Source organism: Nymphaea colorata, chromosome 2 (assembly GCF_008831285.2).
Source record: "Nymphaea colorata isolate Beijing-Zhang1983 chromosome 2, ASM883128v2, whole genome shotgun sequence".
NCBI classification, from domain to species: Eukaryota; Viridiplantae; Streptophyta; class Magnoliopsida; order Nymphaeales; family Nymphaeaceae; genus Nymphaea; species Nymphaea colorata.
This window is the reverse complement of record NC_045139.1, coordinates 22,772,818-22,916,996: the sequence shown is the minus strand read 5'-3', so window position 1 is coordinate 22,916,996 and position 144,179 is coordinate 22,772,818. Positions and strand designations below refer to the sequence as shown.

At 37.9% G+C, this 144,179-nt stretch overlaps 2 protein-coding genes and 1 long non-coding RNA gene across 11 annotated transcripts; all 3 read right to left on the bottom strand.

Moving 5' to 3' along the window:
• Positions 1-11,746: 11,746 nt before the first annotated feature.
• Positions 11,747-15,888, bottom strand: LOC116249217 (gamma-glutamylcyclotransferase 2-2-like). Of its 2 annotated transcripts, none has more exons than XM_031622422.2 (9): positions 15,508-15,888; positions 13,651-13,771; positions 13,448-13,524; positions 13,079-13,132; positions 12,934-12,990; positions 12,807-12,847; positions 12,601-12,672; positions 12,406-12,485; positions 11,747-12,242 (listed from the first exon to the last, which is right to left on the bottom strand). In XM_031622422.2, the coding sequence occupies exons 2-9, from the start codon at positions 13,757-13,759 to the stop codon at positions 12,073-12,075; spliced, it is 660 nt and encodes a 219-aa protein (XP_031478282.1). In that variant the 5' UTR covers positions 13,760-13,771; positions 15,508-15,888; the 3' UTR covers positions 11,747-12,072. The 2 variants fall into 2 exon arrangements, with proteins under 2 accessions (XP_031478282.1, XP_031478284.1); XM_031622424.2 differs by having other exon boundaries at positions 13,651-13,768.
• Positions 15,889-56,780: 40,892 nt separating this feature from the next.
• Positions 56,781-66,597, bottom strand: LOC116247886 (uncharacterized). Of its 6 annotated transcripts, none has more exons than XR_007572494.1 (6): positions 66,211-66,597; positions 59,076-64,691; positions 58,785-58,946; positions 57,773-57,835; positions 57,284-57,363; positions 56,781-57,137 (listed from the first exon to the last, which is right to left on the bottom strand). It is a non-coding gene; the product is annotated as an uncharacterized LOC116247886 (long non-coding RNA). The 6 variants fall into 6 exon arrangements; XR_007572492.1 differs by having other exon boundaries at positions 57,773-58,946; positions 59,076-60,359; positions 64,635-64,691; XR_007572491.1 differs by having other exon boundaries at positions 57,773-58,946; positions 66,211-66,381; positions 66,501-66,585.
• A 2,756-nt stretch (positions 66,598-69,353) lies between these two features.
• On the bottom strand, positions 69,354-108,374 carry LOC116247894 (tryptophan--tRNA ligase, cytoplasmic). 3 transcript variants are annotated; one of them, XR_004170937.2, is made up of 13 exons: positions 107,938-108,372; positions 95,569-95,688; positions 95,034-95,219; positions 94,727-94,778; positions 93,596-93,661; positions 93,414-93,500; positions 78,274-78,366; positions 74,895-74,975; positions 72,407-72,478; positions 70,353-70,421; positions 70,075-70,185; positions 69,673-69,849; positions 69,354-69,557 (listed from the first exon to the last, which is right to left on the bottom strand). XR_004170937.2 is itself a non-coding variant. In XM_031620322.2 (12 exons), exons 1-12 carry the CDS (start codon positions 108,189-108,191, stop codon positions 69,799-69,801), a joined length of 1,242 nt encoding a protein of 413 aa, XP_031476182.1. In that variant the 5' UTR covers positions 108,192-108,372; the 3' UTR covers positions 69,594-69,798. The 3 variants fall into 3 exon arrangements, 2 of the variants coding, with proteins under 2 accessions (XP_031476182.1, XP_031476183.1); XM_031620322.2 differs by lacking the exon at positions 69,354-69,557 and having other exon boundaries at positions 69,594-69,849; XM_031620323.2 differs by lacking the exons at positions 69,354-69,557; positions 93,414-93,500; positions 93,596-93,661 and having other exon boundaries at positions 69,594-69,849; positions 107,938-108,374.
• Between the last annotated feature and the right edge of the window lie 35,805 nt (positions 108,375-144,179).

Below are 144,179 nucleotides of genomic sequence, written 5' to 3'. Positions count from 1 at the left end.
TCCAATCTTCTATAATATCTCGAAAGGTCCTACGAACCTCGGGCTCAACTTTTCCTTAACACCAAATCGAAAAACGCCTTTAGTAGGTGAAATCTTCAAGAACACATGATCACCAACCCCAAAAGCCAACTCTCTGTGTCGATTGTTGGCATAACTTTTCTGTCTACTCTGAGCAGTCAACAACTTCTTCCTTATCAATTGTACTTGGTCGATGTAATGTTGCAATACTAAAGGGTTCTCGATCTTGCTATCACCCAATTCTGTCTAACAAGCTGCGATCTGCATGACCTTCTATATAAGACCTCAAAAGGCACCATTCCAATACTAGAGTGGTAACTGTTGTTATATGCAAACTCTGTCAATTTCACAAGTTGATCTCATTCTCCTTTCCAGTCCAAAACACAAACACGTAACATGTCCTCTAAGGTCTAAATGGTCCTATCAGATTGTCCATCAGTTTGAGGGTGGAACGCAGTACTCAGCTTAAGCTTGGTACCCAATGCCTTTTACAATTGCCCCAAAAACCTAGAGGTAAAACGTGGATCTCGATCCGCAATGATAGACTTTGGCACTTCATGCAATCTCACTATCTTGTCAATGTATAACTCTGCGAGACTTTCCAATGACTGACTGATTCTGATTGGCAGAAAATGAGCAGACTTCGAAAGTCAATAAACAATCACCCATATGGCATCATGTTGTCTTTTGGTGTGAGGCAAACCAACCACGAAATCTATTGTGATGTCCCCTCATTTCTACATTGGAATATCTATTCGTTGCAACAAGCCTCCTGGTCATTGATGTTCTGCCTTGACCTGCTGGCAAACTAAGCATTTTGCCACATATTCTGTAATTTCACACTTCATCCAGACCACCAAAAATTTCTCTTCATATCCTGAAACATCTTTGTACTACCAGGATGTATAGCAAATCAGGATTTGTGAGCTTCATCAAGTAACTGACATGTCACCCCCTTCATCTCTAGGGACCTAAAATCTTCGTCGAAACCACAATGAATCAATCCTATCTTATACCAAAGAGAATCTTTCTTACTTTCTTCCACATTTTTAGCAAAACCAGGATCTTCCTTTTGTTTCAATATAAGCTCTTCCATCAAAGGATGTCGTATCAAGATAGTCATCGTTGCTTTGTTCTCGTCACAAAGGTGAGGCTGCCAAGCTATCATATCTTGCAACAATGTCCAAGAACGAGTCAACATACTGCACATTAGTGCCTTAAAATGTCTGCTCAAAGCATCATCCACCACATTCGCTTTTCCTGAATAATATGATATCTTGAAATCATAATATTTTAAGTATTCAATCCATCTTCTTTGCCTCAAATTGATATCCCTTTGAGAGAATATATACTTCAATGACTTGTGGTCCGTAAGCACCTCAAATATTGCCCCATAGAGATAATGTCTCCATATCTTTAATGCGAACACAACTGCTCCCAACTCTAAATCATGAGTGAGATAGTGTTGCTCATGTGCCTTCAACTATCTTGATGCATAAGCCACTACGTGACCATGTTGCATCAATACACAACCATAGCCAATTTCCAATGCATTGGTGTACACCACAAATCCGGAATGACCCAATGGAAGCGTCAAAATAAGGGCGGTGGTAAGCTTGTCCTTCAAGGTTTGGAAACTTTTCTCACACACTTCATTCCAAATAAACTTCACTCATTTGCTCAATAGCTTAGTCATGAGTATAGCTATTTTCAAAAAGTCATGTACAAACCGGTGGTAATATCCTGCCAACCCAAAAAGCTTCTAACCTCAATCACATTACATGGCGTCTTCTAGTCCTGTACAGCCGACATCTTAGCTGGATCTACGGAAACTCCATCCTTTGAGATCACATGACCAAGAAAAATTACATTCTCTAGCCAAAATTCATATTTCGAGTATTTGACATATAACTTATGTTTGCACAAAATACCCAACACACTCCTCAAGTGATCTCTGTGCTCTGCCTCACTATCTGAGTGCACCTTATCATCCATAAAAACAATAACAAATCGATCCAAGTAATCTTGAAAAACCTGATTCATGAGGTCCATAAACGCTGTAGGAGCATTGGTCAACCCAAAAGGCATGACCTTGAACTCATAATGCCCATATCTAGTTCGAAAAACAGGCTTAGCAACATCTTCCTCCCGTATCAAGAGTTGATGATACCCTGTCCTCATATCGATCTTAGAGAATACCTTCACATTCTTAAGCTGATCAAACAAGTCTTCAATTTTAGGAAGCAGATACTTATTCTTGATGGTGACTTGATTCAACATGCGGTAATCTATACACAAGCGCATTGTTCCATCCTTCTTCTTAACAAACAACATAGGCGCTCCCCAAGGTGATACACTAGGTCGAATGAAGCTTTTATCCAAGAGTTCCTGCAATTGCTTCTTCAATTCTTCTAATTCTATGGGTGACATACGGTATAGTGCCTTTCAAACAGGCGCTAACCCTGGTAACAACTCTATCTTGAACTCCACTTCTCGTGTTGGAGGCAAACTTGACAGTTCCTTAGGGAACACATCGGGGTACTCACTCACAATGACAACATCCTATAACTTCACCGACTCAGTCTCAGTGGTCAACACGTTGACCAAGAATGCTACATTTCTTTTTTCAAACAACCGTTTAACTTTTAGTGCAGACACCATTATCTTATCAGTTCGACTAGCTTTACGAACATGGAATTCCACAAGCTGCATCTCATGAGTCAACAACTGTATCTGCTTCTTCCTGTAATCTATATTGGCATAATGTGCATATAGCCAATCCATGCCCAAAATCACATCGAATCCACTAAGACTTATGATCACCAACTGTGCAGGTAAGTGATGTTGATGGATCTCCACGGCCACATCAGGTAGATACACGCTACACGAATCTTGTGTATGCATAGGGCTAACCACTTTTAAAACATAAGGCACATTCCTAGCCGACACTTCTAGTGAAGTGGCAAATCGACTATATATATATGAATGACTTGTCCCTGCATCAAACAACACTCTAGCAATATGAAAACCAACAAGTAGTATACTTTCGATAAGATCGTGTGCCTGAAGCTCCTTCACAGTAGTCACATAGACACGTCCAGTCGTTTGTTGGGTGCTAGAAGAACCGGCCTCAGGCTTCTTCAACTCTTTTTCTCGCTTTGTGGGGCAATCTTTGATGAAGTGTCTCATCCTTCCACAATGTAGACAGGCTCTGGTCTCTCGATAGCATGGCTTCCCGGGGTGCACACGTGAACAAGTGGGCCACCTCGATGAAGTGGGAGTAGCCACTGATCCCTGTGTGGCATCATTGCGGTTTGGCCTGTTCCGCCTGAATGTTCGGTCATCGTGCCTCTCATAAGGCTTTGCCCTGCCTGCAAAGTGGTGGTGCTTGACCTGTGTTCGCCCACCATGTGGGTGTTGGCCTGCCTTCTTGTGATGGTTCTTTTGTGTCCTTGCCCAGTCCTCTACCACGCGTATAGCCATAGTAACTGCCTCGTCCAAGTCGCAAGGTCTGCTTGACATAACTCTACCTCGCAGCCCATCACGCAAACCATGTACGAACTTATCTGCTCTGGCCTCATCTGTGGTGTAGATGTGCAGGCAATGCGCTTCCAAGTGTCGATACTTAGTAATTTATTCTTCCAAGCTCAACTGATTTTGCTGCAATTCAATAAACTCTTGCATCTTCTTGTTTTTGGCATGCACTAGAAAGTAAGTGCTGAAGAAGGAATCCCTGAACTATTTCCATGGGATCAACTGTTCGCCTGCAAACTGGATCTCACGGGTCGATTGCCACCATTTCTTGGCATCACGTTTCAACAGATAAGAGCCATTATTCCCTTGTCTCCTTCTGCTATCTTTAGAAGCTCAAAGAAGCATTCAATCTCTCCAGTCCATTCCTCTGTCTTGTCTGGACAGCCATCTCCAATAAAGACAGGCGACTGCATTGACATAAACTATTTGAATGACACTGTTGTTGCTTTCTTCGTAGGTGGTGCGGTGGTGTTTCCTATAGGAAAGGCATGACTCCTCTGATTACTGACCATCAACTGTACAAGGAAGGTCAGTGTTTGTAAAGTCGTCAGCAGTATGTTCTGCTGATCCATAGGTGGAGTATGCCTTGGTGGGGTTTGGGCATCCACACCAATCTGTGCGTATTATCGCCCTGACGTACTATCATCCACTGGGGTATGTGCATCTGAATGAGCCGAACTTAACTCTCTTTGTGCCTCTGCAGGCGGCCCAGCTCGCTTTTTATCCCTATATTAGTACTCCATCTGTACTACAAACAAGAACCTTCATTTTCAAACAAGTTCTATGACCAACCTTTCAAATCACATCACAAACATGCATCAACATAATGTTTCAAAAGATCGATCACATTATGTACTCATACTTTACTGAAAAATCAAAACTACAATAACAAGTCAATCAAATAGTGCATACCTGAACAACACGACTTTATAGATAGTCTTTAACTCATATCCATAGTGGGGTTTTGCTATAGCTTTGATACCAAAGCTGTCACACTCCAACCTTTTTGACCATCAAACATTTTTTTTTTAACATAAAGCATTGAGGTGCGACTACACAATAATTCAAAAAGAAGTGAGTTATGCCATTCGAAACAATGGGGCAAACTTTCATTTATATAACAATTTCAATTCATACAAAATCACATCTATGTGTATGACAAAAATGCCCCAAACCATATAATTGATACCTAACAAAACCAAGACATCAATATAACCAAAACAACATGCGTCGACACTACAAAAGACCCAAAACCTCCTCAGTAGGATGTGAGTTCAACCATCTGATCAACCTGTTGCCCCGGGTCTGTCAAAACTTAAAAAATAAAACAACAGAAGGCTTAGCCTTAGCAGTATGACAACAAGCCAGGAAAATCCCTAACCCTCTTAGGTAGGGCTCAAATATGAGATAAACACAATTACGAAACAAATTACTATCATGTTGTGGTAGGTCACACAATCACATAACTTGTCAAGAAGCCCATCACATATACCACAACGTGCAAAAGGCCACACAAGGGCCACAATATCACATTCAATAGCCACACGCAATTCAGCATAACGCATCATTCAATCACTTCATTCACATTCCTTTCTTTTACATTAACTTTAATGAATTGACAGTTCCTGTGGGTGCAAACACAGGCACGTGCACACTGTGGGCGGCCTACAGCTGGAGACAACCCTCGTGGTGGTTCGAAACAATATGGATCCATTCCCGTTACAGTGGTAGAGCACTTGTCTAAGGATGTGTAAGTTCCAAGGAGAGATACTCAGCCTTCCCTATGACACAGTTTGGGAAGGCGGGAGCCCAACGCTCCAAGCACATCACACAGCAATACCCTGGGGCCTTGCACCGTCTGCACTCCGAACAGGCGAGACCAATGGCGAAGGAAAGATAACTCCCAAACACAATGCCACAACCCACTGGCCTCTCATCTTTTATTCTTTCATTCTTATCATTATAATAGCACATTCACAAAATGACTGGCTAGCTCATGACGTTGGTTCACTTCACGAGTGCACCCACAGCTCCAATTGCCTCCACACTAGGGCTACACAAATCATTAATATTCTTAGTTAGCCATCATAACGATATGGGTACAACTACCTTTCAATCTCATTCGATTGCATTATTGCCATGGTAATGCATATGCTACACATCACAATATTCATTTTTTATCACACACATCAATCACATCTTTCAAAACTTAGCCAAAGCACAGAGAGTTGTCTTGATCTGTGGTTGACTTGTAGCTGTCCTATGCAGTTATCATTCTAGGTGCCTTGTAATGCATAATCGGGGTCGAGGAGGAGATACTCGACTCGATTCCTCACCTCATCTGTCCTAAGCAGTTATTAATTCTAGTATGCTAATGTAATTGCGTAGTACTTTTAAAAACAAAACTAATCACATGACCATTTAATCCCATGCACACATTCATTCAATCACACCACACTCATTCAATCACATCATAATCATGGGATCCAACGATCCTTAAAACACACATTCAATAGTTGGCCCCAGGTAAGGATTTGTCTGGGATGCCGCTATACCTGTCGTGCGTCTACAAAACACCCAAAACGTCTCGAGCTTCACGTCTTGTTGCTCAAGGTCTACTGGATGTGCCCGGTGTACCTGTAAATACAATCAAGCAATAAGATTTTGACTCACTTCGCTTTACAATTTGTACAAATGTGAAACATAATCATTGAAGCGTGTCATCGCCTCAAAAGGTTATCGACGGGTAGCGTTGACCCATAAAACCCTCCAATAGGTCTCTACCCAAAACATTGAGGTTGACATCAAATGATCCAAGCTCCGCACTATCGATTTGAAGCTCTCACTAATCCATTTCTCCCTTGCTTCCTTAGTTGAGGTGTCAACCTAACATACCTACAATTCCCCAACAAACAATATGCGTGCACCTCAACAAAAACATACTTCACGAGTTCGCTAACACGGTTCTAAATCTTCTCCACACCACAATAATTTCTACCATGTTTTCCCAATTGCTTCGAAAATCAACTTATAATGCTAAAGAGATAAACATACACATGGGCCCTTGTCTTACTCAACATAGTCATAATCTTCCCCCAAAATAACAACATCGCTAATTTGCATTCTAAATCATCAAATCTTAATTCTAGCATGCTCAAACTATAATTATACGTGCTCCAACAGAAAATATACAACAATCTAGGCTCGATTAGGCCTTGCTCACCCCAATTTCAAAGTCTTAGTTGTTGCAGTCCTCCCGGCAGCCACCTCACGAGTTCGAGTGATCCTCAAGCGGCTAAATCCTTCAATGCCGCTACACCAACGCATTCTAGTTGCTGTTATAAGGAAAAATTGCACCCCCAAACTGCAATCCAGTCTAGCAACATTAAATATGGTAAGATTTAGCAAAAGAGAGGTCAAAAGAGGGGTTTGTCGTTAGAAGAAGCCCACTGTAGTTGTGAGGGAGGCCGAAAACGAGTGAAAAAGAGGGCACGAGTGGATGAAAGTGGGAGAGAGGTAGCAAACAAAAATGTTTGGCTGAGGGAGTAAGCTAGAGCAGAGTGAGAGCATGGGTGAAAGAGTAAGACAGCACGGGCGGTAGAGGGGAAGAAGACACAAGTCATAGGGGGGAAAATAGAAAACCGGGAGAGGGAGAAGAAGACGAGAGGGTGAGAGAGGGGACATGAGAGTTGTCGGGAGGGAGCCTGGATTAGAGAGGGAGATGACAGAGAAGAGCGAGGAATAGAAGGGGAGTCGATAGAAAACAATGAGAGAGGGAGGAGGAGAAGAAGGAAGAAGAGGAGAGAAGAGAGAAAGAGGCAGGGGAACGACAGGGCTCACCTCAAGCGCCGCCGCCGTCGATCCTTCTTTCGTCTCCTTCTTCTTCTTCTCTGCGTCGGGTCGCCTGCGGCTGAGAGGGCAACGAAGGGGGAACCGAGAGGAAGACGAGGGCGTTGGGCTCACACGCGGGTGGGTTTGGGTCCAGGTTTGGACCCGATCCGGTCTACCTGCAGAAGTCGAGTGTTATAGGTATGGTGAATTGGGTTTCTCTTTCTGCTTTCAGAATTGATTTTTGATTAGTTTAATTTGTAATTTCATGTCATATTCTCGGAATCATGCCTTTTTATAGTGCTCTATCCATTGGCATCTTTTGTTTGACAAAAAATGACACATGGGATATTTTACAAATCCCCAATTAGTCTGTTTGTGAAATAACCTTTTTAAGGCTTGTTTTCGAGAAACTGACCTCACGAACATGGTCTGCGTGTTGAATGACGGTAAATAGCTCGAGCAGTTTTGTAATGCCCTATCTGTTTCGTTGGTCACTGCTGGTCAGGCATGACCGAGCTGCAGCATACATGGCCAAATGTAGCCAGCATGGTGCTTGTAAGGTTGACATGTTTCGACTTTATGAGGTGCGTCTGTGAACCTTGTCTCGTTTGGGGTTCGTTGTGCATATTAGAATAATTATCTCGTAGTTTCGCCATCGCTTGCACAATTGCAGAGTCAGACATGTGGGCATTGGGCAACAGTTAGTAAGCGTCAGACACACAAGTGGGTGTCGTTTGACTGCTAAAGTATATTGCCATGAAATATCTTAATGATCATTTCCAAAGAAGGCATGAATTAAAATTTTGTCTGTTGCTTGACTTGTTCTGAATTTCGTTACATGTTATTTACACATGCATTTTATGATCTAGTATGTGAGTATACTCTGGATATTTGATAGAAATGGGTGGAAATTGATAACAAATCTAGCCACGAGTCAAAGTTGGCTCTCGGCTTAACCTTACTCACCTTTGACTTGGCTTGAGTAGGTCCTGACTCACCCTTGAGTCGTTTGATTCAGCTACAATAATTTACATTATGGTTATTTGAATACTCGACTAAGTCGATGAGTCAACTCATTGAGTTGATGAGTCAAGTTGCTGACCCAGTGACCTGGTGCCGATCTGAGTCTAAGTCACAAGTTTGCTAACTATGCTGATAGGTGAAGGTTGAAATTGTGGCTGGCACAATAGTGATATACATGTGAGTTACACCTCTATAAGAGGCCTGATGGGTGGCATATGTGCAGATAAACAGACTTAGCCTGTGACTACAAGATTATGATTTCAACATAAAGGCTAGATTGTGATATGTATATATATATGTGTGTGTGTGTGTGTGTGTGTGTGTGTGTGTGTGTGTGTGTTGATTATATCTGTCTTGATGCATTATTCTGTTTTCTTGATTTATGATTAATGAGTTGGACGTAGGGCAATGGCCTAGGGCCGGATTTACCATAAATGGACTATACTGACTGGATATTATTAGTCAAGCCCATTGTAAAAAAGGGCTAGGTGGGTGGTGCGGCTCAGGAACCCAGGTTTTGAAAACAGACTTATCAATAATAGACTATATTGTGAAGTGCTCCTCACCCGGGCTATTAACAAGGAGTTTGTCCCAACATAGAGTAGGGGATGTGCTGCTGCTATAACTATAGTTGAGCTCCGCCCTATTGGGAGTCATGGTAAGGTTAACCTAGGTTCTACTATTTTATGTTGACTCAGTTGTTGTGTGTGATGACCGTAAGCTACTCAATAGTCTTGTGATGCCCTATATTCCATTCAAAAGCTATGTTGTCACTCAATGTTCAAAGCTATGCATTTGAATATTTACCCTATGTTGTGTTGACCATTATTCCTCAGATAGAATCTTTGGCGCATTGACCTTTCTATTGTTCTGCCTATGCTATTTATGTATAAATGGATGATGTATGTATAGGCCTCAGGGATAAGCCATACTCAGAGTTATCTCTTACCCCTTATTGTTGTTTGGTTTTAGATACTCACCCTAAGGAGGGTGGTATCTCGAGATGGTGAAGTGGTTGGGATAAAGGGTGATCATTGGGCAGTGTGATTGATGCTGATTCTTGCCCGTTTTGGTTGTAGGCATGCTTTGTGTACATATAGCCTTGTTTGGTGATGCCATTTTGTATAGTTACTATGTTAATATTTATCTATGTTGTATGACAGGTCTTGTTATTTGCTAAGTATGAAGGCAAATTTGAAGCATGCATCATATATGGTTATGGGTAACATCATTATATATACAACCCAAGTTAAAAAATTTCACCACTTCACAAAGAGAGTTCTCAAGAAGAAAAGACCTTGAAGAAATCTTACAAACTTTATTTACGAGCCCCACAGCATGAAGAACCGATGCTGAAAGTTTTTAATGCAGCTATCAAATGATCTCCAAGGAAACGTAGGATGCAGTATTTTTCAGGTCAAGGAAAGCGATGTACATGTTTGTTGTCTTTATGGTCCAGTGTTGTTAGAAGCCTAAACCACGAGGCCTGAAATGCAAACCTACAAGATTTTTGAACAAAAGCTCATAGAAGACAATGATGAAGCCATTAGTGCATGAGGCACGCCTCACTGGAAGGCGCATACACCTCATGCACACTGTGTTTTTCATTAAAAACCTTTTTGTTGTTTGATATTCTTTGCTAGTTTTCCCTTCTTTTCCATTTCTTTTTTGTTTCTTTCTGTCTGTCACATTCTCTCTCTCTCTCTTCTAAATGACGCCACCATCCACCAACTATTCACACTAATGGAGAAAAAGAGATGCTGCTTTGTTCTCTCTCACTCACTTTCTCTCTCTTTCTCTTGCTGGGGGCTTCTTTTATACACATTTCTTTTGGCTTTATATTTTTGTTCCTAATTATTTGTGCCTCTTTGGCATTCCCGGAAAATCTTAGTTATGGGGGCTCATGATTATAATCTGCTGTCATAAGATTTGCTTATCTTGGTCTTGTTTGCAGTGCACATGTCGACCTCAAATGAATTTGCAGAATCAGAATCATGGGTTGTCGCTTTAGAGATGAAGTATGTAAATGCCAAATCTATGATGACTGTAGAAGACTCGGTTCTTTACAAAAAGAATACGACAATAATGTGCGGTGGATCTTATTGCTCCTTGCATCTTGTTGAGTGAATTGGACTGTGTTCCTTGCATATCATTGGACACATTTTTTCATAGAAAATGGGTTGAAAATATTAGAAGATCTTAAAATTCTCTTTGATTTGTTTGATATTAAAATGCTTAACATTTTCGTAAAAATAGCTATATAGGATTAGTTGATTGTTTATTCATAATAGTAAGCTTATAAAATCTAGGTTGTTGTTGTTCTACGGTAGTTTTCTAGATTGTTGATATCCATTCTGATTTGTTAGTGAGAATTTATGAGTTTAGTTCAAAATCAAGTTATGCTAATATTGCATATCTATATTTTAGTATAAGGCTAAGTTTGTGATGTTATGGCCGAAATGATCAAAAAAATTTATAATATTAGTAGCACATGAATTGCAACAAAAGTTAAAAATTATTATAACAAATATAAAATATTTACAATATCACTCCGAAAAGCTTATCCATTTTACTACTAAAGCATTTATTATCCATTTTACTAATAATTTTAATAACTTATATTTGTTAATTTTTTTATTAACATATATTTTACTATATTGATCTTTAAGCTTACGCTTCAATGCCTACCTCATCGACTTTAACAACATTAGGCTCAAGAACATGCTAGACAACAAACTGCAATTTTCATGACGAAATTTTTCTTCAATTTGAGCCATTCATCTTGCGTGCATCTATTTTTCCTTTTACAGCTTAAACAATTTTCATCAACATGCATTAGTATTGAAGGTACCATATCTAATTTACTCTCTACTAGGTAACTAAGTATAAAGGCATTAGGAGTTTACATAATATTAAAAACACCAATGTGTAATTTTAGGCACGAATCCAAGAGGGTCACGTAAAATAGGTTCTGTTGGATAGGTTAGGGACCACGGCTGTAGCCTTTTATCACCTATAATTAACCACATACCGCACCTATACCACATAAATCAGAAACATTAAATTCAGACTGTTACAGTAAATCGTCATAATGCAGAGATACAAAATTGAAACTGTCGGTGCTGCAAAGATTCCAATTTGGATGCTTTCTGGCTTCAATTCCTGCCACATGCAACTGACCCACAGACGAACTCAATTGAGCCAGACTTGGTCCACACTGGACCACACGCCATGTGCTATACGGTAAGAGGTTTCCAATGTCAAGCCATACCCAAACGAATCCCACTAAAATGACCATTTGTCTCGTCTCCTCCAGCCCTTCCCTCCGGACACACACACGTTCAAGCAAATGTAACCTGACTATCTGTTATTTCCAGAGTATAACTGTCTGTTACACTCAGAAAGATAGGTTGCTCACTACAGAAAGAAGAAGCAGCGAAAATGGGATCATCCGACAAAAATAAGGTGCACAAAGAAAGAGAGGTTGAACCATCAGACAGTAACAACGGAGTTAGGATCAGGCTAGTTACATCTCGCTGGTTATGGGGACCAAAGAGCAAATATAAGCCAAATGGAAGCAGATACAGCTAATACATAAGTGCAGCAGCACCTTTCTCCTTAATCTGTTTCGCATTCTGGTTTTTGAGTGGTTAGCAGGTTTGCTGGTCAAGCATCCAAGGCAATGATGGTCTCAGTTAGGGGTTGAGGATGAATGAGAGCGAATTGCGGCTTGTGTAAGAGATGAGCCACTGGGCTGCTGATCTTCTTCTCTCTTGTTCTTGCCAAGACCTTCCTGACTTCATTTGCAAGCTCAATCACGTAATCATCTTTATGGCCTGCATTGCCACTATATTACATTACCACACTATAAATAAACAATGATTCAACAACATGAACTGAAAACATGGCCTTAGTGTGCTTTCTCTAGTACACAGAAGAACAAAAAACCCAAATGACATGACCGTAGTGGAATTTGAGATATTGGTCTATGGTTTATACCTATATTATACATAGCTTCCTCCAACGAGAAAAGATATTCCCTATTGTTTCCACAAGGTCCAACGGCATGTGCAATTTGACTGCAAACATAAAGAAAAAGGAAAAATTTCTTCATCAACCATTCTGAGGTAGTAATAGAGAGGAAAAACTTGCTGACAAGAAAGGTCCACTTTCTTCACTCTACAATCCTTTTACCTTGCCATTTCCTCCAGTGGTGCTGGTCCCAAATAGTATTTATTTCCTTCTTTGTCTGGAGTTGAAGCAAATCTGCATAGCGAATCAAACAATATGCAGTACAATATTTTATCACGTTATTAAGGAAAATAAGAAAAAGAATTCAGGGCTATACACATTCTACCAAATGACATAAAAAGGTTAGTATGTGGATGGAGAGCACTTACACCAAAACTCCTGTCACTGATGGAGTGAGACCCGGCTCCTCCTAATAGAATAGGAAAAAGGAATAATATCACTATAACCATGCAGTTTTATTCAATGTTAGGAATACCAACCAAAAGGGACATGTACCTTGTAGAAATCCACTTGAATCTTCAGGTCATATTCACATTCTCTTCCCTCCAAGTACTGAAATATGCCAGGAACTATTTCAGATTCTTTATTACGAATTTATTCATGTCATCATATATGTGACAGATGGTTTCTGAAGTCTCACCTCCATGGCTGCTCTTTCTTTTTCTACACCTTTAATACAGTATGCAGCCCCCCACTAGCAACACAAACAGCAGAAATATGGTGAGACAAAAGCAATTAGCAGATGAATAATCCAAAAATGCTTTTGCAAATTCACACCACCATCTAGAATGCGACGAAACTAATTCAGATATTCTTTTTTTCTGAAACAATAATTACTTTGTTTAGATGTACTGGTGTAAATCCATGTGCACGGCTCAATTAACAAATATATCAACAATCATACAATGTGTAACCAATTTCCACATGAATGATGGTTGAGTTCATCTGAGAGAGAGCAGAAAATAAAAGACATAATCAATTAGCTACAAGGCATCCATGCTTCACTTACACAGACTGCTCCTTCTACAGCCTCCAATGTGCTTATTCTCGCAGGCCTTTCTGGAGTTCCCCTATGGTCTATGCAAGCTGAGATACAAATATACACATGCAAATCAACTTCCATTGAAACCATAAAATGGTTCCACTACCAAGCAAAATGAATGTATCTACTTTGAAAGACCATAGTAAAATAACTAGCAAGTGGAAGCATACCTAGATTAAACACCCGCCTGTAGCCCTTGATGTACCCAACTATTTTTTCATCATATTCAAAACCAGGATTCCAGACCAAGGAGGCATATCCAAATACCCAGAGAACCATCTTGTTTTCCTACTGAGAAATGGACAAAAACATTCAAATTTTTGACAAGATACTTCGTTAAAAATTATGTTGCAGAAAGAAGTGCAGATCGTCCTAGGAAGAATTTCAGAAACATACCAACACACCACTCAACATTTTGAATAGAAATACAACCAAAGAACAAAACAAAAAAGAACAGCCAAATGGATCAGACAAACTGCAGTCACTAAATGCTATGAACTCCTTTTTCACTTGAACAACTTTGAAGTTTGAAGTTAAACCCAAACCGAAATCCTCTTGGGAAACTGGTAAAATACCTAAGGAGTTGTCTGTTTTGGACATAGTTTTGATGACACTCTGTCCCACTTTCATCAGTAGATAACCAAACAAGGCAGGGAAAATGGTATGGTCAAGGTGTGAGCCTTGTCCTGAAATGAAACAAAACCAACCACATGCTTGTGGTTAAAACATGGTCAAAGTGGAAATGTTTTTCGATGCCCTTACAACCAAAAGAAGAAAAATGCCTTACAATCCCCACACACAAATGTATATTACCCTCAAACCTGGGCTCCCTCCACCAATATTACCTACAGCCACTAGCATTCACTGACCACTGGTTGGATAGCCTGCAGATTATATGCTTATAGCTTCGGCCATCACAAATAACAAGAAATGATGCTCATGAAAACCATATCATGACTGTGATGACAGCCACAGCCTTCCCCACTATGCCAATTGCCAACCCTTTGAAGACGTCTGATAAGAAACATTGTGTTCCTAGAACATATGTTCAAACATCTTATAACACTTATTTGAAGGCTACATTGTTCTTTGTTTCAGAAAACATGGCATGATGTTTCCAGTGTTAGATTGATAGACTACAAACAACATTTATGTTCACAACTGATTTCCTATAAAACATAATATTCTTCAATTATGTGTTCTAAGAACACACACAACGTTCTTAGAACACCCTCTTTGGGTCTAACACCATAAATCCTTAAGGAAACGAAGAATTTTTCGTTAAACCCCAGAAAGCGGTTGCTCTTACTCACTTGTATCCTTGTGGTTGCCCTCTGGTCACGTGAAAGATAAGAACAAAGCAAAGGATAGCAATAAGGATAAGATTCTATCGCTCTCTCCGCCCTTCATTATAAGGTCTATATATTCCTGGTAAGATTAACTTGCAGAGATACTTTTTTTTTTTGGCGGGGGTTTAGTAAGGCATATTCTGCAGATCAGAAATAGTCTTTATGTAGGAGAGCAAATTGATTTGAATTTAACAGGCTTACAGCCACTACCCTCTTGATACTTCCAGTGGGTTTAAACAGTTAACTAATAAAAGACAAAATCTGTGGTACAATCTTCGCAAGCAAAGGCGAACAGGAACGCCAATGTAATTTGCCAAACAGAAAACGACCGCCCTACCTAAGATCACGATTCCTCATTTTAATTGTAACAATCACTAGAAAGAAACAATGACAACGTGATATCACGATTTCATCATTCAACACAAAAGTAAATAGAGAAGAGATCTACAGCGACACCAAATACCCTTGTCGCAGATATATGGTAATGCATCATAGTAAAAGCGGAAAAGAAAGTCAGCATATCCCCTTTCTTGAATGAAATGTCAATACTCTCTAAATATTCAAAGGGCTCTGACTTTTCGTCACTTGTTTCGGTTGTAGGTCAGCATTTGACTATTGGTTTGAACATTTTCCTTAAAACCCATAAACATTTTCAATACAAGAGAGAGAGAGGCGGACCTGATAAAGAATAGGCAAAGGGGGGGAGGGGGAAGAGACGATGAAGATGACCAGCACACACGCTGAGTCTCCCTCGCGAAGCGCAGGAGAGTTGTGGACACGTCCGGGACGCAACGATCTCAAGCAGAGACGACCTCTTCCTCAAACCAGTGTTCGCCGGAAAATCCCGAACCGCACAACGCGAACCAGAGAAGCACGTGCGAGCCTGAACCTCCTGCAGGCGAGCCGCGGCCACCAAGAAGAAGGAGGAGGGACGCGAGGCTACGAAATGTGGGAGGTCCGAGACTCCACACACTTCTGGTATTGCCTCCACCCTCTTCCTCTCTGATATCTGAGACGACACTCAGAAGAGAGAGAAAGAGAGAGAGAGAGAGAGAGAGAGGTACAAGGGCGAAGGGGAGATGCATTAAATAGGGAAGGGAGGGGCGGAAAACGTGGGGCGGGGGCTTGCGTTGAAAAGCATACATGTATGTACATCATCCATTCTCCGTCATGCATGTGCGCGTCGTATATTTAAAATTGCCAATTCAATGGTCTAAATTTAAATATTGCATTTTTCTTCAAATGGCCTATTTTCAATTTTTTCTCAAGTTATGCTGTCCAAAAACTTTTTTTTTACGTGAAATATAAAGTTTGATATACTTCAGAATTAACTGAATTCCAAATTTTAATCTTTCTAATGGTCAATTTGATTAAAAGCAGATTTCGACAAATTAAAGTCGGTAACGTATAAATGTCCTTTATTTAAAAAAAATAAAATTAATAGATTATAAAAAATGAACAGCTTTCTTTGTTTCTTAATCTTTTAAAAAATATATATTATTTTGAAATTTTAAAGTGACTACCGGAAGGGGATACGGTTCCCTAAATCCCGATGTGATGTTATGGACATACAATCGTCTTCATTTCATAATAGGTTCAATGAATCTGGACAATGGTGAGAGGACAGCCGGTTTTGCGTTGTCAGCTTGCGGCATCAACGGCAGAGGCCCACAGGTTCGGCGAGTGAATGGGGACGTGATTCCGGGCTGGGTGACGAAGCAGGTGCACGTACCTTTCCTTGACTTTTGACCACTCAATTTATTTAATGAGAAATCTGTATTTTCTATTTATATGTGTGCCATTTTTAATTTATTTTTAATTCTTAAACTAATATATATATATATATATATATATATATATATATATATATATATATATACACCACAAATGAGTACTTAATATATCCACGGACCACCATGTTGCAAGTGAACAAGAGCCACCACCATGTTGCAAGTGAACAAGAGCCACCGAGCCCGGATATCCATACCTATAATAAATTGAGAAAGCAATGATATTTATAATATTGGTCTGCAACTGCTGAATCGGCACCATCTTATATCAAAGGGAATCGAAGCATTTAATCAGTCGGGCTGAATCTGAACCAAACATTATATCAACCTGACATTGGGTCTGGATGCTTTGAAGTTTGAGTGTGTAACGAATCTGACTCAAATATTAGGGTATTGTTTAATGAACCTTGAATAGATTTATTAAAGACTCTTATAATGCTTTTCCTACCAAACCACGTCTAAACGTCCTCATCCACACGGTCACTTTGGTGTCGTCTATCCAGCTACAGTGAAGAAAGTGGGATGTGCGTACCTCATGTATATTATTAGTTCAAAATGGACGATCCAAATCCAAGTAGTCTCCAAAAGGTGATAGGTCTGACCCTTCTGTTCATTAATGAACCTGGACAGACTTTCCGATTTACAGTGTCTATCCTATCCCGAGGCAATTGCATTTGGGGGCATCATTAATGCACCATATTGCAGAGTAGTGGGCCAAATACACTTGCCCTACTGGAAGACACTCTTTCCTTCTCTTCCCTTCCCTTTCCTTTCCCTCCCTTTTCATCCCTTCCTTTCCCTCCCTTTCCCTCCTACCAAACAGGCCCTAACACAGGCACCGCATTACTGTTGCTTAAATAAATTTCACTTTCCTATAAATCCATTTAGTGTTTTATAATCTATTTAATCTTTGAGACAAATTCAATACAAGAGTTCATGCTACTAAACAGCCCTTCAACTTTCCAACCATATATGTTAAAGTAGGGCCTGCCGCTTTCTCGCCCATTTCCTCTATATATGCCCACTGTATTACAAAGGAAGGGTCCACTGTACCATAGAGGAAGGGCTATTGTTGCAGTTACACCAATAAAAGTGCATGGTATTAGGAAATAGAATTCTAGAATGACATCTTACATCTCCTTAAAGTCTATATATTATTCATATTACAGATCTAAAGTCTGAAACACGCAATTTAATTTATTGATGCAACAATAAATAAAAACAGTAGTTTTTAGCAGCTATATCAACCACTGCAAGGATTCTGTGTCATTATGTCGATAAAAGAAAAAAAAAAAGGACTAGAGGGGCAATATATATACACACACACACACACAATGGCTTGAGAATGAGAATCGAAATGGAGCAACTCAATTCTTTCGGGAAACAAGATGTAATAGCATTGCCACGGACAATTATCTCGCTTGCAAACATATTTGAGAGGTTCTATGTAAGGAAAAACCTTTTTTGGCCTATGCTTTTCCCTTTTTAAAGAGTCAAGAACTTCCAAAGTTTGGGCACAACAAAATCCTGACAACCTTTTCAGAAAATATACATGTCATTGCATAATTTCTTTCATAAGGATGCCTATGACATTCTTTTTATTGATAAAAGTCCCTAAAAAAGATGGATCATTCTCCATTGCCCTTTCTCAATGAGACACACTAAACCAAAAAAAAAAAAGTATATGCAAATGGGTGCACAGAGCAAGAACATGGGAATATCAATCGTAGAATCCATGGCTGATATATATCAGTTTACTTAAAAAGGAAGAAACGATAAAAGCCCCACCGACATGTAAGAGCCTAAGTGGCTTATTATACCTTACCAAAGCATGGTTAAGTAGACTTTTGGTTTGATTGACCATATGAGATTCGATTAGTAATGTTAGGTCGGCTCAAAACTCGTCTAAAATGGTAAGTAGTCAATCTTGGTGGATTTTGCTAGCTAATTAGTCCTGGTCAAAGTCTAATGACCATAACTCAATTAAAATAAAAAATTCAAAAATGAAATACATAAGCATTGGTGTGTATATGTGTGTGTGTGTGTGTGTGTGTGTATCATACAAGCATGTCTGGAATTGATTCACAACCATGACTTGAAATCGAGTGTCAAAAGCTGGGGTAAGCTTTTCATGTAACTCCTTTTTTGAAAGATGTGGCGCATCCAACGAGAGTCTTGTTATTATAGACCCTTGATTAAGTTTGATATTACTTTCTACTCGGCTTGTTTTTCCCTTATTAAGTGCACAAGGTTCACGTTTAAGCTCATTCTAGGATGAAGCATTCATAAGCTTTTCTTTTCCCAAGTATTAAGATATTTTATTGTTATTGTTCCGGCAAATATTTTTGTTTTGTTGTTGAATCGTCTAAAATCTGCACTCATGCTACTGCTGAATGCCTTTATGAAGAGGAAAGTGCAGCCTTTTCGAAAAAAATCAGTTTAGTTTGATTATATTTGCTTATTGAAGCCTTTTACCACAAGTCACTATAACATGCTAAATACAGCTTAATTACAAGACTGGTGCACTGGACATTCACTTTACTCTCACTTGTTGATACTGGGGAGGAAGAATCAACTATGGATCTTGACCCGAAATCAAGTACAAAATCAAGTACTACTTCTCATTCTGATGGTCTTTCTAGAAATTCAAATTTCAATGCAGATAGTGGAGATATCATCAAGCATATTAAGATTCTATATCTTCAAGTATGGAAGAATTCCTTGAAGTTCTTGAAATGATCACGGTGCAAGATGTTGAGGCAAGATCCGAGGCCGACCTTCATTTTTTATTATATTTTATATATCATCTTTTGTTCATCCTTTTTCTTCCTTCTTCTTCCGTATTTCCATTTTAATTTGACCTTTGTGATTAATTATATTCATGACTTGTTGTTGGTAAAATATGTTGGTGTCACTGCTTGAACATAGAATAGACATATGACTTTTGTTTTCGATGTATTAGAATATCATTATGTACTTTTAAGTTATGTATGAACATCTCAGTATGTACTTCCAAGTTATGAACCTTCTTTTGGCTTTTAATTTTGTGGCTATGTAGATTGTGACGTAGGGGCTTGTTCTTGTGAGTGATGTGAACTATAATGGTAATTATAAAAGACACATGCACTTTACAACATATCAACAACTTCGCCCCTTCTCTATAACTTGTTGCTGCACTAGGCATGTCACACCCCAACCCTTTTACCCCCAAATAACTTTTTTTTTCCCATTAGAACATAAAACATTGAGGTGCGACGACATAACGATTCAAAAGGAGCTACGCACGTTAAAAGACAATGGGGCAAACATTTCATTATATAGAAAATTTAGTTCATACAAAATCACTTTATATTTCTCAATAATCCACATGACAAAAATACTACAATAATATAACATTGATGTCTAACAAAAACAAGACATCAATGAGACTCAAAACATGATGCACTGACACTACAATAGACCCAAAATCTCCACAATACAATGTGAGCGAAGTCATCTAATCAACTTGTTGCCTAGGGTCAGCCAAAACCTGAAAAAGATAAACAACAAAAAACTTAGTTTTCGCAGTATGACAACAAACCAGATAAATCTCTAACCTCTAAGGGAAGGGCTCAAATTTAGGATGTAACATATTTGAATAACATAAACACTATCATATCATGATAGGAGCATGTCGTTACATAACTTGTCATGGTACCCCTCACATATTCCACAACATGTAGGGACACTCAATGACCATAATTAACACACTTGATAGTCACATTCACTTAATGCATATTCACTTTATTCACATTCGTTTCATTTACAATAATTTCATTTATATTTGGTTTAATGAATTGACAGTTCCTGTGAGTACAATACAAACACGTACACATCACAGGTGACCTATAGTCTGAGACAACCTCCGTGGTGGCTTGAAATGATATATATCTATTCACAATGCAGTGATAGAGCAATAATCCATGGATGTATGAATTCTAAGAAGAGTTGCTCAGTCTTCCCTAAGATACCCAGATTGAGAAGGCGGGAGCCCAATGCTTCAAGCACATCACACAAAGATATTCCAAGGCCTTGTACCATATGCACTCCGAGCAGACGAGACCAATGGTGAGGGTGGGACATATCCCAAACATATTGTCATAACCTATTGGCCTCTCATCCATTATTCTTTATTAACTTATCATTATGAAAATACATTCACAAAATGACTGGCTAGCACATGAGGTTGGTTCACTTCATGAGTGCACCTATGCCTCAAAACGCCTCCATACGAGAGCTACACATACAATCAATACTATTAGCTAGCCATCATAACTTTATAGATACATCTACCATTCAAATTCATTCAATTGCATCATGCCCATGGCAATGCACACTAAACATATTGCAATATTCACATCAATCACATCATACAAAACTTAGTTGAACCATAGAGAGTAGTCTTGACGTGTGATTGGCTCGTAGCTGTCTTATATAAATATCATTTTAGGATGCTCACTAATGCATAATCGCGGGCGAGGAGATACTCGACTTGATACCCCACCTAAACTGTCCTAAGCAGTTACAATTGCCAGCATGCACGTGCTATTGTATGGCTATTTAAAAACATTCAACCAATTTCATAATGATTCAATCATATGCATACATTCATTTAACACAACATAATCATAGGGTCCAACGATCATGAAAAGGATGCACTCTAAATTTGGCATCAGGTAGGAATTTGCTTAGAATGTTGCATACCTGTCGTGTGTCGCTCAAATAGCTAAAATCATCTCAAGCTTTGAATCTTGTCACTCAAGGTCTACTCGACGTGCTCAGTGTACATACAAAAATGTTCAAGCGATAAGTTTTCTACTCGTTTTGCTTTAAAATTTATACTAGTACAAAATAGGATCATTAAAGCATAGGTCATTGCTTCAAGAAGGTGCCGATAGGTAGTATCACCCCATAAAGCACTCCAATAGGTTTCTTTCCAATAAGCGATGTAATGTGCATATCAACAATAGCATACATCATGAGTTCGCTAAAACGGTTCTACACCTTTTCCACAACATAAAAATCTCTACCATGCTTCCTAACCACTTAAAAAATTTACCCAGTATGCTAAGAAAATAATTATATAACTTTTTAGGGCAAAAATCCAATAGAATTAAGCTTGTTTAGCTGTACTCACTCCTCTTTTAGTGTCTTAACTGTTGTAGTGTCCCTGGCAGCCACTCCAAGTCTCGATCAATCTCCAAGCGGCTAAAGCTATATGTTGTCATCGACTCCAATGCCTTATATACGTTGTTATGAGGGGAAAGACGTGTTCCCCAAGTTGCAATCCAACTCAACAACATTAAATAGGGTGAAAATGAGCGAAAAAGAGGTCAAGAGAGGGGTTTGCCATTAGAAGATAACATTTGATAGTGAGATAGGTGGTTCAGTTGAAGGAAAAACACGCATAGCATAAAAACAACAATCGGGCATGGGAAAAGACATGTGAGAGGGAGATTGCATAGAGAAATGCGACAGTGATAGTGAGAATGAGAGATGTTGAGAGTGAGAAAGAGGTTGGCAGGAGAGAGAGCATGAGTAGAGAGATATGCGAGCGTGAGAGGTGATTCAAAACAAAGAGAGAGAAAATCGAGAAGGGGCAACACAGTTCAGGGGAAGCAGGGAACAACAAGTGAAAGAGAGATTGAAGACGAGAGGGAACACGAGAGGGTGTGAGCGATAGAGGGGCTGCACATGGAAGGTGGAGAGGAACATACAAGGGCTGAGAGCTGGCAAGAGAGAGGGGGTTGAGTGGAGAGAACTCATAACAGAGAGGGTGATGATAGAGATCAACGCGAGGAAGAGGGATAAAGTGCAAGAATGAGGGAGGAAACAGAAGAGACAAAAAGAAATCAAGACTGCTTAGCTTAGCACTGCCACTGCGGCCCTTCACCTCTGCGCTGCTGCACCTCCTTCCACCTTCTGCTTCTCTGCATCGCACAAACCAGCAGGAAATGAAGGTGGAGAGCCAGGGCGTCGGGCCTCCTCTTCATGCGGGTGGGGTTTGGGTCTAGGTCTGGACCCTGATCCAGCTCGACCTAACCTACTCGCCAAATGTTACAAGCTATGAAACTTGGGTGCGCCATTTTTGGCCTCGCACCCACGTCGACACGATGAGGGTGTGGATGCGCCCTCGGTGCGCACCCAAATGGGTCAAACAAGAGTCAAGTGCGGTCAGCCGCACCCGACTAAAAACGTTCTTTTCTGACCCGCACCTGACTCGCGTTTGACGCGAGTTGAGTGCGGTTAAAGGCGAGTCAGTCTGCTTTGGTCCAATTTTTAGGGTTTTCTTTTACTTTTAAGTTTTTAACAAAGTCGATCGTCGCCCCTTCTTCATCCCTCTTCTTTGACATTCATCCCTCTTCGTCCCTTCTTCTTCATCGTCCCTCTTCTATACGTCGCATTGGGTGGAGCCGGTGAACTCGTCGCTTGTAGCCTGCAATCAAGTTATTAATGACTGGACGAAACAAAGAAATAACCCCTCACGTGCGAAATTATAGAAGATCTCCTTTAAGATCAAACAATTCCATCGAATTGAGTATGATTGTATGTGTAGCCTGCAGGGTGAGTGACCTCCATTTGAAGTAAGTAGCAATCTCTCTTGCCCACTCTCCCTCTCTCAGTTTTCTGTTTCGAGAATGGTGTTGCATATTTGGGTTTTCTCATTTGGTCTGGTTCTCTCGTTTTTTTTTTCTCATTTTTGGGTTTTCTTGTTTTCTATTGTAGCGTCTGGTTCGATCCACCTCTCTCTCTCCCACTGCCAGCCGAAGTCGAACAACAGGTTGCCATCGACTCCTTTGCCGTTAATTCCCACAGCCGGCAATGCAGCCTTAGGTTTGTCATTCTATTAGACTATTAGAAAGCGTTTTGCCGTTTTCTGAATTCTCTAGATCAATCATTCCGATTTTAGTATATTTTGTATTTTAGTATACAACTGGTTTTATTTTACAAGGAAAATCAGCTCTATTTTTGTAGATAGGAAATAAATCTCTTAAAAACAAAGAACAAACAAGAAAAAATTAAAATGTAAAAACGACGGGCAATCTCTAGAGGCAAAAGAAAGGAAAGGAGCAAAGGGGGGAAAGAGCGCTCAGTGGTGGCAATGAGAATAAAATAGCTTTGACTTGAAACATTGTGGATGAAGCAGGGAAACAAATGCTCATGACTTCGGAAATCAGCAATTAGATATCAACGAAAAGAGTGTTAGAACAAAAAAAGGGGAAAAAATGAATGAGATAGAAGAGGAATGCGTTACAAAAACCTAAAACATTAACACTTCAATACAATGCATTTGAGAAACTTATAAACGGTAGATAATACCAATTTAGCAACTTAAAAACCTGTTGGTCACCCAAAAACATATGATTATATGTGTAAAAGGTAACCAGAAGCTCTTAGAAAGGCCGACGATCAAATTAAAAAGCCCGCACATAATGCCATTGAACCAGTCTAACTTTATAAGTTTTTGGAAAAAATAAATAGCTATCCCAATGTGGTCTTCCAAATTTGGAAACGTAGAAATCCATATAAAGCTCATGTTTTCAAACATAAAATGTGCTTTGGGAGCAAAAAAGATTCTGATAACTTGTGTTCACAAGAAATATTAGAAATTTCATCGTTAATCAGCAATATGTATTGTCTCTTTTTAGTAGTTATTCTGATTTGAGATTGTTAAAGGTTGCAAAGACACAATTTGCTTCAATCATTGTCATGTTGAAAAGGATTCAAAGAATGCGAGATGCACTTATTCAAATTGTGTTTAGTAGAGAGTGAAAATTTTATCGGGTTGAAGATGAGACTAAAGCTCAAAGTATTAAACACCTTATTGTTGAAAATAAATAGTGGGATAAAATTGCATATTTTTTGGATTTTACAAAGCCAATTTGGTGCATGTTGAGAGTTGTTGATAAATAAGAGCGTATGCTTCATAAAGTTTACACAATGTGGGATGATACGATTGAACAAATTCAGTGTATAGTTTTTAAGAAAGAAAAAAAAAGACATTGTACTTGATAATTCAGAGTTCTTTGATCACATAAGTACAATATTAGTTGAAAGATGAGATAAACACAATACTTCCTTGCATTGCATGACTCATTCTTTAAATCCCAAATATTATATTAAAAAATGAATTGAATGAGCTCCTCAACATGTTATTCCAAATCTAGATGATGAGTTAAACATTCAAATAATGTCGTGTATGGATAGACCTTTTACAGATTCTTATACCAGAAGACAAGCTATTTGTGAATATAACAAGTTTTCTTTAGGAGATTTTAATTCAAAAAGCGCAACAGATGCAAGAGAAAACGATGACATGAGTCCTTTTGATTGGTGGGTGTCATATGGATAAAAATTGCCCGTACTTCATAAACTTACTTTGAGGTTACTATCACAACATGTTACATCATCGTGTTGTGAAAGAAATTGGAGTATATATGGTCATATACACAACATTAAAAGGAACAAGCTCACTAACCAACGTGCAGAGGATTTGATTTATTTGCATTCTAATTTGTGTCTTTTTTCAAGGAAAGAAAAGGAATACAAGTATTTCTTTATTAGGTTGTTTTGCTTTGCTCAATTTCTTATGTTGTATTAGATTTTTTATATTTTTGTGGTACATATTTTTTATTGTTTAACCTTCGTCATTAATAAAATGCAGTTGTGGATCATCACAATATTGGGATGTAAATCTAGATGAATTTGATTTCGATGGAGAACGCAATTTATATACTGCTAACATGGATTTTTCTGATCTTGTTATTCCTTCTGAGGCGTTTGATGATGATGATATCATTGAAAACATTCAAAAAAATCAAGAAATTGGTGGAAGTGGAAGTGGAAGTGGAACACAACTCTTATTGATGATGTAATATGCATTAATGTATGGACTATGAAGTATGATTGTATGAACTGTGACTCTATGAACTCAAAACTAGAGTATATTTCTTGTTGAATGTTGAATTGATGATTGATAATGATATCATGATTAGCAAATTGCAATTTTGATTTTATTAATTAATAATTTTATGGTTTATGGACAATTTTTTGTCATATATATAATATACATATTATTATAATAATAATAAATTAATAATAATAATAATAATAAAATACTCTCACCGTACCGCCACACCTAAATTTTTTGAAATGTGCTGCACCGGCACCCGCACCCTGCACTCAGATGACATAGGTTACAAGGCAAGCCTCCCTTCTCTTGTCCTAGTGCTAACTTGATATGCATGCCCTTCATCTAGAGCTCTGAATTATAGGCACATAAAATAGGCTTTAAATGCTCCCTAAAAGGGAGAAAGAACTCAAAAGCTACATCCTAACTTAAAAAATTATGCAAATGCCTTCTTAATGTTTTGTTAATTTTAATTAATTTATCGCTTTAGTTCTCAATTATATTACATACTTGATGTGCTATAAGAGATTGGACTATTGATGCATGACTATTAGTGACAAACCTCCTTTACGGAGGAAGCGTTCCTTTATCTAAACTTTTTGCACATTTTTTTTTCAATGAGGTGTAAATGTATTTTATCTTATAATCTGTACTACCATCCAACCCCTTGTCTTGTACAACCTCGTCTCTCTCTCATCAGGTCTGCTCCCATGGCATCCAGCTGATTTTGAGGAGGCATCTATTATAGGACCACCTATGAGCATGCCGAGAGAAGCTGGCAGCACTGTCGAGAGCAGATCCATGGCCGAGAGTAGACGGTCACATGGCAGGGCGAGAGACGTTGGCGCGTGCCGATGGTGGCCGAGAGTAGTCGGCCACATAGGGTGAGAGACGCCGGTGCGTGCTGAAGGTGGCCGAGAGTGGCCGAAGATGGTGCCGAGCGACGCAACGCTGAGAGAGTGACAGCGAGCGAGGGCGTCGGGTGCCAACACTGCGTTGGAAAGGAGCCCGCTGACGAGCTATGTTCTTTTTATTGTGAGGCTAACGTTTCTTGTAGCTTGGTCGAGACGTGCAAGGAAGGAGGCCTGAGCACAAGGGATGCTGACCAGCAAAGCGCAGCAGCCACGGGCATCGATGACGACACCGAGCGCGACGAGGAGACACTCGACGCCGAGCAGCAGCAGCAAAAGGCGGAAGCAACGAGCGCTGAGCTCGAGGAGCGTTTCAAGTCAAGAGGGGCTACACTTGGCCGAGGGCCGTTGGGTGCACAGGCAACGACAGGAGGTGTTGCGGGCATAGGCGACTTGGGACAAAGTGAGGCTAATGCCCTCACTCAACTCGGTTCAGACACACATCCACCGAGCATGACAGCCATGGCACACCCGACTCAGCCTGCTGGAGATTCTGAAGACACGGCTCTAGAGGTAGGAGCACCTTGTTCAAGATAGGAGCAGTCCGAGCACAGATGGACAAACAATGCTTGCACAGACTGGACAGGAACAAAGGATGTCCAGGCATTCAGGACAAGATCAGGACAAACAGACAACATGGACAAACGCAAGATAGGAACAGGGGATGTTCCAGTGTTTAGGACTGAGATAGACAAGGGAACAGAAACAACCAGAGTTGAAGGCTGTCTAGACCAAGTCTAGACGAAGTGGGTTTGGACCTAGGCAGGACTTCATGGTAGTGACTCAGTTCAAGGTGCAGACTCAATTCGGAGTCTTCTAGGTTGACCGACTCAGTCGAATTGATACTTTGTATAGTTGCTTTTGCTTTGTCTCTTTTTGATTTAGTAGTTGTACAGGGATGATCCAGAGAGATCTTGAGATGCTTATGCTATATATGCTAAATGATATATAGTAACCCTAAGCTTTTTCATTAATGAAACCTTGAGTTCTCTGGTGAGGAGTCTAGTTACCCACTTGGTGGCTTCATTGGCACCTTTGAAACAGCTTGCCAGAATCCACCATTTTCGTGAGCCTCGACTGGAGTTGGTGTCTTCGTGACTTTGATATTCGAACGACCAGAGGAATGGCACCGGTGGCCATTACCAAAAGTTCATCTTCATGAATCTCCACTGCATTTGCTGAAGCTGACGATCGTGTGAGCCATCTGACCAGGGGAGGGCTGAGGGGCGACAATCGGTGATTGGAGAGCGGCGAATGTGTAGAGGCTGAATACGGTCTCTACTTCCCTGCTACAACCTTTTGACAGTCGACGAACCTTCAATCGGTAAGTTCTTGATTCTCCCATGGACTGCTGTTGAAGATTTGGTGTGTTCCAACCGGTGATTCTAACACTGCTGATGTCGGGAGCGATTCCGACCCGTTTGGTCTAACACGAATGGTAGATCAAGTGATTATTGCTGGTCTGAAGGATCGAACGTTGGGTTAAGGCTGACGGACTTAGTGCATTCACCCAATTCATCATCGGATGTCTAACTCCGAGGCTAGATCGCTTAATCATGCGTGATTGCATTTCTGTTGCATTTCATGATTCCTTTCCATATTTCGTATTTGCAATGAGGAATAGTGGAGAAATCAGAGGAGAATCGAACAAAATCGATCAATGAACAACATTCTGTTCGGGCCCCTGTTCTGCTGCCAACATGTTCCTGATCAGATGCAAATCTGAAGGAATCTGGAACTCCTTTCGACAAACGGACACTTGGGTCACCTTCCCAACATCCCTACGGAGCTTTCGAACTTGATTTGAGAGAAATCCTTTCTCAAACGAGTGAGACATTCTCACCGGACGGAATCAGGCAGAAATCAGCGGTGATTTCCTGTGTTCTTTGTCAGAACGGCAGTATCACCCCCAAATTCGTCAGAAATTGTGAAAAACCACGAAACTAGTGATCTGACTTTCTTATGATTGATCCTCATGCTGTATTTGATCTATTCCTGATTGATTAATCTCGAAAATATGTTTTGATTTGTTGAAATCGGCCTAAGATCGAGCGGAGGTCTTCTTCCTGCTCTTTCCCTATTCTGAGTGAAACTGTGAACTACTGGAGGAGAAAACTCTCAACAAGTCACCCCTGGAGATCAGCTTTAGACTTGGTCTTTTGGGCATCCCATCTAGGGTGTCTTAGTTACCTACAGACTAATTTTCACGATTTTTGGAGATCAAAGTGATACGTGGTGATTTTTGGAAGATCGACGGGTCCTGTATACCGCAGCCAGCTCCCCTGTTTTCTACTTGAACCTGAACAGAACCGGAGCCTGCGACAGTTTTGCATCTTCCAGACGACCGACCTCCCTGTAGACATCTCGGATTGCTGCAAAACTTGGAGCATCCATTTATAACTATTCCAAGGTTCTACAGACCAAATTTCAGTCCATTCTGAGCTGCGGTTGAATTTTGGTGAATTTTTTAGTGTGGACCAAGCCTAAGAAGGCAAAACAGTCCAGCGAGAGGGATTCTCGCCTGCTTCCCAAGTTTGTCGATCAGTTTGGGTTCTCACCCAAATCTGGTGACGATCTTCGCCCTCTCAAGTTAATTCCTGTTCTATTACATGTCTTTGATGCTCTGTTATGGTTGGTTCTTGATCTGAGCGTGATGAAACGAAGGAGGAGTTAGGAGCGTAAAGCTGCCCAGCAGCACGTGTGCTTCGGCGTTATTCGAAGCTTGCTCCACCCCATTTCCATCTACTCCTCATCTTCTGGTGACACTTCTTCTCTTGAGATTACCTGCATTTAATCATTATATCTACCCGTGACTGCTGTGTTTTGTTGGAGGACTATACACGATGGAGGTGAGGAGCTGGTTCGTGATTGCAGAGCCTATACTGTCCCTGTTCATGCTTGCACATCTGAATTAGAAGGCATAGCTTACGTCGGGCTGATCGACACTTGCCTCCCCCTCAGATTCGTCTATCAACAGGAGATTACATACTTCATGGTGCTGAACTCTAACTCTTTGGAAATATACTGTTTTCATTTATATTGAGCGGTAACTCTCGGTTTTCTGTTTGGGAGCTAGCCATCGCCGAGAGGAATGAGCAGCCATAGCAACCGTGAGCTAGGCTAACACGAGGGAGAAGAAGGGTGTTCGCTGTCACCTTGTCAGCGATTGCTTCCTCCTAACACGACAAGCGCACTAGGAGTTAAAACATCTCTAGTGTATTCCCTTCTCCCTTACTAGTCGCTGAAATACATTGCGGTGACTTGTGCTCACATCTTGATCAAGGAGGACTCAAATCAGCAAGTAGACATCGAGTTCTTGCCCTTGACGAAGAAAAAGTGTTGAGTGCCAAGGTTTGGCCTTCAGCCTTGGTGTACACTAGACTTGCTCCAGCAAGGTAAGCACCCAAATCACCCTATAGATACGAGGGTGGGTGCAAACTTGATTCAGCCTTGCCTACCAGCATGTAGATGCTTGGGTTACCTCCAAAGCTAGAGAGCTGATGACACAAACCCACTCTACGAAACCACCTAGGGCTGGTGATGGTTTGCCCATTTAGGGATTGTATGTGGCAGCTGATTTGTGGATGGTTGCATGATGTATGTTGAGTGAGCTTGAGATAATTTCTGTACGCTACATTTGTAAGGCTTGAAACCAATAATTGTGTAGTAGGTTTAGCCTTAGTATAGCGTGGGGAAGCCCTATCTTGTATCTTACTATCCTTACCCATGGGATTTGAGCTGGGATTGTGTCCAGCCGGATAGGAATTTTTGTAAGACCAATCTTGGGCCACTTTGATTAGTCATCAAGAGATCTTTGGAGGTTACCGTCACCGGGATTTGGAGCTCTCCAAGGCCTGGCTGTAACAACATCCGACTGACTTTGAGGAAAAATCAGCTTGGCAGTGCACTGGTGTTCCATTGCCGCCATCCCTTTCCGATTGCCAACGGTCGCCGTTCCTTCCCCAACATTTCTTGGACGCCCAGCCCTCTTTCTCGCCCAAGCTCACCCTTTCATCCCTCCCATTTCTTGTCACCACACGTTGACGCTGGACACAGAAGACTTGTGGAGCTGCTGTGGGTTGAATCGCAACTACTAGATGACATCGCAGATTACCTCAGAAGCATCGAGCCTCCATCCACCGGTGCATCAATCCCTTTTTCCCTTTTCATGCCATTTTTTGCTTGAGAAGTATTTGCGATAGTCTCTCTGTCGATATGATTTTCTCTCATCTCTTACCTTGTTTCAATAAGTTCTGAATATGCGTGATTAGGTGAAAGAACTCATTTGAACTTTGCCATAATAAATTTCATAACAGAAAAGCTTGTGTCCGAGACTTGTGCAACAAACTGATTAGTTTATCATGACTGCTACAAGAAACTACAGCCAAGAAAAGTTGCAAGAGATTATCACAGCATCATTGCATTATGCCTTCGTAACTAGGTCTGGGTAGAAGAAACTATCTCTACTTCATGAGTTCACTGGTACGATTTGGAAAATTCATGAGAATTTTTGAAGAAATTCATGAGCATTTCAGGTCTTTAGGATGTCAAATTCTGTGGCTCAGTTCAGATGATGAAAAAATATATTTGTGCATTTCATCCCAAGTTCATGATAGAGTCAACAGCATAACACTGGCCCAAGTGAGAATGCACCTGCTTAACAAGTTACTTCAAAGATTGGCTTGTGGTTAGAGATAATGAAAGTAACACAAGAAATCGACAACATGAGTGGTATTCCCTATAGCAACTTTTATGAAGTCCTTTAATCAGAAACCAGATTAGCATGTTCACACTTCCATAAACTTGGATTGAAAATATTTGAATCTTTGCTCCACTAGTTGCTAATGAATACCCAAACTATTTTTATTTACATTTGACGAGGAAATCTCTATATGACATGACAGTTTGTACACACTTAATCAGCACAAGTTGTAGGTCAATAAATTGATCACCATGCTGAGGACATGCAACTCAACCTTCGAACTTTGTGTTAATGCATGGAGAATGAATTGTCCTAATTCATATGTAGTTCAATGGTTACTCTACTCCTAACGGTGGTTAGTACACCTGATTTCCACCGTCATTGAGGTTACTTTTGTAAGAATCGTTGATTCACGATCAATATTATAGGCTCTAGCATAGGAGGGATTCTCCAACACATCAATACCATTTATTCCAAACATACATTTTTAAAAAGAAATTTTATGGGTATTTAGATGAAATTTGCAGCTTATTGCTGCTGCGCTGCATCTTACCATAATTTATTACCTTCGTGTTGATAGGTGTAATGGCTGGCTCTTCTAAACCATGCACAAAGAGCTTTGTGTGATCGAGTACATGAAGATGAAGCCAAATATGGGTGGGGAAGTTATGAAGATTTGATTGAAGACATAGGTTTCCTGAACACTAATAATATTATACACATGAATGTAAAATATTAGTGGTTGTGCTATCGTATACTGTGTACTTTTTTGTAAATTTTCAGATGACTTCAATCATATTGTCTACACTTACAGCCTTTTACGAGGGGCACCATACAATCGATCATAGCCTACATATACAACCTTTTATGAGTATCATGAACTTTCTATACATTGTCGTTTTTCTCAGTGGCAACGCAATCGATCATAGCCTACAATCGATCATTTCCCTTTGAGTTTACCTATATAATGGAAGGCATAAGATTGAAACTGTTATTTCTTACAACACTGACAAAGTTTCTTTTGAGTTTTTATATGTATAACGCATTCCTTAAGACCAACTAGAGGGAAAATCAAATACCTATAGTCACCCTAAAAAAATGTAAGCACTTGTACGTTTTTCATCCATCAACAACATACCACGTTCCCTACAATCCCCACTGTTCAATTGATGCTGTTCATGCTCCCATTCTTTTCATCCTCTTCCATTCCCTCACCCTACAATCTACTGCTTCCCTCCAGAAGCTCATTGCTTGACCAGTTTGCTTCTAAAGCTCATTGTGACAAAGGGGAAGCATGGCAGAAAGGCACATTCCCCAGCAGTTTAATCCACGAGCAAGCATCACTCTATACAAATCTGAGCTTCCATAAAAGCTCAAATCCACATTAAGCATGATGGGGGATGTACCTGTGTGCATCACAAACGAAGCATAATTTTTTGGCAAGATTAATGTATCTATGTGCATCAGAGACGAATAATAACAATAACGTTTTGGCCAAACACGTGCACAGTTTACAGCCACATCACTATTGATTGTAGCCAGACACGTGCATATATCTACAACAGTGCCATCGGTGTTTTCTAGAACAAGCTGATGTTGCTTCTGCAAAGTTGGGAGTCACTCAAGTTCAACTATACCTAAACTGCATTTAAGAACACACCAATAACTAGACAATTCAAGCTAAAGATTGTGCTAAAATACTCTGAAACACAAAATGAATAATAATACAGTTAAAGAACAACTACACCAACGAAAATCCACATTAAAACCAATCCTTTCTTGCTTGGATGGGGAAAAGATGAGAAAAAAGAAACATGTATAAACTTTAGCTTTGAAAATGAAAAAATGTTGGTTGCGAATGATGGCATCCTATAGCATGCTAAGATGAGGCCAAGTTCAAGATCCTAAATCAGCTAAAGGCAAGTCATAGCCATCAATATATTATTAAATAAATAAAGTCCTATTGCACATTTTCTTGTTGCTATAACACATATGCTACCGAACTTTCTATAACAGCATTATCCATTAATGATTGTGTGAAAGTGTGGCACAATGTATAACATGCTTTTCTGCCAGGCCTTTCCCCTCGAGCTGGGAGACGAACCAACTGCTGCCTTCTACAGCCATAATCATGCGTTGCTTGAGCTAGTTCAACCTATCTTCTTTTTCCTTAATTTCTCTTGAGGCGTATGACAAACACTTATAGTGCACCACTATGACATCTCACCATTAGTGCAGGAGAGAAAGGTGTTGAATTGCGTTTCATCGAACAAGTGATATTAAACAAGTAGAAATAATTGAGAAAGACATAAGCAATGCACACATACACATTCAGAAATGATTTGAGAAAGACATAAGAAAAGCAACAAATGGGCATCAAAGGGGAAAAAGGACGTGACGCACCGGCGGATGGAGGCTCGAGTACTCGACGCCCTCTTCCCCGTTTGCTCTCCTCTCTCCCCTTTCCCATCTCCCTATAGAAGAGTAGCATCTCTACCATCGAGTGACCTCCATGGCTCCACTAACAGTATCCACTCCCTGCCAGGTAACCACCCAAACGGCATAGTTCCCTTGGTATCGCTCTCTCTCTCTCTCTCTCTCTCTCTCTCTCTCTCTCTCTCTCTCTCTCTCACACACACACACACACACATCACATCGGATCCATGGAAGATGCATTGCTTGGTTAAATTGGCTTCTCTAGCAGCTAAAACTGCCCCTTTGTTTGATTTCAGGGAGGAACTGCTTTGACAGATCCTTTTTTTTTATCAAAAAGTAGTTGTCGAAGCAGCCCCTTGTTTCAAAAAGAGAATAATCTTGTTTCAGTGAGGGAAGCCTCACCGAATGGTAGAAAAAAAGGCTGCATGCAAATGCAGCTCCACCCCTTTTGAGAGAGAGAGACATCAGCATTGGAGAAGAGATGGAGGCAAGGTGTGAGGAGACAGGAAGGTTGGGGTGTCTGAATGGGAGTGAAAGTGGCAAAGTTACTGTTTAACGGACAGAATTGAAGCCACTCATGATATACATGGAATTGCGGACATGTGCAATCAGGAGCTTAATATATATATATATATAATCATGGCTACCTAACGCATTAAATGGGACAATGTGCTTTGAGATCCCATACATCCCATACAAATTCTCCATCCCAACTCGGATGGAAAAATTTATAAATCCCAACAACTTCAACAATTGATAATACTAATGGCTATTGTTGTAGGGATAGTGGAAATCATTTCCCGATGATATGGATTGTGGGTAAGGGTAGATCAATAGCTACAGTTCTACACATCGGGCATAAAAATTAATGCCGATGGGATTTTCTATGAGAAAAAATAACTTTACTTGCTAGCAGACGAAACAGTCGACAAAAAGAGTAGTTTATGTCGATGGCCATTAACGTCTTGGCATTATTTTCCTTTTCCCAAAACTAAAGAGGTCGTTGACATATTCATTTGCCGTAGCTAAAGCTAATTTTTGCCGATGGCTAAGGTCATTTGCCATGCCCACATGTGCCGACAGTCAAGAGCTCAGCCCACAACCACGAGCAGTCCCAGATGCTAACGTGGCTCCTTTAACCAAAGGCAACATGACCACTTCTTCGGCTGGCGAACCATTCTGTCAGCTGCTTGTAAACGTATCCCCGACCAACCGTAACTAGTTCATTGCCCCCTCATTTCTTTCCCTCAGCCCTAGCACTTAAAGACTTTTTCGGCTGATAGTTTGACACTCTTTAAAATTAGAGTGGACCCTATAAATCGTCACAAGAGTAGCCACCAAAACCACGTCCATATTGGATCCTGCAAGATAGATCTGGATCCTGCAGGACAGCTCACCATCATCCCGACCGCTACTGCCACTTTGGGCAACCCAAGTTGCTGGTGACTAGTGGCCACAACTTCAGCAGCTGCAGCTGCCACCACCATGCGTTATTACGTGCAAGTGCAAGCCACTAGACCCAGCAGGAGGCCCAACTGTCGACTCAGGCTCAGTCGAGACTACCTGACCACACCTAGCCCTGGCCAGCAGGAGGCTTAGCTGCATGGCCTGGACCCTACCAAACCAACACCACGGTCCGCTTAGCTAACCCCGCCAACTCGACCTACCCAGCTCGACCACGTGACCAACCTGTGCTCAGGTCAACTCAGCAAAGCACTGCTTGGCCACCTTGTCCAGGTCAGACCTAGCCTATGCCGGCCAGCACCCAGCTGAAGCCCAACTACGGTAGAACTTGCTTGGCTGAACCACCCTCAACCTGCGGTCGCCTCTCGACCATGCCTAACCCACCACCAACCTGACGCCGGCTAGGAGTAGACCCCTAGCCGGAATGCCGAGAGGCCTCCTATGCCTTTGTGCTTTGCAGCCTGCTTCCCGAAGGACCCTTCCATGCAGCACACGGCCTTTGGTTAAGCCTAGCCCAAGACGGCCTATCCAACCTAGCTCAGCCCTTCCCATGAAAGACTAGCGGGTCCAGGGGGGACCCCTACCCAAAGAAACTAAGGTAAATGTGACCTAGTTTGGGAATACGTACCAGGGATTACCTTTAGACTGGGTTCCTAATCACCAAGCTTAAGGCCTTTTGTTCAACCGTGATGGCCATGGACCCAATGTCCAAGGTTACGTTTTCCCTTCAATCTCTTTCTCCTCTCATCTCGTATGGTTTGAGTGATCCGTGAACACACACATTTAAAGAACATGCGCTATTGTGAGCCTTAGTTAGTGGTTGGGAATCTCTTTATATTTGGGACATTTTCTCGGAGGTCTGTCCGAAGAACACACTGTACATATTTCTAGTTAAAAATGAGAGCAACTAGGAATCCTAGGTATGGGTCACACTATGTCAACAATAGTCGGTATCGTTGGGAGACAAGATGGAGGACAAATCAAAAGAAGAACAATTAAGGAAGCTGAAATTATGAGTAATAAAACAAGGCAACTGAAGCAAATGGCAGAACCTCAATAGCAAAATAGCAACGACAAGCCTAACAACAATAGCGGCAAATTAGCAAACTCTAGCGGCAAACAGTGGCAATAGTAGAAGCACAATGACAAGCCCCATCAGTTGAATGGCAGCAACAAACCCCATCAACAAAATTGTGACGGCAAACTGACATGGTAAAACCCAACAAGACCCCAATGGCCTAAACCCCAACAACAAAATAACAATGGCGGCCAATCTCAATGATGATGTTAGCGGAACATAACCAATCATGGTGGCGATGACAAACCTCAGTGGTAGCAAAACCCAACATCAAACCCCAAGGAATGCAGGGTAGACAAGCGACAACAATATTCAGCGGGGCCAAAAAAACTCTAACAAGAGAGAGAGTGAAAGAGTGAGAGAGCCGATAAAATGGGAGTGCATAACAAAATTTAGAGACCAAAAGTGCCCTAGATACAAGAACAAACCACAAAACAAAAATAAAAAGAACACAATATACAAGACAACAACACAATAAAACCAAATAAAAGGGGTTGGGAGAGAATGGATAGACGGAGCGGTACAGTCACCCAGCAGCAAACGAAGGACAACGCCGTAACCGAATAGCAAAATGGACATCCCCCTACAGAAAGCGAGCCACAGAATCCGACGATGAAAAGGTGTCCTTGAAAACTCTGTTGTTGCGCTCCTCCCAAATGCGCCACCAAGAAGATATGAGCCACAACCTCCAGACACATCCCCAGGAATAGAATAGGTGGGGGGAAGGACAAAAGAGAAAAAGAAGACGAATCGAGGGCGAGTCTAGAAGGCTATTAGCAAAAAAAGACCATGCAGTGACAAGAACACTATAGAAAAAAGGACAAGAGGTAAAAAGGTGAACACGAGCCCCACGAAAGAGAGAAAGAGAGAGAGAGCCATAGTGATGCATACCACCTCAAAGTTTTCACAACCTAAGTTTTTGACACATTTTTGTGTCAAATATAAGAGTATGACAATATAGATATATTAGACAATGAATATCAAATTTTAAAGTCAAATAAAATCTTAAGTAATGACCAAAGCAGAAATAGATTTAACGAGTCACAAGGACCCATAAAGAGCCTAAACAAAAGGCTACATCTACTTCATGAAAATAAAGTCACAAAAATCTCCACACTCGACTCAATGCGTAGAGTACGTCGTAAAACTAAGGGAGTACGTCTAAAAGCCAATATTCAATCAAGAAGTACCTATAGAGATAATAGAGAAAAATGGTAAGGTTGCTCTAAATATGAAAATATCCAACAATAAGTAGAGCGCAGTTCGACAAAATAGATATACAATTATATCAAACAAAAACTAGTATGCAGCTCAAGATCATTGATTGTAAGCTGAAACTTTAAGCCACACCAAGGCTAAGCTTACTACCACATTGTAGTAACACAACATACTGTGGGTTGCAAAGATACACCAATAATCTAACCACCACCAAACTTGGTAATAATAATAAGCATCAACAAAGAACTTAAGTTACCCCAAGACTAAGCTTACTACTACAAATGTAGTAATACAATCCATTGTGAGTTACAAAGATACACAAATAGTCTAACAACAACCAACCTAGGCCTCCACCTGTCTACATGCACTTGGCTAGCCCATGTCCAGGACAGTTGGTGGAAGCCTAAAATCTTTAAGGTGCAAGCCTTCATGTACTCTGCAATTCTTGTATCCATGACTCGTTCGCAAGTGTGAATATCCAAATCCATTTGATTTAAGTGAAATCGATCGAAGTCAAAATGGATTACAAGTGGATATGGGTTGGAGGTTGAGTGGGGGATCATTTTATGCACGACAAAAGTAGAGTTCACTTGGACGAGTCAAAGATGGTGGACTGTAGTTAAAAGTCCATCCAGCCCACTAACCAGCAAAGGAAAGCATTGAAAATGAATGGCTTAATTATCATTTGGATTTCATCAAGAAGAGTGGCTATGCAAGTTGGAACTTTTGATTTTTCAAGTGAAGGCATTATGTTAGGCAAGAAACTCCATCACAGGCACCACCCAATTGCCTTTCATTTAAAGTGGGGTACAAAAACTTTAATTGAATTTGTGCTATCTAAAGGCTAAAAGAAAATAAATTGGCAAAAAAGTAAGAGTGGGGAATGAGATGCAATCGACCAGCATGAAATGTGCACATAGGAAGAACCTTAACTTGTCAACATGGAAAGGAATGACTCGCAAACCGTCAATCTTGCATGTAAGACTTCACTTAAATTTGGATACTGTTTTTCATTTTGTTTCCTTCTCGTTTAGAAATTTGAATTTATTATGGCTTCTTATAAAACCCCATGTATTATGTTTATTTGAGCTATGGTGGCATGTGGAATGAAGAATTGATTCTCTTTTCCAATTAAGATTCTGGTGTTCTACTCAATCCTTTGTCTGCCAACATTCAGTCTGTCCTCGGGATCATCCCCACGTGCATCTAGCTTGCTTGAAGAAGACCACATATGCTCCCCTCAGCGTCTCTCATCTGCCGAGTATCTTAGATATCAGTATAATTGTAGCTAGCTCTTCTCGATGCAGTAGAGTCATGTCAGACATCTTAGACTGGCAGCCGAGCTCTCCTATGCAACGGATTGCACTACCGGCATCCGCACTCTCTCTCCACTATTGCAAGGGCCTCGGTCTGAACATTGACTATGGCAGCAAGAGACCACCACCTCTCCATTGGTGAGGATTGGTTTTTCTCTCTCGTTTTAAGTTTCTTTGATTTGAGAGCTCTCTCTCTCTCTCCCTCAGCTAACATGAAGCCGTCCGTGGTTTGAGAATTAGAGAGACATGTTGGATACCCATTTGTTAGCCTCCAAAGGTTCGGTGGGCATATGTTTTTAATCATTTCTTGAGCAGTGTTTTTGTAAGTTTTCCCTAAAAAAAACGATAGAGACTCTATGTTTACATAATCTTAGCGAGTTTTCTAACCTCCAGTAATAAACTAAAATAATTAATTGAAATAACGATATTGACAAGAACATTAATTATAATATGACATTAAAACCACTGACATGCATGATCTTCAATAAGAATTCATACAATTAATCAATTCATGTAATAAAAACAGTGAACATGCAATAAAATAACTCAAATGCAAAAGAATAATAATAAAACAAAGAAACGTAAACCCAAAATAATGGGAAAAAGAAAAATTGAGGCTCTTCTTAATGTGCACGGTTGTAATCAATATATACCGTCGAATTTACAATTACTGGATAACCACATCACAAATTCCTTCAAAGACCTGCCACTGGCATTAGAGCCATTATCCCAAGCCATTATATTTGATTTAAAAGGCTTATCCAACAAATCTGTAAAAAAAAAAAAAAAAAAAACAGGTACGTATATAATAGAGCAACTGGCAACTACTTTCAAAATTGATAATGACGCGCTTAGCCAACCAGCTTCAATTGATGCCTTTAACTGGTCAATATCCTCATAGCAAATAGCATGGTCTGACAACTAAATATGGGCCTTATCCTTTTCAAGATGAGTTTGACAACTGAATTCTGCTAAGACTTCATGCTCTCATTTGTAAACAGGAATAACTCATGGCCTCAACTTGTCCAATTCATAATCTCTAGGAACCGTCTCCGAACCTGGTCCGATATCCATCCGTAAAACGGTTCAAACTGTGGTCAGTTAAACTGTAATCTCCCCCAAGCTACACGCATGAAATGAGAAAATTATGTATGTACACAAAGTGTTGCTTACCTAAACGCATTGTTGATAATCAACAGATTGAAGATTATTTGAACAAAATGGTATAAAGACCAGGAAAGATAAGGTAGGAGGTAGCGGTTTGATGCTGACCTTCCTACCGGGAGGCCAAGAACCAGGGCCAGCATGGCCGAGCGAAGCCAAGAGAGCTGAGCGCCTTCGGCCAGGTTTGTGCCCAGCATAATGGAAAGCGTAGATGAGCCAAGGGAGGCTAACGCAGAACTTGAAGTTGATGCAGCTGGCGGTGTGGGCGGAGCATCATCAGCGGAGCGCGGGCAGCAGGCTGAAGAATTCAAGGCTGAGCAGGCATGGGAACTAGACCTAGATCCGGTTATAGCGAGTCGCACCCTGAGTCTAGTGCTGACCCAGTCCACGCGTGGCAAGCCTAAGGCCGAACTTAGGCAGGTTATGTGGCTGAACCCGCAAGGGAGAAGCCAAACTCACTGAACTTCCGAGACATCTTGTCTCGATTTCCCTTTCATGCAATTGCTTATAGTCGAGTCTTTATTTCAGCAAGTGTCCCGATCCAAGGCATCCGGTTCTATGTTTTAGTATTTAAACTCTTTGTAAGTTCGTTTTTCATTATGCAATCAAGAATCTAGTTTCAAGTGTGAAATTGTCTCTCATCTCTCTCTTCCTCTCACCGGTGACCGGCGGTGATCAGAGTTCCAACCTTCAACCCATGGCTTTGGTTGAAGAACTACAGGCTGGAAGACGTTCCTTGAGGCCACCGAAAATCCTCTTGGAGCACCTTCATCGTACGCAACACATCCCCCGACTGAATTGCAATTCTTCTATCAGTGTAGTTCTTTCAACCACGAAAGGAGTTAGAGGCTGAAGAAGAAAATCAGGAAGGCTTGGAGGAGAGCAACTCGTGGCTCTAGTCGCCTAGTACCCAAGCGGAAGACTCCGGCTGCAAGAGAAGAGGTAGGTGCCGATCAATCTCCCGCCTCCTTCCCCACTCGAGCAGAACAAAGGACAGACTGAAATCGTCCCTAGTAAGCCTCTTAATCTCTGCCAAAAACAGAGAGAGATCGCCGGAAAGGAGGATCGACGTCAGTTCTTCTTGCGGACTGTTTTCACGGTGAGAAATCGAGAGAACTCGTAGGATTCCATTGGTAGAAGGCCAATCGGAGTTCAGCAAATTTGATCTGTGGATCAGCTTGAAATCATGTCCATGGCAGCAACAATCCAATTCTAGTCCAATCATGAAGTTGCTGTTGAAAAGGAGATAGAATTCCCCTTAGCCGAATACCAAAAACAAGCAAAATCGTGTTCACGGCAAGGAGAAACGAACCAGCGATTTGGGTGGAACTTGCGTGAGAAATCTGAAGCAAACCAGGTGCAATTCCACTCTCTCATTGAGTCCAATACCAACGCCCAGATCCTAGCAAGCTCTCAGCCAAGTTTCAGGCAATTTCATCCATCCACGGCAAAGAACGAGCTTCTGATCTAAATTCTATCCACGACGCCAGAAAAACGAACGTTGCTACTTCTTCGACAGAATCCGATCGGCGTTTAAACAAATTCCACTTATTCCAATAATGCCCTTGGTTAGTATCATTTGATATTAAGTTGGAATTCAATTGACGAGGGCACAACAGTAATTTCACCTCCTAAGCGCTTAAAGAAAAAGAACGAGCGGCGAGCGTTACACGCATCAGCTCTCTTTTGAGCTCCTCGACTTAACGCTGGGAGTTACAATTCTCCCTATCGCCTCTCAACCTCAACCGTCCATCATCCACGTGGCGTCGACCCAGCCATCCTCTGCCACTTTGTCTCCAACGCACGAGCCAGCACCTCCTTCACTTCATTGCGCACTCCACTTTGCCATTATTGAGAATTAAAGAAGTAAGTTTCACATCTCGTAGCTAGGAAGCCTTTCGCATACCTTAGCCCATTCAATTTCAGTAACCGACCCTTTCCACTTCATGCCAGCCCTAATCAGCCTCCACCTCGTGTTAACTCCTCCCTCTCCTCATTAGTAGCCACTCTTTATCATTAGTGACATAACCCCTCACGCATGCCCCTTGGTTTAACCCATTAGCATAACAGTCCGAATCATTAGGACTCACTTTTCGTCATTAGTAAGCCATCTCTCTTAACCTTAATTCCACTCTCTCTCGCACAATCCTTCACCTATCTGTAAGCCATAACCAACCCTTAGCAATTAACCTCATCTCACGTCTAGACCTAGCCCACTCCACTACCGAACCACTTCCAACTAGACCTAAACCGCTTCACCTAAACCGAGCCTACCTAAACCTATACCGAGCTCACCTCCTTGTTCCGAGCTTGGCTTGTCCCCTTGGAGTCTAATTAGTTAGGTCCCTCTCCAAGGATTGGTCGTGTGCATCTCAGTCCAACACCTCCACTTCATCGGACAACCTCTTCTTGCAGCCTCCATTGCTGCAACCTTCCACCGAACATAGTCACAAGCACCAAGGTGACCTCGGCCAGGCAGGCCGAGCCTCTGCCTCCATCTGGGCGCTCCTCCATCACGTTGCGGTCTCCCTTGGCCGTCTGAGGCCTACAGCAACCACACTCCATCCACCAGGCATAGCCGGCAGCCCCAGTGTCGTCCCCTTCCATTGCCGGGACACTCTGTCTCTCTCGGCCAGCTTCCACTAGTCCACATGCCGTCCTAGGCCAGGCGGGCCTAGCCTTCGTTCCACTCCTTACTGAGATATCCGAAAGTGGCTTTGCCACTGGTTTTCTCTCAGATCTATTGTTGTTTATGACGATCTCTCATCGGCTAGGTAACTTCTCAACATTCTATAGAACGGGGTTACGGGTGTAATTATTTTCTAAACCAGGTTCTGGCCAATTGCTACTGTCGGTAGTCCCTCCAAGGCACCTTGCCAAGGACATGGCTGCGGGTAACTAGACCACCAAAGAGAAATGGTATGGTTTGGCTGTTCTAGGGATTATATGAATAGTTTGTGCATGAATGTTGAGTGAGTTGTGAGAGTTAAATTTGTATCGTTCATGTTTATACAAGCCTTGATCCCCTTAGTGTTGTAGTAGGATTTAAACCATGGGTCTGGGAAAACACACTTGTATCTTTTACCCAAGGTATTATTGAGCCGGGGTTGCTGTCCGGTGGGAATATATTTTGTAAATATAATTTGCATAAGTTTGGACTTTAGGCTCCCACGAGTTGATCCTGGACTTGGGATCTATTCTCGGGCATAGAAATCGCTAGCCGGGTCTAAATTCCCACCACGGTTGCTCTCAACAACATAAAAGTCAAGGAGTGCATAAGCGTATTTATGAGTATCATCTAATATAAGTAGAGATGACAGCTCCTACATGATTAAAAAAGAATTATGTAACTGCAATGTACATGGATTGGTATATGGCTGATAGCCTATGATAGTCTATTAGGATGAATGAAAAACTAGACTACGTCCACTATTAGCAAAGCAAATCTACAAATGCTAAATCACATGTGCCAGCATATCTTATTGTCGAAGAGAAAATTCACTTCAAGATATTAAGCAAGGATATATTGAATGCGATGATCATGTTCCGGAAAAGGATGGGAAGCAAGAGAGCTCCATCACAACATGAAAGTTTTAGAAAATATGGAGGTAAGGTGTTTAATCATGGAAATAAGGATCGAAGCTGATCACAACTACTTGTCTATAAAATTCAAATCTCAGAATCTGAGTTGCTTTGCTCCAGTCAAATGACACAAATGTATTAAAAATAGCATATAAGTGATCGTTTGTTTTCGTTTTCTGACAAAAAAGACCATGTTTTTGAAAATGATTTTTTCACCCTTATTCAAAAGCTAATGGCCACTAAATCAACCTCCTACATATATAAATGCGTCAATTTACATCGACGTCAAAATAACGCCACACCAGTATTTGTTGTAGTCCATTCGATTAAATGTATCGAACGGTTCAAACGAAGCTCAAAACCGAGAGCGCAGGCAGGGGGGAACCAAACCCCCCACCCCGCCCCCCCATTTTCGAACCCCCCACAACACAGTCTCTCTCCTCTCTTCCCCACACTACCCGTTTCCTTTCAGTCCATTGTGATTTGATCCGTGAAATGGCTTTTTCCATTTCTTAGCAAAAGCAATTTATGATCACTGCTTATGCATTGAATCTATGTCCATCTTAAAGAAGCACAAAATTTGTAATTGATTGTTTTTTTGTCCGAAGCATAACAGTAATTTTTATTTTTCTCTGCTAATGATGTTTTATCAATGTTAATTTTTTCCATGCCGCATAATACTACTCAGCCATGGTCTTGCGCTATCCCTACGATACATGGATCGAATTAGCACTAGAGGATGAGGTATATGAAAAGCTTATTTCGAGAAGCATTTACTTATTTATGGCCTTTTCTTTGGAGCATTTATGTGAACATTCGGGCAATGTTAGGACTAGAAACGGTTTATTAGTTTATCTGGCAACAAACAAATGGCAGCTACTAAGCAGATTGGCGTCTTGTGATTAACATCAAGCATAAGAGAAGTAAAACTAAAAAATGATTAAAAAATAATATAATTCTATGTTGAGGATTAGCCATAGCATGAAGTTAACAGATTCCCTTGCTATTTTGAGAAGCGGAAATCTGTTGAGTCATCCTATGAAAATGGGGGATTCCATGAGACACGTGCTTAACCAAAACTCTCCTAAGCGTTAGATTCACATGCTGGTATCTTTGAAACTTGAAATAAAATGCATCGCTTGTCAGTACTTGTGGATAGCAGGATAGGCTTCTAATAAACTTGTCTTCAGACATCACTGTTCATGTGATCCTTTGTACTTGTTTATTATTTTTTTGCGATGTATTGCTTTGTGTTTGGTTAAGACCGCTTTTGTGCAATCTATGATTTTCTATCTTGGTAATTTGGTTTTAGTATCTATAAGTGCTTGCAAATAAGTGCCACATTGGAAAGCCTCAAGCTTATAAAATTGATTTGTTTTCCCTGAGAATCTATATAAATTGTCAATGATATTTTAAGTTTGTTTCAGGATACAGTGTTGATGGGTGCTACTTATTTTGACACTCAAGCTGGAAAAACATTTGCTGTAGCTGGGGGCAGTGTCCCTCTCAATGTACGAGAGAATACCAAGATTGGGTTCTATTATTTGGCCTGTTATTGAGCATTTTCTGATTTCCTTTTTCTTTTAACAGAAATGTATCATCGACAACAATGCAAGAATTAGAAAGAAGGTTATTGGGCAGTGCCTCTCTCTCTCTCTCTCTCTCTCTCTCTCTCTCTCTCTCTATTTGCCTTTCTCCTCAAACGAGTAGTTCATTGTAAAAGACCACCTGTCTTACCTGCAGAGTTCACCAAATTACTTTTGTTAATCATGTCAAGTTCAATGAATGATTACAGCAAAGACTAACAGACACCATGCATAATGAAGTTTGTTACCGATGCCTAACTTGGATCAAGCACGATGAACCAAAACCACCAACAACAAAATTAATACAAGCCAACCATTGTTTATGTCTCCATCTGTCACATGAACTAATTCACCGTTGACAGCTTGAGTTGTACACCAACTCTAAGCAAAAGTGCAATTTCTGCTTATATATATATATATATATATGTGTGTGTGTGTGTGTGTGTGTGTGTGTGTGTGTGTGTGTGTGTGTGTGTATCAGTGACTGATTAGACAATTTGATCTATACGTTGACTTTTCACTTGTGATAGAAAATTAGTCTATAAAGAGAAGGTAAAAGAAATTGCAAACGTAAATTGTGACAAGAGTAAAATCTAATGCAACGAAGGATTAAAAATAATGTATTTTGGCTTGGAAAAAAACAATGAGGCGAAATTTTACAAAGAACTCAGATGAGCATAACGCAATGACAAAATACTAATAACAAATGATATGTGAGCTCAGCAGTAGTAACAAATGATATGTGAGCTCAGCAGTGTTGAGCATTTCGCAAAGGGTAGTTGCCTTCCGGGGTTCATCAGCTTAATCTACGCCAACAGAAGGAGCCTTAGAACTTGCTCCTTTTCTTCAAAAGGCCTGTCCAATAACTTTGCAAGCCCCAGCATATGATCCCTAGATATATCCAGAACTCATACCAAGTTGAGATAAACCAGCTACCAGGACGCCTATGAAGTTGAGCAGACCAACCATCAAAACGTGTACTAGAAGTGTAGCCATTTGACCTCCTTTTGCTTGATTCTCACAGCTCATTGGGACTTTGCATCGTTTTTTGCAGTTGCAGGGAACACACCAACCATGAGACCTGCCATACAATTCAAATGTGCACCGAACGTCATGGCATTACCAAGCACACAAAGAAAGCCAGTGCATTATTTAGTTTGTAGCATGAGAGCTTATCAAAAAGAATAGTCAACAATTATTCAAGTGTCATTGATAGAATATTGAAGAACATCATGCACCCAGTTAATATATCGGTTGATAGTGAAACAAAAAAGTGAAAAAAAAAAAAAAAAGAGCCAAACCCATTAGAAACATACACCATGTTCTTAGACTGATAGGAAAAAGCTGAGGAGTTCACCTGCGGCAGAACATGACCCAATTAAGTCCCCTTCCTGAAAACCCCAAGAATCACTAATTTTCAACAGGTGAACCGTTGTTATATGAAACATCAACTAGAAATTATACATTCATGTAATGTCATTGGCCTTTTAATTTCTTCAAACTGCCCATCTTCAATCACAATATAAATCATGCCAAGGTCGATTTAAGAGTTTCTTCTCAGTTATATACTATTATGACGAGTTTACTTTAGGAGAAAAGGGTTCCCCTTGCTAGCATAGTAGAGAGAGAGAGAGAGAGAGAGTTTCTTGCGGGGGTTGCATCTGCTATAATGGAGGGTGTTGTGCATAGTTGCTCCTGGGGTTTGTTGATAGTATGTAGAACACAAACAAGGACATGAAGAATAACAAAGAAGAGAATGGATGCTGGCAGTTGTGTACCTGAGAAAAAGTGACGAGCTTCACGGGCTGGTCCAGCAAGAGAGCAGGGGCCGGTTTTTCCATAGAGCTTCATGGGTAGAGTGAACAAAAAAGTGACTCAAGAAGATGAGTGCCTGGTATAACGTGGTTCAGTGTAAACTGACACCTACATCTACGGAAAGGGAAACTATCGCTCTATATTACGATAGGCCTGGATCTCCGTTTTATTTATAATGGAATACAAGCACCATCAAAATCATTCCCTGAATTACATGGATTGTTTCAATCTTTACAAGAGGAAACAATATTTAATTTACAATTGTTATTTCACTGTTTAGTTGAGCTGTTGTTTTTTATCACTACCAAGATTATCTTGGCCAGATGGCGTTTCCTTATCAATACCACCATTATCGCTTTTACCATCACTACCACCAGCATTGTCTTTAGCCTCTGTTCTCATCCTCAAAAAACCTTTTTTTTTTAATGCTTGAAAAGATGAGATTTTATTTTAAAAATGAGATAGAAAGGGACTCGCCTGTCGGTACGAGAATCGACCGTAGCGCCTTTACCAAGGGTAATCAATCCAAGCGTTATGCTTGTGCTTGATGCATTTCGTTATGGCCTAAACATCTTTTCATTTGAAATGCAGTGTTGTGTTTGAAAAAATGTTGAAGATTTGATGTTTCAAACTTTTGAAAAAGTTGTTGAAGAATCACTTGAGAATGTAAAACATTTTGATTTGAGAAAAACTTGAATTGAGAAATCTTTACAAATACCATTTGGAAAGCCTGGACAATCGTTTTTTAAATGGATTTAGTGTTCCCTTAAGACTTTAAGTAGGTTTGAAGTTTTGCTCCAATTGAGTTACTACCCAATTAGAGCTCCATCTTATCTTGCTTAAGTTCTTTTAGAGATGTGCTTGTAATCATTAGTGATGTCAAGTGAATGTGGATGTATAAATGCATTGATCTTACATTATTATATGGAGATCATTCATTCCTACTATAACATTCATTTAAGAGTATTCCTACCACCACATATATCAAAGTTTTTTTTATTTTTTATTTATAAAATTGTCATAAATATTGATGTGAAAAGATAAAAATTTTTGAAAATGAAAATGAGTTGTAGACCATCAAGTATGATTCCAATATCGAGTCATTACTTGAATTTTGGTCTTTATGAAGTCGGCAAATGAAAAGAACTTGAGAAAAAAATGTTCAAAAAAAATGAAAAAGATAAAAGACTTGATCACAAAAAAAATATAGAAAAAAAAAAGAGAAAGAGATCTTAAAAATCACAAACCCAAATATTTAAAATATATATATATATGAAAGCTTGTGAAAAGGAGGTTTAAATCAAATAGAAAGAAAAAGTGGATTTTAGAAAGAGAGAAATTTTAAAATGGAATACACACATATATATATTCATATATACGTATACGAGAGTTTGCAGAAGAATATGTTAAATCATAGAAAGAGAAAAATAAAGAGAGATATTCATGTGCATGTATATGTATATAACATGTATATACGTATATGTCTTCATGAGAATTGAAATCAAAAAATGACTTGAAAACATTTAACTTCAATTTTGATGTAGGCCAGAGAGGAACTTGGACTCATGCAAGAGTTTAAGCTAAGTCTCCATAGCAGCATTAGAAAGAGTTATTGTTTTTGAAAAACATGATTTCAAATAATTAACATAAAACATTATTATTTTGTTTGTTGCAAGAGAATATATTTCTTACACCATTGGGTATGAAAAAAAATCAAACTACATAAGCACTCATTAGGGTTCCTAATTGAATGATTAAAAGAAAAACTTAACGTAAAAATAACATGAGAATGCATATTAACATATACATATTTGTGAGGTTTTTCCTGGGTTAGACAAATTCGAACCTCAAAAATCAACATAAAATGAGAAAATCCCAAACCAAACAATCATTCTCACCGTGCATTTGGTCATCAATTAAGAAAAATTAATACATCAAGCATGAGCATCATTTCAAGCATAAATGATGAGTAAAGTAATATAACAAGCATATTTTTGAAAATAAATGAAGAAATGAAATTCATTTCACTTTGCTCATACTCTCAATTCACTTAAGAAGTAGCTCTCGATTCGAAATATAAAATCATTTGGGCTTTTTTGCATGGCCATGGGGAGGTGGCAAGAGGAAATGAAAATATATGAAAATGAAAGGAATATTATATACAATGATACTAGAAATGAGTTTTTGAATGATCTTGGAGTCGCCTGGGATGAAGCATCAAGATGATGAACTCCCAAGAGATCCCTTTGTGCTTCTTTGAAGAATTTGAACTTGGAGAAGCTTGCTCCCAAGGTTGGAGAAGAAGAGAAAAATGGAAAGAGAGAGCTAAGAAAAAATTTAGAATTTCAAGCAGGGAAGCAGAAGAGGTTCCTCCATGATTGGCTCATGCCTAAAAGGGAGGATTGTGAGGGTATTTATACAGAGTTTTGAAGCCAAAATTCAAAATTTGAATTCAAGAGGAAAGAGTTTTGGAGCCAAAATTCAAAATTTGAATTCAAGAGAGAAGAGAGTTTTGGAATTCTTGATTTGGATCTAAACTTGAATTTTGGATCTAATTTGGATCTGATAATTAGATTTTGGATTTGAATCTCGCGTCTATGGTTGGGTTTTCCATTTGAATTTTGTGTTTGGGCTTGGTCAATGGTTTAGAAATTCATTTTGGATCGAATAGTCACAAATTTTTTTTGGGTCTAAAATTTAAATCCAAATAATGAAATATATTCTTTTTTTTAAAAAAAAATTTGAGGTGATAACAGCCTCCCACAAACTAGGCAGCAGTATGAAAAGTGCTAGTTTGCTTCCTAAAAACTTGAAGGTCCTTGAGAGAGCTTTGGTAAACCAGTTGGCCACCTGTTGGATAGATAGAACAAACTGAGTGCTAAGAAGACCAAGGAAGCTTTTTCCTTAGGAAATGATAACCAAATTCTAGGTGCTTCATACAAGAATGAAAACTGGTTTTATGGATACTTGAAGTGCCGATAGGTTATCACAACATAGAACCGGTGGCTCCAAGAGATAGAGTCCAATATCCTTAAGGATATATGTAATCCAAGTTAATTCAGCAGTGTGAATGCCACTGAGCGATACTTAGCCTCGGTAGTAGATCTGGCCACTGTGGGCGCTCGAGAATGACGCTCGTACCCCCTTGCTCGAGGGGCCATACGCTCCTTTGACTGATCGAGTCACGCTTCGGCCTGAACTTCCTCCCTTTTGCTTATTTGTTGTCCATGAGATAGGATAAGTCCCAAAAAAGGTAACAAAACCAGTAGTGGAGCAACGAGTTTCTTGAAACTAGCCCAGTCAAAATCAGAGAAGGCATGAAGTTGAATTTGCTCTTGAGAATATAAATGACATCCAAAATCAATAAAGCCACTAACATATTGAACGAGCCTTTTAATTAGTTGGAAAGGACTTACCATGGGTGTTTGCATGTATTGACTAATGAAGTTGACAACGAAAAAAATGTCCGGCCATGTAAAAGCAAGATATTGTAATCCTCCAACCAAGCTCCAAAAAAGTATAAGATCCGAAAAAGGAGTATCATCAACTGGAGTTTTTGTAATTTTGAATTAAGGGAGTGGCAGCCAGTTTGCATGATGTCATTGTGGCTCTTTCCATCAAGTTATACGAATATTCTTTTTTATTAAGAAAGAGCCACCTGAAAGTTTAATTACCTCTATTCCAAGGAAGTGATGGAGATAAACCAAATCCTTCATAGAAAACTCCTTATTAATATCCCGAATAAATTCTTGGAGAAGTATAGAATTGTTACCAATTAAGATTATATCATTGACGTACAAGAGTAGGAGTATGATGCACGTCCTTCTTTATAAATAAATAATGAAGAGTTAGAGATGTTGGAAAAGAAGCATTTTGATAGAAGATAAGTGCCAAAACGGTCGTACGATGCTCTTGGAGTTTGACGCAAGCCATAGAGGGCTTTATGCAACTTGCATACATAACTTGGTTTTTTGGCCATTGATAAACTCAGAATGATCCAAATCACCATGTAAAAAGGCGTTTTTCACATCCATTTGTTTAATGTCTGAATTGTGAGATAAAGCTATAGTTAGCACAATTCTAATAGTTGTGGGATTTATAACAGGAGAAAAAGTTTCTAGAAAATCAATGCCACACACTTAATTGAATCCACGAGCAATATGTCTGGCCTTTAGTTGCTCTACATTTCGATCACTCGAGTTTTGTTTTAAACACCCACCTAGTTGAAACGATATTCATACATGGTTTGTGTGGTACCAACGTCCAAGTGTGGCATTGTTCCAAGGCATGCACCTCTTCCTTCATGGCAGCGACCCAACCTAGATCCTTAAGAGCCTGCTTAATAGTTTTAAGTTCAAGTGGTAACCTTAGTGCCAAAAAATACTTAGGATTTGGTTTAAAGATACCAGCCTTAGTTCGAGTTACCATGGAGTGAGCATTTGAGCTCGTACTAGACTGACTTCCTTCATGTGGCTTTCTTGTCTTCACTGTCTTTCCTCGTGTTGATGATGATGACTTTGTGCGTCACTTTTTGTTGAAGACTGATCATTTTCTTCTCTAACATGTGTCGGTTGTGATGAAATATTGTATAATGAACCATTGTACAAGAGATGATGGTGGTTGATCACTTGACATGAATCTTTTTTGTTTTCATCTTTGGAAATATTTGGGCAACGATCTAGTTTAGTCCAATCACTATAGGTAACCCCTTCTTTATAGGTTGACATAGATGAAAATAATGCTCCAGGCTATTTATGGGGAAAAATACTTTCATCAAAGATGCGTTGGGAGATGTACATTTTTCATGTAGGTGGATACAAGCACTTGTATCCCTTATGTGTATTACTATATCCCAAAAACACGCATGGTAGAGACCTTGGCTCAAGTTTATTGAGAGCATAATCTCTTAGATATGGAAAACATCTAGTCCCAAATGTTTTTAAACATGAGTAAAAAGGACTTTTTCCAAAAACAAGTTCAAAAGGACACTTCATCTTCAATGTTGGTGTGGGCAGTTTATTAATAAGCCAGACTGCAGTGGAAAAAGTTTCAACCCCATAGCAAGCTGGTATATTTGCATTGAACATCATTGCCAACCCAAGTTCTATGATGGTTCTGTGGTGCCATTTTACCATTCCAATTTGTGGTGGTGTCTTTGGACTATTCACCTCCTTTGTCTATTTGAAACTTCTTAATTTTCTTATTAAACTGATTTTTAACATATTTATGAAAAATTGTGAACACTTGGTATAATTCTGATTTGTGGTGCAAGGGATAGAACCAAGTGAACCATGTGGCCTCGTCAATAAAAACAACATAAATTGGAATTTATCAATTGAAATAACTGGGGCTAGTCCCCATAGATCACATTGAACCTTGTCAAGAAAATTGTCACAATGTTCATCCATTGGTAAGAAAGGGAGACAACACATTTTTGCCATGTGACAACTAGAGCATATAGTGTTTAAAGAGCTAGAACTTGTCACCCAAATAGCCTTTTTATTTGCAAGAAAATCTACCACTTCTCGATCAATATGGCCTAGACGTTGGTGCCATATTTCTTTATTCACTGCTTGAATTCTTGTAGAGAAATATACTTCATGAATCCAATCACTGCCTTCTTCTTTATTTTCAACTGCATTGATATCTTCATGCATCTTCCCCGTAATTACCACCCTGTTGGTGGTCTTTTCCTTCACAGCAAACTCATTAGTTAAAAACTCAAAAACATAAGGGAGATCAGATGTTAATTGACTGACGGAGATAAGATTTTTCTTGATCTTGGGAACGACTAAAACATTATCAATAACAAGTTTTTGTCACCCATTTGCTATAGTAGCTTGTCCAACATGAGTAATGTCTAATTTTTCTCCATTTCAACCATTATTTTATCTTTCTCATAATATTTTAATAGAGAATTGAGATTACATGCATTAAATGTCACACAAGCTGAGGCACCAGTGTCGGGAAACCATTGTTGATCCTAACTATCAATTGTTTTCATGGTGTCTAATACTTGTGGGACCTGTTGTGACTGAAATGTCTGTTTAAACCTGTGCCAACAATTGAGAGAGCTATAGTTCTTCTTGCTGCATATTTGGCATATAATGCCATTTTCCTGAGCCGATCAATTTTGGTTGCCATCTTTATTTTTGTTGTTTGAGTTCCATGAACTATTTTTGTTGTATGAGTTCCATGAACCACCTTGACTAGCTTGCACAAAGCCACGTCCTTTGGAATTGAAGCTTTGATTTTTGCCTCCTTTGTTCCTTTGATTTGTTTAGTGGTGCCTAATAAAAGCAACTTGGGTGCTAGGGAAATCGCCTCCTAACGTCCTCATAGTTCATGATTTTGAAGAAGTGCAACTACCTCAAGATATGTGGGTGCCGGTGGTTTCAACATGGTTGTCAATATGGTTGTTCAGAAGGATTCATAATCTCTTCTGAGACCAATGAGAAACCAAAAAACTTTAGTCTCATCTGCAATAGGCTTTCCAATGGCAATGAGCTCGTCGAAATTTTTTTTTTAAACTCCAAATGTATTCATCAATGGATGAGTTCCCTTTCTTATGCATTTGAAGTTTTTGCATAAGAAACATTTCTCGTTCCTTAGACTTATTAGCAAAATGCTGAGTTAAGGTGGCCTATACCTCCATGGCGATCTTTTGTCCAATGACGATGCCCAAGATATCCTCAACAAGAGTTCCAGTTATCCATCCTCTAAGTAGTCGATCTGACTTCTGCCAGGCAAGATAGTTAGGATTAAGTTCTGTGACTGCATTTCCATCAGAAGCGATGAGAAACTGTGCGGGCGACTGATATTCTCAGTCTAGAAAAGCAGTCATATCCTGCTGCTCAATGAGCCCCATCATCTGTGTTTGCCATAGCAGAAAATTATTTTGATTGAGCTTGATTGACACGAAGTTGGCTACATTCAGATTATATGGGTAAGCATATTTGCTTGGAGCAAATACTGAGCTTTCAGAATGATTGTTCTGTGCCATGTGGTTATCCCGCTCTAATACCATGAACAAAAAAGAGACTCAAGAAGTTGAGTGTCTGGTACAACGTGGTTGGGTGTAAACTCACACCTACATCCACGGAAATTACAATAGGCCTGGATCTCCCTTTTATTTATAATAAAATTACAAGCACCATCAAAATCATTTCTTGAATTACAGGGATTGTTTCGATCTTTATAAGAGGAAACAATATTTAATTTACAATTGTTATTTCCTTGTTTAGTTGTTGTGCCTCCCTGTTTGACAGCTACATCTTTATCTCTTGTTGTGTTACCGATAATCTTAGTAACTGCTTGGCCAGCTGTCATTTTTTTATTATCACCACCATTTTCTTGGCCAACGTTTCCTATCAATACCACCATTATCGTCTTTACCATCATTACCACTAGTATTCTCCTTACAGAGATGGGTAAGTGATGGTGCTTTGATGGATGCACAGAAAGGGAACCAATAGGGTGGGGAAGAGAGGAGAGAGAGTACTTGGTGAATGCGGGTGAAAAGAGGATCAGGAGATGATTGTTAGGCCCAGCCCATTGAAGTTTTTCAAGAAAATGGTGACTTAGTACTACAAGGAAAACATCCTACTGTGATGCTGGGGGGACCTGGGTTACTATTTTGGGGTGGAATACCCACTTTTGGTGGCAAAGAAAGCATTGCGCCACGAAAGGCTAGATGTTTGGTATTAGTAGTGAAGTTTAGCTGTGTTTTTTCATTGCACCAAAGTTTTTGGGTCACGTGATGCCTCCTCTTTTGATATAAATATATAACATTTAGTGATGTCTTGACTCTGCGGTATAAAATGCAGAGTCTATTTTGGCAGACAACACTAACATCAACATATGTGGTGAAATTCTTGCGCCGTACTTGCTTTCCATGGCTTCCTTCATTTTCCCATGAAAGTTTACTGTTCCGGTCAATGTCCGTGTTTGCTTACTGTTCTGGTCATTCATCCCGAGCATTTGTAGCTCGTTTTCTGGTGTCATTTTACTTTTCTAACATCTATCGTAATCTTTCAATTTTCCTCCATTTGATCTTCTTTCTCAACTCCTCTTCTGTTGGCTAGTGTTGTTCAATTGACCAAGGTTTGTTGTTCAAACCATTTCGGCTTAAGGCACATGGGTATAGGTATGAAACAGGTATGGGTATGGTGATTTTAGAAAATATGAGTACAGAGTACAACATAGTGTGTGTGTGTGTATATATCCATAAAACTTCTCAAATTAAAGCAAAATGAGAGGAAAATATAGAATCTTAGTAGAAGGGAAACACAAAAAAAGAGAAGAATCAACATTAAAGAAAAAAATTAAGTTTGAAAATGATTTTTATATTTTAGATATAGCCGTACTCATAGACCCATGTCATCGTACCCGCATACCAACATAGGCATGTGGGCAGATCACACGTACCCCTGTGCCTTAGGTTATGGCAAGTTGCTTCACTCCATCATGGGATTTGCCATCCTTTCACCTTTGATGACCTCATTTTGAACATCCTGTAGGGTCATTGTGTGGTTTTGGATGGGCCAACTTCATCGCTCCTCTTTCATTGTCGCTATCACTTTGTTTCTCTGCAACTTATGTACAATATGTCGATTATTGATTCATCTCTACAATTGTTTGAACTCTGAACGAGGGATCTTGTCACTTCGTTTCTTTGCAACTGACTTGTTTGAACTCTTCATGAGATGCTTAAATCATGTTTTGGACTATATTTATGCTCAACTGAATGAGGGACACTCACTTTTGTTCGATCACATCCAATATTGTTAAATGTTCAACACAAAATAGTTTGATAGTAGAAGATGCTGCTGATTCTTGAAATTTGCAATTCATGATACCTAAAACCCACTAGAACCAAAATTAAGTTTATGTATGTTATTGTATCTTGGGAATGTTCATCAAAACAAATCTTGAATAAGGATATTTCAACTTCAAAGGGTTGATATATGGCTTTTTTTAATGTGGTGAAGATTTTTATTGAACATTGCATTCTTTGCTCTCTTATATTTCCTTGTTTATGTATTTTTCTTTGTTTTCATTTTACTTCCTATACCCGATTTCTCTAGACAAATCTAATTTTACAGTCTAAATAATGTGTTCACAGATTTGTATTCAGGTTTTGTTTCAACTCAATGTATTGGATGGAGGAGATGATCCTCAGTTACACATGAGCAGCAAAAACACATTTGAAAGAAATTAATCGTATTGATGTTATCTTTTAGAAAAAATTATCATTTTGGAAAAACTAATCGATTTGGGTTTTTTCTCTCATTTGTTCTACAAATAGATGAGATTACTTGGCAATCAAGGGATAGTTGTGATCGATACTATTAATTTCTTCATTTGATTTCCTGTAAATTCATTTAACTTCCTTTCGATCTCCCTCTATTTCTTGTCTCTTTAATTTATGATAGGTTGTTATGGTTACATAACTAGTCTGATTTCAGGGTTTTAGTAGTACTGATCCTCCTAATCCATTGCAGGAGTTTAGGACCAAAATCCAGAGTTTGTTTCAGGCTTCAAGCCTTGGATAGGGTTCTCATGAACCATATCATAGGAAAAAGTCTATGAAAGATAGCCTCCTTCCATTTTCAGCCTGCATCACTTTAATTTCAACCTAAGCATAAGTGTTAGATTTCAATCACTAAGATCTAGCATCATGTAAAAATTTAAGGCCTTGTTTAGATGACAGACCCTCAAAACCTTTTGAGGCCAGGGTTTCCTCAAAACTGGTTTTGAGGAAACCTGGTTTTGTAATCCAGGTTTTAAGACCTGGTTTTTGTGTTTGGATGCAAACACAAACACCAGGTTTTTCTTTTTCATACCTAGTATTTGTTTGGATGACAAAAGCCCAGTTTTTAACTGTGGCTTTAAAAACCACTTTCAGCTTAATGCAATTAGCTACAGTTAATAACAATATGTGTCAACAACCAATAGCATTATATAGTTAGTACCAAAAGTTACAAAGCATTCTTCCTTAGAATTTGAGCACAAAAATTAGAAGTTGGGTATAAAAATTATACAATCATGATAAATATTGATTGCCTCCAAACAGCTCCATGCAACAACCTTTTCCCTATGGCCACAAGAAGCAAAGGACATGATCGTCCTCCTCATCCATGTCTTTCAATTTGTTTGTTGCCTTCAACAGCAGTGATGTTTTCCACAGATTGTAGAAGTTGACACTTCTTCACTCTGGAACAGGCAAGCAGATTTTTCTAGGTATGTAATTGCCTGTTTAAGATTCTGATAGGCTTTATAAATTTCACCAATTTTCTGCATAATAGGAATGCTAATCATCATTTATATGGTCAAATAATCTCCAGCTTAATGTATTTAAGTCTTAACTACAAATAACGAACACAACTAGGACACATATCATGATAAATGAGCATAAACCCTAGATGTGAATAAATTTGTACCTATTGAACCCAAAAAATTCAAGGGCAGCAGTTGATCCAAGGCCACGAGCAAGCTGATCCAAGGCCACAATCAGACTGACCTAGTTATCAAAAGAAATGTGATTTTATAGCGGTCCAAAACAAATTGATTTTCTAACAAGATTAAAAAACAAAGATGTATTTGCAATTGATAAAACTTGGATGTATTTTTGAACAAGGATATAGAACTTAGAAGTGATTTTATAGCAATTCAAGGCCACACATGTTGAAGCAGCTTCGTGCCTGCTATTCAACTGTCCAATGAACAAGGATAAGAACATGTAAACCACAACAGAGAATTTACACTATTCAATGGAAACCCAAGGATGGAAAGAAGAATTATTTAATAAATACATTAAGAAAATTAAAACCCCACAATATTCTTCACATGCAAAACCAAATTTTGCTACTTGTGTGCCTTGGCACAAAAAAATTCACTAATTGAGAAAATAGCATGCACTCAATGCTCACCTAAATCTTTCAAGTGCCTTTACTCATTGTTGATATGATGCATGTGGGCGTTAGGATGAGGACCTGGGAAAATGAGAAAAAAAATATGAATGAAAAAATGGAAATTGTACTGCATAGGTGAAGCCATGTGAAGAATAAGCAAGGAAGCCACAAAAAGGCCAACCAAAATGGCAAATAATAAGAAATCATGTTCTATAAGTAGCCAACATTCAAAGGTTCATCTATTGAAAAAGGAATCACACATATAGTTCTCAGTATTCATATACTTCATAAAAAAGAACCTGTATAGATTCAGACATAACTTGCAAGCTTAGAAATCAAAAATAACAAATAAAGAGCATTTAACATAAATTTAACAGCAAATATCTTTCTATCATGCTTCCTTTGAGCCTGTAGACTATGCAATAACCACCTCAATCAAGCAAGATGAAACCCATAACGCACTAGAGGAGAATTATATTGGTACGAAATGGATAACCCCCAGCCCATAAAAGAGCACCTTACCTGAACCCTCCTCCTCCTCAACTATGAAAGATTCAAAGGTTGATAGTTCTTCCAGTTGTGGGCAATTTTACAAGACGAGCATGAATCAACCTCAAAAATGTGAAATAGGTTGACGAAAACCTTACTAACTAAAGAATTATACCTTTGTTACCCTTTTCATCATTCATCTTACTTTTTCTTGCCTTCTTTCCCTTCCTTCTTTCTTCTTTTATTTTTTTGCTATGGACCCACACCTTCGTGCTCTTTTTTGCTTTCTTTTTCAGTTAGCTAACTCTTAAAAGAAAAAAAAAATTGATTTGGATCTATTTATTTCTACAATAACCAAAACCTATTCAAGCTTTGTGTGACGCATATGGAATGGAAGTAGGAGATTATTAACTTCAAGCTCTTTAAGCACACTAGGTAGTATGGTACTTAAGCATAATAAAGTCATCTAATTTAAGCATAATCATAGATATGTAATCCACAACACATTCACACACAGTAAGTTGATAAAGTTACATGTCACCTTATTAAATAGAAAAACATAACAAAGAGGAGCAAATAATTAGTTTAACAGTTGAGCACTTGGCATTTTGATTGTGCACTATGCTTGTTGACTGCTAGTAACTCTTCCTTCAAACACTACATAGTATCTTCGTGTCTTTTCATGTTTCATGTGACCTTCATTCTACAATAAATACAATGTATTGATATCATGAAAATGCATTATGAAATTGAAGTAAAATATTTGAAGTAAAAAGAGAAAAGTGAACAAGTAAAAGGAGAACGAATTACTACAAAACGTGATAGTTATTACCTATCTCTTTCATGAACATAATCATCCCATGCAATTGATTTTCTAAATGCCTTGGCTGCATCACGTGTGCATGTAGAGTTATGTGCTCGATTGGACACTCTCTTGGAGCCTGATCTTCATGTGTTTGTGGTGGAATCCATTTTTCTCCAGAGTCTCTCGATATCCAATCATCAATGTTATTCATTCGAATATAATTATGTAATGTACAAGCTGCAATAACTATATCACTTTGTGTGTCAACAGGATATGAAACTGCAACTTTAGAATTGGGAATCTAGCTTTTAGAATGCCGAAACAACATTCGACTGCATTCCTAAGTGATGAATGTCTAAAATTATATAGTTCTTCATCATTCTTAAATGAACGCCTATTTGTAAATTCTTTCAAATGATATAGAATAACCACATATCGGAGCATAAAATTTGAGAGCGTTGGCATAGCTTGAGTCAACAAGGTAAAATTTACCTACGTAGGAAAAATGTTATCAAAGCAGAAGTTTGACTCAAAGACTTATGAACATGGGGTGATATTATATTACCCTCTAGAATCGAAGGAAATCCCAAACTTCGGTTATCCAAAAGTTTAGCTAATATTCTTGCATCAGCTGTAGAGTCTTTCCATCCACATAAATAAAAGTAAACCATAGATTGAACGTACATGCACACATTACATTATGTGAATTGAATCCTTTTCTATTTCTACATCTAACTTGATCTTCTATTGGAACAATCATTGAAATGTGTGGACCATCTATTGCTCCAATACAATCCTCACACTGAAGTACAATAAGTTAAAATAAATTCATCATGAAATGAATTTTTCAATAGTATATCATAAATGTTACAAAGGTACCATGAATCGCGTAAACTTTGGATCACTTGTTATCTCTGGTGGCATATTAACACTTGGGTTCTTTACAAACTCATGACTTAATTGTAGAGCTCCCTTTAAAATGTCATGAAAGTGTTTGAAAATGGTTTCACTAGAATGTTGAAAATGGTCTTTCAAAACATAATCTCGTTTATTCTATCCAATGACCATCATAAAACTCGCTAATTATTCTTCATCCGTTACATTTCTTGTATCACGTAATATACCTTTGTCTTTCAGCAAGTGAGTAAGAGATAAAAAAATTGGTGCATCCATACGAAATAAGTCACGTGATAATTGTTCGTGACCATAAAGTGTATCATTTACAGCACAGCTTCCATTCCTACCTACTTGCTTCCACACACACTTTGCATTTTGAATGATTGGTTGCCCTTCCTTCCATTGGACCCTGCACTACTTAGATGGAAAACGATATATCATTGTATCGTGTAGTTGGATCATAGTCTCTTACCATGAAAATGCATGTGCAACAACACCAACTGTAAAAAAGAATACTATTAACCTAAGATGCCCAGAAAATTTTGAAACATGCTTAAGAAGTTTATGTAAAAATTTCATAGTTGTTTCACACGTCGCTCCAATTACAATGTTCTCAACTGTGCATTGTTTGTACTCATCTTCAGTAGAATATTTGTTGGTCTTACTAGTAAAGTATTTGATATCACGATTAGTTGTTGTACTTGAACTTTTCATATTTTGTAAATTAGATAAGCTACATTTGTAAATAACATGTATGGTAAGATTCTGTTATCACCCCACAGTTTTCCAAAAGGGGTGTATTTTATTTTCATCCAAACAAAATTCTCAGTTATTTGGATTTAAATTTTTAAACCGCAAGCTCAATCCTAGACCGAAAACAAATTCACGATTATTCGATCCAAAATGAATTTCTAAACCTTTGTCCGAATACAAACACAAAATTCAAAGTCAAAGCCCAAATGTAAAAGCGAGATTCAAATCCAAAACCCAATTCTCGGATCCAAAATAACAGTCTAAATCCAAATCGAGCCTTTCAAACACAGAATCCAAAATTTAATGCTATTGAGCATCGTGCACACGTGCATGACCTTCCCTTTTGTTTTATGTCTCGTCCTCGCACCAAAATTATGTTTCTAATCTTTGAACCATTCAGTAGAAGGCGTCGGCAACCAATTGAACCCAATCCAACTCTAAAACTAGCCCAGAGTCATTCAAAACGGAGTCAGTTACCCATTTTGTAACGAAAATCATTTTTTTACACATTTTAAATAAAAAAAATGTTTTTATGCTTCTTATATAAACAACCTTTATTTATTTATTATTTATGCATTTTATTCAATTATATTTGATTTTATTTCATTTTATCTTGTTTTTTTTTTTAAAAAAGACGAACGCGCCGGGCCGCCGGCGTGCGCGAACTACTGCACGGCTGGGTAAACGCGAGCGCGCCATCGTGCGTGAGTAAGAGCCACGCACGAGTGTGCCTGTTGGATACTAGTGCGGCAAGGCTTCCCATTTTGATGAAAAACCGCCCCTTGGGGGTGATTTTGGGCTTGTTGAATGGGCATTAGCCTGCCCACACCCCAAAAGGGTATTTGCAGGGCTAATGGCCAACTCCACTTAGTCAAAACCTATTTAGAAAATATAAAATGTTGTAAAATTAAAAAAAAATATCAAATTTTGAGTTTTGGCTCCAAAACTCTCTATAAATACCCCCACAATTTTCTCTCTTGGGCATGGGATAACCCTTGGAAGAATTTCTAATGATTCTTCACTTGAAGATTTGATTCTTCTTTTCCATTTCTCTTCCTCTTCTTCTTCTTCAAGTTCCAACTCTTCAAGAGAGCATAAGAAGATACTAAAGTTCCAACTCTTCAAGAGAGCATAAGAAGATACTAGAGGTATGTAGTTCTTGTTTTATTTTTCTTTCTCCCTTCTTCATCTCCCCATGGTCATGTAAGATAGCTCTCAAATCTCTTGTTCGGAGTCAAGAGCTATTCTTCAGTACACCGAGAGCGTGAGAAGGAGAAATATTATTTCATTTTAGGAGAAAAACATGTTTCTCTTTTCTCTTAAGTGTTACTTTGTTTTGAGATATTATGCATGCATAGTTGATTGATTTTTCTATTTATATATTAATGAACGGTGAGAATGAGTGTTTGGGCTGAGATTCTTCTCTATTATTATGTTCATGTATGAAGTTGGGATTTGTTCAACCCGGAAAAACCCTCACGAATATGTACATGTTAATATGCATTTTCATGTCATTCTTACGTATAGTTTTCCTCTTAACCACCCAATTAGGAACCATAATGAGTGCCTTATTATGTTGCTTGGTTTTCTTCCATACCCAACGGTGGAAGAAATATATTCCCTTGTAATAAACAAAACAATAATGTTTCATGTTAATATATAAAATATTTGAAATCATGCTTTTCCAAAAGATTTTTAAAAGCAAATACCCTTTCTAATACAGCTTTGGAGACTTAGCTTAGGTTCTTGCATGAGCTTAAGTTCCTCTCCGGCCTACATAAAAATTGAAGTCGGATATTTTAAGTCATTTCCGGATTTCTAATCTCATGAAGACACATTCGTATATATATGTCATAGTCTTTTATTTTTCTCTTCAATTAAATGTCTTCTCCTACAAATTTTATATATATATATATATATATATATATATATATATTTTTTTTTTTTTTTTTTTTTTTTTTTTTCTTCCAAAATCTCTCTTTTTCTTCGAATCAATATCCTCTTTTTATAAACTTTCATATATGTGTATTTGATATAAAATGTACACGTATATGTGCATTTCTCTCTCTCTCTCTCTCTCTCTCTCTCTCTCTCTCTCTTAAATCCTTGATTTTGTGATTTTCAAGATCTTTTTCTCTCTCTCTCTTTCTCTATATCTCTCTTGTGATCAAGTCTTTCATCTTTTCTATTCTTTTGAACATTTTTCTCTCAAGATCTTTTTATTTTTTGACTTCACCAAGACCAAAAATCAAGTAATGACCCAATATTGAAATCATCCTTAACGGTCCTCAAACCTACTTAAAGCCTTAAGAGAACACTAAAGTGACTTCGAAAGTGATCTCCAAAGTTTTTCAAATATTTATAAAGATTTCTCAATTCAAAATTTCTCGAACCAAAATGTTTTACCCTCTCAAAAGATTCTTCAAAACTTTCTCAAAAGTTCGAAACATCAAATCTTCAACATTTTCTCAAACACTACATCGCATATAGAATGAAAACGAATGTTCAAGTCAAAACGAAATGCATCAAGAATAAGCGTAGCCCTTGGATTTATTATGCATAGTAAATGCATCGGGAACGGTCGATTCTCGTACCGATGGGCAAGTCCCTTTCTCTCTCATTTGCAAAACAAAAACTCATTTTCTAAAACACTTCAAAAACCAAAAGAAATTTTGGGGATGCGAACAGATACATCTGTAAATAACATGCACATTGCAATATATAGATAACATAAAATAAATCAGATTATCACCAATGACGAAACAATAACGTATGAAAATGAACATCAATCACATCAAATAGATAATTTATGATACCTTATTTTTGTTTCTTAAGATGCTACAACCAACTCTTGCGAAGGTGCTCAGGAAGTGCCATGAATGCTACAAGTCTCAACATTAAATGCATCGATAGCATGCATAATTAATTCACTATTATCTTCAATCTTGACAACCTTATTTATACATGCAGTTACAAAATATGTTTCACGACGTGTAACATTTGATTCATGCAATGCTAGTCGAGCTTCTTTTTGTTCATGGTATTTAACCATCTTCTTATTTCTCTCCCTAGAAGAAGAGGCAAAATGTCAAATAGAATCTAATAAATCAGATATATTAAACCTTTCATGACCTATTTTACATTATCATTGAGTTGGCCTATGAAAGTCAGATCCTTTCACATTCGCTTCTACATTATCAACATTTGCATTATGATTTAATGATCCCAAACTTTGATCCAACTACCAGATGTAGGAGTGGTTAGAGTTGTGTTATAAATGGCGATGTGCTCTTCATCAGTCAAAGGTATGTAAGGTGTTTCTTTGCTTATGCATTGATTTAAATGCACTGCACTTGATCCAAGGCTACAAGATATTGAATTTGAACAAATAATATTCATTTCATCTATACATTTGAAACTCGTATCCGGTGATCTTTAGCACTAGGATGGCTCTATTGTAATATATAATTTAATTACTTGTCATCATAAGTAGCATGAAGAGTTTATTAAAGAACAAGAATGAACTGATCATCACTTGTAAGTAATCATTCCACACCTCATCAGCTACATCTACGCATCTAGTACTTGGATCCCAGCCAAATCCACTTTAGCTTAACATGTCTTTCATAATATTGTACAATTTTCTCAGGGACCCAAATCTGTTCTTAAGTTGTTCTTTATCATAGTTTATGTTGGCTCTAAGATGGAACTTGTGCACAATCTTATTCCAACCTGTCCCATCAAACCCACCACCAGTTTTCTTTCCACGAGTCATATTCTCACACATAATGCCAAGCATTAACTTGTCTAATTTGTTATTCCTGAGATTGACTCTCACCTTCATTCATTGTACCTTCATCATAATAAATGAAATATATAACGTATCAAAAATAAAATTACTAAAGAATTAGAGTCTAAATTTTCAACAAAACTTACTAGTCTGGGCTTTGTCCAAACCGACCTTTTAGAACCTTTTCCAGACATTACTCTGATCTAAAGGAGGAATACAAATAAAAGACATCTCAAATTAGAGTTGGTTGATTTAAAATTGAAATAGAAGATGCCTTCAACTAATCAATCATGGACCAACCGTAACTATATATATATTGTTATCTCATTCTAGAAGTTTCCTCTTGCAAGTTTCAAATAATTGAACGCACAATAGATAAGTTACTTTGACAACACAATGATTTACAAGTTCAACTATACCCTGTATAAACTATTTTAAGGTACAGTTGGTGGTGCAAGTTGGAAAGGAAGAACTGAGCTGCTTTGTTTGAATAACTTGTGGATTTGTGGCTAATTATGGCTTAGTGAGAAGCCTTCTACCTCTTTTTCTTGACATTTCATACATTTGTTTCCGAGCAACCAATTTTGGTACCTAGTGTTTTCATGGTTGAGGTTGAGGATTTGCTGTTGTTCATTTTTCAGCAGGTGAAAGTCCTTACTGGCAGATTGTCAATTTAGTTCGGGTCCAAACGTATGACAAATACAGACTGATACGTTTGGCTCAGTATTTAAAAACAGTAATAAGTACTTTGGTGGCTATGCCCATTAAAGGCCCACTTGAGCCTAGTCATGGTTCCATAAATAGATGAACTGAAAGTTACAGTAAGAAATTGATGATAATTTAATTGATGTGTTTTGAAGAGCATAAAATTGTGTAAAGTGAGACTAGATAGCTGTTTTTAAGTGGTTCACTGATTATGGTATGGAACAAAGTGGTCATGATGGTAAGATATTGAATTTCTAGCTTGTCCACTTTTATCTAAACTTGAAAAATAAATTCATTCCACAAAACAATCAAGCTTTTTAATGCCAGGAAGGAAATGAAAAACAAAAAGGTCACTTGCATTATTAAAAGAACACTTCCCTTGATAGAATTTTAAAACATCTTACATCAAATATAGATTGAAATGTCTCTATCGGTTTCAAAACACCCCATTTACTTTGACATGTTCCACAACATCTCAACATAATCTTGTTTCACTTACAAAGCCAAAAAGGTAAGAATATTGAACTACATCCAAATGAATAGGTATGACAACCTTCCAAACAATGAACCATAAAAAGTTGATATTCATGAAGATTTAAAAGTTGAAGAGACTATTTTCTACTCAAAGCTTCAGATTATGCATGTTTCTAACTTAAGGAATGACCTAGTTCAATTTCTTTAATAGGCAGTTCAATTATGCACTCTTATGCTCATTTTGCAGAGAAGAAAAGTTACAAAATTGGTTTTCCTACATAAGAATGACGACACACAAGGTAAACACTAAACATACAACATCATTATGGAACTATGGCAAGGGCTTATCATAAAAGGCACTGAAATACGTAAAACAGAGAAGACATGACAATGTAAAGCAAAAGAACATGAATACCATATGGAGGCATCAGACCCAACAGCAATATCATGCTACTGAGTGGAGATAGGGGGATTGAAATAAGTTGTAGAACGGCATTCCTATCTACCACAGGAAAGGGGGATTGAAGTGAAAAGGAGGATTACCTACAACAAACACCTTTGTTTCTGCATCAATGCCTTGCAATGGCTTCACAATGAAGGGCTGATCGGTATAAATAGCAGCAATTGATTCACGAACTGCAAATGAACATCAAATCAAACGCCCAACAATTCTCCCTTGCTGATCGCAAGGAGATGCACCAGTTTCTGCCCATGCTGCTACAGAGCAACACCAGAAGCTTTAAGTCCATGCCAAGACGCTCTTGCTCATCAAAAACCTTGTTTTGATATGAAAAAGGCAGGGGATGGCAGGTTTTCCAAAACCTGGTTCGAACCTGGTTTTATGCAACGAAACCCAGTTTCGCTGTCTTCCACACGCCACCAAAAACAGGTTTTTGGAGCCAAAATGAAGTTTGGGCTCCAAAACCTGGTTTATAGGTGTCACCCAAACGCAACCTGAATCAGCAAATAAAAGGTAATTTTAATGGACATGTTTTTTTTTTTTTGGGCATTGTCATTGAGAGATCTTTTGGTGACTCACAAAACATGAAATTATAGCCAGTTCAGCATAGTCATTCTACACTTATGATGGATAATTAAAAATCATCTTATCCTATTGTGTGCTATGCAATTATCTCATGAGTGTTGATCTAGATGCAAGTATTATTGAAATGTAAGTGCATAACTTATAATCAACGTAACGAGGATTGCTATTTTCAAGTTAATGAAGATGAATAATTTTGAGCCATAGAATTTACATATAAAAGCATTTGTTTGCCTATGTAGTAATGCAATCATCTAGACACTTTAATAAATTGAATAACTATATAGGTAAGACATGTCAGTACTGTCTAATTTTTTTTCTTTTATATTATTTATCATTTTAGTTGTATGTGGATTGAATTACTTGAACTTTTGTTAGCCACGTGTGGTTTTTGTTCTCATCATGCATGTATTTTAAAAACTTGTTTTGTTTTGTGTCTAGATGGTACTGATGAGAAAGAAACATGCACAAAAGGAAGGAGGAAAAACTGATAATTAATAGACAATATATATAAATGTTGTACTTATTGATGTACTACTACAATAAATAATGATAAATTATCTTTTTACTGCCACAACTTAAGAAAATGTTGTGATAGAGGTGAATGAAAAAGCTTGCAAGATGCTTAGTGCAGACCATATTAAAAACTGCATGAAACAGTGAAAATTTACTTCGAGCAAATCTACTGGCAAAGAAATGAATCACTATAATTACTTCAAATTATGAGAGGCTAGTGAGCTCAGTTGTTTGCAATAGAGCAACTAAAAAATGACGAGAAGGCGATGGAATGAGACTGATGGTGATAAAATTCCATATATTGATGATAGGGTTTCTTAAAACGAAGCACTATTTAAACTATTTTTTAATATTCGTAATGATAGTGAAATACATCAAGTTGAGCTCAGCATAAATTCCTCCTTAAAATATAAAAGGAGGAGAAGCATAAATGAAGATTTTAAAGAGGCTGAGAAAACAAAAAATGTTATTGAAAATGTTACTAATGAAATTAGAGAAGGTAAGCGGCTGTATATGAGACAAGCCAACCTATTACATATTCAAAGAATTATTTACTTCCAATGCTGAAGCTATTGGTCTCGAACAGGAACTAATAAAGTAAAACATATATTCGTCTTACTAATGATGAAATGAAGGATCTAGACATTCTTTGATTGTCCTTTTGTGAAAAATGAAATCTTACTTAAAATGCTATGTGGAGCTGAAGTTATCTGAAATTGCTACGATTAAATTTAGTTTCGGAGCATCACTTTTGCTTCTAACTTGAACTTCTCTTTTAGACAATTTTATTTCTAGCCACATTTATAGGAGAGTGCATAACTCTGTTGTTGTTCAATTGAAATTATACTTCTTTCTTGTTCTTGTTCTCGTTCTATGTTTGTGCGAAGTTTTTAGCTTTCCATTGCGGCAGTTAACCAACATTCGCTATCGACGTGCAAGTGCATATGTATGCAGTGTTGGACCGATGAATCTGTATTTGGAAGAGAAAGGATACCAAACTATAACGAAAATCTTTTATTATTACTTTTATATTAGTCAATGGACGAAAATTTTGATAATATTGTTTAGGAAAATTCATAGTTCAAGATAAAGCATGAATTTGTTCAAAAAAATATAACATGTGGCGTTAGATTTTAATTAAGCAATATAAAACCTACTCCAAAACTTAAAATTTAAGCAATTTTTTGAAGTTAAGTGATTTTTTTAAAGCAGAACTGTTTTTGATATTTTATCATTTGGAAGTGACTTTTTTGTATTTTTTAAGATACAAATTAGCCTTCTATCAAGCCCGCCGATTATTTAATAATAAAGCTTCTAGTTCATAGAGAGATAAACAAATACATGCAAACAACAAATTCTGGGGCATTTCACGTTGTAAAGCAACCCTTTTTTGTTCCTTCCATTTCAACCACACCTTCCCTTCCTTTCTTTCTGTTTTGTGTTCCTAGCATTTCTCTTCCTTTTCTTTTCATTCTTTAGTATTATATGCTTATATTCCATCCGGTGCAAGTATCCATTTCTTTGATGTCATGTATCGATGACTTTTGTACGAGTCATACTGTATGCAACTGATTTTAAGTCTTCATAAGTACTTTGACATGAAATTGCAAATAAGATGCAATGAACGGCATGCAAACTCAGAGTACAATTACTACATGCAATCTGATCCCTATACAAAAACACATGCACACATTTTGGCATTTCATTCTGCTAAAATTGATTTGATGAGTCTGATTGTATGGATATAGCAATAACGCCCAAAACTATAGGTTCAAAATCACTTGGTGGGCTACCTAAGGCAATTAACAATTGGCAAATGGTATGCAAATTCTTCCTTTGAAGATGCATCCAAGAGATTCGTACAGTGCGTATTTAAATTGCTAGATAAAAACATAAATATAGTGTTCTCTCATTAAAATTATGGCTTAATTTCTATAATGGATCGTCATCGACTTTGTTCTCTGATTTCTTCGTCTAACAAAGTTATATTACTTTGGATGTAATAAATCAGGAAGTCTGTTGCATCCTCTCATACTGAGAAAGGTTATTACTCACCTCATCACTCATCTTTTTAGGTCACAAAAATGAAAATAGCACTTCCAAGGTGAAAACGAACGCAAGAGCACGATGACATAAAAACAGAATGAAACTTAAATATTCCTTTCAGATTCTAGCAACTTCCAAACTTGGTCTTTGTATATGCAGTTAATGGATGACTAGTTCCGTTTTGTGATGTACAAAAAGCTTTTTCGGGTAAAAGGCTAAAAGCGCTTATTCTACCATGGGGTTTGATTAATGGTTGCTAAAATTTTTGATCTGTTAAGCGCCCCACCTGCCAAACAAAAAAAGACAAAAGAAGACTCGTCTCTTCAGTTATACTTCTGTGAATGAATGGATTCAAAAGCTGTTGCGAAATAGACAATTTGATTCTAACAAGCGGAACGTACAAATATGCTTATCTCTATCTACGCTAAGCATGGCTGGCTTCAACATTGTGTTTTCGTTCGTACGAGCACCAGAATTCAATTTGAACCATGCTCGTGGCAATAAAATATCTTTTCTAAACCCTCCAGTTATGCAAACATGTTAGGTAGGGGCCTCACTGCCATGAATGCATCAACCATCTGCAACAGTCAAAGAAAAAATTTCAGCCTTTTGTATCTTTGCACCACCGTTACAAAACTTCATCCCTTCAAAAGAGATACAATGGTAAAATCAGCCCCGAATTTATTGGGAAACGATAATTGGGAGTAATGAAGAGAGCAGGAAAGGAGAGGAGCGTGTAACATCCTATGACCTTCTAACATAACAGAAGCAGGAATACATCCACGCAGAATATATCAATTTACCTCTTCTGAAACAGCAGAACGTGCTCTTTGGTGTCTTTCAACCAGCTCAGACAAAACCTCAATGAGACGTTTCTTGACCTCACCAGTTAGCATCCTGCCAGCTTCATATTCCTGCAACAATTTGAAATCTCAAATGCTAAAGGGAAATGAAAATGCAGAACCACATTAGGTAATAGTGGGCCCAGCCCGACCAAAAGTTCAAATAGCTAGATAATAGAAAACAAAATAAATAGGATAAAATAAAGGATAAACAAGCAAAATCATCTAGATGATCTTACCCTCCTTATGCTTTCCAACTCAGCATCATCATCAAGAAAAAATCCCAGGTACTTGATTGGTATATCCACCTAGAGGATAACCAAGACCATTAAGTTAAAATAGATATTCTAAAACTGCTCTCTGAATTCTTGCAAGGGTCAGCAGAAAACAAACCTCAGAGAGAGAACGAGACAAGGCATACTCTCAAGTGGTAAGATCGTTGCGACAGTAAAGAATGATGATTCTTGTACTTATCTTGAATTATATATGATGTTTGAGCACATATCTTGAATTATATATGATGTTTGAGCACATAAAGTTTGTCCAGAAAACTATGAGTGAAGAAAGGTTCATGGAAACCCTATAGAAAGACTATTAAAAAGCTCATGTGAAGTGCAACACTCCCATACTACTTCTTGATTAAGGGCACTTTGTCAATTCAGAAAATTGGCATCATAATATTATAAAAAAACCATCAACCTTTTCCCAATTGTTCAACTTGAGCATTTTATATGGGCATGAAGGTCACTAAACATGTTATGCTATGTCACATGAGTGCGTCATTTAGACGCCTGCACCCACATTGACGCGATGTAGGTGCGGGTTTGAGTAAGCTTTGAGGTCTGGTTTTGTATTCTATTGAAGGTTAATTAGAAGTGTTGCACCTCTATTTTGAGGTTTTCTCTTGTGACTTCTTGCAGTGGCTGATATCTTTAAGAGTGCAACTCATGAAGTGTTTATTTTCTCAAGTTGAGGTTTAGTTTACAGAGGATACATGATGGGCGCTATATTGACATATTTTTTGGAGTTTACAAAGCCAAGTTGGTGCATGCTAATAGAAGTAGATAAGGATCAACCTATGCTTCAGAAAGTTCATGAGATGTGGGATAACATGATTGAGCAAATTCAATATGCAGTTTTTAAGCATGAAAAAATGGTTTATACTTGATAATTCAGGGTTCTTTGATCGCATACATCGTATATTAGTAGAAAGATGAGATAAGAGTAATACTCCTCTTGAATGCATGACTCATTCTTTGAATCCTAAATATTCTAGTAGAAAATGGCTGCAAGGAGCTCCTAAACGTGTCCCTCGATCATGAGATATCAAAAAATAGAATATCATGTATGAAAAGACTTTATACCGATTCTTACATTAGAAAACAAGCTAATTACGAATATTCAAAGTTCAATGCAAGAAGATTTGATTCTAAGTATGTGCAAGTAGCAAGAGAAGATGAAGATCTAAGTCCTTCTGCTTGGTGGTCGACATATGGATTGGAAATGCCAACACTCCAAAAATTGGCAATGAGATTACTAAAACAGCCTGTTACATCATTATGTTGTGAAAGAAATTCGAGCACATATGTTCACATACATAATATTAAAAGGAACAAACTCACTAGCAAGCGTGCAAAAGACTTGGTTTATGTGCACTCCAATTTGCGTCTACTTTCAAGAAAGCACAAAGAGTATAAGTACTGCATATATGATTTGATATTTCTTAATCTTCATGTAATTATGTTATTTACTTATGTAGTTATTTTGTTCATAAAAAGCAATTGTGGATTATCTCAATATTGGGATGTGGATGTCGAAGAATTCGACTTTGAGGGAGAGCGAAACTTGCACACGGCTAATATGGATTTAATTGATCTTGTAATTCCAGCAGATGATGTTGATTCCAATGAAGATGGAGCATAATCAAGACATTGAAGATGAAGCATTATGAAGACATGATCTCGTTTTGAACCTTTTGGTTTGTAATTGTATCCTTATGAGTCTAATGACTAATGATTAATCCTTGATTTCTACCAATTATTTTCATTCACTGTTATGTAGTTTTGGTTGAAATTATATATATATATCCACACCCTCATTGCCACATCCCGTGCCTGCATCGGCAACAGCACCCCGCAGTCAAGTGACATAGATATTATGCACACGGCATCATATGACATATATTAAAAAAAAAATATTACAACTTTAATCTTTCTTCGAATTAGTAAGGTAGTTTTTGTTTCCTCTCTCGCTCTCTCTTGCAAGCTACAAGCTAACAGGGCTCCAGAGTTACCTCAAGGTTTGCTCCATGTTTCCTATGGTTCTCTATGGAATCTTGTCCACCTGAGAAGGCATACCTGTTTACCTAAGAAAAAAAAAAAGCAATGCATCTTATGCTGTCAACACTCACATGAAAAATAATAAAAGATGGAGGACGTATAAAGACAGTATGCAAGAGCATATCTCAAAGAGAAACTCTCTGTACATAATCCAGATATGCTTCCAATGGATCATGATTCCAAAGCCTAAGAGATACTTCAACAAGCAAAAGGATATGTGGATACGATACAAAACCAGGAAATGCAAAATTACCAACTTTCCATCAGCCATGTACAATAATAAACACATTTTTATGGAGCACATTCAAAATGCCACAGTTGAAAATAATGAAAACTGAAATGTCATTCACTCAATAAGTATTCAGATGAAAGAAATAGGATACTTGCGCTTTAAAGCAAGTCCTGCATTCCATAGCTTTGGAGAACTAAACATGTTCTAAATGGTGTACAACATTAAGCATCAGTGAGTTTCAATACTACAATAAAGGTTAGCAGGTCTAATAACCATAGGCTAAACAGACTTTAGATTGCAAAAGGTTATGAAATGAGCATATATCTGTTACATATACATATACATATATATATATATATATATATATAAATATAATACAATTGCTATACATATGATATCAAATGCCTATATGTTTAGTTATTGTAGATCATACGAGACATACACACACACACACACACACACACACACATAGGAGTTACCTGCATTCTTTTCTCTTTTGTAACTTTTTATTTTTCTCTTGTATTTTTCTACAATTTTCTGCTTTTTGAGCCTTCTTTTTGTCACAGCGGAATGATCAACTGATATAGCCTTGGGCATTTCAATTTTGAATTCAATCAACTTTGACCAGCTTACTCATTTTTCAAAAGCATTAATACTTGTTTAATTTGGTTAATCATACTATTTGCGTTATACATTTTAATTATAACTATTATTAACCATTTGTTGGTAATCATTGTTCTTTGATTATATAACATAACTATATAATAACAACTGAAGTTGTGCAATTCCTGATCATCTTTTCACAAATCAGAGACTGTAAAACCATTCATCATGGTTCAGTTGCGATGGACAAAGGCTTCAACCATGCTTCCTTGAGAAATCTAAGGCTATATTTATATTTGGATGTTCCAATGCAATCCTGCTTGGGAATAGACGCTGAACCATATTATTTATGATCAATGAACAAAATTACAAAATCAAGTGGAAGGAATGTACAAGAAGAACTGAAAACAAAAGCACCGCTTAAACTTGATCCACTGCTGGTTGTTAGAAAGGACCTGAACATTCACTCCCTCTATGTTCATCATAGACAGTATCCGCTCCAAACTTCCAGTTTTGTGAGATCAAAGGTGGGAAGTGATCGTGAAGATGGAACATAGAGGGAGTGTGTGTGTGTGTGTTGGGGGGGGAGAGAGGGGGGGGTGTACGCTATTGTGCGTCGAATGTTGCTAGATGATTAAAATTTAAAAATTTGTCACTAAAAAAAATCACTAATTGGCATTAGCCACCATCTATAGAGGCCTTACTGACTATTTATGGTCTTTGTACCAATGATCTTTTAAATTTTAACCATTCGGTGACCATCCAGCACATAGTAATGTTGAATTTTCATATATATATATATATATATATATATGTGTGTGTGTGTGTGTGTGTGTGTGTGTGTGTATCATAGTCACAAATAACGTCTTGGAGCTTTAAAAAAATAATAAAAAATCAACATATCGTAACTGTATTGTCACATATTGTAACTATATCGTAATTGTATCATAACTGTATCATACAATACAGTGTCTGTATCGTACGATACGTGCGATACAGGCACGATACACCACCTGTTTACGATACAGGTGTTGTATCATATCGCATTTTTGAAACACGACGATACGTATCGTACGATACGACCCCGTATCGTACTATACGTACAACACTGGCAAAAATAATATTTTAAGAGAACAAAACAATATAGAAAGTTCTATTAAAGAAAACTAAGTTGGTAGAAAAGTCATCAAAAATTGCTGGTCACAGCAAAATCATGCTGAATAGGTGAATTTAGACCACAAAGAACATGAACAGCCCTCTAGTGTCTATTAAGGGCTCTTCATTTCCATTGTACATACATGAGGGTTTAAAGAAAACTTATTTAGTAGACAAATTGGACTTCAAGAAAAGGATGGATACAGCCATTGGTGCATTGACCACACCCGACATTGGGTTGACCGTGTCTAGTGTCCAAGGGCATACCTGTACCCGTACCCCGTGGTACCCGTGTTGACACCAGTACCTCACCCAAACAAAGAACCCATGTGACAGAGGTCAGAACTAATGTCAAAGTGTAGATAAATTTAAGATGTCTGGCCCATTTTAGTAGCTGAATAAATCACATAAACATCTCTGAAACATAAGAGCATAATGACATTGAACCAAACCTTGTTTTTTATAATTTTTGAAGAATCAGTGACATATATAGCAGAATTTGGATCACTGGCAGACATTTTCCCAGCTTGTCCCTGCATATTTCAAAAAAAAGGATTTTCAGGGAAAAAGACTAAATTAAGTTAACTTGTGTCATGATAAAGAGTATATACATGGCACTTGAAACTAACAATTATGAAAGATAACACAAGCCAGAAAAATCATATACATCAGAGATCAAAGCAATAGCTGTTTGATGTCGACAAAAGCTGTAGAAGATGTACCAAAGTGACCAGACAGTTCTAACATGGTGGATTGGGTATTATATGTGGCATTTGGACTTTCAGTTTCCTACTTTCAAGAACGTCTCCAGTTCATAATGCTTTTCTTTTCTATCACATGTAACTATTTGAGACTTTGGGTACCGTCAATCAACAATCAAGAAAAACTATTTTAGTAGTCTATGCCAATGTTATCCGTATCGTACGATACGGACGCGTATCGTACGATACGTGTTTGAAACACGATACGCGTCCGTATCGTACGATACGGGCGATACACCCCCCCGTATCGTACGATACGGGAGAAAACACATATTTCTTTATTTTTTAAAAGTTTAAACAATCATCCCCCTCTCTCTTCTTGTATTTAAAGACTCCAATAGACGTAGTTGGGAGAGATTTTGCCCATTTTCATCAAAAATAACCAAGGGTTCATCAATTTGGAAGATATTATCGTTGAATCAGGAAAGATGATAACTATATGTTTTGAACTTATAAAATTGTGATGTAATCTAAGTCCTAAAACTCCAAGTCCTAAGACTCTAAGTCCTAAGATTCTATAAAATTTTCAAGTTTAAAATCGTGATGGATGCTTATATGTTATTCTTGAAGATTTGATTTCTTATTTTTGAATGTGTCGTTGATACACATGAATGTTCCTTATGTATGATGATCTTTTTTATATTTGAATACATTTTCTTAATTTCTGATTTTTTGTTCATTTTTTCAGATTTTTAATGATTTTTTTCTATTTTTATGATTTTTAAATATTTTTTAAAATTAAAAAATTAATTTTACGATACGCTACGCTACGTTTGCGATACGTTACGATACGGCGTATAGGTCGGCCCGACTGATACGCAATACGCTACGCCTTTTATAACATTGGTCTATGCAAGTCCAAGGATTCAAAAATTGATATAGGTAACCATGTTGGCTCTGCAACTCATGAGACGATTTGGATAAGCCAGCCGAAGTTTTGAGTCAACTAAGCCACAGGTTAATTTAACCAAGTCATATATGTCAAATGGCTATCTGTTTTAGGCTGATGTACTTCTAGAGGTACGAAAGTAGATGGAAACTGGTGCTCTTTCTTACCAGGTACACCTGGATCTGATCCAGTTCAGATCCAAACTGACCCATCTTTAAAAGCCTTGTGCTTCTAGACTCTAATCCCGCCAAAAGGGATGATCCCTCTTGTTCCTCCTCCCCCACCTGCGACAAGCTCTCGCAACCTGCTCCAACCTCTTGTTAGAAATGGCTAATTACAGCAACAGGTTGCAGGCTTGCAGCTCTCTAGAGTCCAAAGACCTGCAACAACCTTACAACAAGCTACGTGATGGGTTTTTCAATTCCATCTGCTTTTAATTATCTTTCACTTCAGTGTTTGTTTTTATTTTCTTCTCCAACCAAATAAGAGTTTCAAGTTTTAACCAGTCTTTTTTTCTCTGCTTTTAATAAATCCTCTTTCTCTCATTCTTAACTTTCTTTTGATACCATTCTTTATCATCTCCATAAGTTCTAGGATATCTTTCGCTGTTCTTTGCACCGTAGGCTGTCACATGGGTGCAGGTATGGTGCAGCTTCGGACACGGCAATTTTGAAAATTGTGGGTATGCGGGCATGGCAAATTTTATACTCAAAAATGATAAAATGAAAAAAAAAAACATTAATAGTCTTATAATCCACAAAAATTCTCAAAATTAAAGAAAAATGAGAGGAAAATTTAGAATCATAGTGGAAGGACATATAAAAGAAGGGAAAAATCAAAATTAGAGAACAAATTAAGTTTGAAAATATAATTTTAAATGTTTTAAAATGTAGCCGTACCCACATACCCGTGTCGCCGTACCCACATACCGACATGGGTACTGGGGCAAATTAGACGTATCCATGTCACATAGACTGTAGGCCTTTTAATGTTGTGTACACTTTACAGATGCAATTGAGAATATTGTTTGAATTTTTAAAGACATCATAGTTCAAAATATTATACCCTTTTTGTTCACTAGCTCTGAAATAGCCCTGTGCTGAGTAGACTTGGGCAACGGGCTGGGTCCGGGTTCGGGCCGAGAAAACAGCCTGGCGGGTCGGGCCCAATGTGCGGCCTGGGTCTGCCCAGCCCGGCCTGATCCGGCCCGTTTATAATTAAAAAAATAAATTTTTAAATTTTTTAAAATTTAATAATATGTATTTTATTATTAAAATTATATTTTATATTATTAAAAAAATTATTTTATAATTAAAAAAATTATTTTTTATTACCAAACGGGCCGGGCCGGGACCCGGGCTATCGCGTCGGGCTTCGGGCCCGACGACCCGTTGCCCAGGTCTAGTGCTGAGCATAGGTTCAGTCAAGTGTTCAGTTTGCACAAGCTGAGCACAATGCAGGAACTCATAAGGCTGCCACAAAACATTATTATTTCTGTGAATAGCAATTGGAATAAGACAAATATAGATTTCTCTTTTATGCAGGATATTGAAAATCAACTTTCTATCACGCAGACATACACCACGGTTCATCATTGTAATGGTAAAAGAATAAATGAAGTGAAAAATGCAGTGTGCACTGAGGTGACAGATGATAAACTTCAAACTGCAAACGCTTGTTGTACGGGTTCTATCAGCAAGGTTATCCGCAGGTATTAACTAGGAAATTTGTTTTTCTCAAGATCTGGAATTTAAAAAATCAAAAAATAAAAATAACATGAAAATTTATGAAAACTTGAGCCTTTTTAGTTAAGAATTTTTGTTAAAATTGATTACTTGAGCCTTTTTAGTTAAGAATTTTTTTAAAATTGATTATATATATGCACATATATATAGATAAAAGCTTTTCTACAAGCAGATCACAACTTATCAGTAAGACATGGTTATTTCTGATACACTTGTCATATCTGTATGTGTGTGTTCATCTTTTCTTCGAGAAAATGAGGAAGATGCAGCTCTGATGTGGCCCTTCTGCTACATTACTTCATAATTTAAATTAAAACAGGTTTCTTCCCATATCCATTAGTCTGACATAATCTACAAGCTACTATTTCTGTACAATGCAATAATTGCATGGAAACCTTTAAAGCGTAAAAAACTAAATGCTAATGTAACAACCAACCTGTAGAGAAGGGAAAAATAATGATTCAATGAGTGCGGGCTTTTGATATCCAATCTTTGGAGCAACATCCCTCGTCATCCTGAAATAAGGATCCTGCACAAGACACATTTAAAGCTGAAAAAGCAGTCATAGACTCCTAATGTCACTAATAGAAACATATAATGAAATAGAATCAACAAACTCACCATGAAAGGAGACTAAAAACATAAATTACCAAATTTTATCATTGATCTAGGTGATATAAATGATAGAACACTAGAACGATGAACATCATATTCAGGCATACTTTCACATTAGGTTGAATAAGTTAGCTATTAAATTGAATGGCACTGCTTGGAAATTGGAATATGTAACATTATATATGTTCTGTTTCTGCAGTAACCTTATCAAGCCATTTATGGTACCAAAGCTTCAACTAGCATGATTAAAGTTGCAGTACGCGGCCATTCCTACCTAGGCCTCCTTTATCTCTTTGAATTCCACTTCTTCTATTTGTTCTTTGATCGCTTCTTTAACCTCCTTATTTATTCTTCTTCCAAGGTTCTTTCTCTAATGTCTCATCAATCTCATCTCTTTTTGTTGATCACCCTAAGATTGTCTGAGAGGAGCAATAGCAAAATCCTTCCCCGTTGCCCATCTGTTGTGGTGCATACCCTTTCTCAAAATTGGTATGTATCCATGAAGATACTATCAGTTTATATGTAAGTACATATATATATATATATATATATATATATATATATGTGTGTGTGTGTGTGTGTGTGTGTGTGTTATATGTTTCGACATGCATAACTGTATTTAAGTGGTCGTATGAATACATATATAATTATCAATATATTATGTACGTAGAACTGAAATATGTTTTGTATTTTTGTAATATTTCTATTTTTCTGTCTTTGCTGTTTTTTTATTAGCTGATGGGAGTTCCAACAGATTGGAACTCAGCCCAATAGCTAGCTTCTCTCTCTTTCTCTCTTGTCTATTTCTCACTATAAATAATAAATATTGTACCATTCTAAGTTATGGTTATGGATTTTGAAGCCAGTCCTGTACGACTACTTTGTATGAATAATATTCAGGTTTCATTCTGATTTGTTGGCCTCAATATACTTGAGTGTTAGAAGATTGTCTTTGTGACTATACTATAGTTGACATGGTATTAAAGCTAGGAGCTCTGTTCGATCTGATCCTCTCTTGCTTCTCCAAGCTATCTCCAAGCTATAGAAGCCTTGCGGAGGTCTTCCAAGCTGCTGGAAGTTCTTGCTCACAAGCTGTTAGGTGAATTTATTATTGAAGTTCAGCTGCTGTTTTTTCTTCTTATGTTGGGAGTTATCTTTTGGTCGCTGGTGCCCGTTGTTATGGTGTACTGCTACTAAACAGTTAAATAACTATCTAAGAAATGATTTATATGCATATACACACAGTCACACACACATACGTATAAATCCTTACCGCACCTGCACCTTTTTTTTTTTTTTTTTTGAAAAATTGCTGCATCCGCACCCGTACGAACACATGCAACCCGCACCCATGTGACAGAGAGCATCAATCAAATGATTTAATGTGTTTTTCGAAAGAAAATGGCATCGTTCACCAAATATCATGCTCTAAAGACCCTCCACAAAATAGGACTGCTGAAAGAAAACATAGACATATAATTGAAACTGCAAGACATTTTGGCTGAAGCAGCTCTCACTTCCATATAGTTGATAAATAGAATGCCCCCTAGAATTTCGAATAATATTTGTCCTTTTCAAAAGCTTCATAATTTAAAACCTAACTATAATCAACTAAAAGTTTTTGGATGTAAATGTTATTGTAAACAATAAAAATGATATGCTCTCATCCAAAGCAATTAAATGTGTTTTTATTGGGTATTCCGAAACTCAAATAGCGTATTAGATATGATGATCTTAAAAGAAAAAAGTATATGTAACAAGAAATATTATTTTATTGAAGACGAAAAGGCTTTTCAGAAAAAGCAAACCAAGTCTTGATGATTACATTTTTCCTTTTTAGTTGATCGCTGAAGGTGAATGTTCTGAAGGTAGTCACGATGATGATACATGCTTTAACAGTGACAATAGTATTGCATGCAAACAGGAAGATGTTTCATATGAAAATGAGCCAACTAGGGTAATTCTTACCTATAGGAAAAGAAATCAACCTATTGAGCCAAATAATAAAGAAATGCAACCTGTTCTTAGAAGATCTAATAGAACTACAAGACAACCACAAAGATTTGTTTCCTATGAAACCTTTTCTCCCAAGCATACGTTCTTGTCTTTTAGCTACCTATGAAAAACCAACTTCATTTGCGGAAGCTCAAAGCCAACCTCATTGTGTTAATGTTATGAAAGCTGCACTTGATGCCTTTGAAAGATGTAGGACCTAGAAAATAACAAGATAACCCAAAGGAAAAGAGACTATAGGTTGTAGATGGGTCTACAAAGGCAAAAGCAGAAGTGATGGATCACTTGAAAGCATAGCCACAAATATCATGATATTTTTGAATATATCATGATATTAACCAAAAAAAGAAAGAAAACGATAAAAACAGGAAAATATTGCAGTATATTGAAAAAAAAACGTTAAAAATGAACTGATCGTGATTTTTTCACAATTTTTTCATTTATTTTTATTTCATTTTCTGTTTTTATTTTTTTCAACTTGTGTTTCATTGTTTTATTTCCTCTTGTTTTAAGTATTTAACATGACCTCCTAAATGAAATACAATACTTACTAGTTTTTCATTTCTTGTATCTTTACCGAACATTTTGATTTATTATTTTTTAAAAAAACTGACATTTTCCAAAAAAAAATTGCCAATAGATACCCAAGAAAAATGTTGCCAATAAAAACCCGAGAATGATATTTGTGGCTATGCTTGAAAAATATAAAGCTAGATTAGTGACCAAATGATATACCCAGGAGTATGGTATAGACTATAAGAAAGCCTTTGTACCTATTGCTAGAATGACTTTTGTTAGAACGTCAATTACAGTTGCATCTATTAAAAGTTGGCCTATTTTTCATATGGATATCAAGAATGCATTTCTTATTGGTAATCTCAATGAGGAAGTCTAGATAAATGCTTTGTTACACGATGGAAGAAAAAGAAAGAGAGAGAGAGAGAGAGAGACCGAAAAGACTTCACTTCTATTATCGTGACCTAGTCTCTACTTAAAGAGAGATTAGGGCACGTCTAGAGCTGTTACATAAGGGAGACTCATAAAGTTGTAAAAAGACAAAAGAAGACTCCAACTTTTAAATAATAAAAAAACTACTACACTTAAAATAAACTTTATGATTTCAACACTCCCCCTCAAGCTGGAGCATAGATATCAACCATGCTCAGATTGTCACAACATCTAGAGAAATCACCAATTGGAAGAGCCTTGGTAAACATATCTGCGGCCTGATCTTCAGAAGCTACATGAACCATAGACACCACACCTTCTTTTATAAGATCCCGAACATAATGACAATAGAGAAATCACCAATTGGAAGAGCCTTGGTAAACATATCTGCGGCCTGATCTTCAGAAGCTACATGAACCATAGACACCACACCTTCTTTTATAAGATCCCGAACATAAGGACAATCCACCTCTATGCGCTTAGTTCTTTCATGAAATACTGGGTTATTTGCAATATAAGTAGCAGCCTTGTTATCGCAGTACATTTTCATAGGAAAAGGAACATGAATATTCATATTTGTTAGCACAGATTTAACCCACGTCATCTCAGTAGTTGTTTGAGACTTTGAGTCATTGCTCTACATTCAGATTCCGCACTGGATCTAGAGACTACATTTTGTTTCCTACTTCTCCATGATATGAGATTGCCCCAACAAAGATACAGAAGCCAGTGGTGGATTTTCGATCATCAACAAACCCTGCATAATCAGCATTACTGTAAGCTACAACTTCTAGAGATTCACCTTTCTTAAAGAAGACGCCTCTGCCCAAGGACGACTTTACGTATTTCAACACCATCAATGCAGTATCCCAGTGGACTCTTCTAGGTTTTTCCATAAACTAACTTAATTTCCCAATAGCAAAGCTAATGTTTGGTCTTGTTATAGTAACATAAAGAAGTTTGCCAATGAGAGACCTATAAGATCGTGAATCTACTCGATCCGATTGATTATCATGAAGATGAAGACGTGGATTCATAGGGAGATTAGCTGGCTTGGTCCCTAACATCCCTGTATCTTGGAGTAGGTCAAGGACATACTTTTTATGAGACAATATTACACCTTCTTTGTTCTGCGCAACCTCAGTCCCAAGAAAATATCGTAAGTGACCAAGATCTTTCGTGACAAAATGCTTTTGAAGGAAAGCCTTTGTAGTTGAGATTTCTTAATCACAATCACCTGTCAAGATAATGTCATCAACATATACTACCATAACAACTATACCTTTGGAGGTCTTCTTGATGAATAGAGAATGATCCAAAGGAGATTTTTCAAATCCACATTGTGAAACCACCTCTGATAATATGTGAAACCACGCCCTGGGACTTTGTTTGAGTCCATAAATAGCCTTCTTCAGACGACACACTTTAGTACACTCTCCCTATCGCTCGAACCCTGGCGGTTGCTGCATATATACAGTCTCCTCAAGATCACCATAAAGAAAGACATTCTTCACATCAAGCTGATACATAGGTCAATCAGAGTGTACCGCAACAGAAATAATGAGGCGAATAGTGCCCAACCTGGCCACAGGAGAGAACGTCTCAAAAAAATCAACGCCGTATGTCTGAGTGTAACCCTTAGCCACTAATCAAGCCTTGTATCGCTCTACTGACCCATCTAAATGATACTTGACCGTAAATACCTATTTGGAGCTAACAATGTCACAATTTTCAGGTGGATCAACCAATTCTCAGGTATCACGTTGTACAAGAGCATCCATCTCATCTTGCATAGCTTTCTGCCATTTACAGTCTAGTAATGCTTGTTGATGACCAGTTGGGACAGTATGGACTGACATAGCCTTAAGAAACTATTGTAAGTTGTCATCAAGATGGTCAATGGAAACAAAGTGAGAGATAAGATACATGGTACACTGTCTCTTGCCTTTGCACATGGCTATAAGCAAGTCCTGTGAAAGATCACCATCAGGTATACTTACTTCAGTGGAGCTCACATCCTGAAGAGAGTTTGATGGTTGACTATGAGAAGGATCCTGCCACCGAGTGAAGACCAATGGAGAGTCCTGGAACCTATTCATAGTCGAAATAGGAGAAGGAAATGGTGAGGGAAGAGACTGCAACATGACCAGAGGAATAGGTAGAGGAATAGGACATGGCATCTCAGACGATACTGAAGTAGGACTAAAATAGGACTGAGACTCGAAAAAAGTGACATCCGCATTGATATACTCTTTTTGAGTTACAGGGTCAAAGCACTTGTATCCTTTTTGGTTTCTAGGATAACCAATGAACACACATTTAATGGCTTGAGAAAAAAGTTTATCACGCTTAGGACCAAGAATATGAACAAAACAAGTACACCCAAAAACTTTAGGTGCAACAAGAAATAAGCTTCGATTGGGATAAACAAGTTTAATAGATACTTTGCTCTCAATGGAGGATGAAGGTAAACAATTTGTCAGGTAACAAGTCATGAGTATGGCATCACCCCACAAGTATGCAGGTACATGATTATGAAGCATTAGGGTACGAGGAACAGTTAGAAGTTGCCTATGTTTTCGTTCCACAACTTCATTTTGTTGTGAAGTATGAGGGCATGTAAATTGGGGAGAGATACCATTTTCAGCATAAAAGGTCATTAAGATAGATGATTTGAACTCGAGAGCATTATCAGTGCTAATACACTTAACAACAGAATCAAACTGAGTCTTTATTTCAATAATCAAGTTTTTGAGAATACAAATTGCTTCAGACCTTTCCCTCAAAAGGAATACCCAACTGACTCGAGAGCAATCATCAACAATGAACAAAAAATACCTAAACTTAACTCGGCTAGCAACTGGTACGCCCCCACACATCAACATGGAGAAGATCAAACAACTCTTGACTCGAAGGACTAAGACTTGAAGGAAAACTATTACGAGTGTGCTTGCCATGTTGACAAGCCTCACACTAAAAAGAATCTGGGACTGAGAAATTAGGTAAGATAGAACGAGCTTGGGCGCTGAAGGATGACCAAGCCTGAGATGCCACTGGAAGAATGTAGACTCTGATGTAGAGGAGGTAGCAGCAAGACCCATAGGAGCCGACAGGATGTAAACGCCCCCTTTCTCATAGCCACCACCAATTGTCTTCCCAGTTTGTAAGTCCTGAAATGAGCATGAACCAAGGTAAAAAATAATGCGATAGTGTAAATCAGTAGTCAACTGTTTGACGGAACAAATGAGATGGAAATTCAGGAGCATATAAAACATGTGGAATAGTCATGGACTGAGAAAGCTTCACATCTTCATAACCCAATATGGGTGACATTCTACCATCTGCAATTTTGACAGCTGAGAGAATCTATATAAAATAGTAAAAGAACCAGGTCTACTGCAAAAATGTCTCGATGCTCCTGAATCAATAATCCAAGAGATACTTGGATCAAACGTGGACGTATCCGTTGAGAAGGCTTGATCAATCAAAGTTGTGGAAGCTGAAGCCTATGAGGCTTTGTGTGCCAAAAACTGCTCATACTCAGATCTGTCAATGCTAACTGTAACTGTCTCTGATACTGTGCTAGATGACGGGTCATCCACAGTAGGAGTGGCAACCTGTGCAGAGCCCAGAGGAGGATGAGTAAGACTCTTGCCCTGTTTGGTAACCATACGTCTCCCCTGTGACATAGAGGATGGGCGACCATGTTTATCCCAACAACGATCCTCCAAGTGTCCCATCTTTCCACAATAAGTGCATTGGAACCTCCCACGACCACCAGTTCCACGACCTATACCTCTTCCTCTGGCACTATAGGTGGTGCCCTGACCACGACCACCCCCCACAGCAAGGGCAGAAGCTGGCATCACACTAGCTGGTTGTGACAAGCTAATAACCAGACGGCTAAGTCTGTTGTATGCATCAGAGAGATCAGGAATTTCACTCCCAGTGAGCATCTAATCTTTGGCAGCGACATACTCAAGAGAGAGACCAGCAAGAAGCTTTGCAACCATGGTAGGTTCAAAGTGAGACTTATAACAAGATTTGCATGGAGGGCGCAGGAATTTCAGTCGCTCATAGGTAGCTTTAACTGTTGCAAAGTATTGTGATAGATCTTGATTTTTCTGTCGGAGATTGTGCAATTCTTCTTCAACTTGAAGGATTTTACTTACATTTTTATCTTGTGGATATGTCTGCCTAACGAATTCCCACATCTCCTTAGCAGTAGTATAGTAAGTAATAGTAGAAGCAATTTGTGGTTGGACGCTATTCATAATCCAAGACATAACTATGCCGTCATTCTCTTCCCAGGTCATGTGCTTCCCTGACTTGTCAATAGATTCATCCTCTTCAATTATGTGCCTCTTTCGATGTCCTTTAACTGACAACATAAAGGACCTCGACCACAGTTCATAGTTGTGTCCATCTAACTTAACAGTAGATCCATAGGAGAAGGGATTTCCAGTTCCTTTATGATCATTGCCACCCTCTGGTTTGTTGCTTTCAGCCATAATGAACCACAAGAATAGAGAACAAGAATACCACGATAAAATTGTGCAACAGCTTGGGCACAAAAATCAGTCATATTTATAATCAGTCAGTCATGCAAAGGAGCTGATAAACAAAGTAGACATTAGCAATGTCACATGCACATCAATAACCCTAAGAAAATAATCTTGCCCTTCTTCACAAAGACTTCAACAAACAAAACATCAAACAACACAAGCCTCCTTCACCAATCTGCCTATTGACTGTTACTATTGACTGTATTATGTAGCAGTAAGCTGTCGTTCATTGTGGAAGCTAACAGAGTTTCAAAGAAAAAACAGCAAACGTGCAGACATTCTTCATGCAGACTTTACCAGACTACATACCTTCAACCACGACATGCCTTCAACTTCATAATTATATAACATAAATAATTATTAGAGGTAGAGAACATCAAACCCTAGTATCCATAGCGTAAACTTCTGAAGAATACAAATCAGTCATCCATTAACCACGAGATCATTCAAAAAATAGTCTGCCTTTTACTGCAATGGCTGCCTTTGACTGCAACCATCACCCACAACTTTGAAAAATGTGTCTTCATATCTCCAACGATCTTCGGACCTTCACTACTGATCATGTCTTGGCAGTGATCAGATCCCTGATCTCCCATACGATACAGCCCCTTAGGGCAAACTGTTACCCACGGCAGATCTGGACAGAATAATAGAGATGAAGAGGAAGAGAGGAGGAAGGAAGGAGAGGGGAAGACGACCTGCAGCTGAAGTCAGACAGGTCCAGGGAGACGAGGCTCTGATACCATGTTACACGATGGAAGAAAAAAAGAGAGAGAGAGAGAGACAAAGAGAAAGGGAGAGGGAGAGATGGAAAAGACTTCACTTCTATTATCCTGACCTAGTCTCTACTTAAAGAGAGATTAGGGCACGTCTAGGGTTGTTACATAAGGGAGACTCATAAAGTTGTAAAAAGACAAAAGAAGACTCCAACTTTTAAATAATAAAAAAACTACTACACTTAAAATAAACTTTCTGATTTCAACATGCTCCACCTGGTTATGAAATACATAAAGGTAAGGTCTTTCACCTCATAAAAACTTGTATGGCCTAAAGCAAGCTCCTAAGGATGATAGATTCAGTAAGATAATGCTTGATCAAGGGTTCAGATCTTGCTATTCTGATACAACTATGTTTATTAAAAAAATATTATATATCACTATTGTATGTTGATGATATGATTATTACTAAAAGTGATAATCAGAGCATTAAGCATGTCAAATGTTTTTTGAAAAATCAGTTCGAAATAACTAACTTGGGGTTTCTTACTTTTTTTTTTGGTATTGAAATTGCATATAACAAAAGAGGTTATTTATTTTCACAAATAAAATTGCATATGATTTGATAGACATATCTGGACTAACAAATGACCATTGTTGAGACACCCAAAGCTCTGGGAAGTAACATGAAATCATGTCATGGAGAACCATTGGAGCACCCTACCCCATATCAACAGCTGGTTGAAGCATTTTGACCTATCTGATTATTACTAGTCCTGACATAGCTTATGTTGTTCAATAGCAAGTAAGTTTCAAAAGGGACCAACATCTATGAATATGGGAGCAATTATGTGGATCATTAGATACATCAAAAATACCACAAATAAAGGGTTGTTCTTATCCTTTTTCTCATCATTTAATTGTTAAGAAATAGAGTTAATTGTTAAGAAATAGAGCATATGTATAATAGATATTGACTATGTTTATATATGTATATTACATATATGAATATATAGGTTAATATTTGTATTTAGGAGGACTTAGATGTTTTCATAGTTAGGTTTTAACATTTTTCATTTTCTTTTTTGTTTTGTTTTTTTTTTCTGTTTCTGTTCAGGCCGTTGGCTAGTTCCAACGGCTCTTTTATGAGCCGTTGGAACTAGTCCCAACAGCTAGTTCAGCCCTCTCTCTTGTATATATTGACATACTATTCATTGTACAGTTTTATGTTGTGTTCTACAGCCATTCTATGTTCTCTTGAATAAAGGATTCTATTTTTCACTTGGCCTTAGTGCCTATTTCTGTTATATGCTGTATTTGTGACTGTTACAGTCACGTTTTCATTAATATGATTGTATATACACTATACAGATGCCAATTGGGGTAGACTCGAATAATAGACACTCCACCACCGGTTTTTGTGTGTTTTTAGGTAAATCAATGATCTCATGGCGATGCAAGAAACAAAATAAAGTTGCACTATCCTCTACTGAAACAGAATATCGAGCTATGGCTACTACAACTATGAAGATTGTGTGGTTGAACAGTTTGTTAAAAGATACAGGGGATTCACATTGAAAAATCCACTGGTTTATGTTGTGACAACAAAAGTGCAATCTACATTGCTAGTAATCATACATTTCATGAAAGAACCAAACACATCGAAATGGACTCACTTTGTTCGAGAAGAATATCTACAAAAGAATATAGAATTGTCAAGCACTCTATGTTTTAATTGGGTATATACAAATAAAGAAAAAAACACAAGCCCTAAATTTCACATAGAAAAATGATCGGTCAATTTTTTACCAAGTCTTTAAATGGACAGGCATGTTCACCAAGACCGATACACCTTGACCCGTAACCAACCCATGTCCAAGGTACCCATACCAGTGTCGTACCAACCGATATGGGTATAGTGCCTGGACAGCAGTACCCACGTGACTATGGCTGGTCCAACCTTTTCATGGTTATTCATCCAGAAAAAGCTGGAAGACAAAAGACTGTTTTCTATGTCTATAAGGGTGGAATCCCATTTCTTGTATAGAGCTTTCAGTCAGTTGGAACTAAGTTTAATTCCAAGAGTTTTGCATGTCCTTGTTTGCCACTGTAAGTCCTCTAAAATTCCAAACTTCATCCAAGTCTTTATAGGGGCTCCAGTATAGAAACACTTGCCAATTTTCATGCAACATAGATTCACATAAACAAGGGGCTAATGTATTCCCTGAACCACATCCAACAAACTTATTGATTTCTACTTCGAATCTAATATGGCCTTATTTCATCATCTTGAGTGACAAAGAAGTGAAAATATTGGGTTAATTTCCTTGAAGGGCATGATCAAAGCAATCTGCATGTGTGATAGTTTAAAAGTCTTGTACCTTTACATTAGAGCCATCTTAGTCCATTTGTATCCTTTCAGTATAGTCTTCATAGGACATTAAAGAGGGTCAATTTTAAAACCTTTTAGGACATTACATTTTGAGTTTTTGCTTCTTGGGTTACTTCTCGCCTCTAAATCTTTTATGTCAAATATAATTTCACATGTATATTCATCCAGAAGGCAGAAACCTATTATGGTCATTAGAATGTATATACCAATAAATTTCACAAAACATAGAAATAAAACATAATCCTTTGTTAGGAAAATGTTTAAACTAGAAGGCAATATTTTGATCCTGTATACCAGTGTCCATTTTAATAAATTTTTTAGCCAGATAGGCAACTTAGTAATCATCGAAGGCACACAATAGAAGAAGTTAATCATAAATAATCAAAATGGTGTCCCACTTTGTTCACCTCGATGCAGAATGAGAATCAGGAGTACAGCAGATGGAAAAAAACAGAACAAACTGGAGAAATAGTTTCTCTGACAACAGTTCCTTGTTCTTTAATCTAAATGAGATATGCCTAGCAAAGCACTCCATGCACCACAACCATATGTTCCTTTTGTTTTCTGTTAAATAAGGTTCACAATCCCATAAAAACACCAGTTGAGATGTTAGAAATATTTCAGTTTTAATTTCTAATATCAGAGAGTCATTGTTTGGTTGTTCAATCGCATAATTGGGACAGAATGAGATGTGTGGATAATGCCAATGCCTATGAACCTGCACCAAAAATTATATGTGACAAGCATGGATGCTCTTTGTTTTAAAACAAGATTAACCCTACACATACAGGATTATCACAAGCATTTGACTTTACTGACATACACATGAGACCTTCTCAACCAACTCTATTCGCAAAAATAAAAAGATAAAACAAATAATAGAAACTCCCCAGGAAAATGACAAACTGTAACATCAACAATCATCATTCTGTTAGATATCGGGTACGGGGTGGTGGGTCGGGTCCATTGGACTGACCTCAAACATCCATAAATAGGGTCGATGGCCAGAATGGAGGAAGCATCGCAGCTTTGAGAGTGTCTTACCTTTGGAGGAAGAAGCTTTGATCTGGGAGGGTGTGTGTGTGTGTGTGTGTGATCTAAGGGTTTTCTCTTGTAAAAGGTTCGTCAGTTCGCAGGGGGCTCACATTGGAATCAAAGTCGGGTCGATCAGAGAAGATGGAGACTTTCGTTGCAAGGATTGACCAAACAAGAGATACCGTAAATGAGATGTGGGAGACTATGATAGCATAATACAGGCGGATGCGGGAAGAGTTTCTAGGTAAGGATCTAACCAAGGTTGCTCTTTCAAACAGAGAATTTCATGCACAATTGAGTATCGATTCAGAAACTTCAGATGGCGAACCTAAAGAAGATGCTCCAGGCGCTGGGTCAAAAACCCTGCTCACGGGCAATATTAGAAGAAAATGTCATGTAGTTCAAGAGGTTGAAGACGTTCTCCCACATCGAGTCCTGCCATAGAGGACGATCGGTCATGTCGTCGAGTTGGAGGTGAGTTTTAACCCTTTCCACTCCCATTCCGATCTAAGACGGCAATCATCCATCATGGTCATAAATGGGGAAGAGGTCTTGTAGACATTTCTACATCTTCAGTGGAAGACACTCATACTTACAAGATGGCACTAAACGCTCCTCAAAAGGTTGCACTAGAATTCAGGTCAAAGGCCCAGTGCGTGCAAGGCAGGGTCCAAGGACTTGAGCCTGTTGTGTCAACTAGGTTAATAACACATAATGCAAGTCTAATGAGATCTTCCCATCTACAATCGATGGTGGCCTTCAAACTGAAACCCTTCTGCAACATTAGCGACAGACACACGATCCTTCCATCGCTCAAGGATTATATCATCATCATGCCAATAGCATCAACGAAACAGGGTATGTTGTAGAAATCTCCATGGATACACCAAACGACCTTGATACAATCCAATTGAGGTGGATGTTGGCTGCAACGTCGAGGCAGGAGGCTAGAAACTGAGCGGCACTTCATTCAGGGCCCAACACACCAAGAGGAGGATAACCACGATTGGGAGAGTGGGCAGGTGATGCAACCAAGCCAACCCCCATGGGTGTGGATCAAGGATGCCACGGCAGTGGCGAAGATTGCAGTGGAAATGGACCATCTGTTTGGGCCTCGAATGCTTCACCCATGCCACCCATTCACAGCACCTATTTTGGCAGGGGCACCATCAGGCATCAACCAACTTTATCCACTATGGCCAGACGGGAGGGAGCCGAGGAAGGCAGGGAGGCTCAAGAGAACAAACATCTGAGGTGTTGCTATTTCATATTATAATTGTTGATCTTATTTCCTTGGTGATCAGCAATTAGATTCCAGCAAAGGGCATACTCCATGTCAGATATGCTCTCACCAACAGCATGCCTAGGAGAATCGGAGAAGGCCGACAGGTTCAGAAGCATGGGAACAACCTTTTGAGATCTACATGCAAGGTTGCTGACGAATATCAAGAAACACAAAGATGAACTAAAGATTTTACCTAAAGATTTTGACTTCAGCTGTTTAAGGGAGGATACTCTTGAAAAGAAAACTAACACCTTACACCTTGAGATCCTCGTGAGGACTTTTGGAGGCTCCCTATTTGAAACAACTTTCCCTAGCCTTAGTAACCCCATCGATCAGGCATTAGTACCTTCCATAAGATGCAAAGTTCAGGTCGGCTTCAATTGGGAGGAGCTAGGTCCACATTTGAAAGACAGGTCAAGAGCACAAACTTTGAGAGTTAATAACCCTCTGCTGGCAACAGGTAGATGTGTCCATTCATCCACATGAGCTAGAGTACTCTTGAGCCCTCGTTGATGCAGCGCCATCTACAGCTGAATCTTCAAATTGCATTATTCCACGAGTTAATTATTTAAAGGTTTCATTTGCACATAGATTCCTTGTAAGTGATGGTCATCAAAATGCTCTTGGGTTAGGCATTGCCGCTTCCCAATTTCTGTCACGTTTTGAATGTGCTTTTGGGGACCTGCTGCTATGGTAATTGGTGAATGAGGTTAAAATGCTACAAATTTCTTGTAAAGGATGGAGACAGCTTTGTTTTTTTATCTTGTGAAGAATAATCCAATATGCATCCTTGAAATCAGAGGGTCAACTGATGATGAACAGCAACTGCATCAGGCACCACAGTTGCAGATTTATGGTGGGGATGTCCATTCTTTACAATGCATTCAGGTTGGGTTGCAAGTCTGGACGTGTGGTAGTGATAATGATTTGAACAATGATTGTTGGGAGGCTGTTAGGAGGGCAGGTGGAGGTCCATGCTCACCTGAGATAGAATATTTCCTTCAGCGTACTTCTGCTGGAACAAGGTGGGAACTGCTCCATTGGATGTATCCTCGCAAATCAGCTGCTAGAATATGCTAGGAGGTTGACAAAAAAAATATAAGATTAGCCTTGCTACGAGGACTGAAAAGATCCTGAAGTTCTCCACTTTTGAGATTGCTGGACGAAATACTCTCCTTGTTGAATTTTACAGTTATCCCAACTTAAGGACAAGATAGGTGGCAAAAGGCTACCCATCCAAGGAAATGCTACAAGGATGGACTGACTTAAGCTGGTATAAGGGTTGCTCTAATCATTCCTACGACCTGGATGTTAGAGAAGTTCCTAGAGCACCCGCCCCAGAGTATTTCCCACTTGTCCTTACCTCATCTTCTAGAGCCAGCATGTTTGTATCGACACCAAGTGCAGACCTCAACCGCAGCTACTGCAACATAGAACAAGCAACCGAATGAAGGAGAACTCCAATAGCCAAGCAGCTGACTTGCCAATTATCGGGAATACTGTCTCATGCCAACGTAGAGGAAGTTTCTGGGAGGAACAGCTGAATTTCAATTGTGTCCTTATGCTATCATTGCCCTTGTTGAGCCATGATTTTAATGTCAGCCACTGCCCTATTTGGCTGCAATCAGGGGAGGACTCCTATCGATCAACATTTGATTTGTATCTTCACACTTTGGGACAAGGTTCTTTTCAAGGGGGGGAGTATTGTTAGATATCAGGTACGGGATCGTGGGTCGGGTCCATTGGACTGACCCTAAACATCAATAAATAGGGCCAATGGCCAGAATGGAGGGAGCATCGAATCTTTAAGAGCATTTTACCTTTGGCAGGAAGAAGCCCTGATCTGAGATTAGGGTGTGTGTGTGCGTGTGTCATCTTAGGGTTTTGTCTTGTAAAGGTTGGTCAGTTAGCAGGGGGCTACCTTCATACAGCAACTTGGGAATCATTCCCAATAAGATGTTTCATGTATTTTGAAAGAACTGTCTGAGAGTTCACAAGTGTCCCTACCTGGTCAATTGCACATGGAATCAAGCAACGGAGGTGATCCCTGCCATGGAACAGGTGAGGAAATGAAGTGGGGAACGACGGAACAGCCTGGAACCAGATAATAGATGAAGTAAAAATTCAGCAGGTTATTCACAGTCAATGGGAAAGGAACAAGTTACTGAAAAAGAGATGATTAGTTAAACCTGAACAGTTGGAAAGTTAATCTTCCCAATATGGTCTTCACCAGTGAAGCCAAAAATTGCAGCTACCTGCACTAATATAGCATAAATCTCAAGCCAAACTTTGCAACAAGTATTAAGCACTCCCTAAAAGTTTTTGGCCCCAGAAATGTGTCATGCTTCTTTACTCTTTAGACTTATCTTTTTATTTTTTTTTAATCTTCCATACACTTATAAAATTTTCTTTGAAATGCTTTCACGTTAGCATGTAAGTGTATGATATATATAAGAACTGGTTAGAATTTAGATTGCAGAAAAGATACTTTCATAATTTATTTTAAATGGTCTGCAATTTGTCCCTGACCTAATTGCTCTCTCTCAGAGTCTCTTTCTCAGTGCATATATGTATATACATGTGTGCATGTGTGTGTGTGTTGTAAAAGAAATTACAAACTTTTTGCCAATTGAAAAACAAAACTTCTTTTGGAAATTGTAACAGAAGAGAAGTTCAAAAGTGTTAAAAAAAGACATGCTGAAGCCCTAATGAATCTTTCTCTCCCTCTAGCCCGCAGCCACATTGGACCTTGCAGCTGTTGCCTTTCCTCCTCCAGCTTCACCAGGTTCCTCCTTCTCCTTCCGCTTCCTTCTACCTCCTCTTCTTTTTCCTTTTTCTCTTTTTATGAATATTACGGCACCGAAGCTGCATGCACTGTAAGCCGCACATCATGTTGATGTGATATGTCCCTCCACGAAACATAGTTATCCAAGTTTAAAAACTAATATATTTTGTAACACAATATCTGTGCTGCTTTCAGTTCCAAAACTTGGATTGTTTTGTAATATAGTGTGCCAATATTATGTAAAAATTGTCCAGTACAGTATCACGGCTTCCAGTTGAATAGCATCTCAGTAACTCACAATTCTAACAAACATCATTTCCTGAGTCAGGATGGTGGCCCTGATTCCTAGACGAATCATGTTGCAACCAAAGAGCTAAAATACAAAGTCAAAAATCAAGCCACTGAAAATAGCAGAACATTATTTGCACACAAAATTAGAAGAAAAGACCTCAATCAAGCTGAGTGATCCCTTAATGAATGACAAGCAAGATACAAATCATTAAGTTCAAAGGAATGGTATCGCTGTCAATTTCACCTTGTTTAGAGTGACATGTTTTCCAACTCGAACCATGTTTCTGTAAAATTCACTGTAAAAAAGATATTCTTAATCAGCAACAAGAAAATTAGCAATTAAATCCATCATTAGTATGACATGACAAACTATAAATCAAGTACTACAGCCCTTCCTCATGTTTTGATTATCTTTAGATTTTATTTTTTCGATAATACTTGCATTTCCATTGTGTGCCCCTTATGGAAAGAGAAAAGGTACAGAAGAACATAAAAGTGCAGTCACCAACCAATATATGCTAAGATAGAGAGTGGAAACCAATGCAACTCACCCACCAACATAATCAAAATCAGCAAAGATGAATGTGCGGGTTATGTCAAAACCACAAGCAATAATATCTTTAGCATTTTCACGAGCGAGTCTTCTACTTTCTTCCACTGATAAATTCTTCCACATGCACTTCTCATCATCTGTAAGTTGTATTACTAAAGGAACCCTGAACACATCCTGTAAATACCTGTAACAGGCAAAGCAGCACTTTTTAAGCTTGCACCAAGAGCATAGCATGTCTGTGAACAGAAGGAAGAAACATCCCTAGAATATAAGATAAGCAAAGAGCTTTAGTTTCATGATAGACAATGTATATACAGTTCAAACTTCCAAAAGGAGAAACAAAGATCAGGTCAGCATGAACCAGAAAGTAGAAAAGTAAGTCAACTAGAATAGGAATCATCAATGCAAACAAGCAAAGATAATAGTTGTCATACATATGATAATATCAACTCAATATATGACATAAACTTGAAATCATAATCATATAACAGGATTTGACAGTAAAAGAAGAACTGCCTGTTGAGAAAGTTTACTTTGTAAACATAAAGGGAATAAGATGGCCCAAGTGCAAAGCTTCTGATGATGGGCCTCTTCCTGTGTACAGGTAAAATTTCTCCCCTCTCTCATAAGCATTGAGAATCTCATTCAAGTCCCTGATACAATAAGATCAACGTAATCAGCATTGGCTATGGAAATACGGGAAAAACAATAAAAATGTCAAACATGCAAATACACTGTTATAATGTTAACTTGCAGGTAGTAGTCGAAAATGCAATATTTGTTAGTTGTTACTTGAGGGGGAAAAAGAAAAAAAAAGAGGGTTCCTTGAACTAGTTGCAGTAGTCAAAATGGGAAATCAACACTAGTTGGATAAGCACCCAAATGGACCAGTCAGGACTAGCAGATCTGGATCAGTTTCAATTCAGTTTCCAAAACCATGATCAATATAAGTACAAAAAAGAAAAACTGAAGTGCCAAAAGATAAGTCATAAAATATCATCAAGAATCAATATATATTTATATATATGTTAAAGTCAACTAGTCCACAAAAGTGGCCTTACTGTTTTTGTACCCATTGAATAATGGACTAACTGCTCAATAGATTAACTAGTCAACTAATCAATGGGTTGACAACCAAAGTTGCATCATAAGAAAATGTAATAATAGTAAAGATATCAACTAACCTGACTGTAAACACATCAAAGTTAGTGAAGCAAAATCAAATATGGAATATGATTTATCAGTCTTAAAGTGCAATGGTCAGTACCCATGCTAAACTCTTCATCCTGCGATAAGGATAAAGAAATTCAGGTCTTTGATTGAATTTGACAGCAACTTTCCAAACATACAGCTGATTCATGAAACCTTTTTTTAACAATCAACAAAATGAGGTTCCCCAAGCTTTCTGACATATTAAGAGATTGAAAGGAAAAGGCACTTTTACCAGAAGATCATGATGGCAGAGAGCAATCTTCATAAATGTTCTTATAAAATATATGCCTCAATTATTTCCTAAGAGTTGCATTCAGGTTGCAGCAAACACTACAGCAATGGCATCAAACATTACTTATTTCAACCTAAAACTGAACCACAAGCTTGGAGAGCTGAACCAGCTTGAACCACTGTTTTATAACAGATTTGTTGGACAAATATAAGAAATCAACAGGCAGCCCTCTTTACTAGTAGACCAGCATCCACTGACAGAAAATTTTATGAAAACGTGGACAGGCTAGAGTACCAGTAGGTAAGAATGGGCACATCAAGCCAGGTACCTGACAGGTAGTCTGGTACCCGGTCCAAATGGGCCAGTTTGGGGTCATGATTACCGTATAATGGGCTGAAAAGCAGATCCTAGCCTGGACTGGCCCAAGAAAATAATGGGCCGGGCTAGTGCCACTGCAGCTGTTAGTCACCGTTAACAGTTATCACCTCCTTTCAATAGAACCCTTGAAAACCCACACACACGCCAACCCTAATCCCAGATTAGGGTTCTCCTCTCAAAGGGCACAACTGATATGTTCAGCGATAATCCCACCCCCCCCACCCCACCCAACAACCTCTCTGGCCTTTCGACCCTATTTATGGGTGTTACCCGGTCAGTCCCATGAACCCAACCCGTGATCCTATACCTGGTATCTAACAATATTCCCCCCTTTGAACAACACCATGTCCTCAAGGTGTGAAGAAAATTCTGATAGTTGAGGCAGGCCTTCTTGCCTTTGGTCCCTTCCTGCCCTGTCTTGAATTGAAACCTATATGGATCAAATAGCGGTTACCATCCAAGGACCGGATGCCACAATATTGACCCTCACCCAATCTCGGGATCTCCGACATGCTATCAGACTTAGATATCTGTCGGTCAGCCACCGAATGCATGCGTTTCTGGAGAAATAGCAGCTGTAGAACAACTTTTGAATTTACCGCCAGACTGACCTCAAGTAGAAGATGCACCTGATCAATTTCTAATTTTTCTCAGTATAATTGTTCTTTGTATTCAATCAGGAAGCAATCACTGTCAAGCCCAATAACCATATCCTTCACCTTGGCTGCTGTTTGATAATTGTAATTCCTGCACATAAAATTCCACGTGGCCCAAACAGGAATAACTAGAAAGGCATCTTCTCTTGCATGTAAACAAACACCCTTATCCTTCTCCCATGAAACTGTAAATGTAAAACTTGTGACAATAACCCTATCTCTTTAGTTGGCACCGCTGTACTGTGAACATATAAAATGTTATCCTTGTAAATTGTCTAACAATATTATGATCCATTGGTATTATCAACCGAAGAAAAATGAAGCCACCTCCATCCGCCACAAGAAGTTTTGTAGATTCTTAATGGTCTTTTCTATAGCCCATTTAATAAAGTGAGCAATGAGCATAAGCAGAACTCATGGTGTACGCATGTGACCCTAAGCCCTCCAGCAGGTGACCATCATTATAAAAAGAATCATCAGTATAAATTTTCTTTTGTTCTTTTTATTTCCATCAGGTTGGTGCCTTTTAACATTCCATTTTGATCAGTAGTAGAACAGCTACTATGTCTAACTTTCCCATAAAACATATACTGACCTGGCCATGACGAGATCCGTAACTGGATATGCTAAAGGAGACATTCAATCTCAAGAGTGCCCTAGAACTGTTGGCATGGTTGTATTTGGGAGGCTGTCTCTATAATAGTGATCTGCACAAAGCCCTTTTCTCTAATGAAAACAAAGAGACTACCTCCTGGATGGCCATATACAAGTAACGTCCCTCCATGCACTGAACTAGTGCTCCTGCACTTGATCTGAGCTCAATGTTAATGCGCAATCTACTGTGAGTGATAGTCTTATGCGGTATTAATGACAGGAATTCAAGTGTATTCCATCACTTCTTGCTAAGTGAGACTGAAAGTCTTGCTAAGTTCCTCAATGTCTTTGTTAGCACCTGCTTAATCCCACTCACACACCCAAGGAGAAGCCGAGCTTCGAGAAATAATTGTATTTTGTCTTAGCGTTTTCAATCCCCATTAAGCTCAGTATATATCCCTTAAACAGGGTATCAGGTCTTATTAGTTATAAGTTGCTAATTACTCACCCAACCCACTACTGCCTAAACAGGGCGACAGCCACCCGACTCAAATCCAAACAAAAACATGGAAATGAAATGCTATCAAAAGAAATGTGATAGAAGGGAAAGACAGTTCGAGGGGTTCGGGTCCAGCTCTAACGGTCTTTGAGCGACCTCCCTTGTCAACAGTCCGAGTCAAAATTTTAAGCCCTGGTGCCATCTCCCCAAGAACAAAACCAGTGATAAGCAGTGCATTTTTCACAAGACAAAAAGGGTTGTCTTTGTCAAACGGTGGAAAAAGGGATGCTACCTAGCCAAACAGTTCTTAGTTGGAAGCATCATTGCTTATCCATATGCTCCTATCAGTTATTGTCCAAGTTTCTGCACTGACTAGGAAAGAGTCCTTCCAAGTTGAAGTAAAGAGCTTGCTTGGGGGTTAGGCCCCCTACCTTTATTCCAACAAAATAGATATATACAAGGGAAGGAGAAAACAGATCTTTACAATAAGCACAAAGGATTGACCCAACCCTTCACCAAAAAAATTGATAACATAGCCTACAAGCTATGCCTATACATATTCAAGTCAGCAAAATAGTCATGAGGATCATTGGCATGATCCATGATCAGATATCCTAAGTCACTGTAGCAGCACCCTGCTCCACAAAAATTTCCATCTGAAGTTGGTCAAGACACCCAGTCCAGCCTGCATTTGGCCTTCTTCCTTCCAGTTGCTGTCTAGTTTTCCTCACCCAATCTTTAGTAGGGGAAACGATTACATAGACACCACCATATTCCTTATGGAATCTGAGAATACGCTCCAATACTTCCATTTCTCCTTCATGAATCCTTCCACGATCCTTGATAGTCACGACACAGCCCATTTGCCCATTATCCACATAGCTTAATCCAACTATTTTCAGTCCACGCCTGGTTTGAGCTCTAACAATGTTAATTAACATTCCATTTCTATCTGAGTCGATGGTGTCAACACTGTAGACCCAACTTTCATCCAAATTCTCAATTTAATTTCTGTCTCAGAAGGCCATCTGACAGAGGAAAAGCTATCCATGCAATTCCTCCAAACTTCTCTTTTGAACCTACTAATCTGGGGTTCAAGACTGTCATGGAAACATCTGTTTCAGAGGCGCCACATATTCCAGCAAACAATTAAAAAGGTCATCCTCCAGCATCGAGGCCTCCACTTCCCCGATATCCTAGGTTGTAGCCATCTCTTGAACTCAGCTGCAATCTCACCTTGGGGAAACTTCACTCTACCAAACTTTGCAGCAATATACCTCCAAACTTCCTTAGCTATTTTACATTTTATTAAGACATGAGCATTAGTCTCCTCAGCACAATGCCCTTTTCAGCACGCTTCCAGGACACTTTGGTTGTGATGGTGGAATGTCTCTTCAACCACCCACAACATCCAGAGGGTCTGGTAACTCATTTATGCCTTCACATGAACAGAAATCCTTGGATGGACCGTAGAGACACCTTGTTGCCATAGGTGTTGACGTAGTGAATGAGTCCCATGAATATCCTTAAGGCTATCCCTTATCACGGCCGCTAGCAAAGAAGCTCGCATACTAAACCAAAGCCTGATCTTGCGTATTTCCAACTTGAAACCTGAACCCAAAGGCCTCTCATTGTTCTCAGTCTAAAGACTCTAAACACATCATGCAGATGTGGACCTAGCTCCTCCCGAATGAAACCAGCATGAACCTCACCTCTTATGGCAGGTAATAATGTCAGGCAGATGGAATTGCTAAAGCTATGGAAGGATGTTTTGACAAGGGAGCCTCCGAAAATCCTCAAAAAGGGCTAGCGGTGTAAAGCCTCAATTGTCACCTCCAAAGTAACCTCCACTAAACGGCTGAAGATTGTATCCTTAGGCAGCAGTCTGAGGCAATGGAAAAAACGTACCTCTGACGGCCATCTGTATAACCTGCTGGACCCTTACTTCCCCCAATTTTAGGACCCTCGGTTGCCATGCTGCAGCATGAAGTTGCCTCGTCTATTTCAAGCTCTCTGTTCTGAAATTCGACATACACTTTCGAGGCCTCTTGCATATCTTGAGTCTCGCTCAGTAGCAGAACTCCCCATGGCCCAAAGGTGTTTACTCCATAATGGGGTCGTTGTGACGTGTAACCAATTCTCTTTCATTCTGAATGTCTTCAGTTCCATCCTTTTTCAAGGCTCCTTTCAGCAGGGAAGACACCTCCAGGTGTGTCCCCGTGGAAACTGAACCTATGACAAATTCGTTTTCTGCAGAATTTTCTTGGGGGCCTTGCAAAGGTGACCATGGCAGTTGAGTATTGTTTCCCTGCGCTCGATTTTTCAGCATCACTAAGGGTGAAAACGTAGTTGTCGCCTTACCATAGCCCTTTTGCAAGATAACGTCAGCCATACCACAGCCATCGAAGAGTGGTATAGGGTCCTCATCCCCTAAAGTGAAGCTGTTATTGCCTTCAACAAGAGGATGAGAGATAGGGTTCGACATCGATTTTTTGTTCTGAATCGAGAATCCCTTCTGATCCTTTGACTCAATTGTCGTGCCTTCCATATCTCCATCCTTGAATGAATCAGCCCCAACCCAGGCTCCAAGGGTGCTTGAATGACCCTATTCACCATACTCCCTTGTTGCAGTTGTGGCTCGATCCCAAGGGGGTTTCTCCGGTTGCCTTAATGATCTTCCACTCCAAATTTCCGTGTCACCTTCCTTGCATCCTGAAATAGGGTTGAAGCTGCTGCTAGATTCTAAGGATTACATCTTGTGTTGGGGCTTTTCATTCTCATGGCAAATCAAGAAGCATCATCAAATACGGGAGTCAACTCTAATACGGGTATGAATTTTCTTGCTTCTCCTCTTCAATACCCAAGCAATTTACAGCATTTTCTCACAATCAAGTTAAATGCTGAAAATTATCTTATTTACGAATCTCAATGCACCTCAATCTTGATCTTATGGGATATATTGATGGAAGCAAACCTGCTCCATCAATGTTTAGATTTGGAACAACTGAAATTAGTCCAGAATATATTGAATGGCCGAGAAACGATCAGTTACTTTTGAGTTGGATTAAGTCCTCTTTATCTGAAGCAATACATACCCAAATTATTGGTTTAAAAACCTCTCTAGAGGTTTGGAGTGCTCTTAAGCAGAGTCTTATGCTGCTCAATCCAGGGCTCGAATAATATAGTTAAAATCACAGTTTCAAGATTTGAAAAAGGGGTATAGTTCTATGGATGTTTATATAAACAAAGCAAGAAATGATAGAGCAGTGGACGTAGGCCTATTGGCTGAACCACTTTAAAATTCATGTCTCTTTAATTATTTATGTATCGGTACATGTGCCGGTACGTACTCAGGTACTCCCTGGGTACTGCGCAACATACCCGAGTACGTATCCATCAATTTTCGGACTCGATCACTGAGTCCAAAAACGTCCACAAGCTAGGGTTTATGTGTTTTTTTAACGTTAAAGAGAAAGCATTAAAGAGAAAACACAGAGCCCTCGACGGTTTCTGCATTTCACCCACAGCAATCAACGACAGCAAGCTCCACTCTAGAGAACGACTACTTCTCCAACAAACAGCGACTTGTCCGATGACCGACGACTTCTCTAGCGAAAAGTGACGCCTATAAATTTTTATAGTATCGTACTGAACTGCAAGAGTCTGGTCCTGTTAAAATCCTAGAGAGAAAATAAGCTATCAACGGAGAAAGGGGTCTTCACCGAAAGTTAAATAGTTTCCTCAATGATTCTATTCGACTCTCGAGGATTCCGAGTGACACTACCGTCTCTCTCTCTGTATCATTTGGTGCTTTTTGCTCAATCTTTTGATTATCTGAGGTAATTTTTCTTGGTCATTTGGGCCTTTTTTGCTTACTCAATCTTTGGATTCATTTGAACTAGGGCTCAATTCGGCCTTTTTTTCAGTTGGTTCCTTTTCTTTTCTTTTTTTTTTGGTTGGTTCCTTTTTTTTTTCCTTGGGGTTTCATATGAATTAGGGCTCGATTTTACGGTTTTGTTGGCCCTATTAAATATTTTCTCTTCTTTTCTCTGACGTTCATGAAAATATGCAGAACTAGCGAACAATGTCATTAATGTTGGTTCCTGTTTCTCACCGGTTTGATATTTCGTGGTGATCCTCTTCTGTTTTATGAGGATCTAATTTTGTCATGGAAGCTTATCTATAACCAACACATTACTAATAGAAACATTATGAATCCATTTGATTGTATATCTTTGACTAGAAATATTGAGTGTGGTTATATGTGACCATTGTATCTTGTGTATAATGGAATACTTAATTTCTATCTTGGTTCTTGTTGGGTCATGAATCAGGTTCTACCATGTTACCTCAATGAATGGTTGCCCATCGGTCGATGAGCATGCTACAGGAGCAATAGTTGATCTTTCTACTTGAATGGTTCCCTTAAACTATGAACTTTTCATTGGAGGGGTGGTCTCATGACTTATGAATATGCTATTTTGTTTGTTTGAATTCCAATTTTGTGATATATATATATATATACACACATAGTAAACACGTTTTATTTTGAAAAAAATGCAAAAAAAAAAGCAATAAATTAAATGGCCATTTAAAACTTTAAAAAAACGTTAAAAATGAAAATCACATTTTTTTCGAGTTTTTTTCACTTTTTCATTTTTTCAATTTTTTTTAATGGCAAACAGTTTTTTCTTTTATTTGTTGTAAATCTACTTATCTTTTGATATTTGTGTTATTAGTTTCTCACTTGTTTTATTTTTCCTCCATTTTTAGTTTTTTAAAAATTTTTAAAGATTTACCCCATGTCACATAGGTACGGGTACGGGTACGGGTACAGGTGCCGGTGCTGATACGGGTACGGACCATTTTTAAAAAATTTGGGTACGGGGGTACGATCGTACACACACATGCACATATACATATATATGTCAAAAAATTTCAAACAAAATAACCTATTCGCACATTTATATATCAAAAATTACAAACAGAACAACATATTCATAAGGATATGCAATATTCTTGAAAATTATGCCTTCAAGAGCATACAAGAAATCCACACACAAAAATTGTATCAAAACATTCAAAATTTAAAGAACTAGCATTATTCTGCTGTATTTTGCATAATGTCATCTTCAAGCTCAGAGAAGAAATTCAGATACAAAAATGTGTATTCTTAAAAATGAGAAAACAAAGATAATAAAAGAAGGAAGTAAGCACTGACAGAGACAAAAGAGTACGCTCTGGTTGAGCTTTACAATTCTAAAATTGGCAGGAGAAAACAAAAGAGGCATGACACGTATTGCATAAGGAAACAGAGAGACACAGAGATAGAGAAGGTTGATCGAAAGGTGAGAGAGGTGACTTCAGTGTGAGGGTTTCGAGCAGTAGGAGAGGGAGACGGCGAGTGTGCAGGAGAGTGAGGCGGCGAGAGAGACGACTTCCATGTGAGAGTTTCGAGCAACAGGAGAGGAAGACTGGCTGGAGACAGAAAAACAACTGTTATTGAAAAAAACAGAAGGAAAGAAACAAGCAGAACACCGTGAACACAGAAAATAGAACAGGGGTGGCGGTCGTCACCGTCGGCAGTCGTCGCCAACGGCGAAGGCAAGGGTGGGGCCGATGAAAATGAAAAGAAAAATGAAAAAAGAAAAAAAAAGTATTGTGACAATCGCCTCCTACCGTCTGCTGTCGCCGCTACCGTCGTCAGTCGCCGCTGCCGTCGCCGGTCGCAGTCGCCGTTGCCATCACCGTTGTCGTCGCTCGGTGAGAGGTAAGAACAGACTAACGAAAACTTTAAGTTTTAAGGGTTTCGTTTCTTTTTGTTTAACGTTAAAATGGTTTTAAAAGTAAAAATCAAATAATCATTAAAAATAAAAACGGACAGATTTGGACTCGATCACATTTGACTGTGTCCAAAAATGGATGGATACGGCCTCCGGTGCATTGACCGTACCCGGTACGGTCAACGGCGCACCATCGGCGTACCCAAGCCCGTACCGGTATCGGTACCGGTGTCGTACCGGTACCAGACGGGTACTTCACCTTTACAGGCATACCAGTGTATCATAGGATTTACCATATTTTTTTCTTTTTTTCCCTTTTTTTCAAACTCGCCGTATTATACCCAAGAAAAACCTCACCATTTAAAACTCCGAGACGTTATTTGTGACTATGATATATGTGTGTGTGCGTTGAAAAGTAATCTGTATTCGTACCCGCACCAGCACCCATACCTATGTGACATAGACCACCAGCTATATAAGACAGCTACATTAGTCCTAATGATTCATCTGCTTCACCTCACCTTTTTCATCAGTTGGGCAACCAAATGCAATGTTGGTTCCTTCACCTCTTCTTGGAGATAACTATTCCACATAGCATAGGGCTATGTAAATGGCATTCAATGCCCAAATAAATTTGTTTTTGGCCAATGGATCGTAGACCAAACCTGCCCCACCTTCAACTAATCAAAAAGTATTAAATCAATGTCATGAAATGGTTGTTTCCAATGTTGTAAAAAGTGTATCGTAAGTCATATCGTTTTGGCTTTAAGATACGCCGTATCGTAACGTATCGTAACCGGATCGTAAATTTTTAAAAAAATATAAATTAAATCAGAAAATTTTGAAAAAAAATCGAAAAATTCATAAAAAATCAGTAAAAATCAAGGATAATGTGTTTTTCATAAAAAACATGTTTTAGAGAATGATAGACTTATTATTGCTATAAAGTTACACCTTCATCGTTCATAAACATCAAAATTCATAACAATATCAATGTAGGAACTAGGAAGCACAAATTTCATAGCCATAGATTCATAAGTCATAAAATCCATAAGTCTATGAGATACCACATTAAAAAACAAGTTTTACATGTTATGTATTACATCACAAGATGATAATGAAATTGTGAAAATGTTCAATGACAAAACATATAAAATGAAAGCACTCTCTCGACTCTCATTTATAATCTTCATCATCTTCATTCTCATCCTCATCTCCATCTTCTTCTTCATCTTCATGAATTTGAAGATCCTCACCAACATATGGTGAAAACAAGAGATTTCATACCTTACGGAGAAGAAATAAAAAAAACCTCTTTTCTCCCAACGAAAATCAGCCACCCACGCACAAATCTATGGTTGAATCGATGATTTCACGGTGAAAATCGCTGATTTCACGGTGGAAATGGATGATTTCCCTCCAAGACGGCACTATCTCAACGTTAGAAATGAAGAACGGCAGCGTTTTTACAAAAAGAAGTCGAATAAGTAGATGTTGGGCCCCCTTTTTTGTAATAAACCTGTATCGTACGATACGGAGTCTGTATCGCACAATACGTGCGAACACCCGTCATTTACGATACCGGGGGTGTATCGTATCTTAAATACTAAACAATACAATACATATCATACGATATGGCTCTGTATCGTACAGTACGTACAACACTGGTTGTTTCATGGTTACTGATTCTATCTTCAGGGATATAGCAAGAGCTGCATAAATCATGGGTCGAAGTATGCTTGATCTTGAGCAGCAGTTATCACAAGGTAACATTACTTGTATTCATCAACTCAAAAAAAAAGGACCATTGACTGGAATCAAAGTTGCTTGCAACATATTTCAGCATTCTCAAGACACTCAAGGATGAGTTGAGTTATTTTGGGTGACATACCCATGTCTATATGCCATTTCTAGGAGACAGGTACTTATGCCGCATGGTCTGGTCTGAGACAGACTCAGATATGATCCATCTCCATTTGCACAATAAATCATTGCAAAGCCTTGGAGATCTTGCCATTCCACCTTCAAGTCTTCAAGCATTACCACCTAGGCCACTTATAATTTTCTTCCATCATCATATTTGTTGGTCCTCAAAGGCCCAATTCTGAATATTGCCTACCACCTATTATCAATATGTTTCCACCACTAATAACATAACCCTCCTTATCTCCTGCTTCACCATGGCTCTAATACAAGTTGATGAAGACTTTAACCTAATAAAACAAAAAAAGAAGATCACAAAACAGTTGAGGAGTTTTCCACCTAAAAGGAAGATAGATGCTTCCTCTTGATCAGTCAATAAATAAATGCTAGAAAACCAATTGTGTATGGGCCATTGGTTTCATGCCCAACTTCAGTCCTAATCTACTACTAACGACCTTTTATTGGCCTATTTAAAATTACTCTATTTTGTTTACATCAAACTAGACTACTATTAGCAACAATGAGTAAAACAAGTAATCCAATAAATAATTTCCCATTTTCGCCATAAATATCACAACAATACTATTTGTTATTGCCAAACACATGCAAATATCCATTTCAATTAAGTTTTAGGATCAACAACCAAAGCAGATACATCTCTCTTGCATGTATGCATCCTATGAAGTAAAATATGAACAATAATTTACTTATTTATTTACTGGAATTTATAAACATGACATACAAAGGTGCTAACTAAGATATTCCATTCTTGCAGTCTGACCCCATTGGAGAAATATTGCTAATTAAAATGAAGTGGTTCAAGCTCAACTCCAGCTCATGAAACGAGAGAATGGGTTCATACTTGAATTTGTATTGAAAGGACTAGCTTAAACAAGGTCACTCTAGCTTGTTGGCTAGTCCTAGGTGTGCTTGCATGTAATAAATATTAAAGAGAAAGACTTAACAGTTAAGAAAATGATGGGAAGTCAAAAGCTGGACCCGTAACAAAAGAATATTCTAGGGAAGCGGCCCATGGAGGCCAGGAAAAGATAATCGTTTGCCTTCTATACGTTGGAATTCTCTGCAATTGAACGGCTTCCTAGTGAGATGATGAAAGGTTTCAATACAGTGAAGTTCCATTTCCAACAAATAAGGAAATTGTCTCATTATGCGAACTCACTGAAAAGGTATATAATGGATACAAACATGATGGCAGGCATTTGATGAACATGAGCATGCTAATTGAGGTCATCTCCGTCGCATAAGAAAAATGATACCTCCTAATCAACATGAATAAATCATAACGACTAAAAGTAGCAAGTAGGCGTATTATACAACAGGCGAATAAACGATAGAGCAAATAAAAATATCCTGCGACGGACTACTTTAGCTCACACCTCTAGTAGCAATCAACATTCCAGTGAACAAGGACTAAAGATTGAATCAGCACACCATATGAAAAAAACACCTTAAATCTGTCGCTCCAGAAGAGAGAAAACGTTTATACAAGAGAGTAGCTAAGATCAAGCAAGACATATGACAACCGAAGAGAACGAAGAAGAACAAGAGACAAACAAAATATATTATCTGGGAATCTGAAAATGTGGATGCATAAGACATCGCACCGATGAGCGAAGAAGACGCCGCGACGGAGGAAGACGTGAGAGGGACGGTTAGTCAGACGTTCGATTCTCTGGACAAGGGATTCGTCGAGCTTCTGGCACCCAAACTTGATGATAAGTTTGTCGTAGTCAATCTTCCCCCCCTCCTTGGCGCTAACTACCCACGGATTTACCACCTGTTCGGATTCCTCCTGCTCCTGCTCCTGCTCCTGCTCCTCCTCTTTCTTCCCGTCCACTTTCCAATCCTCCATCGCCATTTCCCTCTACCTCTCTCTCCGCTGAAACGCCGCCAGATGATGAGAAGCCAAGAGACAAGAAACCGAAGAATAGGGGTGGCGGCACTCAGGAGAAGCGAGCGAGGGAGATATCGAGGAAGCGAGTCCTCCCGGCGGCGGCTTAACCCCGTCGAAAATATTTTTTAGGAAAACTAGGTGATTTCGAAAATGTGAAAAATATATAGGATTTCTATTTTTCTTTTTCTTATAAGGGGCCAATATAACCTAAATAAGGGCAAACAGCCAAACTGTGCCGCGCACTGAATCCGGCCGATTGAACTAGAACGGCAGACGTTGAAGCTGGCAAATAAAAATCGAACGTTCAGTATATTTTTTATTTTAGCTTGAGTAGTGTTGACATTCTAAATAGAAAATGGGTATTTCAAAAAACACCCTTGTTGGATTTCTGCATTTGGCCCATTTATTTTATAGCAAAATCCACTTCCCTTTTTATTGCATCATGTGCTTATGACACAGCATTTGTCCAAGAAGCATCGAACGACTAGAGAATGAAAATTGGACTAGGAGGTTGTGAACACCTACAATTTTCGCAAGTTCAGATGACTGTTTAAGCTTTCATCATGATATTTCAAGTTTCAAGATCATAGGTCATTATTAAGCCAAACAAATTTGCTTTATCAGAGTTGAACACTTAGTCCTGAATCACTTAGGTCGTCATTGCTGAAGATCACCATTTTGCCCCTACATCCTGTCACCTTAACTTGAAAAGTAGGGACCAAGCATTTGAGCAATTATACCATTTTTTAGCTTTACAAGACTTCAAGAGCCATTAGAGCAAGCTTGTCAGGGTTTCCCCAGCTCAAAGCCCACTCCCTCAGACCTGATCAGCTCATTAAGAGCATGCACCTGTCATTTTCGGATCACTGAAACCATGCCAAGCCGAACTGAGCTAAACATAAGCTATTCTCAGTGCTCATCGAGTACTTGTTCAATTACTTTCTATTCTGGAATCCAGAACAGAAAGTAACTTCTAGAACTTTGCCCTAAAAGTAGAGTGGCACTCTCTCACCAGCTTTGGCAAGTTTGAGCTAAAAATTCTCTTAAACATGCCAGTTTGCACCGAGCTAAGATCATATTCTTTAGTGTCCAAGTTGAATATTTCACACTTTGATTTCAATCATTTATCTATATTGGAGTTTAATTTCCATTTCATAAATTTACTAAGGATGTCGTATTCCATACATTTAGTTCCAGTGCAGCTCAATCTTTTAAATTGAACTCTGATTAATCTGGGAATCAATTTCTTAATTTCTTCGTATGGTTGTGATCAGTAACTTTTCAAGAGAGTATATCCAACTCCAGATCGGAATGACATGACTCAAATCAAAAGTACTCATTTTGCCCTTGCCTAACCTTCAGAAAATAGTCATTTTGATATTTGTAAAAAAATGAATTTTTGAGTTTTGAAGGGCAAACGATGTTATTTTTCCATCAAATTTGACAAGATTCCTTATTTTTACCCTGCACATGTTCCAATGTGGTCAGTCCACCCAATGGACCCATCGGTTTTGATTTCCATGCCAAAGTTGAGCCCACCTTAAATTTCCATGGAAATAGAGTTTCTAAAAATAGCACCGAGAATAAGGCTAGTATGTCATGCATCCAGCCTTGGTCTAAACCCATTTTCAAACTGAACTCATCCCAGGTCTAGTACAAGTGACTGAGCTTGAACCGACCTAGCAAAGGTCGAACCAGGTCTAGGTTCATGCATTTCCAAATCTCATATCCAAATCCCATTTTCATACCTAGATCTCATATCCAAATTTTGTATCTAGGATCTATCTTTACAAATCCAGATCCATTATTTCAAATCTCAGATCTCGGCATTAGATCATGATCCAGAACTTCACATCATATATGCTAATCCATTTTTTTGAATCTTCTTCAAATTTGGACCCAGATCTAAGTCCAATATCAAATCCAGATCTAAGATATGCATATGAGCTTAATGCACATTATATTCACATAATGCATTGTCGATTTATCACTCTCTGCTTAATGTCAATTCATATGAAAGGGTATGAATCGTGTGAAATTCTTTGTTGAACAAGCAAATGCAGATAGAATATGAATTGATATTTGTGTCTCGTCGAATGAACATTTTTTTCTCATGTCTTTTTAAACTATGCTTTTAATGTGTGTCTTCTCCACTTTATATTCATGCATAATTCGTTCTACATGCTTACTATCAATCTGAATCATTTATCATGTATCGATTAGCACTTCTCCATGCACACATTGTTGTTCATATAATGGAATTCAGATTAAATTTGTGAATTTTTATTGAAAACACAATTTTATAATATAGTTTTGTGTTTTCTAGGAGTGATTAGAATGCCTAAAGTTTAGTCATGTATCGACCCTCCTTCATCAACCCCCTCACTGATCTATAAGACAGGTCGTGTTCCCCTCTATCTCCATGAAAAGAAAGTGCTACTTAAAAACCCAAAAGGTTTGGAAAAAGTCTAAATAGGTGAAAGGTTTGGCTCAAATAAATTTAAAATTTAAAGTATTTGATCAAAGTCTTGGTTCATGCTGCATTAGCGCTCAACAAAGACCCAACTAGGCTCAGTACAGAGGTCATGGAAGCGGGCTAAGTATAGAGGTCATGGAAGCGGGCTCATTATAGAGGTCATGGGAGCGGGCTCAAATGAGGTCTCCAGGTTTAGGTAATTTCTTTTTCCTACCTCTTTCTTTTCTTATTTGAACTTAGTGATTTTCATGCTTTTCTTTTCTACATGTTTTAGTTTTTCATTTTGCTTTTACCATGTTTGGTTTAGTTTATTCTTACTTAGTTCCTAGGTTGTATTTATTTTTTTTAGTAATGCAGTAGTTTGGTTTATTTATTTTCCTAAAATAGAATTAAATTTATGTCTTCAGATAGGCGCAAGGATCAGATGTGCCCCTCTCGTCCCTCTCTTCTTCTTTTAATTTCATGTTTTTGCTTAATTAATTATTCCTTTAAATCATGCATATAGTTCATGTCATTTATTTTCCAACCAAGCATGCCCCGCACAAGTATTTTGACATGCACCAGAATCACCTCGCACTTATGTGCACCCATGTCTAAAACTAGATTGGGTTAGCCTTAGCACGTGAATGCCTAAACTCAGTCCTGTCCTCATGCAGGATCACCTTAAAAAACACGGGTTTTTATTCAAATTATTTCAAAACCAACCTCTTCAAATGATTTTGAAAACCTAGATGATGTAGATATGGAGTCTTACCCTTTTCTTGTTATCTAAGACCTCACGCAGACCGGTCTTAAAGCCAACTACTCAAAAGCCAAACTAGTCTAGATCTAGCCGACCTTACATTAAACTCGTGATCATTAAATAACATTTTTACCATATGCTGTCTCAAAACATCTAGCTAGCATGACCAAACTTATTATAAGTGGGCTTGTTTCAGTTATACTCAGCTTAGTCAAACCATTAAGCCTACACCCCGTTGGTCGATTTACCCCTAGTTTATTCAGATATGGGATTTCAATTTAAAAGTATTGGATCTTAGTCATGAACCCTAGATTGATCTAAACCAAAATATTAAACCCAAGTCTAGTACACTTGGATTTGGATCACAAAGAATTGCAACATTGGATTTTGGATACCAAACCTCTGATTTTTGGATTTTGGGTCTCAAGCCATAGATTTTGGATTATAGATCATGAACCATTAGACCAGAAGCCCTAGACTGATCCTCATAGAATCAGACATGAATAGACATTAGATTAATTTCAATTTGTTCTTAAGTCCTTTTTTATGATATACTTAGATTTTAAAACTTTTATGATTTCAAAATTAGGACATGTTTGCTTTCTTAGGATTTGGGTGACATTTGCACTAGGAATGGTCAGACCTCATATCGACACGTCAAGTCTCGTCTTTTGAATTCCTGTATAATGGAAAATAGAGGTGAGTACAGGTAATTGATCTTATTTTTATGGTCTGCATGTAAGACAAAAATTGTACATGTAAACAAAAGTGGCGACCATGATGGATCATGTCACTGTCGAACTAGACAAAATATTTCAGTTTTCTATTTCCGAAATGATGTCCCTCACCTTTAAAGCCACTTAGTTGCCCTCATGATTTGATATATGTATGTATATTCTTGATGTGCATCAGGACTTATAATTGAGAGATATTTTTCTTGATCACATAGACTTGTTTATATGTTACCTCTCTCAATTTAGGAGTTGTTTGATACAATTTTTCTTCTCTCTAATTTTAATATCCGTTTTAGGCCACACTGCATTAGAGCCTACTGATTGTGCATGTGCTTGCATATTTCTAATTTTCCCTTTATCTATGTGTCCTGGTCATCATGTTATGGAACACTCCTTGTATGCATTTGTTAAGGTGGTTCAATGGCTGGACCAATCTACTGGAAGTTGGTATTGGCCGTCCCCCAAAATGTACTAAGTCTATAGCCCAGTATATTGGGGAGTGATAAATGAGAACAAGGATATATGAAATTTAGAACCCATTTGGATGAGTCTATGCCATGTGCTGTAGATTTCCTATCTAGGTACATAGGCATATATGATATATGAAACTACTAAGAATTTTATATTCATAAATATCCAGTTTAGGCGACCAAGTTGTTTTTCAATTAATTGCACGATAGAGCCGTGTCATTAGTAGGTGGTATCTAAACATTTTATGCATGTTTTGTTTGATAATGTGTTGCTTTCTTCCACAAGCATTACATTTCATCTTCCTCTTCCAAAAACCATCGAATATTTTCATAGGTCTCTTTGTCATCCCCATATTTTCTTTAGTATAGCAAGGTCAAAATGTCACACATGAAGTTTAAACCTCCTATTGGATTGATCCTGGTAGACATAGTCTCTTCACGAAGTTTGACCACTTTCTTATTTCATTTTTGATTTCTTATATGTCTATCCTTCCACATTTTGTGCAATCATGAAGTTGTCTTTTATCCATGTTTTATCACTCATCTCAATTCCGCTTCTTATTTTGGGTCTCATTGTCATCCCTCAGACACAAGGCAATACAAGCACTCACCATGGATCCACGTACAAGGTCACAAGGAGATGAAGAAAGAGAACTACAAACTTCATAGACGAAGGAGCATAAGGTTAACCCAACATTAATGTTAACTATCCAAAAGATGATACAACAAATGATAAAAGATGAAGGTAGATCCATAGGAGGACCAAGAAACAAGATCTCTGAAGGTTCGAGCAAGGGAAAAATCTTGAGACATCGATAGGCAGAGTACATAAACTCATACATTCTAGGATCGAGGACATGGAGAAGACTATAAAAAGATGAGAAGAGGGGCAAAAAAGTTTACTAAGAGATTTTTGTGATGGGTTGGAAAATGAAGACCTTGACAAGCTGCCACATAAATTCAAGGGTATAAAAAACTCTCATTGGGGTCCCAACTATCTATTTTCTTTGACAAGTGCAGAAACTTCAGAAAACAACAAAGCCTTATTCATTTGTTTCCCACAAAGTCTTGAAGGAGAAGCAATTTAGTACCTAGAGATCATTGGCACCCCAATGAGAGATTTCGATGAAATTGTAAACACATTAATTGAGAAATACAAATCCAACCTCTCAATCATCCCCACAATGGACACAATACTAAGCATTCATCAAGAATATGGGGAATTTGCTCATGATTCCATTCAGAGGTGGTGAGCAGCAAGCCTTAAATTCCGGACCCTAATGCATGAAGTCCATGCACTCACTATGATTCTCGAGGAATTCCAGATGTATCTCTGGCACCACCTCATACAACATGAGTACAATAATTTGTATGATTTGACAAAGAACGCAAACGTGATCGAGAAAACCAACAAAAACTGCTATCTCAAATCAGAAGTTGGGCAAAGCGGCAAGAAGCTAGATAAATCACAAGTACAGTTCGTCTTTGTGAACAAGAACCCACAAATCAGTACTACGCTGAACCAGCTGCAAATGGACATGAATGGCAACAATGGGGGGAACAAACAATTCATGCATCCTTGTTCAAAGTGATAGCAAAAGGCATCCAACTTGCATGAACAACATGAACTTTACTCTAGTCAAGCAAAAAAGTGAGAAAATTTTGGAATATCTTCTCATAGATGGGCTTCACAAGTTCCCCAACATGGCTGATCATCTAGAGGTAAAGGAGAAAACAAACATCAATTATGTAAGTTCCATAGGAGTCTTGGCCATAGTATTGAGGATTGTATTTCTTTCAAGTACCTCATACAAGATCACATTGACAATGGGCATTGGTGGAGGTGGCGACAACTGAGGAAAATGTTGGGGCCTAAGTTGAACTTGTTATTGCTTTGTTTTTTTTATTTTTTCCATTCACTGTAGAACAATGGGATTCCCTCCACAATGTATTGAGCAATAGAAGTTGGTTTTTTAACAAGTGTGTTTCACTCTTAAGTCCAAACATATTTGCATTCTTTCATGCAATTTACACCTTTGGCCATACTTATCTAATGATCTCAACATTTCCATCATCACCCTTACAGTAGGGCAGTTTTTTAATAAAAAGAATAATACAAGCTTTAGAACAATCAGTCCACAAGCTTTTGTGTCTAAGTTTATATCAATTTTCCAAATTGCATGGTCTTTTTGAGAACCTCAATTTTTCAAGCATCTGATATATGGTTTTATGCTTAAACATGCATAGGTTTTTCAATTTCACACTTCAGTGTATACAACTTTTCTCAATTTCACACTTTAGTGCATACAAGTTTTCCCCATTTTTCTCAATGGTGCAGTCTAATTTTCTTATTTCACAAGTTTTCAAAATAATTTCATGCTATGCTACACACAAACTTTCAAAATTATATGTTATTATACAAAACTTCACCCTTTAGAGCACAAATTTTTTTAAAATTTCAAAATATGGTGCACAAAAACTTCAAATTTTGTGCTTTAGCACAAGTAAACCTACTTTGGCATAAGATTTCATGCTTTAGTATATATAGGAAAACATACCAATGTGTAAGATTTTGCACTTTAGTGCACACAAGTTTACAAGTTCATTCTTTGGTATAAGATTTCACACTTCAGTGCACACAAATAAACGTCATTGGGTTTTGGTGCACACAAGTAAACATCCTTGGGTTTTGTGCACACAAGTTTACAAGTCCTCGTGTTTTGGTGTAAGATTTTGCACTTCAGTGCACACAAGTAAATGTGCTTTGGTATAAGATTTTGTGCTTCAGCACATACAAGTAAACATGCTTCAAAATAAGATTTTGTGGTTTGGTATACACAATGACATAGTATTGCATAAGATTTCATGCTTTGGCACACACCAATAAATGCACCTCAACATAGGATTTCACAGCTTGGTGCACATTTTCATGCTTTGGCACACAGTATTACAAACATCACAAGTTCGATAAACATTCATGACAAGTTACCATTTGTATCTTGAAGGTACCAAAATGATTTCAATATCTCTAAAAGGGCAACAAAATTTTAGCCAGCGATTTGTTTTTCGTCAAAAGACAAAAGTTTTGACCAGACCACATCATAAGCCATAAAGAGAGTTCAAATAAAAAAAGGAAACTGAAGTCTAGGAGATGTCACCGACTTTGACCCCCTAAAATAAGAGTTTACTAAGATTCATAGCATTGGTTTAAAGGTATTATCCTTGAAGTAAATAAGACCATACAAGTCCTTAGAAGATGCAAGAGGTACAAGCAATGGATGTTTATCAAATTTCACAAGCACTTCACAAGACTTGCACAAACGTTTCACAAGCATTCTACAAGCATCGCACCAGTATTCATACTGGGGCATACACACACACACATATATGTATATAGTATCTCAAAAGGATTTTCCTTTTTGAAAGTCCATCATCATTTCTAGGGTTTGGTGTTATATCTTTGCCACTAAGCATAGTATTTTTTGCTTAGTTGCAAAGAGGGCATTTATGAACACCTAAAATTTCCACAAGTCCTTACAGATTTCAGATTTCAAGATCAAGGGTCATTAATGAGCCAAACAAGCATATTTTGCATCAATATTGACCACCTAAACCTAGATCACCTACTTTGCCATTGCTTAAAATGGCCATTTGTCATTGCATATTGTCACATTGATATGAAAATAAGGATTTTCACCAAAACTAAGAGACTTGCCTAACATTTGAGCAATTAGACCATTTTTTAGCTTTATAAGACTTCAAGAGTCATTAGAGCCAGCTTGCTAGGATTTCCCCAGCTCAAAGCCCACTCCCTCAAACCAGATCAGCTCACTGAGACCATGTACCCTATCAATTTTGGATCACCGAAACCATGTCAAACAGACCAAGCTAAACATAAGCTTTTCTCTATGCTCATAAAATATTTCTTCAATTACTTTCAGTTCGAAAATCTAGATTTGAGTTCTGGAGCTTTGTCCTAAAATCAAAGAAGACACTATCTCACCAGCTTTGGCAGGTCCAAGCTAAAAGCTCTCTCAATGCAACACATGTAGCTTGCACCGATCTAAGTTCATATTCTTTAGTGTCCAACCTGAGTATTTTGAACTTTGATTTTAGTTCATTCATATAGATTTGAGCTTACTTTATTTTACAGATTTACTAAGGATTGTTCAGTTCTAGACATCTAGTTTTAGTGTAGTTCAATCTTTCGAGCTGAATTTTGATCAATCTGGAAATCAATTTCTCAATTTATTCACATGGTTGATATCAACAACTCTTCAAGATAATATTTCCAACTTTGGATTGGATGAACATGACTCGGATGAAAAGTTTCCATTTTGTCCTTGCCCAACCTTTAGAAAAGAGTCATCTTGGTATTTGTAAAAATTGAATTCTTGAGTTTTGCAGGGGCAAACAAAGTCATTTTTCCACCAAATTTCATAGGATGTCTTATTTTTACCCTGCGCATGCCCTAGTTTGGTCAATGTGCCCACATGACCCACTAATTTTGATTCATAACATAATTTTCATCAATCCTAACTTAGGAACCACATGAACCTAAGTTCACATTTCACCCAAGTTTATATGAACCCAGTAGGCTCGAGCCCAAGCTGATCACACCTCAAATTTCATTGAACTAGTGTTTCTGAAAACAACACCTAGAATGACCCCAGTATGTCCCGTGCCCAGCCTAGGTTAGAACCCAATTTTCAAACTGAACACAACCCAAGTCCAGTACAAGTGACTGAGCTTAAACCCACCTAGCCTAGGTTGAGCCAGGTCTGGGTTCATGCCATTTAGAAATCTCAATTCCAGATATTTATATCCAAATCTTATTTCCATACCTGGATCCCATATCCAAATTTCAGTTCTGAGATCTATCTTCACATAATTAGATCCATTATTTCAAATTTTAGATATTAGTATCAGATCATGGTTCAAATCTTCACATCATATCAAGATCCATTTTCTAGAATTTTTTTCAGATTTGAACTTGAAACTAGATCCAAATATCAAATCCAGATCCAGGATCCATATATGAAATTAATGTCACTATGCATCATCGTCTTACACTCTGTGCAAAATGTCAATTAATATGAAAGGATATGAACTGTGTGAAGTTCGTTGAACAAGCCGGCATAGACAGAATCTGAACAAGTATCTGGCCGATGTTCTGCTCTTTGTTGTGCAAGAAGATGGGACTGACTGTGCATGTCATCATTGAGTTCTTGTATTTGTTTGCAGCATTGCTAAACAATGTGGTTGGATTAACATAGAGAGGAAGCTCTTTGCTAAGACTTTCTTGCTGAATGTATTGATGTTCATGTTGTAGAAATGGCCAACTCTTTTTTCCAGTGAGTCTGTACAACACTTCTAGGATCTTGACTTGTTCTTGATTGTTGAGGAACTGACTCTTGCTCAACCCTCTAGGATCTCCTTCTGGCTCAAGAAGTCTCATAATGTGGAAAAATTCATCTAAGGTAATGGTCATTTCATACATATTAACCAGAATATGTTGGTTCTTAGATTCCATCTTTCAATAATTGCATGGTTCAAACTGCCATTGATAGGTTGAACTACAAAGCTGATAGCTTCCTTGAGCCCTCAATTGTCCAAGTGGTTCAGAAATATATACCGGATGGTAGGGTACCATGACAGATACCATTGGGATAGGTAGACTCTAGTTGGGATGGCTTGAAGTCAAGATTGATTTTCGAACTGACCGAATAAGATGTAATTATAGGAAAAAAAATATTGTATGAGTATGAAAAGTCTATCTGAGTAGGGAAATGAAGACTTAATTAGTTTAAATTGACATTTGGTTGACCCAATACAGACTTGGAAAGAGCTTGAGATTGGGTTTTGACTTGAGCATGAAACTTGATGAGCACTTCATCCATTTTATGCATTCAATCAATCACTTGAAGATAGAAGAAAGTAGATAGTAATGCACATCCTAGGACTCTTGTATGTATGCATTCTTTTTGAAAATTGGTCTTGGACTCCTAATAGGTCCAATTTTTTTTGTATATCATGACTACGGTATTTGTACATATGTCTCCAAGACCATCTATGGTCTGAAGGTTCTCCATTTCTCTTTGTTCACCCACCGATATATTGAACATTATCGTCTGTTTTGGTACTAATGAGAGTGACTTTTTAGTCCAATTAGATGCTCCAGTTGTAAGTCTATGTCTTAAACTGGGTCCTAAAAATAGTCTCCGTGTTCATTGGGACTATAGGTATATTGATTGTTATTGAAGATCGAATGTAGAAATAGATGGCTCTCTTACATACATTCCTAAGAGATATATTTGAAAGATTAAAAAGCATACATAGTCTAACACAATCCTCAAATTGAGCAGGGTAGGAAGTATCATACGACTAAGGGAAACATGATTTTATCCTCAATTGGTCCTAGTTGCACAAAATATGCATGATGTGAGTAGTTATGGTCAATAAAGGTTTTTATGCATTTGATGTCCAACATTTTGGTAAATGACTCACACTTAAGAAATTCAGACGAACGATAACGGGTCCAAACATGATTGCCATCTATTCACACTACTCCTGCATGAGAGAGGGGAAGGCCATGCAAAGTAGGAGAAATTTGAAATTTGGAAGATTTTAAGAAAAAGAGATCCACCATTGATATGAAGTCTGAACTTTCTTGCCTCTTTTAATAGGGAGAGTCAGGCCAAGGTCTAAGTTTTCTCAATCATATAAGCCATTTGATTGATAATCCTCCTATTTGATTGCACAAAGATTGGAATTGGATTTCAAAGTTCATTTTGAACTCCATTCAAAATTTGGAATTCAATTTGGCAATAGAAAACTTGAATTTGTTTGGCAGTTTGATTGGAGATTTAGACTTTATTGGAAATTCTTTGGGGTTTTGGTAATTTGAAGATTTCAGATTTGAATTGGGATTATTAGTTTAATACATCAACTGGATTGAATATGGATTTCAGAAATTTGATTGGAGTTGGAAATTGGATTGTTATCCTTTTGAAGGTTAAATTTATAAACCAATTTTGAAATTGAATAGATGGCATTGTTGAGTTTTGAACTTCTTTTGGAATGATAGGATTGAAAGGCAAAATGCCCATTTTGGCGTCTTACATTAGAAGACTCAAATTTGAGAAATTGGAAATGAAATCTCCTTTTATAAAATTCAGGATTTGAAGACTTCAAGTCTTCAAAATAGTTTTGGAATTGAATTTGAGCGTCTTGTTGCTTTGAGATAAGGATGCAACCAAATCTTTGTTGCAATATAATTTGGTCAAAGTAGCAACTCCGAATTGGTTTGCTTATATCTAGACTATTAATGAATTTATGTGCATGTGTAGTAAGTGGTTGCATGCTTTGTGAAAGCAATCTATATGCTTCATTTATGCTTCACTCGCTCATCTCGCCATGCATAATTTAACTTGACTATTCACGAAGACATGATATTGGATGGTTTTAGGAAATTGAAATGTTAGACAGCTTAGACTCATCCTTGATATTTCATACCAAGAATGCTCTCTCGTGCATGGTTCATGAGCATGAATTGATTTTGGAAATCAATAGTCTACGAAGTTTTGAAATCTTTGTTTAGAAAATGATTTGTAGAGTTTAAATCAGTTTGGATTAACTTGAATCAAGCCTTTGTAATGATTTTCAAAATCTGGTTGATTTGACAAACTTTTTACTTACATATAAAAAGTTGATTTTAGCTTTTTAAGCTGAAATGTTGATGGATTTTGATTGAAATCGGCTTAGTTTTCTAACATAAATCTTACTTAAAGTCATGCTTTGGGGACTTTGAAGCATTTTTGGCACTTAGGGGTCGTTCTTAAGTGACTCAATACTTGATTTGAATAGTTTTTAACTTGAAAACATGAGTTTGAAATCTGGATTTTTAGGTTTTATTGATTTCAGAATTTTGAAGATAACGGGATCTCTCGTGAAGTCTCATTTTAGACAATCTAGTAATCCGGCATCTTGGATTGGCTTTGGTGGCCTTGTCTTCCTTAGAGCGGCCAATTATAATTTAGAAAGTGCGTATTTGTACACATCCGACTATTTGCTTTAGGAAATTCATTTTCTGCAAAACTGTAATAATTTCTGAAAATTTCAGAAACGGTTGGGATTTAAAACAAGCTCATTTTGATGATTTCAACCACATAAAAGAAGCAATCTTGGGCTGACCAAAATTAATTGATTGGATATTCAATTGGACTCGTGAAAACTTTAAGAGGTGATTGTTATACACTCATATCTCACCTCCCTCTCTCACGTGTCACAAAAATAGGAAAGCGGGTATTTACACTGCGTAGTTGAGCTGAGTATTGCTCTCTTGATTTGGGGATTTTCTCACCATGCACCATTTCGGACTTTCAAAATCTGGTTTTTGAGTCCGTAGATGGCCATTTGGAAGACATCATTTTTCTTATTTGAAAAAAACGAGTTTCGGATTTCTTTTGCTAAATACTTAGTGCATGCATAAATTCTTTACATGTACATTTCCACGTTCGTAAACCAGCTAGACATCATTCCCAGCCTTAATAAAAGAAATAAAACCCCACCCACATTGACTCTTCCATTCATTCCACGAAAGAAGCAAAATAAATCAATTGAAATACTTACATTACTCAACCGAACGGGATTGAGTGAGTCAAAGGGGAAGTCACAGTTGGACTAGTGAGCAGCTAAGCTGCTGGTTGAAGGCAGCAAAGTTGCAGCTTTTTTAACTCAAATGGGGGCAACTGAGGCTGCGATAGAGAGCAGCAGGGTCGGCTACAGTAGTGAGTAGCTAGGCCGACGGTGAGGTGCAGCAAGGCTTCTAATTAGGAATGTCGAGCAACTTTGGCTGCTCCAATAGTAAGCAAGAAAGCTGCTACTTCGGAAGCAGCGACAAGGCAGCTGTGATGGAGGGCAATAAGACCACTAGATGGGAGCAGCAAGGCTGTTACTACTAAAGGCGAGCAACATGGCTGTTGTTACATTGAGAGCAGCAAATACATACGGTTTTGGGAGCAACAACAAAGTTGGTATGATAGAGGGCAGTAAGTCTGCCAGTTAAGATGAGCAGCATGGCTGCTGTTACGTTGAGCAGCAGAGCTACTATTTTGGAGAGCAACGCTGCTGCCATTTGGAACGGGGATAGGAGAATTGCTGTTTCATTCAACAAGGTTGATATCATTGACCCGATGATCAGCTTAAAGAAAATAAGATTTTGTGGTGACGAAAGGAGCTAACCTGAGCGATGGAACAGCTGGACTAGATGCCGATTGAGGATGAACCACTGGTTGGCTAGGAATTGCTGAAAATGATCAGCAGATTGGAGCTGATTTGCTTGAAGTTGGACGCTGGCTGCTAAGTCACTTGTAGCAGGTTGAAGACGAGCTTGGAGAAGAGTGTCCAAGCTGTTGAGGTTGTTGCAGGTCTACTGGAGAAACCTGTGTTCAACTTGAGGAGAGGTGAAGACATCCAACAGAGAGGCTTCTACTACGATGGAGCTGTTGATGGAGGCCTTGGAGAAGAGGACGACGTCCAAGGCTGCTGTTGAATAGCTTGGAGCAGAGGCATCCAAGTTTGCTGTAGAAGAACTTGAAGATGTGCGTCCAAGTGGCTGTGGTTGATCTGCTGAAGATGTCCCAAGTCGCTGAAGGAATCTAAGCTTAGAAACTGAAATGTGCTGGAGAGCTAAAGTCATCCAGACTTATTAGTTAAGCTGCTGGTCTGCAGTCCAAACGAGATGATCTGCGGAGGAACTTGGAGCGCCAGAAGCTCCTCCAAGGAAGTTGTCTACTGACATCTGTTGTTGCTGTTGAAGACGAGGTTGGCTTTGAGCTGCTGTAGAAGAGGCTGGCTGCAGGCACTCTTGAATATTTGTACCAGAAGTTACCTATTGAACAGAGATCGCCCATGAATTTTTATACCTCCCTCTTAGGCTGTTTTCAAAATTTTTATAAGGATTCCTCTGCTACGAATCGACATGCTCCTTAGGAACTTGGTTCCTTTAGCTCAGGGACCAAGTTAATTAGTTGAGATAATTATTGCTTTCAACTAAAAACGAGTGGGAGGGAGGCTCTGCGCAACTGGGTCGTGCCTTGCTCCATTGAATGATCCATCGTGAGACGGGATGGATAATTCCTTTTCGTCTTTTTAAAATTTAACAGCTAACAACATAGTTAGCAATAAAAATTCTTACAAAAGAAGAGAAAGGAAGGCACGCCTGCTAGAGGCTGATCACAATTCAGACTTGGAAGTAGATCAGCTTTTTTCTATTTATTAAAACTAAGCTTTTGTCTAAGAAGATCCAAGTTAAGAGAGAGCAAGCCCAAAGGGCAGCTCCTTAACTCATCTCTTTTTTTTAAAATAAGTGAGCTCTAGTTGACCTTGCTTTGATTTAATTTCAAACTCATTTCAAAAGAGTCTTTTCTCCCTTTTTTTGGAAAGCCATCTAACTCAGTTACGTTGGCCTTGGTTTTTAGTTGAGATCATTGAATAGTACTCTCAAGGGAAGGCAAAGGAGAGCACGCCCAAATGGGCAACTCATTATTTGTGTTTTGAGAATACATCAGCTTTAACTTAGCTGATCTTATTTTTAGTTTGAAATCTTTCAAAATGATTTGAAAAGATAAAAGAGAGCACGCCTGAATAGGATGCTCCATTTTTTTTATTGGAGAATATACAAGCATTAATCAAGCTGGTTTGGAAATCATTTGGACTGATTCGAAAAGAGGGGTGCATCTAAAAGGAAGTTGCTCTCTTATGTGTTTTGAAAACATACTTGCTTAATTAAGCTGAGTTTGGGATTTTAATAATTTTCAAAGTGAATTTGAAATGGGGATGAATAGAGTTATGCCCAAGTGGGCTACTTCATGACTGAATTTTGAAAATATTCCAACTTTAACTAATTTGGTCCAGGTCTCAATTAAATAATTCAAAGTGATTTTAAAGAGAAGCAAGAGAGAGAACGGCTAAAATGTGGTTTCGCTTTTCAATTGTTTTGGTTCTCAATTAGAAACTTCTAAAATGATTCTAAAGAATAGAGGGAGAGAGACATGCTGAAGTGAGACTCTCTCTAATTGAATTGGCTTCATTTTTAGGTGAAAACCCTTTTTAGAGAATTAACTTTAAATTCTCTTTAGCCATTTTCCTAGTTAAAATTTAGTCCTACTAAGGGAAATTCTGATTTCCACCTTGGAATTTCTTGATTAATGACATTGTAAGAGAATTAGATTCTCTTTAAAATTTTGAAATTCATTGACTTGCCTAGCCATACACATGACTAGATGAGTCTTGACTCAGGCACCTCGATCGTGGCTTTGATTGGACTTCAATTTTAATAATTTTTACCCTAGAACATATATTTTTATCTAATTATAGTTGGAATCATTTTTGGACACTTTTTTTAGTAATGTGCACCAAGTTGGTTGAATTTTTACCGCGTGCAATTTGATTGTGCAGTAAATCAAATTCTTTAGAACTTGTTGAATTGGATGATGCGACCACATACTCTGAATGGTGCGAGTTGTCCTGATATATCCTTAAACTAAGGTTTTCTGTGATTTAGAATTTTTGTGGACATTTTAGTCCATAATTCCAATAATGGACAAATTGGCTAAGTTAAATTCTTAATGTAGTATAGATTAGGATTTTAAATCAAATTTGAAATTGAGTTTCGGACTTAGCTGTTTGGCTTTGATCCGGAATGATTTTTAAAACTTCATTATTGTCCAAATTGAATTTGAAATATTATTTCAAATTCGATAGGGGATTTGATTTGCAATTCAAGTTTCTAATTTGATTTAGAGTTGAAATTGCGATTGATTTCAGATCTAGGATTGTATTGGGTAGGCATCGAAGGGGATTACTTCAAATTTTACCTAAATTATTTTGCAAAATTTTCAAAATTGCCACTAGAAAAATTTGTGGTGTTAATAGCTAGCCACAAAAGAGTTAGTATGCCCCTCTTGTACCTCTCTTTTAATTTTATGACTTTTGCTTAATTACTTCTTCATTTAAATTATGCATATAGATTATATCTTTTACTTTTCAATTAGACATGCATTTTACCATTATTTTTAATGTGCACTTAAATCATGTCTCACTCGTGTGCACCCTCGTTTGAAACTAGAATTGGTTAACCTAGTAGCATGCCCTGTGACATTAGCCATTGCATGCAAACACCTAGACTCAGCCTAGTCCTCACGCAGGATCACATGCAAAAACATAGATTTCTTCAAATTATTTAAAAAACTGACTTTTTCAAATGGTTTCAAAACCCTAGATCATGGAGCCATGGAGAGTTGCCCTAGTGTAGTCCTCTAAGACCTAACCTAGACCAGTCTTAGAGCGCACTACTCAAACCCAAAACCTAAAACTTTGACCTAGCCGATTCTACATTAAACCCATGACTACAATGTAATATCTTCAAGGTATGTTTTCTTCAAATCTCTACCAAGGACTGACCCAATTAGGCTCATCACAGGTAGGTTCAGCGCTGTCAAACCATGAAGCCTAATCCCCTTTTACTGGCCTAGATTTTAGCTATTTAAATCTTAGATCCTGATTTGGAAGAGTATTGAATTTGATTATAGCCATTGATTGATCCCAATCATGATATTAAACCAATATCTAGCATGTTTGGATTTGGTTAGCAAGTATTGGATTTCGGATTTGTGAACAACCAAAATTTTCACAAGTCCAAATTGCCCACTTTACTATTCACCATGAGATTTCCAAATTGATTTTCAAGGACTAAATTTCATGAACAAAGGGCATTTTTGAGCCAAACAAGCACTTTTTACACTTGTATTGAGCAGCTACACCTAGATCACCTAGGTCATCTAAGCTAAAAATTAACATTTTTCCCCTCAATCCTAGCATTTTGATTAGAAAATAGAAAATTTTCACCAAATTTTTGAGAATTGCACAACATTTGAGCAATTAGGCCATTTTTCAACTTCACATGATCCTAGGGGTCACTAGAGTCAGCTCACTAGAGTTATCCTATTTTAAAGCTAGCTCCTCTATAGCTCAAATAGCTCACTAGAGCTCAAAACTGTTCTATTTAGCTCAACCAAGTCGAAACAAGTTCACCTTAAGGGAGAGAAAGTTTTATTTCACTTACTTTGAGTCACCCAATGCAAATTTTAGTCCTATACTAACTTGTAGATTGCCGCTTGGTCTTTCTCTCCCATGTTTTCAATGGTTTGAGCTAAATTTGAACTCAACCTAGAAGAGTGAGCTAGGACTATGTTTATCATGTATAAGCCAAGCTTCCTTGTAGTTATGCTTGAGTTCATTCATCCCAGCTTGAGTTCAATTCAGTTTTGAGCTCTTTCTCCTTCTGTCACCAGGGTGCGGCAGAAATGGACCTACACCCGCATCGACGCGATGCGGGTGCTGGTGCGGTTGCGGGTGCGACCAAGATGCACACCCAAACCGCACCTGTTCAAGAGGTTGCACCCATACCGCACCGGCAAGGAAAAAGCGCAGTAGGTAGAGAGTGCGGGGGAGAGGGCGGTAGGGAGAGGAGGGAGAGTGCAGGAGATAGGGTGTGAGATGTGCGGTACTTATTAATTTTTTTGAGCAGTGTGCGCCCTTTCACATTTAATGGCATGGAAACGTACCCATCACAACTAGTCTAGGAAAATTATTATTATTTTTTTAAGTTTAATGTTATAGATGCGTGTTTTATACATATAGACCGCAAGGGTGCCCACCAAGTCAGAAGTTTGAAATTAAAATTCTCCATAAAAATGAAACGAGAATTGCGGTATCAAAATCTTGAGATTAATTCAATGTTAAGGAGTGGAATTATGATTTCAAAGGGTTAAAGTTTTTTCGTATCTCTTTAACACATGCCACCATGGTTTTAATTCATTAATTCTAAAATTTTAATTTTATTTTATTAAACGCATAATTTTCAAATTTAGAATCAAAGTTTGAGACTGCTAAACACAAAAAACACAAAAGGACACTGAAACTGGAATTTTCATTGTAATTCCAATTTATGGCAGAGTTTTGTTTCCAAAATTTTATTTCTATAGTCAAAACTCAAGACCATGAAACACCTCAAGAGACCAATATTTGTGTCGACTATCGGCAGTGAAGAGCGCAAGCTTCGGCTATTTTGATTTCAAGATCGATAGATGCAAATTCTTTTTGCACAGACAAGAGATCTGTGTTATCCAATCTCTACTAAAAATTAATAATAATAATAATAATAATAATAATAATAATAATAAATATCCTCGCCGCACCACCGTACTTAAATTTTTTGAGATGTGGCGCACCGGCACCCGCACCCACACCTTGGTGACATAGCTTTCTCCCTCTTGTTTTAGGGGTTTGAGCTGAATTTGAGCTCAACCTGATAGAGTAAGTTGAAACCAAACAAAGACTATGTTTATAATGTATAGTTCAAACTTCATTTAGTTCAGTTTGAGTTCATTCATCCTGGTTTGAGTTTAATTCATTTTGAGTACTTTTTCTCTCTTGTTTTTAGGGGTTTGAGCTGAATTTGAGCTTAATTCAATAGAATGACTGAAACCGATTTTGGATTACGTTTATTATGTATGAATCAAGACTCCTTAGTTCGGTTTGAGTTGATTCTATCTAGTTTTAGTTCAATTCAATTTCAAAGGCCATGGAGCTCATTCCTAGTACTTGATACACTCTATAAACTGCTATCAAGCTCAATTTTACAAAATTAAAGCAAAAATTTTTGATCTTTTAGCATGACCTTATAGGTAAGTAGCTTATCCAAGCATCCTCAGCTCCACTTGCAAAAATTTCAACAAAAATTGGATTTTTGTTGCCTTCATCAATTTCTCTTGATAAATCTGTTGCATATGGCTTGGTAAAAATTTGTTTTTGATTGTTAGAGCAATAGAGAGGAATTTTTTAGTAAGACTTTAAGGAGAGTGAATTTGAGAGTCTAGCCACAATTTGCTTCTGCCAGATCGAGAAAATTCATCTGGAACACTTGAAATACACATAGGGGTAAAATGGTTATTTGTTGGGGGTATATTCTTTTGCATAAACATAAGGTATATGCTACATATACCCTGGTTTTGATTTCCTTTGATTTCTAGAGCCTTGGTTTTGGTCATTTGCCATTGTACATAATTTTTTCAGAAGACCTAACTTAGGAGCCACACAAATCTAAGTTAGCTTTTCATATAAATTTCATGGTTATGGTAAGTGTAAGCCTAGGCTCATCCTACCCTAATTTCTCATTAAAACTAGATGTTTCAACACCTAGTTTGAGCTTAGTGAACCTGCGCCTAAGTTTGAACCCAGTTTTTCAATAATGAACCTAACACAAGTTGAGCCCATGTCATGTAGCTTGAACCCAGCTAACCGAATTCAAGCAAGGTCCAGGTCTATGCTATTTTTAGATCTCCATTTAATATTTTTGATCCAAATCATATATCCAAGTCTTATTTCCATGTCTAGATCTCATGTACAAGTCTTTGATATGAGAGCTATCTTTATAGATCCAGATCCAGATCCATTTCAAATCTCAAATATCAAATCATGATCCAGACTTTCACATCATAACTAGATGCATCTTTTAGATTTTTCCTTAGATTTGGACCTGGATTTAAGTCTCAATATGAAACCTAGATCCAATATGCACATATGATCTTAATGCACATTATATCTCAAAAATGAATCATGATTTTCTCACTCCATGTTTAATGTCAATAGCACAAAGTAGTTGAAACATGTCGATTTTTTATTGAGTGGCTCGACGTAGACAGAATCGAAATCAGTATTCATGTGTGGCTTGAACGAATTTCTGTTTCACATCAAGTATTAGAATATGGTTTAAATATGTGTTCTCTTCTTTGTATATTCTTGCATCATTTGTTCTGTGTGTTTCCTTTATCAAGAATCAATCAACACTTCTCCGTGCATGTGTGGTTTTTCCTAAAATCGAATTTGGAGTCTAGATGAGATTGCAAAAAGCAGAAAACATGATTTCAACCTATGGTTTTTAGTTGAGAGAGGAGACAGGTGAAAAGTTTAGTCTTGTATCGTTGGGGAGAAAGGGTGATATCCCCTCTTCCTCCTATAAATCGGGCTTTCCCCCTTTCTTTTTTCTACACGCTTGAGATTTTCTAGACAAGCCCACAATAATTGGTAAAATTCCCACTAGATACTCATAATAATTTTGCTGAAAACAAGATAAATTTTTAGAATTTTTGGTCTAAGTCTTGGTTCGAGCTGCACTAGCAAACAACCTAGACCCAACCAAGCTCGATGTAGGGGTCATGGGCACCAGCTTCAAGTAATTTCTTTTTCTCTCTTCCTTCTTTTTGCTTTAATAATGTTATAGTTTAGCACATTTATTTTATAGATTATTGTCCTTAGGATAGGAAAAGGGGTCAGGTATGCCCCTCTCTTTCTTATCTCTTTATTCTAATGTCATGCTTTTGCTTATTTAGTTCTTACTTAAATCATGCATATAAAATATAGTTTTGTCTTATGCTTTCTTTAGTCATGCATTGCATTTGTTTTACTATGCATTGGATTACCTTACACCCACATGAACCCCTTGTTTGAAGCCATGCTAAGTCAGCCTAGCAGCACACCCTATGTGCATTAGTCCAGGTATGTGGAAACCTAAATCTAGTCTGGTAGTGACACATGAATCATTTCAAATCATAGTTTTCTCTAAAATGTTTTTAAATTTAATCTCTTTAAATGATTTCAAAAGCCCTAAGTCATGTTGATATGGAGTCCAATCCTAGTTCCAATCTCTAAATCCTAGCTCAAACCGGTCTTAGAGACCACTACTTATAAACCTAGTCCCATAGCCTAGGTCTAGTCAAACTTCTTTAAATCATTATTCATATTTAATGAATGAAGGTCATCTCATACATCATATGGTTTGACTAAGACCAACACACTTATCACAGTTAAACCCGTCCCAAGTAGGTTGAAACATAGTTCAAGTAAGAGTGAACCCAATTCTCTTGACCAATCTACCCTTAGCTTATTTGGTACTTGGATCTTAATTCAAAGCATTGGATTTAAATAATCAACCTCAAGCTGATCTACACCTTGATCTTAAACCCAATTTTAGCATACTTAGGTTTGGATCTCAAGCATTACATTATGGATCTTGAATTATGGATCTTGGATTTTGGATTGTGAATTTCAGATTTGGATGTTAAATCTTGGATCTCAAACCTTAGATTATGGATTTTGGATATCAAATTTTGGATCTCAAACCCTATATTTTGGAACTTGAATTTTATTTTGGATTTTAGATTAAATCTTACATAATCAGCCTTGGATTATGAATCTAAGGTCAATACTCACATAATTAGACTCAAGACATGACTTTAAACCACATAATCATAGTTTTAGATCTGTATTCTCAGAATTTGATTTTTAGAATATCAAAGTACAGTGTTACAAGATCAAACTTACTAGATCTTGACGTAGATTTTGGATTTGAGTCTCAATCACATGAAATGATATTCTGAAAGTACATCAATACAAGATCAAACTTAGTGGATCTTGACATAGAATTTGGATCTTGACTCTCGATCACATGAAATAACATTCTGATTTCTATAACATCCCTATTTAAAGTTTAGAATAAGAATTATATACATTTGCCTAGATCATGACTATAATTCTTGGATTTAGATCTAGTTTCCTCTAACAGGCCCACATCTCTTAACTAACCCTAGTAGAGACTAGACTCTAGGTCTATGTGACCTATTTTTTGCAAGCATTATATTAGAACCAGGGCATTGATTTACATTGATCTATGATGCTCCAAACGTGAACAGATATCATGATTTAATTCTTCTTGTTCATAAGTCTATTTTTGATAACTACTTAGACTTTAAAACATGCATGATTTCAAAATTAAGGCACATTTGATTTATTAGATTTTGATCAACAATTAAACTTATAAATTGGAGCATTTAGTCTAGCAATTAGTCTGATTATCCTTGGTAATGACACTAAGAATGGCCATGTCTCATCTTGACAGGTCAAGTATCATCTCTCAAAATCCTGCACAAGGAACAAAGTTGAGTACAACTAATGGCATCTCATTTTCATGGTCCTCATGTAAGATTGAGAAATTTTATATGTAAACAGAAAACATGACCATGATTGGACTTGTCATTGTCTAACTAAACAAAATGTTCCAATCCTCTAAGTTCTAAATGTTGTCCCACCCTTAGAGCCACTTTGGTGTCCATTTAATTTGATGTATATGTGTATATTTCATGTGCATTAAGACTTAGAATTGAGAGAGAATTTACATCCTCACATAGACACTCAATTGCATATTATCTTTCTCAATTTAGAAGTTGTTTGAAAACCATGTTTACTTCTCTCATTGATTTTACACCCATCTAAAGCCACACTGCATCAAAGCCGACTGTTTGTGCACGTGATTCCATATTTAAAAATTTCCCCTCACCTATATGTCCCAAATTTTATTTAACACTATGCACCAAATTTTTCTTAAGAAGCTAGATGGATTTTTCAAAGAACCCCATTTTCATGTGTGAAATTGGTGCAAGATTTTATTTTGTGTGTGATCCTATTGGGACCCCGCAACATGTCAAGGTCAAAGTTCTCATTTTAGTTGGAACCTCATATTTACTGATCCTAAGACAATTTCCTCACCTCGTCTGAACATCCTTTATTTTTGTGTGTTCATTTGTATGTCTGTCCTAACCCCACCATGTCATTTTTGTCATGGCAATGGAACAGGTTAAAACAGACACATGCATTCCATTTATTAAAATGTGCATCAAACACTGTCCGCGGATGAGCAGACACTAGGATAGGGGTATATATTCCTCCCCTGTCCTGTACCGTTCTGTGGTTAACCACAGAATTGACAGGACGCTCGCTCGCTCGAGCTCACCTCCCTCTCTCGATACTCATCTCTCTCTCTCATTTTTCTCCATGAGTCGCTTGCACACTGCTCCTCATTGATGAAGATGAAGTTTGTCTCTTCCATCACTCACCATGAGTCGCTGCTCACTGCTCCTCACAATGCGCTAGTGACGATGTCCAACGATCGATTGCTATTCGCACTCTTTCTCCCTCTCTCAGTACTGGATTTCTCGCCCATCTCTTGCTGCTTACCGTGGTTTAGCAAGTATGGCTGTTCTTCACCATCTATGTTCATGCGTCTCCCAATCTCGATCCTCCAAATGAGGAGTTTAGTGCATAATAGAAGGCTCTGGTCTCCTACTCTAACCGATGACCATGATCTGGAGCTTCATGAGAAAGCCATCAATTTCTCTCACTCATTCTCTTTCTCTCCAGCTTCAGCCCTAAATCCTTGAGATGCTCCATTTGCAGCCCTTCGATGGCTCACTTTAGCCTTAAATCCATGGAATGCCTCATCGACAACCTTTCCTAAATCCATGAAATGCATCTTTTGCAGCCCTTCGATGGTCTGCTTCAACTCTAAATATGTGGAACACCTCATCTAAAGCCTTTTTGTAGCCAGCATCATATCCGTCAAATGACACATTTCAACACTTCAATGGCCAGCTTCATCCCTATATTCGTGGAACGTCGCCTCATTGCAGCCCTTCTACAGGTAGGGCAGAGATTTCTCTCACTCACTCTGTCTTTCTTTCTCACCCTTTCCCTCTCACTCATTGCGTACTACCCTCACTCAAATTGTATTTTAGTAGGAACAACACATTTGCCACTCATTTGAAGTTATGTATGAAGACTTGCACTCCACAAGTTTGATGAAATGTTTGACCTATGGGATGCTTTTGACAATAAAATATCTCAGGATCTCGCTATGATTTTTTTTGAAGTTTTTAGATTCATAAAGTTGGTCCTTGAGGAATGATGAAAATCTCGCTCTATAAAATCAGTTCCTATCCATGCCTCCAAACGATAACTTACTACCGAAGGAAGGAATTTTTTTCACTCCAATTGATGATCTCTTTGTCTCTCTCTCTCTCTCTCTCTATATATATATATATATATATATATATATATATATATATATATATATATATATATATATATATATATATATATATATATATATATATATATATATATATATATATATAAAAGAGAGAGAGTGAGAGAGTGAGAGAAATGTTCAATCTGGATCCATTGACATATCCCAATTTACATTTGATTGACATAAATAAAACAACAAAGTATTAGGTATTGCAGACAAATTTCCAATTTATCTTTCATAATTGTAATTAGGACATTTTCCTCTAAGATTGGCATCCACAATCTTTCATAATTGTAATTAGGACATTTACGTCCTGTCTGTCTTGTCCCAATGAACAACAATCAAACAACCTCTAAGATTAGGACATTTTCCTTGGGACACATTGTACATCTATTCTAGTAGGTGCCTAGATATTAGTTCTATTCATACAGATGGACTCATGCTAGGTTGACATCCACAATCATTTGAACAATTCATGGAGGTCTTTCCCAATCACCTAAATGACTGTGGTCTTGAGACAGTAGCATTGTCAACAACTCATCATATCAACAGTCGCTTACACATGAGCTGAAAGATGGAACCCATATACATCACATTTTAGTTCCCCTTTGGTGAGATGGCACTTCTCATGGACTAGTTCACCTACATGTTGGGTCTGTCAGAGCCAACGGAACATCCCAGTGACCCAATTGATCATCAGTTTGTCACCAACTTCAAGTTCATCAACTACAATGACTTATTGTATAGACTCACATGCATCATGAACTATGACATCAAGAAGGATGGAGATTGCTGTTTCCTCATATTGGTGGACTTTTATGCATATTTTGGAGGTTCAAGGGAGATGAGGGCTAGATCACCCAAGTTGCAATACAAGACCAAGGCGGTGATGATAATATGCACAAGAAGACTCACAGTCTTTTTCAGTAGGCAGGGCACGATCGGTCTACACATTTATTCAGGATGTGGGGGAACATTAAGACTCAACACCTTTTCATTTACTTTAGCCAGTCTTGCATTTCTCTATGAGGGTCTCACATGATTCATCATGGGAGATTCTGACATGATTGAGGGCTGCCTATAGTTTCTACAAAAAGTGGTTTTAAGGCATATCATTCAAAAGGGTTGAGCTTTCAGACACACTGAAAACAACTTATTGTCATTACATGCATACAAGATGATGATAGATGAGCCGGTGGAGGAGCGGAATGTTTGGTATTTCTTCTAGAAGGAGGAGTAGCTAGCTTGCTACCTACCATGACAATAGGACATACATTATTCTATCGGCCCATTTTCCATTACCTAGTATCATCTAGAATGATAAATACCATAGTTCTCTAAGAGGCAGATGAATTTCTACATGATCAGAAGAGGTCACAACATAGTTGCTGACTTTGATCTGAACAGTGGAGCGTGGTATGGCATCCACAATTTGGCTACTAAAGAATGGTCTTCAGGGATTAACCTTCATATCTATGGGGAACCCGCTAGGTCTAAAGTGTATACGAATTGGTGGCAAACTATCAGTCTCCCTCCACATCGTCATTGAGTCATTGTCTTTAATAATGTTTACAATTTAATGACATTTTGAAATTTCATTTCTCTCTAATGTGCCAAAAAATATATGTCCTCTCTATTTTTCAAAATGATGTCATTTCCATCTCTCTTATAAAGCTAACATGTCTTTTTCAAGTGAAGCTATGACAAATATTTTCTATGGCTCCTCCCATGGAATCACAAGGTGCAAAAGAGAGAAAGCGGTGAGACTTTGAAAGAAATGGAGGACCCCCCTCAAGTGGACCCTACACTCATGCTAGTGATTCAAAAGATGATCCTACAAATGATGAGCCTAGGTGGGGCAATTGAATAGGTTCACAATAATTCTGAAAGTTTCATCAAGGCTAAAGAACCTGAAATCTTTGCGAGACATATCACATATCTAGTCTAGTCTTGCATCGAGGAGATGGAGAAGATGGTTTATTGGATTCAAAGCAAAGAGAATATGACCTACTCAAGATAAGATTTCTATGAGGGGCTAGATGATCAGGACCTTGAGGGACTCTCAAGGAAGTTGATCAAGTTCAGGGAGATAGAAAACTCACAACTCGTTTGTCTACTTTCTTCATTGAATGTAGGAAGTTCCGTGATAACAATAAGTCATTCTTCATTTGTTTCCCTCAAAGTCTAGAATGTGAGGTAGCACAATGGTATTTAGGGACCATGGAGTACCAACTCAGATGCAGGATTTTGATGAGGTGGTCAACACCTTCATCAAAATGTATGATCCTAATCACTCTGTTGTGTGGACATCGACACCCGCATCTACCTCCACCAAGAGTGTAGAGAGATGCTAGGGACTATATCTGGAGTTGGTGAAAAAGACCACACCTTAACTATGATCCTCAAGGTTTTCAAGAGCATATTCACCACCATCTCGTACAACATGAGTGTGAAAATTTCTAGGATCTCACCAAGAAGGGTAAGTGTATTGAGGCTGCCATTAGAAATGGCTATCTCTAGGTAGATGTGGGACATAACAACAATGGCAACAAAAAGGATGATTACAAGAAGGCAACAATGGCAACAAAAAGGATGATTACAAGAAGGCAAACAATACTCAGGTGCATGCTCTATTTGTAAACAACAAATCAACCAATGTGCAAACCAAGCAAGCCAAATCAGCAGTACAACTACAAAGGCAAGGGAGATAGTATGAAAATACCAAAGTCCTACTGCAACAGTGATAAAATCATACTTGGACACAAGAAAAGACATTCACTTCTTGGGAGCAAAAAAAAGAGGAGATTCTTAAGTATATCCTGGCAAAAAGGACTCCTCCATTTACCATGTGCATCAGATCCCCTGAAAATGAACTAGAAAAGAAAAGATCAATATTGTAAATTTCATAGTGCTTTGGACCATGATACTAAGGATTATATACCTCTCAAGTATATTATTCAAGATTGTATTGACAAAGACTTGTTGAGACCATGGTAAAAAAAATTGTGGTAAGAATATTCAGAGTCCACGGTAAGAATATTGTGGTAGTAGTGAATGTCACATGTTTCCATCTATAGAACCCTATCCAGTAGTGTCCACAAGAAGATATAGTTGCAATGATTATCAAGGACCAGAAGAAGTGAGGAGTACAAACAAAATCATTGTCACTATTTCATCTTCCTTTGTTTTTCCCCAAATTTTTGTACGGATAGTGGGGGTACCCATACTTCAAGTTTATCAATAAAATTCAAGTTTCGCCCATATTCATGTGCCTCTCTCTTCTCCTTTGCAATTTTGTCTCACTATGCACACTATATGCACATCCAGCTTAATTTCTCATCATCATTTTTCATAGGATCAAGATGGCATTTAAACCCATCCGCAAGCTAGGCATTAACCTTGAGTTCAAGCAGCAAAAGAACCTACATGCTTGTGAAGTCGGGAAACAGGAAGAACCAGTTTCATATGTAGAACTAGTCCAACAAATGGAACCAATAAAATCAGAGCTGGATCTTGCAGATTTGGCTGAACCACAAAGAGAGGATCGACCACCAGCCTTCCCAATGGTCCCACCAAGGAAGTGAATATTGGAACCATAAAAGATCTCAAGATGATTCAGATTGGTGTCACCTTGGGTCTAAAAGAAGAAGAAAATCTGGTTCAATTTCTCAAGTGATACAAAGAAATTTTTGCATAGACATGTAAGGATATGCCAAAATTGAATCCTAAACTAGTGAAGCATGGGTTAATTCTCAAACTAGAGAGTCATCCAGCCAAGCAAAAACTAAGGAAGCTGGATCCACAAGTCGATGATAAGGTCAAAGGAAGACTGAAAGATCTACTCATGGCCAAGTTCTCAGAACAATTATCCTAAATGGCATACAAACACAGTTATTGTACCAAAGAAAAATGAGAAGGTCCATATCTGCATTGATTTTCGAGGCCTCAACAAGGCTACACCCAAGGATGACTACCCTTTGCCGAACATCGATCTACTTGTTGACAACATTATAGACCATGTCATGTTTTCTTTATGGATAAATATTTCGTACGATTACACCAAATTAACTCTTAGCGATCAACCAAGATGTCATTTATCACTCCTTGTGGTACATTCTTCTATATAGTGATGCCATTCAGACTAAAGAATGTAGGAGCAACATATTAAAGAGCAATGACCACTATATTTCATAATGAGCAAATTCATGGATGCAAATGTTGATTATATTATGGTCAAGGGAAAACACACCAGGATAATATTGAGGTTTTGGCTCAAGTTTTTGATAGCTTGCTTTAATACAAGTTGATAGTAAATCCCAAAAAATGTGTGTTTGGTGTTGAATCAGGCAAACTCTTGTCATACATGGTGAGCCAGTGAAGCACTGAAGTAGACCCTACCAAAGCAAAAACCATTGTTAACATGCCAACTATAGCCACTATAAAAGAATTATGCAGCTTATAAGGCAGGATACCAATTCGATGATTTACTTCCAATGTAACCCTCAAATGTGAGTAATTCAAATAGTTGCTCAAAAATAGTGTCAAGTTTGAATGGGGCCCGCAATGTCAAGAATGCTTTGAACATATCAAGCAATACTTATTAAATCCTTCAATCTTAAAGCCATCAGTCTTAAGGCACCCTTTGTTGTTGTACATTTCTGTTAACAACTTTACTAGTGGAGGTTCTTGGCAAGTATGAAAAATGGTGCAGTACGTAACTTGTGATATATTATGTTAACAAGACCTTTGTTCAATATGAAAAGAAGTATTCAATGATAGTTAAAACATGTTTCTCCCCTATCTAAATGTGTAAAAAATTAAGACATTATCTGCTCTTGTATGAAGTCAAGGTGGTTTCAATATTAAATCTTCTCAAATATAACCTAGAGCTGCCATGTTTACATGTCAAAACTACTCAACTATGGTTAATGTTCTTTGACAGCCCCAAGAACATGTCTGAAAGAGAAGCTGGAATTCTCTTACTCTTGAAAAAGAGATGACCCCTCATTCTCTTAGGTTTGAATTTATGTGCACTCACAACATGGTTGAATATGAAGTGGTGATACATGGACTCAAAATGATGCTCACTTTCAATGTTAGAAAAGTTCATGCTTATGGTGATTCTCTGCTCATTGTGAACCAAGTCAATAAAGAATGGAAGGTGTAAAATCCTAAATTGACACGTTACAAGAAAGTCACTTGAGCCATGGTGTAGCAGCTCAAGCAATCCCAACTATTTCATGTCAAGAGGGATATAATCAATTTGCAAACGGTCTAGTTAGCCTAAGATCCATTATCCACTTTCAAGAAATGAACCATGTAAAATTTTTGAGGTTGGAAGACTGAAGTGTACCAATTACGAAACAAGTAAAGTGTACCAATTATGGAACAAGTAAACCAAATTGATTTAGACAAATCTCCTTGGTACTAGAAAATAAAGGACTACTTGGAAATGAGTGAATTCCCTCCAAGCATGCCGAATAAAGAGCAGAAGGCCATACAATGCATGTCAGGTAGATATTTCATATTGGTAGGAATATTATATAAATGCGGATTCAGCTCAAAATATTCACGATGCCTTGACAAGCAGGAAGCTCATGAAATGATCTAAGAAGCCCATGAAGGAATCTGTGGGGTACATGCTTTTCGAACTTGCCTATAACAATCTTACCAAAGATCATATCAAACTTTGGTCAAGTAGTTTATTCGAGCATGGTGGTATTGGTCAACCATGCAACATGACCATCATAAGTTACTTAATTGATATTAGAAATGCCGATTTACGTGGATGTGATATATACTCCCACGACATATCTACATTATATTACATTACCATAGCCTTTTTTGATGTGGGCATTAGATGTATTAAGCCCCATCAACCCTCCCACGTCCACCAGATACAAGTATTTCTAATTATAGCAGAGTATTCCACCAAGTGGGTGGAAACCATCACCCTGACAATGGTGGAAGGAAAATAGGTCATCTCTTTCATCTACAATAACATTTTGGTGCAGGTTTGGTGTGCCACATGATATCATGTTCGATGATGAAGCACATTTCAAGAATGAAAGATTGTACAACTTTTGCTCCAAGTTCAGAATTAATCATCATTTCTCAACAACTTATTATCCACAAGAAAATGGCCAAGCAAAAGCAACAAACAAGATTCTAATTTGAATAATGGAAAGAACTATTGGGTTGAGATTGACATGAAAAACTACATAATGCATTGTGGCTTACAGGACTATAATCAAAACTTCCATCAATTCCATCCAACAGAATTGGTATATGGCACAAACATGGTCCTCTCTTTATATGTGCAGAAGCCAACTTAAAAGTTGCATCCATTATTGAACTATCCATGGAATAATACCAAAAGCACCGGATGTTGCAGTTAGACCCACTTGATGAGAAAAGTCTATGAGCAATAGAACATGTAGAGGCATATGGGCAAATGTAGCCCGACATACACTAAATTAGTGATCAAGATGAGTTTCAAACTGAGATCAACACTAAATTAGCAATAGAGCTATTGCTAAGATCAACAATCCCATGGAAAAATCATCCTCATGGGAAGTGGATGCTAAATTGAGATAGGTCTTACATTGTCAAGGAAGTTTTGTCTGGCAATTCATATCGATTGATTGATCCTACTGTGGATGAATCATCTGGTCCTATAAATTCTCTTCATTTGAAGAAATTTTATGTATAATCCAGTTATATAAATATTTTCTGTCAATATAAATGCTCTTTGATGGCTAGACTAATCTCCGTCTTCCTTGTTCATGCATTCTCTTCACTACTCTTCATACCAGGCATCTTTTTGTAAAAGGTGCAATGCAAGTCGCATAGGGAAATAGCCACGACATGTTTTCAGCAAGACTTTTAAATTCGAGAACAATCAGTCCACAAGTCTTCACATCCAAGTATATGCCAATTTTCTAGGTTTTGTGAAGTTTTTCAAGAACCTTAAGTTTTCAAACATTTACTACAAGGTTTTTGAATGTTATACAAGTTCTTCAAATCTTACACAAGCTTTTCAAATTTTGCATATTGCACTTAGGTGCACGCATGCTTTTTAATTTCACATTTCACAAGTTTTCCAAAATTCACATCTTTGTGCCTACAGGCTTTGCCGATTTCACACCTCTGTGCACACATATTTTGCCAATTTTACACCTTAGTGTAACAATTATCAAATTGCACACCTTAGTGTACATAATTTTCAAATTTTGCAACTCGGTTCATACATTTTTTTTAAAAAGATTTGCAACTCAATGCTCACAAGTTTTTCAAAATTCACACCATGGTGCCCATAGTTTTTCAATTTTTCACTTCAGTGCATACAAGTTTTCCTAATTCACATTTCAATGGCTAGAAGTTTGCAACCACAAACAAGTTTTTCAAATTTGCACATTAGTGCACATGAGATTTTCCATGCGTATAATTTTCCAAATTTGCATATCAGTGCACACAAAGTTTTTGATCATATAAAGGTTTCACAAGTTTTGCATTTTTCATGTATAAAAGTTTTCAACATGAAAGCTCTGTGCACTCAAATTTTCACAAGTTTCATGATTTCATACATGATTCGCACTTGGGTGCACAAAAATTTCATAAGTTTCAAAATTTTGTGCTTCGGCACACCATTTCCATGCTTCGATGCATACAAGTTTTACAAGAACATGCACTTGTATAAGATTTTGTGTATCAATGCCCCCATGTTATAATATACCTACAATAATAAGTTATATGTATTTGTTTGTATGTGTAAATAATATATTGTATATTATAATATATATTATTACGTACGTATGTTATAATATACAATATGTATACATATATTACATATATGTACATTATACATATACATGTTATAAAAAAGACATGTTATATATGTATATATTATATACATTATACTTATATACTATATGACATACATACATTAATATACATATATAACATATTTCACGTATACATATATAGTATATACATAATGTATACTATGTTATACTGCATTATATTATTCAACATAGTATAACATGTACGTATATTTTACATATACATATATAATATAACATAAGTACAATGTTATATTCAACATTGTATATATGTTATACATTCATATATGTATATATGTATATAACGTATATAATATATAATATGTATAGAATAATATTTGTTATACATATTACACGTATATCCTGGATATTACATATATGTATATAATATATATATAATGTATTGTATACATGTTATATATGTATATACACTTATGTGTATATAACATTATATACATATATGTATGTATATATATTGTACATACTTACATATATTATGTTATATGTTAGAACATATACAGTTATATATCTAACATATATGTTATATGTATTATATATAAACGTATGTACATGTATGTATATTACATATAGATATATCTTAAGTATATGTTATAATTATATATAAGTACATGTATAATGTATATATATAATGCACGTGTATACATATTATATGTGTATTTTTAAATATTATATACATAATATTTAGAATACATATACGTATGTATGTTAACTTATATATAATTATATGTTTACATATAATATGTATGTACATTAAATACATAACATTATACAATACTAGTATATTATACATACATATGTGTATTATATATAGTTATATATAATAGTTATTGTACAACAAATATAAATATAAATATAAATATATATATATATATAATCATTGTGTGTGTGTGTGTGTGTATTACAACAAATGCATATACATGTGTATATACTAGTGATTCGTACAAATTAATAACAATATATAATATGTACATATTATGTATATATGTAATATGACATGTAATGTTGTATGTATCTAATATACGTATATCCATATATTGTATCACATGTATATGTTATATAGTATATATTCTAACAATATATGTATACAATATACATATATGTGTTGTATATATGTACAACATATTGCGTACATATGTTAAGTTATATGTGTAATACAAATATAAAATTGTTTTCTACAACTATTCAGGATGCGGGGAACCATCAAGACTTGACACTTCTCACTCACTTTGGTGGTCTTAAATTTCTGTATAAGGGGCTCACCCGATTCGTCATGAGAGATTTTGATATGATTGAGGTGGTTCTCTTTGGTTGTTACAAGAGTGGTTTTACAAGCAGATCATTGAAGAGGGTCAAACTTTGAAGCCCACTGGCGACAACTTCTTATCTTTAGGTGTATATGTAGATGATAGACGATCTGGTGGAGGAGCTTGCATGGGAGACTGTTTTTTACAGGAAGGAGCAAGATACACCACTAAAACCTACCATAACTAGAGGACAGACTTTCTTCTACTTAGCCCATTCTTTGTTGTTCCATATCATCCAGAGTGATGCATAGCATAGTTCTCTAGGAGGTATGTGGATGCCCATATGATCAAAGGATGCTTCAGCACAGTCACATATTTTGATCAAGACAACAAAGAATGGCAGGGCATCCACAGTGCAAGGTGGTCTGCAAATATTGATCTTTGTATATATGGGGAACTAGATAGGTCTAGAGTGTACATAAATTGGTGGAAAACTATCTATCCCACTTCATATTATCATTGAATACTTGTATTAAACAATGTGTACTGTTTAATGTCATTTTGACATGTCTGTTTGGGTAAAACTTTGACATAGATTTTCTATGGCTCCTTGCACGCACAAACTGAAAAGGAAAAAAGCCTCGAAGTTTAGGACGAGATAGAGAATCTAAATCAGGTAGATCCTACTCTTATGTTGGTCATTCAGAAGATGATTCAAAAAATTATGGATCAAGGGCAACATAGTTTACTAGGTGAATTATAGATCCTATCCACTCTTGCATTGATGAAATGGAAAAAACCATCAGTCAGATTCAGAGCAAGGGCAACATAGTTTAGCAAGTGTAGTAGGACTAGATTTTTGTGAAGGGCTAGATGATGAAGACCTCAAGGGACTTCCAATAAAATTCAGCAAGTTTAGTAGGATAAATAACCCCAACACTCATTGTCAATATTCTTTGCTGAATGTGAAATGTTTTGCTACAACAACAAGGCATTATTCATTTATTGTCCTCGAAGTTAGAAGGCAAAACTGTGTTGTGGTACTTGGGGACCATTTACCCCACTCAGATATGGGATTTCAATGAGGTGGTCAATGCTTTCATCGAGACATATGAACCTAATCTCTCTCTGGTGCCAACCATTGACACCCTTATCAATCTTTGCCAAGAGTCTGGAGAGATGGCAGATGTCTAGCTTAAAGCTTCACAACCTAATGCCAAATTTTCATGCTTTAACCATGATCCTGGGGTTCTTCAGGAGCATATCCACCATCATCTCCTACAACATGAGTACAATAACTTTTATGATCTGACTAAATAGACAGAGCGAATAGAGACAACCATCAAGAATGGCTATCTCCAAACAGATGTGGGATAGAGCAATGGTGGTAACAAGAAGAAAGATTTCAGAAGATCCAACAAAACTCAAGTACATGCTCTATTTATAAATAAGAAATCAATTAATGAGCAATCAAGCCAGGAACATCAACAGCAAAACTACAAGGGCAAGGGAGATAGTAAAAAAGCACTGCAGTCCAATCGCAACAGCAATAGAAATCCTATTTGGACACAAGACAGGAAGTTTAGTCCTTTGGAGCAAAAACATGAAGAGATTCTGGAGTACCTCTTAGTTGAAGAACTCTGCCACTGGCCATGTATATTAGATCCCTCGATATGAAAGTGGAAAAGAAAGATCAATAATGCAAATTTCATCATTCTTTGGGCCATGACAGTGAAGTTTGTATCCCGCTTGTGCACATTATTCAGGATTGAATCGATAAAGAACTGTCAATCAATGACACAAGTCCCAAAGTCCTCAAGGATTCATTTAAAGACCATGGTAAGAATACTATGGCAATAGTGGATAACATGTCTTTCTATGCACAAGACCATATTCAGCCGTGCACAGAAGAAATGATGACTGTAGTGACCATCAATGACAAATCCAGGCATAAACCGTTATATTTTATTTAAGAACTCAACAATGGAAAAAGAACTATGATAATCCAAGCTGACCATCCCAAACCCATCAAGAGGCTCGTATGCAAGGTGAAAGAGGCACCGTAGCTACCAAGTCTCATTGTAAGGTATCTCAACAATGGATCAAAAAAGAAGTAACAAAACTAGACAACCAATCAGAATCTTTCCATGCAACCGAAGAAAGAGTAGCTCACTAGGCCCTTAACATCCCACTAAATATCTCTATTCTGGACCTCATAGATATATCTACCATGCACAAGACTACCATGGAGGAAGTGCTCAGAAAATCAAAGTCAAATATAGCCCCACTCCAAATACCCTAGCACAGACCATTAACTTAGTTATGATAAATGCTCCAATCATGTTCTCAGATGATGATCTCCTAAAATCTCATCAGTTCCATAATAATGCACTTTGTATCATAGTGAGAATTCATGACACGAATGTCCCACATGTACTAA

Coding starts and splice junctions, on each gene's coding strand:
- LOC116247894 (XM_031620322.2), bottom strand. CDS start 108,191: ATGGCGATGGAGGATTGGAAAGTGGACGGGAAGAAAGAGGAGGAGCAG. Junction 95,220..95,568: donor ATTCCCTTTATGTTTACAAA/GTAAACTTTCTC, acceptor TGCCTGTTACAG/GTATTTACAGGATGTGTTCA. Junction 69,850..70,074: donor GTTCTGCTGTTTCAGAAGAG/GTAAATTGATAT, acceptor TGACTGTTGCAG/ATGGTTGATGCATTCATGGC.
- LOC116249217 (XM_031622422.2), bottom strand. CDS start 13,759: ATGGTTCTCTGGGTATTTGGATATGCCTCCTTGGTCTGGAATCCTGGT. Junction 13,525..13,650: donor CAGGCGGGTGTTTAATCTAG/GTATGCTTCCAC, acceptor TTTGTATCTCAG/CTTGCATAGACCATAGGGGA. Junction 12,991..13,078: donor AAGAAAGAGCAGCCATGGAG/GTGAGACTTCAG, acceptor GGCATATTTCAG/TACTTGGAGGGAAGAGAATG.